The 144,179-nt window shown below is 47.3% G+C and overlaps 1 protein-coding gene, 2 long non-coding RNA genes and 1 pseudogene across 6 annotated transcripts; 2 read left to right on the forward strand and 2 right to left on the reverse strand.

The window, feature by feature from the left end:
* Positions 1 to 8,869: 8,869 nt before the first annotated feature.
* On the forward strand, positions 8,870 to 15,491 carry LOC146058976 (uncharacterized). 2 transcript variants are annotated; one of them, XR_014470077.1, is made up of 3 exons: positions 8,870 to 8,937; positions 14,260 to 14,326; positions 15,167 to 15,491. It is a non-coding gene; the product is annotated as an uncharacterized LOC146058976 (long non-coding RNA). The 2 variants fall into 2 exon arrangements; XR_014470078.1 differs by lacking the exon at positions 8,870 to 8,937 and adding an exon at positions 10,896 to 10,954.
* A 1,212-nt stretch (positions 15,492 to 16,703) lies between these two features.
* Positions 16,704 to 68,583, reverse strand: ALDH3A2 (aldehyde dehydrogenase 3 family member A2). 2 transcript variants are annotated; one of them, XM_083173727.1, is made up of 12 exons: positions 68,308 to 68,583; positions 49,021 to 49,190; positions 47,081 to 47,312; positions 36,715 to 36,800; positions 34,729 to 34,937; positions 32,160 to 32,277; positions 31,816 to 31,957; positions 29,888 to 30,054; positions 28,794 to 28,893; positions 25,455 to 25,690; positions 23,829 to 23,946; positions 16,704 to 18,930 (listed from the first exon to the last, which is right to left on the reverse strand). In XM_083173727.1, exons 2-11 carry the CDS (start codon positions 49,174 to 49,176, stop codon positions 23,866 to 23,868), a joined length of 1,527 nt encoding a protein of 508 aa, XP_083029853.1. In that variant the 5' UTR covers positions 49,177 to 49,190; positions 68,308 to 68,583; the 3' UTR covers positions 16,704 to 18,930; positions 23,829 to 23,865. The 2 variants fall into 2 exon arrangements, with proteins under 2 accessions (XP_083029853.1, XP_083029854.1); XM_083173728.1 differs by lacking the exon at positions 23,829 to 23,946 and having other exon boundaries at positions 68,308 to 68,572.
* LOC146061562 (5S ribosomal RNA) lies at positions 43,263 to 43,381 on the reverse strand (annotated as a pseudogene).
* A 57,011-nt stretch (positions 68,584 to 125,594) lies between the features above and the next one.
* On the forward strand, positions 125,595 to 131,046 carry LOC146058977 (uncharacterized). 2 transcript variants are annotated; one of them, XR_014470079.1, is made up of 3 exons: positions 125,595 to 125,722; positions 129,638 to 129,743; positions 130,360 to 131,046. It is a non-coding gene; the product is annotated as an uncharacterized LOC146058977 (long non-coding RNA). The 2 variants fall into 2 exon arrangements; XR_014470080.1 differs by lacking the exon at positions 125,595 to 125,722 and adding an exon at positions 126,883 to 127,193.
* Positions 131,047 to 144,179: the final 13,133 nt, after the last annotated feature.

The following is a 144,179-nucleotide window of genomic DNA, read 5'->3' on the forward strand; positions in this document are numbered from 1 at the left end:
GATACAGAGTATGGGGCTTCAATGGGCAACCTGTATAAATACATAATCGACAAATATAACACACAAGGAAAACTTTATTATAGGCAAATGAAGGGGAACATGGAGGTGTGACAAAATAAATTATCCCCACAATAAAAGATGCCCACAGCAAATGTGGAATTAACATCACAAATAGCCAAATCAAAACAATATATTGAATGAATACAGATGCCGGGGCAGCATTACAGCTGAAATCATTCCTAGGCTTGGAACTGACAGGGCTGTAATTGGCCGACAATGCACACGTGACCAACAGGGAACATGTATAATCACATAAATAAATTGCAGAAATAATAGGGAAGGAATCGGTACATCCAGATAATGGGGGTATGGTGATGTGGCAGATCGATCAACAGTTACAATGAATGACACCCGCAGCACTTGTGGGGTGAATGTGGAACACCCCAATTGAACCAGCAAGTAATAAGCAATACAGATGCCGTGGTAGCAATCCAACTGAACCCACTTCCGGGTCCGGAACGAGCAGCGGTATGATTGGGCAACAACCACCATGTGACCGGTTACGTGACGAGACGCCCGGGTCACGTGACCGACGTAATGACATCAGTATGGGCAAAATACGATTAGACCTAGCAAACAGGGCGGAAGCAAGCGCGCCCTGGGACTGGCTGCAGCATATCACATGAAACCAGCAGAGCCAGCCATTGGCTATACGCAATTTAATAAATATCTAAGCTTGGAAACAGTCTTGTGGTCAGCTTGAAGAAGCTAAATTAAGCGAAACACGTGTCCTGTTCTGTTGTAGGACCAGAGAATAGACTGTTTGGTGCTTAGAATAGGAGATTTATTTTCCTCATGTTACTATATTATACCAGATGTATATCTACCTAGGAGATTGATAGTGTGTGATTATACCAATAGAGGGCATACCTGACTTAAAAACTATCAGGGTACACCCCAGATCACCCACTTTAATATACCAGCGTGGTGCAGCAACAATCTAAGATAAATCCATAGATAAATCTGTCCAGTAGATGGCGCTGCTGCTCCACTTCTTTATCTCTTGAAGATATTATATAAGAGATACTCTCTCAGTGTCCTTAATTGATACAGATAGACACAATTATTCTGTCTAGTGTCCATAAGGAAAAATAGACACTGCATCTCCTGAATATCACTTATCCCTTAAAAGAAGCCACTCACACTGTTGAAAGCCAATTAAGGCAAATATTTAAAGTGTAGACTGGTGGTAATACAGATATGATAGATTAATCTGGTTGGAGATATACCCTGGTGGGGAATATACCCCCGTATACACCTAAGCACCAATACCCACAGTCCTCTCTGCCTACAATTTTAAATCTTTAAAAACACAATCTTTCTTTCCAATAACACTATTAATGTATGTGTGTCAATGTGTATTTTAACCTCATTTTCGCTACATGTGGCCGTCTCCTTATCCATTATATAACTAATAAAAGGAGCTCCCACTTTTTTAAGTATAAAGGAATTCACCCGAAAATTGTTTTTGATCGTGTGTCAGGAGTGCATCCAATACAAACTCTTCTTTATTTTGTCTTTTTGCATTTAAAACTTTTGGGATAGCACCCCCACTAGTATCAACAAACACACAGTGGAACCCCGCCCACCAATTGAAGGGCATCATTAAAAAATTTTGTGTGCAGAACTCTAAAAAACCACCTGCATGGTCACATCAGATGCAACCACACCAAGCTGGGCTTTCCTTGACATGGTCGCATCTGATGAAACCAGTCAAAAACACTCACTGGGCACCTGTTAGAAGATAATCTCCCAACAGCCTCCCTCTCAGGATCCTCCCAGTCCTTCTGCGCTTGTGGCTTCACCCCCAATTTTTCCTGGTCACTAATAGCCTCAGTGATTGGGCAGACCATGGCCACACTTCTGCCCCCATGTCCTGACCACTTCGGGCCACAGTGTTTGGGCAGTACACTGTCTCCCTCACTCAACGGCACCTCTCCCTGGCATCACAGTGACTGCAAAAGGAGGTGCAGTCTCACAGCCAGTCTACCACTTATTTTCACTCCAGAGATGCAGGCTGCCCCCAGAGACATTGTAGAGTTCAGTGCTGGCTCCTACACTGTGCCTGCAATTGGATGCAGCACATAATGTTAATAGTGTAGTGTTAGTAGTGTAGTGTTAGTAGTGTATAAGTTCCCACCACTCCAACTCCTCCAATCATCCACACTATCTTGCTATTGCTGCCTCAGCACTCTCTGCCACAGCACCATCACTCCATCTTCATCCTGCTCATTCATCCGCATCACTAAGTTTTCATTTAAACCAGGCTTATCCAACGTTGGCCCTCCAGATGTTGTGAAACTACACATCCCAGCATGCTTTGCAATAGTTTTAGCATTCTCTAATAGCAAAACTGTGGCAAACCATGCTGGGATGTGTAGTTTCACAACATCTGGAGGGCCAACGTTGGACATGCCTGATTTAAACTATAGGAGTTTTTTTAAGGTCTCCAAAATGGATGTTTTTTTTCTTCTAATGATCACATTATGTAAATAGCTATTTAAAGTTGATTTAGCATTTTTTATAAACAAAATATACTGAGTCAGGTTTAAATAGCTATCATTTACCTACATTTTATCATAAATAAATTGTTGAGAGTGTAATATGAATTCATGAATAACAGAATATTGAAAGAAAAGTGTAATTTACTCTTCTAGACTTGTTAAAAGCCTAGTGTAATTCTGCATGTATAAAAGGGGTATGGTATGGTGGGCTGACAGTCGGGTTTCTGAGAGTCAGTATCCCGACATTGCAATCCTGACCGCCGGATCTGGAGAATAACCCGTCAGTCGGAATCCCAAAAGTCATGATTTTGATGTTGGAGTACTGACCGTCGGAATCCCAACTGCCGGGCCGTCATCCAGCACCCGTATAAAAATGTAGTTTAGTCTTCTAGGCTTGTTAAAATCCTAGTGTAATACTGCAAGTATGCTGGAACAGACAAACTAAGTTTAGTGTGGGAGAGGAAGATAATGCTAGCTACAGAATTAGGTACTTGTTTTCTTGCACAGCACCCGGATTTCCTACGTATGGCACCGGAGGGAAATCGCATCGCATGGGCCATTATAACGGCATGCGATGCGATTATTTAATGTCAATTTTACTATGCTCATTGTACCCCACTACATCGCATCGCATTGCATCGCATGTTCCGCAAAATCGTATGCGATTGCATGCGATTTTATAGGGTATGCGATGCCATGACATTAGGTATACAATAATATGATTGTATGTCCCAAAAATAGGTTTAACGCACACCCCCACTATCCACGCCAGCCCGAAGCATGGCGAGCGGCGGCGGAACGCATCCTCTGACCTTTTCATTCCCCCATTATCCATGTCGGCGTGGAGTTGATTTTATATAGTGTGGCCGAGCGCAGCGAGCCACCGAGCCCGAAGCGTGGCGAGCGCAGCTAGCCCCGTTAGGGGATGCGGATTACTTCACATGTATTCCACGTCCCCTCGCCACACTTTGGGCTCGGTGGCTTGCTGCGCTCGCCACACTATATAAAATCAACTCCACGCCGACGTGGATAGTGGGGTAATGAAAAAGTCAGAGGATGCTGGTCCTAGAGCATCTTTAAATAATGATGTATACCATTATCAGTGTATTTTAATTCTTTAGTTATGACAGTATTTCCTTCTTTTACCCACAGGATGGTCTACGGAATGCTTGGAAGACTGGGGCTCTTTCTTAGCACTGGGAATTCCTAACATATTACTAATAAGCATTGAATTTTGGGTTCAACAAATAGCTATAATCCTAGCAGTTCATCAATTATTTTTACAATGTGTTCCAATTTGCATGTATAACTAATGCCAAATTGTAGTGTAATATTACTATATCTTTGACAATGTTTAGGTCTCATAAGTCTAATGGAGCTTGGAGGATAATTAATTTTGTATCAATTGATAACTCTAGTGCAGAAAGTAAAAAAGTTTATGTTTTAAAAACATTTTTATTGAAGCTTAAACATGTGACAATACAATGAGTATTGTTATTTATTTATTAACAGTTTCTTATATAGTGCACACATATTCTGCAGCGCTTTACAGAGAATATTTGAACATTCACATCTGTGCCTGCCCCAGTGGAGCTTACAATCTAAAGTCCCTATCACATGTACACACAGACATTTTAGGGTTAATTTGTTGGGAGCCAATTAACTTATCATTATATTTTTGGATTGTGGGAGGAAACCAGAGTACCCAGAGGAAACCCACACAAGCACGGGGAGAATATACAAACTGCACAGTTAGGGCCATGTTGGGAATCGAACCCAGGACCTCTGCACTGTGAGGCAGTAATACTGACCATTACACCATCCGTACTGCCCACTGCCCATACTGCCCATACTGCCCACTGAGAATAGTTTTGATATGCTGTAGCAGATTAGGATTTACAGGTTTATTTATTTTTGATAAACCAATAAAATAGAACACAATACAATAAGTACTGCAAAACTGATAATCAGCCCAAGTCAGTTAAAATAACAAAAGAATTAAACATTTGCCTGATAATGGACAGTCCTAACTAGGACAAATATGCAGATAGGTTCAGTGTGCTGACGGTCAACATGCTGGCAATCGAAACTCCTGCATCAGAATTTCTTTTTTCTTCCAAAATAATTTTATTGAGCCTCATATAACAGAGTGGTACAACACATCCAATCCTGGATGATGACGTTAAAGTGACAATATTGAGGATCAAATTTTTTTTAACTTTTTTAAACAATTCACTATATACGTAATGGGTAGAGTATTTTCCCAAAATATACAAGACAATATAGCTGGAAATATTTTGTCGACAATGTTCGACAAGTAGATCTTGGATGGACTCTCCATCTATTCATTTGGCTATATCATTGAGTCAATAAAGGGGTCAAAATAACTCAAAACATAAAACATAAATGAAAATAATAAAAAGAGAAAAAACAAGATGTAAATAGAAGCAAATAAACAATTTGACCGCCGACCCATCCATGGAGAGACCCAATCAGTATGCAACCGATGAGGAGAAGGAGGATTAAAGATATAAAATAGATGGGAGAGTGAAGGAGCAAAGGGAGAATTGGAGTGTACATCAGCTTATATCTAAGAGTTTAATTTAAGGTAATGGGTGGAGCATTCTGCAGGAGTTGAAGGGAGTACCAAGACGTATTTTGAAAGCAGCCCTGAATGGCCTGCTTAGTGCGGGAAGGGAGGCTTTGAATAAATTTGTTCCAACAAGCAAATCATTTAGGGGTTAGGAGTTCCTTATGGAGTGAAGTCTCCAACCAGTCCATTGTAAATAGGAAGAGAAGGCGTGAGGTTGCCATGTCTAATGAAGGAGGTGAAAGTTGTATCCACTGCTGTAGAATTGCCTTTTTACCTACTGCTGAGAGGAGTACAATCAATTTTTTTATCGTTTTTAGATATGGTAGATTGGTCAGCTATATGCCCAAATAATAGGTTCAGAATTTCAACCGGCAACCACAACACTAGCGCCGCAATTTCGACATAACTGGAAATGCTGACACCAGCAACTACAGTATGTCAGGGGCTGTTAGCATTAGGTTGCAGGGGCATTATGTTTAGGCACTGGTTCAAGGGTTAGGCTGCAGGGAGAGAGGGTTAGGGTTAAGCACTAAATATAGGTAAGGGTTATGCATTGGGGGGAGGGTTAGGCTGTGGGAAGAGGAAGGTTAGGGTTAGGCACTAATGGGGTGGGTTAGAATTAGGCTGCAGGGGGTAAAGGTTAGGATTAGGAATCGGGTAGAAATAGTTAGGGTGGTAGAAGGACAGGGTAAGCATACCAAGCCCCTGTCAAGATTCTGACCATTGGAATGTCCCTGTCAGTCTTCTGACTGCCCGGCCATCCAAATGTATTCCAATTATGGTATATCAATATAAATTAAACATATATAATATACTCCTGGTGCTCCTGAAAAGATCAAGTGAGCCACTTCAGCTTGATCAAGTAATTTGCCATATACATTGAAATAAGACAAATCAAACAAAGATGAGTAAAAGGTATATATGTTTTATAGTACTGTAGTTTTCCATTATGTCCTTTTAAATACAGTATATGTTTATCCATAATGCATTTTAGATTTCATTTTCACTCGGAATGGCCGCAAACATTAGAGTGGGAATTTTTGTAGGAGCTGGAGAAACTGATCAAGCCAAGAAGTCTACTAAGTTGAGCATGGTTATAGCAGGTATAATAAGTTATAAGCTTTATCTTATAACTAAGCCTTAAAAGTGTCATTGTTACCAGTATATATGACTATTATTTGACTATTCTAGCACTAAGTGACTGATTTAGAACTTGAGCAGTAAATCAATGCAGCAGACCCCTGGTACCAGTGGACAGCCTGGCCCTCAGCACCAGGCACAGCCCCCTTTCAGTCAGTCGGTACGATTCTGTCTCTCTTGCAAGTTACATTGAAGCCTGTGTGTTTAGGCACCGGAACATATGAACGCCTGAGGGCTCCCGTTCAGCCCCAAATTTCCCGAGCAGGGGCACCGGGACCTGGCGTCGGCATATTACATTTCATAACTTACATTTCTGTAGACACTTTCAGTCAGCACTGTGTCATGTTGACTGTAGGTGGCTGCAGATCTCTTTCTATTGATCTGATAATCTGTCAGTGGGGATCCTTCTCAGAGAGTGTGCGCTTAATCTGCTCTGGCTATTTTCGCCGGCATTCTACTCAGATTTGGTATGGAATCCCGGTGGTGAAGATCCCGATGCCGGAATCCTGACCACCGAAATCCCGACAAGGGGGGAACGTAGATCGTCCCCCCCTTGCGGGCTCACTACACTCGCCACACAGCGGGCCCGGTGCCTCGCTACGCTCGGCACACTCATTTATTCTCCTCTTTACCTCACCAGTGCTCCTGCCCTGTTCTTCCCTTCCTCTACTTTATCTTCAGTCTCCTCGACAACTTCGACACCTACTTCAGAACTGATGCTGATTTTAGTTCTACCAGCTATTACCCTATTTATGCTGTATTTTGTCAACACACTCTGTACGTTATCTTGTAATCTGTTTTTTGTTTGCTATGTACGGCACTGCGGACACTTTGTGGCGCCTTATAAATAAACGTACTACTACTACTACTTCTCCCTCTATGGGTGTCGTGGACACCCACGGAGAGAGAAAGTGTTGGGATTTCGGCGGTCTGGATTCCGGCGTCGGGATTTTGAACGCCGGGATTCCGACTGCCGGGAAACTGACTGCATCCCTTCTACTCAACAGAGTCCCAACTCTGTGCACCTGATGCACAGCCAGTTGTTTTGCCACTGATAAAACCTAAAGGCAAAGACAAATTGGTCCACTGGCTGATTGTTTGCATATGTATAATTACTGAAAGCTTACTTGTGAGTAGGGCCCTCTTTTCCATTTATTTTAAATTATTTTTGGGTATGTCCTGTTTTCACCACTGTAGGGCACTGCAGAGCACTGTGGCACCTGGCAAAGCAACAATAATAAATACCTGTACAAAAGCCAAATGTAATAGGGTGTGAGAATCAGAAAGCGACAGATTTGGGGAGAGTTTTCCTATTTTGTTAAAGGGGCAATCTACATGGCAACATCAACCTGTTTTTTCAGTGAAAATGATTGCTGCTTTAAAAAAATTGGGAAAACGCTCCTTACATTTGGCCCTGGATGTTTGGCTTATGGAATGAACATCCTTGGCAAAATAAATTATGGACACTGATCCTGACAACCAAGCAGCAGGATTGGCCCATGTGTAGTCGGTATAAGTCCTAAGAAAGTATCAAAATATAAATTGGTAGCTAGAAACTGGGGCTGATTGGCCCACCGGGAAACTGGGCCATTTCCCGGTGGGCCGGCCCAGACTTGGCCGCCTTCCCCCCCCTTGGCTGGGCCGCCGATGTTCTCCCTCGCTTGGCCGCGGGCCACGCTACTACAGCGTTAAGTGGCATCCGTCCTGCCCATACTCAATATAGCTGCGGCCGGCTATGACGTATTTAAAGCTGGTCGCGGTAGTGCTGTACGCTGTGCTGTACGCTTCCATTGTTCTGGCTGGCTTTGAACACCCAGGTGCTTCTCTTTAGGCCGGTAAGCGGCATTAACACCCCCTCTTCCCCGGCCTCCTGCTAGATAATGCCACTTACCACCAGGGGCTGGTGGTATAACACCCCCCCCCCCCGGGTTGCTGCAAGATATACCAGCAGCACCCCCCCTGCTGCTGCACAATATACCAGCAGCACAAAGGGGCTGCTTCAATGAATCTCCCTGGCTGGTTACAATTCATTCATTCATTTTACATATGGCAACCAAAGGAATTTTTCCCCATATAAACGGCCCTTGGCACAAAAAAGGTTCCCCACCCCTGCTTTACGTGATAATGGGACCTTGCATAAGGTCTCTGAGGGAACCTAAAGAGACAGGGGAGGATATCAAGGGACGGAGGACCACGTAATCTACAGATTCTCCAGAGTGTTTGTCTCCCATTTTGTCTGTCCAGGATAGCGCCGAAGTGTGTTTCCATTTTTTGTGCATGTGCTAGTTTGGGAGTCTGGAGACCCACAGTCACACATGCAACTGCCATCCAGGGTGCAGCCTTCTTCCTATACTTATGTTTTAACTTCTCTAGTAGTAATCATAATTTGCAATAGAGAATGTATTATCTTCTCAATAAACACATTTTCCTATTGAACACTTGTAATGACATTAGACATAAATACATTATAAATGATGACATACAGATTTGATTAACATTACGTAATAAATAGCATCAAATCACTTGTATTACTATAAAACATCTCTTTTTTTTTTCTCTTTAAGCTGCATTGACAGTATTCCTTTCCATCCTGTTGCTTGGCCTGAGGGATCCACTTGGTGAAATATTTACCAATGATAAGTAAGTGATACTGGTGTGAATTCTGAAAACAATAGAACATGGTGCATTGGGCAAAGAAAATTGTGAAGAGCGTTTTTTTTTTTTTTTTTTAAATTTAGCTCACCATTTGTAAGTACGTATATCTTTATTTTATCTGCAACTAGTGAATTAAATGCACATTATTGTCTGTGTTATCATATGTATTTGTAAAACTATTTTCTATTTAGGATTTATTTCCTGGTTTAGGCTAAATTTATACAAGGGACATAAGGCTTGGACTTATAGGTGTCTGCTATAGCTTAGTTACCTGATCTTAACCAAATGTATACCAAGAGCTTCTAGTTTTTTTCTATTTACACTCATGACAGAAGCAAGTAGTAACTTATCTATCTAAATTGAGTCATTTTTATTTGACAGAAATGAGAACAGTGCACATCTGTACTTTTGACGTACATAGAGTATTGAGCAAGTGTGAAGAAACAGGGCAAACAAAAAAGAGGAACAATAAGATATATCAGTCGACAATAAAGAAATGTAAACCTTTCAGTAGTAACCATGTTATAGTTTGTTCTTGTCCATCTCTACCACTCACTCTTATGGGATTAGGAACGATACAGAGTATGCAAATGGATCGGTTACGTGTTAAATTTTCTTCCCAATGAACATAACCCAGTACCCATAACATAGAGTACTATCCCGCCACCCCCCGAACAAGTAACAAAGGAAGAGAAATTGAAAGAGACAGCTGGAAAAGAAAAAGAAAGAATTGCAATAAAATTACCATAAAATGCAATGTAAAGAGGGGCACTGCACACTTATCAGGTTATTATTTCCAACATGTAGGTGAAGTAAGATGTGGTTCTGTTTAGACCATGCTGGGGAGAGGATAGGTGAGCAATGAGAATACTTATAGTGGGTATTAATGCGTAGACAGATTCTGCTGGGGATCAACGGACAGGGCAAATCTGGAGGAGGTCCATCTACTCCACTTAGCTATATAGGGGACTAGTGAGCCCCTTGATCTGTAGGTGAATCTCTCGTGGCCCGTGACCTCATTGACAAGGGATCTCCAGCTGTATATACTCGGGTGTGAGACATCAAACCATTTCCTTGCAATCAGGACCTTCGCCAGGGCAGTCAGGCAGAGAACATACTTGTATATGGGGGGCGAGTGGGACTCCTCCAGGCCAAGAGCAAACATACAATATCTGGGGTCCATGGGGGGAAGAGATGGTTCAGTGATAATTATGTTAGCCCAGACCGCCTCCCAGAAGGCCAGGACCGGCGGGCAAGACCACAGCATGTGCCAGAGGTCCGCGCCGGGCGAGGCGCACCTGGGGCAACTTATCTATCTAAAATCAGTGTAATTAGAGGAAGGAAACAATACTTTCCGGTCCAGATCCCATTATTAATCTGGCCTTGCTCACTGCGCCCACCATTATAACACCATTGTGGCACATGCACACATGTATACAGCCTCCATGAATTAGGGTCTTTATAATAATTTGACAAGTATTTTCACGGCTTATCAACCTGATCTCGCTGAATAAAATCCATTATTTTGTTTGATGGGGTTCTTGCCTGACACATCCACACATACACTAATTAAAACCAATCTATTGTTCTGTGGCCCTGCTCCATTGCTGTCTGTGCAAACAGTATCATATACACCTATGCACAAATACAGATATTCACAGTGACTAGATTCTGAGGCTGGGATGTATCAAATGGATACTGCAGTAAAACCCCTCTTCTCTGTTTTTTTGTTGTTGTTGTCATTAACGTGTATCAACCTGGGACTGCCGTGTTTTTTATGCAGAGGGTAATGGTCGATTTTGCTGGCATTACCCTATAGAAGCCTGTGGGCTTCTTACCACCCCTCCCCACACACACACACACTTGCTGTCTGGGCAGCCTCCTGGTGTGCTGCCCAGATCCAGTAACCTCCTCGTCCCTAGCAACAGGACTTCCCCTTCCAGGTGCAGGTATGAGGAGCCCAGGAGTCTTTGCAGCCGTAGGAGGCTCCTGGGCATAGGAGGTGAGAGGGACCCTATCACCCGGCACTGGTGGCTTTGTAAAAAGGCATCTCTTTCCGCAAGAGCTGTCCTTTGCGATACTAATTGCATATGCTAATACATATGGGATTAGTATTGTTGTGATGCAGGGCTGAATGTATTTCGTGTTGTTAATACATCCGACCCTGAATCACATGCAGGTCCGAATGCGACTGAAGTCTGAATACCAGTGGATTGCAAAACTGATTGCTACTATATGCACATCCTAATGTATAGGCAATGCACTGACACATTTCCCCTACACAACTGCATTTATCATCATCAACACAAAGACTTTCCCCATGCAAGAAAAGTACAAGAAATCTGGGTGAAATAGGCACCCTCTTGGGATATGTAGGACTCTATGGGGTTCTATTTCAGATGGGATGTGGTAACCAATTATAATCTACTTCTTATTTATTTAACACTTTATAGAAGATAATAGATAATATCTGATTGGGTGTCAATAGCCACAACCGATCCGAATAGAACTCCCATCTTAGTAAATTGCCCCCTATGAGTACAACTCAGAATAGGCAGTAACTTTGGCTCCCCTCTTACTACACTCCCACACAATGGTTCTTCTTGCTTACTAGTTGCAGAAACGCTCATTTCATGAACAAACAGAAGTTTCCAATTCAGGATTGGCCAGATATAGGAACAAAATTATTTTGGCTACAGCACATGCAGTATGTAACATGCAGAGGAACTATACAAAGATTTTCTTAAATTATATCATTTTTGTATGGAATCGCCCCTCCCATATCTTAAAAAAGGATTTCCAGCAGATTATATTTAATTAAAATATTATTAGTGACTAGTAAATTACATATTATATATTGGTTCAGTTCAAAAGTTTGCCTCCACTGCATATACAGTACATTGTTGGGTACTAATAAATGAAATTGAGCCAAAAGTGATGTTATCAGTAAGTGTAGTTTACTTTTTGAGTTCTGTTTACCTGTACATCTATGGTGATTCTGTTTTCACAGTACGTTCCTCAAGTCTTCATGTTTATCTTACACAGAATGTTGTAACTGGACTTCTCAGAGCCATTGGGAAGCCACACATTGGAACAATAGCATCCTTAATTGGTTATGGCCTGATGGGTGTGGTATAATTCACCGACAGTCGGAAGCCCCTTGCGGGCTCGCTGCCCTCGCCACGCTGCGGGCACGGTGGCAAGCAGTAGCTCGCCACCTATTTTATTCTCCCTCTATGGGGGTCATGGACCCCCACCACGGAGCAGTCGGGATTCTGACGTCGGAGTATTGACTGTCAGAATCCCGATTGTCGGGGAGCCGTCCGGCACCCAGCCTGATAGCGTTCCCAGTTGGAGTTCCTCTCATGTTTCCAGCAAAACTTGGAATAAAAGGTAACAAAAACAACACACAGCACAAGTTCAAATGGATAAAAACAGTATTTTGTGGTTAAGAGTATTTCAATGTAGCCAAATAGTTTACAGCACATAAGAGCAGCAGGTATAAACTATGGGAGTACAATAAAGGGGCATGCACAGATAGTGGAAAACTGTACCGCAAATGCCACTTTATGATGTCATTCATCTTCATTTGCATGCATGGATTGGAGGGGAAAACAGTGAGATCTAATGGGGATTGAACTGTCAGTGGGGTCATGTTTTTAGATTACATTTGTTTCTTGATCAGTAGTAATAATAATAATACTCATAACAATATTATGTCTTATTAGAGTACCACCTCAAAACAACTGCTGTCCTTTCTACTCCCAATTTCTACCTGTGTAGGTCTTTTTCAAGATGAAAAAGACCTACACAGGTAGAAACGCGTCGATGAGCAGCTGGAGACCGGAGCTTTGATAAAAGAAATAGCCGCCAGACACAGGGGAACAGTGCCGGCGCCACCACTAGGCAGTGTTAGGCATTTGCCTAGGGCGCTGGCCACTGGGGGGCGGTAGTTGGGAGCAGGGCAGGAGGGAGAGCTGGAGGTCTGGCTTAGCCGGCAGGAGGGAGGGCTCGCTGCGCTGTGTGCAGTTCAGTCCTGGACCCCGATGCATGTTAACTGACATTTTCCTCCACCCGCACCGCGTACAGCCGCTCAGCCGGGCAGCGTCTGAGGGTGAGCCAAGTGCTCAGCGCTGCCCGGCTGTACCTTAACAAGCTCCAAGAGGTTTACATACATCAGGTAAACCTTGGAAAGGAATCCTGACCACTTTTGAGCACTACGGCAAGACAAGAGATCAGCGTTACCGTGACCCCGCCAGGCTGCGAGCACAGGCAGGATCTGGTCAGGAGAGCAGCGCGTGCCGTGGTTTTGCTCTAAGGATCCCCTTCACGTCTTCCATCCACCGGGGAATACTTTCTTCAACACAGGGAAAACCTAAGGGGTTACCACAGTGGCAGTGTGGTGCCCTAAGGGAAGAGTACCAGTGAGAAAGCAACGGTTGTCCTGCTGAAGTAGAAATCCCACATTAACATCTAAGTGGAGGAGATATCTGTCCCCGAGAGGTCCGGTGTGCTTATCAATTTCTTACTACAAGGAACTGTTTTTTGCGTTGTATATTTTTTATATATATTTTTGCATATTTTTTTCATGTACTTTTTTTTATTGGTTCCCTGATTTTTTAAATAAAAGGAATCCTACAAAAAATTAAGTAACATATTGATCTAGCGCTGTAGTCAATCCCTGCTTGTAAAAAGAATTTTCAGTGTCTATCTAAATTTGGCCCTTTTCAAAGTCACGGGATTTACTAAGCCAAAAAACGTGGTAAAACCCCCATTCTACTGCATTTTCATATGTTCTAAAACCCCACCGCCCCGATACCCTATAGCAGCCTATGGGCTTCTTTTTGCCACCTCCGCCAACCCCACTCTCCCCCTCCCTCTGGCTTACCTTGGTGCAGATCCTCCTGGACCTGGAAGGTAAACCCCTCCTCCCCCTAGCAAGGCAGCCAGACGTCCTTCCAGCTGCAGAGGGGAGGAGGTGGTGCCGGGGAAAGCCACGCTGAGCTGTCCCGTCATGAGGGTAAGAGGAGGCGCCAGTGAATGACAAAGACCCCCCTCCGCACACCACATTACAGTTGCCTTACGCTTGTCCATTTTAAATACTTCCAACACATCCACTTCAAGAACGGACTGTTCATTTGCTGTCTAACATAGGTGCCATTGTACCAAAAAACAATGTTGTTCATTTAATTTGTTGATGTTATATTACTGTGCTGTATCAGTTAATTTATCCAGGACTGCTAAAAGCAAAATGTGTCTGCTACGACATTTACATACATTTTGTATTTTGTTATTATATTGTTTTAGGCCAAGGAACATGTATGTTTAAAAACAGAACCGGAGACATTATTTGAGCATAGTATCGATACAGCAGGTAAGTAACTCATCAGTTCCTTTCAATGTTTAAGGGCCATGAGATGTACAATGTGAAAACAGTGTACAAATGGGCAGACAAATAAATAGAATATCCCTTTTACACCAAAGTCCTGAGTTGAAGCCTAGACTTGGAACACAGTTATACTGCGGCGGGAATATCAGGTCAGGTCAGCACTGTTTACACTTCACATAGATGCAGTGTCTTTTGGCTGGCATTTGGAAAGGACGTCATCTCCAAGCACCGGGAAAACTAGCAGATTGAGAGCCCTTGCCAGTAGCCTAAGTCCCGTTAGGCCATGCTCTCTAATAGTGCAAGGCAAGCTCAGCACTCTGGAAAATGTGCCCAGCCTCTGGAACATAGCAGAACTTACAGCATGCACCATGTCCCCCAAGCTGCCCAGAACAGGGAGGTTTATGAGGTATGGGTTCTCATTCGGTAAGTGGTCTCACATCACATAACATGGGTAACCCATTTACACTGCCTCTTAACTCGTATTGGATTCCTGGGTAACTGGACCAGAGTTGGTTTTTTGGACCCTCTTCCACTGAGCAAAATCCCGATATTGATGCATCTTAATTTGCAAAGACCCGGGTATTCCAATGCAGTGGAAAAGGGGTATAAGAATTAATTGTAACAGTTATCATTTCCCAATAAGAAAACTGGATAGGGCATCGTGGGATAGCCACAGGTCGTCCAGGCCTAATTAATGGATTTCAGAGATATTGCTGCTAAATTAAAACAGTTTTAAGGCTGAACCAGGCATTAAAGAGTATGATTTACCTAGAATATTCACTTTTTGTTTTACATTTAAAAGCATTTCTTCATTTTTCCTGTTAGATTATATAGAACTGAACAACTATGGTGCCCTGGACAGCACCAGCACAGATGCGGAGTTATACCAAAACATTGCAGAGGTTTCAAGACTGGATAAGCAAGCATGAAGAAGCTCATTGTCCGGCGAGCTTGTGAGGGAGTAATCCTTATTTCAACTTTATTCATTGCACTAATTATAAAGTTCACTGTTAAAAGGCAATAGTTTCCATTCTATCAGTAATAATGGTGGCTCAGAGGCTGTGTTCTTGCACGCACAGTACTCTGATAAAAAAAGGGTCTGGAACAATAAAAGATCATAGTTTGGAATGTATTAAGGCAGCTTTGGAACATTTAGTGCACAGTTCTGTACAGTTATCCTGTGGTTCACTTCATGAATAAGAACTATTGTGAAAATGCTTTACATGTTTTGTAGTGTTCTGTATTAAATCACATGGAAATAAAAAAGGTGTATTTAATTAGCTTTTAATAATTCGGAATACCTTTGTGTGATTGTGGACAACTCTACTATCCCTCTATAATAGTGGTGAACAACACCAGTCATCATGTACCTTTAACAGATCAGGTTTTGTTGATAATACACAAGTGATTTAATAGCATCATTTCTAACCCAGCAAAAAAAATAAAATAATCTAACTGCTTCCACAGATAGAAATGGTAACGCAGCAAGAGGCCTCCTGTATGCAGCATTGGTTAACCTGTGACACCATAAGGTTACACAGACCAGCCAATGAAGTGCATCATCTGAACACTAACAAACATAACCTCAATATGGGTCCAGTATATTTAACTTTTTACAGTAAATAAAGGCCAACGGTCCATTAACTCAGAGGTATTATCATACAATGCAATCTCAAATTCTAAACACCAAACACTGGTCTATGGGGGAGATATAGATATAGCAGTGGTAAGAGTAGAAAAGTTACCCATTGCAACCAATCTGCTTTGAAATAACATTTAATCAAGTGCATTCTATAAAATTATACCTAGCAGCGGATTGGTTACGATGGGCAACTTCTCTACTAGCTCACGTAATACATTGTATGTCTCTACAATATTTAGTACATAGGGCCAGATGCACTAAGCTTCAAAAGTGATAAACATCCAGCAAATCAGCTCCTACCAGCCATGTAACAGACTGTGTTTGAGAAATAGCAGGCAGGAGCTGATTGGTTGGTTTTTTATCATTCTCCACATTATCACTTTTGAAGCTTAATGCATCTGGCCCATAGACGCAGATCATGCTGGTTGAATTTTTGTCTCTGATGGAACAAATTGAAATATAGTGTAAATATTGGAACAAATTGAAATATAGTGTAAATATTGGAACAAATTGAAATATAGTGTAAATATTGGAACAAATTGAAATATAGTGTAAATATTGGAACAAATTGAAATATAGTGTAAATATTGGATTAAATTGAAATATAGTGTAAATATTGTATTCAGTCTTTTATATTGCAGAACGACACAAAATGAAGATTACTGACAATTGCCTCAGTATGCACTGTATATATGGCACTTGAATGAATGATACAACACATGTGTGATAAAACTTTATTTGTAAATGTTAATATAAAATGACACAAGAAAATACTCTCTAATCAATACATCATAATAAAACATATATGTATATATAGTTCTTATAAAAGAAAAAAATTACATTCAGTTAAGGTTATTGATTTTGTATTGTAATACATTTAGACACAATAGGTGATCTAATTCATTGCAAATATGATTTTTTAGTAATTAATTGTATTTATATATTGAAAATGAAAACTATATTTAAAACATTTAAACACAACCCAGACGTAAAATAGACTTATTCTCACCCAGCCATGTCACTATTATTTATCCAAATAGAACATTTTATTAATGTACAAACTTTATATTAACGTCTGACACAGGTGTTTTAAGTATCAGTATACAGAGAAATACTACTGTTAAAATTCTACAAATATCAGGCTTTTATCTTTCCATGTAAAATCCTTAAATGGGTGTTTTAAACATATTTCACAACTTTTTATATTGGCTGATTTCAGTCAGTGGGTGTACCCAATTAGTAGCACTACACTTTAGGGCTGGTTATTGGGAATTTCACTCTGCATGCTGCATACATGCTGACTAGCAGGGACAACTGGATAGGCCCATGGGGATCCATTAGCAGCATTATTGTGGCTTATTGGATATGCCGCAGTTACTGGAAACAGACTTTTGAAGAAAAAAGACAGAACACCCTGAGCAGACTTTAAAATATTTTCCAATTAACCAGAGCTGTTCTGACATTAAGATATCCAACGTGATGCAATCTGTCATGTTGCCTGAAGGAATTGCTGCTAGGATAGTATATTTACAGAACATTTGGGGGTTTCAAAGCCAATAAAAGGGATTTCTACATCGCTGCAGACCAGTTTTTATGTATGATCATGAACATGGTACAATATTCAGCACTACCTTCTCTCTACTCACTGCAACTAGAAGTCAAAGTGACAAAGCCATTCACACAACTGCAACTGAATAATGGCGGTAACAAGTGCATTGCCAAGGGATAGCTTGGTTGGCAGATCTCAGGGAGAACATCACCCGTCTTGCTTTTATATAGTGAGGGCTATGCTATCCCTGCAGTAGACAGAGCCGATTACAGTGTTAAATTGTTACTACACCTATGTGCATGCTAGTTGCACAGACATGGAACCCGTTGGACCTAATTAGTGCAGTAGGACATGACAGCATGTATGTCAGATTGTGCTCATCTGGTATCAGTAGTTAGTTAGTCAAAAGTGGCAGTTGTTTTAGGGCCATACACTGCAAGTACAGCTCTTCCATCATGAAGCCTTCTACATGTCAAAAGCACTACTTAGTGTGCCCGGAGTGATTCAATTACCTGCATCGCACCCTGCACTTAAAGTCGGGAGATGAAGGTTACCACAACAACAAACAAAAAATGTAATTTAGTCACAGTAACCATCTTTAATTTGATGTAAGTGCACGTCTGATGCAGATAGTGTGGGCGGTAAGCAAAACTCACATCGCAGCACTAGTTTTGTTAGATTTCTGCTCGCACCTCAGGAGGGTGCAAGTAGAAATCTGATGCTAATTCCATAGCTCCAGGCAAAACATTCCCTCTGCTTCTCAATATCACGTTTAATTGAATTCCCTCAATGATACCTTTAAAATGTAACACCCCCTAACCACCACATTCCATTTTAATTTGTGACAGAAGCAGCAAAATAATGGCTTTATGTCAACAACTAAAGGAACTGCATGTTTCAGTTTGTACAATGCTAATGGCAACCAAATATACAAATCACTTTAGTTATGGTAAGAAGCCTATTATTTTATGAAAACAAAAAAAAAATACAATAATTAACAACCCCTGTAGGACAGTGGTTCCCAACCCTGGTCCTCAAGTACCCCCAACAGTACACGTTTTCCAGGTCACCCGGCAGCTGCACAGATTATTCAGGAACATTTTAAAAAATCCACAGGTGGAGCTAATTATTTCACTGATTCTGTGTCCAGACCTGCAAAACGTGCACTGTTTGGGGTACTTGAGGACCAGGGTTGGGAACCACTTCTGTAGGACATTAGGAAGACAGGATAGACCAGTGTACCTGAAGGCTTTAGTTTTAAACAGCAGCAGAAAATGTTTTCATTTACAAGACACAAATGAATGCGTTCACACAATGCATAGACTCATAGGGATTCAGGAGAATCAGGAACAGGTAGGTGTCTTGTTATTATCTAACCATCATCCTCTGTTAGATCATCTGCAAAACAAAATGCACATCTGATATTAAAAGGAGGAATTACTGAAATCATTATGCATCTCCAATGAGGTATTTAGTCAAAGTCCGTATACCCAAAATGGTTTTCTATTGTCAATTGAACCCATCATTTGGATTTTTCACACACAAAAAAAAGGTACATGTGCTTCATGTATGGAATGCTGTCCATTCACCGACAGTCAAAATACCACCGACAATTGGCAGACAGTCAAAATACCGACACGTTCAAAATGATGACATTCTTAACGACATGGTCAAAATGCCAACATGGCGAAAATGTAGTCAAAAAGTTAACATGCGTTTTTCAGGATTATTTTCTTTGAATCTGACTTGTTCTTACTTCACGATCCATGGAGTTCATTATAGTGGTGTTCAGAGCGCAGAGAGGCACTATATACGAAGTGAGGGGCCCGGAACATATATACGGTGTCAATGTCGACATAGACACATAAAAACCATGTTGACTTTTTGACACATCAACATTTTAAAATGTTGGCATTTGACCATGTTGCCATAATGAAAGCCAGCATTTTGAACATGTCAGAATTTTGACAGTCAGTATATTGAATGTCAGGAAATCATAGGGAAGCCTCATGTACTATTCAAGCTTAGTATAGCAGATTATTAACTGCATTTTATAACAATTTAGTCTACTGGTCTCACAAATTTTTCAAGGAGTTCACTTTGGCTTAGTACAAGTCTACATGAATCATGTCTGCGCTACATAACATGTAGTTTTCTGCTGCTCATTGAAATGTCAAAAAAGGTCATAAAAACATGCATATATAGCAATTAGCTATTAGTGCCAACTGATCATGTGGAAATCAAATTGGTGTCCCACACCTGTTAGATTGTATAGCGTTTGTTATACATTCATATGAACGAAACATTGTTTTATCTGGTACTTATGTAGTAGTTGGGCGCTCACTAAGAAATTTGCTTAGTGGGCTATTCTGCGTAAGGAAATCGCATTGCGTGTCTATTTTTAGTAGCATACGATGCGACATTACTAAGTGATTCATTCACTGCTGAATTGCGGGCTCATCGTACCTTGGGATGCGATCTCACTAAGTAATTTATTCACTGCTTTTTTTTGGGCGGGCTGATAGCATAGCATCGCATGACATTGTACCTCATTGCGATTTTGTAGGGTGTGATACCATTAACTGTACTGCCAATTTTGCTCTCCCCCCACTATCCACACCAAACCAAAGCGTTGCAAGTGCAGCGTTCCCCCATTATCCACGCCACCCCGAAGCGTGGCGAGGGGCGGCGGAACGCGTCCTCCCGACTTTTTCATACACCCACTATCCACGTCTGCGTGGAGTTGATTTCATATAGTGTGGCGAGCGCAGCGAGCCTGAATCGCGGCGAGCGTATGCGGAAAACCTGTAAAAGTAATCTGCGGCCGCTCGCCACGCTTCGGGTTCGGTGGCTCGACACACTATATGAAAAGGTCGGGAGGACGCGTTCCGCTGCGCTCGCCACACTTCGGAGTCTCGTGGATAGTGGGCTGTTTCCAGGAACACATTCACAGAAGCCATACAACACATCTGAGACAGTAATGTGGACACATGTTAACGTCAAACTGTGAATTTACTGAAAAATTATAAAGATAATGATTAAATATAACAAGAATCACAAATACATAAAGAATAGTAAAGATAATAACTACAATATTAGGAACAAGATTATGAAAAAAAAAGACAGGCACTAAGTGGGCACTGCAGTACCCTTCGGCAGGAGGGTTATTGCATATGAAATCCTTTCAAAAGGGTTGTCTGCACCCACAATTCTCCTCCACACGAACTCCTGAAGGTATGAGTTTAAGTGCGGTCTTGCAGTGCCTCTGTGTTTCTTATTCCTCCATTTGGCGGCCCCCCCACATCCTTTCTATATTCTGGGTGTGTACCCCAGATTCAGGGTCCACAAAATTGTATCTGTGGTTTAACCTGCAGTGTTCATAGCCGGCCTCCTGTAATTCCTCCGTCTTATATGCCCTCCAGCAGTCACTTTATATAATGGACCCGGGGGCAACATTCTGGGTGATGGCAGCCATAAGGGTGCTGAAGTCTCTCCTTTCGACCGCTGTGAGGATGCAGGCCCGTCTCCCTGCAGATGCCGCCGAACACCCATTGCTGGGGCAGCATCCTCCCAACTGCATATTTACTTTTTGAAAACAGGGTCTCATCGACCTCCACCACCAGTCCAGGTCCTCCAATTTGGGTCTGGGGCTGTGAGAGAAGATCGATGGTGCAGGCCTCCCTCATAAGTGCATTATACTGCACCGTCGTCTTAATTGACATCTGTAACTCCCTCTGGCAGTAGACGACAGTAGTAAGTTCCTGTGCCCAGGAGTACAGAAACCGTATGAGGGTGACGAATGACAGCTAGAATCTAGGGTACCAAAGGTCTGCTCGCACAGTGACCTTTCGACAGTAGGACTTGATGTGGCAGCGCCACATACCTTCTTTCACTGTGAGCCTCATGGGATGCCCGTTTACGCAAGTCTGCGTAACCAACAGCAATTTTTTTTGCTGTAAGAACAGCAACGCCTCCTCCTCTGATGTCGGCAGGCTGAATAATGACATCTGCTGACCTGCTGCCATGCTGTTGTGGACACTAGTCACTGAAACAGTGGAAGAGCTCTGGGTAGCATCCATTACTGACACTTTTTTACCTCAGAGTGAGGGACCGGGAGCACTTTCACAACTTCTGACTGACTACGCTACTTACGTAGCTTAAGCTTATTCACAAAGCATAGTTACAGTACTTTATGCATAGAAAGTACTGGGATCGCATTGCATCGATCGCATGGCACAGATCGCATGGCACTAAAACGGGACATGCGATGAGATTTCCTTTCGCAAGCGTACTTATCTAAATTTGGCGCCCAACTACTACATAAGTACCTTCCATCTTACTACTGTATATAAGCAGGCCAAACACCATAATATTTTCCCAACCGGTTAACTAGTTGGTTGGGTGGAATGATAATCTGGCAGTATTGGAGCAAATGATAATCACCAGTTTGTTCCCAAACGCTAAAAAATTTGCAAAGAAACGGTCCTTCTGACTAGTTGAAAACATGTTCGATTTTTCAACATTCGCCATTCTAGTTTAGGGGGAACTACCCCTACCAACTAACTGATAAGTAGGTTGACACCGAGGGGCAGATTTATTAAGCCCGGTGAAGTGATAAAGTGGCCGGTACTTTATCACTGACCAATCTGCTCCTAACTGTCATTTTTCAAACCCAGCCTGCAACTTCACAGTTAGGAGCTAATTGGCAGGTGATAAATTACCAGCCACTTTATCACTTCACAAAGCTTAATAAATCTGCCCTACAATGATGTGTCTGTCTACTTCTGTACAAATAAAGACAATATTTACCTACGAAAGAAGTGGGTATAAATACAGCAACCTTAATACACACAGTATACAGGTATTAAGGATGCTGGTGGCCCTAATACAGACCCCAGCCTCCCGATAGTGAAAATCCAGACAGGGGCTCCAAGGGCACCCTAACTCCCCTGCCCCCTTCTAGCAACATAACTTTAACCCACCCTTCCTGACCCAAATCCTTCCCACTAGTGTCTAACCCCCCCAAAGCCTAACCCTACTTTCTTGGTGCCTAACCAAAGTCCCCCCCACCGCCACTAGTGCCTAAACCTAACTCTCCACACCCCTTCCTCAGCCACCATGCATGCTTATCAATCACGATCCCGTCTTTGGAATTCTGGTGCTGGTCGTGTGAGGGCAGTAAGGATGCTGGATTCATCATACCGAACGCCAGGATCCGGAAAGATGGGATGTTAACTGCATCCTTAAGACGCATTTATTTAAAATATGCAAAAGTAGTCAGATACATTGTCTGTCTGCATATGTGACATCACAAGGTGGAAATAAAGGGTATGGGTCAAAGGGTGACCCAATTAAGGATGACAGTCAATAAGTTGATCAATATTGGTCGACAGGCCATAGGTTAACACATAAAAAAGGTTGACATGGTTAAGGCCGACAGGGTTAGAAGATCAACACAAGCAATAGTTAAGTTTGGAAAAAAATCCTGTTCTGTGAAAAACTCATGTTGACCTTTTTTTGGCCATGACGACCTAAGGTGTGTCAACCTTTATTCATGTGTTGTCCTATCACCTATCAACCAATAGTGGCTGAAAGAAAATGGCCGGTCATCTGAAAGTCTGTGGTTTGGTTGGTCTGATTAAAAATATTGGTACAGTGTGTGGGGCAGCATTCTATTGGATGGTTGGAGGAAAGTTGGTCTGAGGTATGGCCATGATTAGTATTGTACCTGTGTATTTTTTTTGCTAATGACAATATGTCTTTGTTTCCTTAAAATCTAAATATACCAATCTAAACTTACGTACAAAAACCCCACAAACCACTGTCGGCCTTTGTTGGACCTATCTTACTAAGGATTAGTTATATCCTTCCAAACCCTATCACATAAAAGGTATGAACTGAAAGAATAGGAATGGAAGCAGACAACGAGCAAGGATGAGATGCAGTAGGGGCAGAGGACAAGGATCATCCCTACCCCCTTAGTGCCTTACCATAACAAGCACTTTTTCATCTTCTATTTCAAACCCCCCACTGCAGAACTCCAAAGCAGGGATTAAGGGAATTGGACCCAAAGTTTTCCTATAAGTATACAATGTCCCCAAACTCACAATGAATTCTGCCTCCTGCAGACCACCCAAATCCCAGGTTTAGGAGCACAAGATAGTAAGGTGGAGTACACAAGAGTATGGATAAAGTTAGACTTTCTGTGTAACATTCTGTCCAGTTTCTTGTAAAGTTGATTACATAAAAGAAAAGTGAACCATCTGGCATGCTCCCACATGTCGGGTACTGCATACCTTACTGTCAACTGTGACCATGGCTCCCTGTCATCGCTTACTGAGCTTTCTTAACCCACAGTCTCTGAAATGCCAACGCTAGCAGTAGCCCTCTGCCTGCAAGTTCCCAGCGGTATTTCTAAGAAAACCCAAAATGGCAAAATAAGTAAATAAAATATAAGGTTCGGTTATAGATAAAAATAGAAACCTAGTTATTCCTACTGAAAAAAATTGTTAAGCAGTTTAAGAAATTGCATTGGTCAGGAATGTACAGTTAATTCTTAGCCAAATATTAAAGATTTGTTTTGCCTGCAAGTACAGCTGCGATAGAAGTCAGGGGTGGCCCCTTGCTGCCCAGCAAGGAAACAACAGCAATATAAATTCATCCATACAGATATGTCCTCATACATAATTGCTGCAGTTGTGCTAAAACAGCCTCCCTTGGCATCCCAGGTCACGTGAGAATTTGAGCATCAGGAGTCTTTTTTTGGTGAAAATGTGTCATGTCTGCTGATTCATTTTTGGATTTGACACGGATATAAGTGTGTGCATATCTGGGGGAACGCAAATGATAAAAAAAAAACAAAAAAAAACACACACACACAAATGGCATAAATCATGGATTTTGTTTCTCTTGCTACCTCTAAGCAGGTGAAACAAAATCCCTGAGTGTTGGCTAATGGGACTATTTGAATCAAATAATTTAATTTCCTAAATACGATCGCAGTTTAAAGGGGTATCGCATGCGCAGATTAACGAAGATTGCCCAATATTGATTTTCATTAATGATCCATGCTGAAATAGGCCCCAAAACCCATTGAAAATGAATAGTTTTAATATAGTAAAATAGGCAGCAAATAGAACAAATAGTGTACATAGGCTGTACATAATACATTAATACTGGCACAATCTTATTGTGGCCCACATTGCAACTGCAGGGGAGAGGTGTCCATTCGCAGGAAGTACTGCTAAGGCAGTAGCCCTTTTACGGTCTGTCCTCTCACACACTCAGCCAGCATCCAGTACTATATGGCCGCAAGAAGGCGGAGTGCAGCATCTCAAGCTCCACTGGGCAGCCTGCAGCACACCCACTCCCCTTTATTGCGTCAAAATGCAGCTGCTGCAAGAAACATGGCAACTACCATCCAGGACCGAACTACCACCAGCCCCAAGCGATTGCTTCTACAAGCAGTGCACAGTACCTAGCTACACAATAAAGACAAAACTAATCTATAACAATAACAGCCTTTCAAAATGTGCACAACCCTATGGCCACACTTAAAGACGAAGCAAACTCTGGGGTTGCAGGAGGGAGGAGCTTTCTTTTAAAGCTTTATTTTAATGTAGGTGTCAGCTCAGCCCCAACCTGTAATCCCAATAATCTCCAGCTTTGCTGAAAGAGAAATTGCCCATTTTAAGTGTACTTTGAGCTGGCATGCATTATAGAGGTCATTAAAAGGAGTGGGTGATGGCATAGAGGAGACAGTCATAGTAACTGTTCTAAAACACTAGCATCTATGCTTTTAAACACAAAATAAGATTTCTGTGACCTAGAATCGACATGCTCAATTAAGATGTTGCTTTAAAAGTATTAAAAAGGAAACATTTGGCTGCTGGCAATTTACCAATAAAGAAAATCTAAATTACCTTTAAAATGACAGCTGCTACTACAGCCAATATAGGCACAAGCACCAGAGCCAGCTTTTTCTTGTTCACCTTCCCCATCAACAGAAACTTGGCCCACTCCACCTTCCTCTGACTGAACGGCGGGTACCGGAGCTTGTTTACACCTTCCATAGCTAAAGACTTGATAAGGCAAGCTCGTTTGTGAGAGAATGTATCAAATGAATGTTTGCCATGATAGGCACCCATGCCACTGTATCCTGGAAAAAACATATAGAAAGACATATGTATATTATTAGGAGGTATATAGTGCACAATGCCCATAAAAGAAAGAAGAAATTAATGCTGAAAAAAATATATATATAGATCTATCCTCAACGATAACAAAATCCTAATTATTAATGAAAATACAACACTATCAGATGCTCTGTTGGATTTACCATCTTTTAAATGGAATTTTAGTTATTATTTATCTTCAGGACACTGGATCACATGACTCTCTTATTCAATGCTCCGACATTGAAGGCGGATTCCGTCAAAAAAGATCAGACTTTAAAACAATTCAATCTGTTTTGTTGAAAATCGACACCGACCGTCGAATTCACAGCCGTTTCTCGACAATCTACAGTCATGTAAACCATCACGCCCACTTTTCGACACTCGACAGGTGGGAGAAGGCCGCCGGGCCCTATTCAATGCTGTCTTCCCCGACAGCATTAAGCAGGGTTTCTCGCGAGAACGAGCCTGACTTCACAAGCTGTCAGCTGCAGCTCGCCTCTTCCTGGCCGCAACTTGCAGCCACGCCCCCTTTTATCCCACTGCAGACGGGACACTGGGTCCCGCCTGCATGTTCTCGGTCGAGCTTGAACACCGTGACCTACACTTTGCCACCACAATCTGTTAAAAGAGAGACTAAGGGAAGTATTTAAAGTGTCAAACCTTCTACAGAGCGGAGAAGTTGCCAATAGTAACCAATCAGCTTTTAGTTAGCATTTTTTGAGTACATGCTATAAAATGATGATTAAAAGCTCATTTGCATCTGATGTTCCCAGCAAATCAAATAGCTGCAATGAATTACAGTAGCTAACTAAATACCCCTCATAGAGGTGGTCTTAGATCATATAGAAAATGTACTTTGACACGGTGTGGATTGAAAAGGTCTACAGTGTAGATAGACATGCATTATGTTGATATTGACAAAAGGTCGACACACAAAAAGGTTGATTTGAGTTTTACACATTTTTTTGTGTGTGTCAATGTCGACACCAGGGCATGCTGGGATGTGTAGTTCTACAACAGCTGGCATGCCAAGGTTAGCCATCACTGGCCTAGACACTGTAGACCTCATCCGGATCCCATTTGGCACCACTAAGAGGCAGGAGTTACACACACATTTTGTATTATTTATACATATTTACTAAGTAGGACAGTTTGCAGCGCAGCATGTGCATGTCCTATCCATTTGCATTCCATTCAAGATGACATATGGTACAGTACAGTGGACATATTAAGCAATTAATGTAAAATTTTGGGCTGACGGTACTTGTGTATTATCCGGGCGCCCGATTTTTTTTCATTGCACGTTAAAAAATCGCATCGCATACAATCATATCGCATGCGCTTCGATGCGACGTGAATTTTAATCGCACAGGCACCCAGATGCCTGATTATTATGTTAAATGCCCCTCCAGACCCGATTTTTGATTGTACACCCACCCTGATGGGTGATTACTATGTTAAATGCCCCCCCCCATTGTTAACGCCTCCCCAGTATCAACGTGAACCCGAAGCGTGGCGAGAGCAGCGAGCCCGAGAGGGGCGGCGGTACGCGTCCTCCGACCTTTTCATACCCCCACTATCCATGTCGGCGTGGAGTTGATTGTATATAGTGTGGCGAGCGCAGCGAGCCTTGCAAGGGGACACGGAATACATGTGAAGTAATACGCGTGCACTCGCCACGCTTCGGGCTCGGTGGCTTGCCACACTATATAAAATCAACTCCACGCCGAAGTGGATAGCGGGGGTATGAAAAGGTCGGAGGACGCATACCGCCGCCCCTCGCGGGCTCGCTGTGCTTCGGGTTGGCGTTGACAAGAGGGGGGGGGGGGGGCTTTTCACATAGTAAATCACCTATCAGGGTGGGTGTACAATTAAAAATTGGGTATGGGGGTTCATTTAACATTGTAATCATGCATCAGGGTGCCTGTACAATGTATTATCGGGTATAATCGCATTGCATCGCATGCCACTAGTTAAGCGATATTAAAATTGTACACTCCTCCTGGGAAAGGCTCAAAATCGGGTACAATTGCATCGCATGCCTTAAGTAGTGGCATGCAATGCGATGTATCGGGCGCCCGGATAATACACAAGTACCGACCATACCAACACTAGGATCTAAGTGCCACCCACAGGCATATGCCTAATGGGAAATTTAACACTGCTCAGAGCCAGTTATTATAAAATCACACAGAGGGACAGGGGGATTTCCAGCTATTTAATTCAATTCATTACACACAAGCTGGTAGGGGGTAACACGCTCTCTTATATTCCTTTTAGTCTAAATATTTTTCCCTATGACACCTAAAGCCCCATGACAAATGCAGCCTGGTATTATAATACATATCTATGCCCTAATAAATTCTGTGAGTCAATAAAAAATAAAAATGTAATAATAATCTCAATTGCTACATAGCCGGGCATCTCATGGAGATTGACAGACTGGGCATAATGAATCACTCTTGTTAGTTTCAGGTTGTTAAGTCTCCCCACACCCCCCTCTTCTCTCAATAAATAAAAGTCTTAAGGCTGTAAAAAACAGAAAATTTCAGGCAGCAATGTCCCCAGCCATGCCATCGATGAATGTGGGTCTACAACAGCCACCTTTACCCTAGGTATAGGAAAGCTGTAGAACTGCACTTTCCAGCACGCAGGAAACCTGTGGCAAGGCATGGTGGGATGAGTAGTTCCACAGCATCTGGAGTGCTATAGGTTACCCACCCCTTGATTAGATTAATCATAATAGCGGCCCCATACTATACTGTGCATCTTAAAAGTAACAAAACCAAGGTATTGGTTAGACATCCTGTATATGTATTCCTCGCAGAGATTATTTTACATAGAAACAGAACCTACACTACACAGAACCTACACTGTTCTGCAGAGATTGACCACATAAGTCAGAATTAAATGCAGACTCCATGTTAGTATTTTCTACAAAATAAATAGCTTATTTCCCTATAAAACAGTGTATTGATAACTATAGGAAGCTAGACTATTAAAGTATATTAGATGTAGCAGTACTGGACACTGAAAAGTGGGGTCACACAAAAAAAAAAATATATATATTTCTTTCCTACTCACCAACACCTCCAAATGGCAATTCTGCCACTGTGAAATGCATAAACACATCATTTGCAGTCACTCCTCCACTTGACGTCTGGGATATCATTTTCTTTATAATCTGCAAGATATAAACACATGAACATATTGTATTGCAGGAGTGCGGATGCCAGCTCTGCATGATTTTACGAGAATACAGAGGGCCTGATTCAAAAGTGTATGCAATGCTGCGATTATCACCCCACTGCTCATGTGTCATGGTCGCATTGTGCACATGCCAAGGCTTTATCAGCAAATTGACTGAAAGTAGAATTAACCGTGAGTGGTGGCAAAATACACAGGTGTGTCTCCGCCTGCAACTGCGATTCCATACACCGAAAACAGAGCCAGCCTCTCCGTTCCGATGGGCTTTTTGCACAACCAACGGTTCCACAGATGGTTAATTGATGAAGGATCAGTGACACACTTCTGTTGCATGCAGATCATGTGTCCGAAGTGTATGGTCATCTCACAATCATGATCGATCTGGTGTGTTCCCTACATAAGTTCTGCAAAGTCCCTGTTGGGCATCCAGATACATTTCCAGGCAGCTACAACATTAGCATATTTTCACACACCTGCTGGCTACTTGATCGCAGCTGCAAAAGCAAGGAGGGGGCAGGCAATAGATTGCCAGTGATGTGCTGATAGGCATCACACCTTTCAGACACACGGTACCATACCTCCCAACATGACCCTCTCCAGGAGGGACAGAATGCTCTATTTCTGGACTTCCCTCTTAATTAATAATTGCCATCACCTGTTTTAAACAGGTTAATGGACAAGAAAGGTGTTTCACCACAGGTGATGGCAATCACAAATTAAGAGAGAAGTCCAGAAACAGAGCATTGTGTCCCTCCTGGAGAGGGTCATGTTGGGAGGTATGCGGTACTGTAGTCACTGCAGGCTTTCCTGCTCATGTCTATGGAAAGCCAGGCAAAATGTATAATGTACATGGACCAACTTGCCATGCTGGAACAAATGACGTCCTTTGTGCTACTACATTGAATCTTAAGGGGAATTCCCAAACGCTATTAAAAAGAATACAATATAATGGCTAAAGTTTCTACACGTACCTTTTTGTCATTTGCAAATACATAAAGTGCGAGTGGTTTTTCTCTCTCGTTTATAAACTGAATGGCTTCATCCACATTTTTCACTGATAGAATAGGAAGTAGTGGTCCAAAAATTTCTTCTTGCATGATCTTTGAATTTGGCTGCACGTCAGTCAGGATCGTTGGCGCTAGAAACATAATTCTGGTAATGATGGCGGTGCATAAATCAGGATGTCACAATGATAATTTTCACAAAGAACCAGAAAATTTAAAATAATGTAATTTTAAGTATCATACATGTGACAAGAACACCATGCACTCTAACGCAATTCAGATCTGAAAAAGGTTTACATATTGGCCCTGTACAAAGTAGTGTATTTACCGCAATACCATGGAGACACAATAACGCCAGAGAAAAAATGCCAGTGTCCAGATCAACAAATTTGAGTTCTCATTAGTTATCTCTGACTGGGCTTTATGACTCTAGAAACAATATATGTGAGGCAATAACATTTTGAGGTCCCTCTATCACTATTCTGTCTAGTCTGGAGTTACATACCGCCCTTAAGGTGTTTATGCTGAAGGATGATGGGGGGAAATCACTGGTCTGAAACCGCTCAGTACATACAAACTGAGTGTTTTTTGCCTGTTTTAGCGAATTTTCTGTGGGTGGATGACTTTCCATAGCAGGATGCTATGGAAGGCTGTCCACTCCATCACTCATCTGGTAATACCAGCGGATGAGCGACCGAGCCAGCGATGATGCAGGAGCACGCATCAGCACTCATCGCTGCCCCATACACACAGCTAGTTTGGAGCGGGAAGCAGCTCAAACAAGTGAAACGAGTGGCTTTCAGCTCATAAAGTCGCCCAATGTGTATGGACCTTTAGTCTTTGTTTCTGTATATAAAATGCTATGATGAAACAGCCACCGCCACTTTCCATGCCAAGCCCCATACAGATTGTAAGCTTGCGAGCAGGGCCCTCATACCTTTGACTGTCTGTAAATACCCACTGTATCACTGTCTCCTATTGTAAAGCTCAATGGAATATGCTGCATTATATAAGAAACAGTTAATAAATAAATATACAAGTGTGGCATATCAATTGCATCAGCAATCTCCTGATGCATCCTAGCTGTACTGCATTGTAATTTAAAACAGTTTTAGACTTGTCCTTAATGGCCCCTGAGTTTCCTTTTGATTTTGTATATTGTTAAACTTGGTTTCAGATTTATTTTACCTAATTATGCATCAGCACCATGGTCATTACTATCTTGTATTTCTTATTTTTTTGTGGTTATGAACTGAGATACTATGTTGAGACATACTTTATTGTCACAGGAAGCAGCTTAAATACAAGAAAGGTTTAAATAGAACAAGCAAAACCACAATTTCATGTACAAATATGGGTGGCACTCATGTCAGGCATCTCACATGGCGCATTGAGTCTAATTGTATAAGAACACATCTGTGCAGTATGGGGGAATATGTGTGGCTTGGGGTTTAAAGTCATGCTGCAGGAAGGGAAGGTTAGGATGGGTTAGGGGGATAAGTATTCTCACCTGACTCCTGTCGGGATTCCTTCCATCCGGATGCTGGCGTCTGTATTGTGACCGCCGGTCATCCATATGTACTCATTCTAGTTAGCCTTTATGTTAGTCTGCATATGTACACCAAGCAGACCTATCAGCAAACTAAATCAGTAATGAGTATACCGGAGTGATGAAATGTTCCAGTCTATTTATAGAGTGACTGGTAGCATATGTAAAAACCTGTGCATTGTTGCAGTACCTGCACAAACCAGCAGATAGAACATCCATTATTATACTACTTTTAGCAACATAACCTGCACATACAATACTATCACTGGCTGAATGGTCAATCACAAGAGAAATATAGATACATAGATATACCTAAAAGTGGACACTTTGCAACAATATAGTATACCTATATAACAGGTGGCCTCGTCATGTTTCCCTCCAATAGCGACCTTCTGCCCTTCCATCAAGTTAAGCACACGCTTGAAATGACGCTTGTTAATGATCCTCTCGAAATCTGCAGAGTTCTTTGGGTTATCACCATAAAACTCCTGGCAACAAACACAAAAGGTATGACAGATTAACATCTTGACAGAGTACATCATACAATATAGCCAATGTAAAAAGTTTCTGAAATTCAGATTTATATGCTGCATTAATGAAACTATGCCTAAACAATAACACACATTAGCCTATTTACAGTCAGCAAATACCATAGACCACTGCATTGGAAAATGTATCATTGAGGCATACCTGTAACGTTTCCTTGATCTTTTCTACCAATTTACCTTGGATGGACTTGTCACACAAGATATAATCAGGAGCAATGCATGTCTGACCACAGTTAACAAACTTTCCCCAAGTTATACGTCTGTAAATAAAACATGCAGCATTTAATATAAAATAGCAGTTAATAATTTGTTTAAAAAGCAAAAACCCCACACACGAAAGATGCTGCTTGTTCTGGTTGTGGCAATTGTCGGCCAGGTCTCCAATAATGGTACATAGTCTCTCAGATAAAAAAGTTATTTGAGAGTCTAACATACATCTACACACACACATACACACACACTTGTTTGCTGAAAAGTCCAGCACTCGCTGCGTCGCAACAACGTGTCCAGTGCACCCTCTTCCTTAGCACCGGAAAATATATGGGTGATGATGAGAGGCACTCATAACAGCTTACAACAACTGCATCAAATAAAACCCAAGACTAGGTACTACTTATCTTATTTATTGTGCCATATCTGTATCAAATCATTTTTCAAAGCCTCTCAGCGCTTTTTCATCAGGAAAACAATCAATGGGGTGCAAAAAACGACTATATACTGTAGCGTGATTCTAAAGGGTGACAGCAGGATCCAGCGGCTGGGACTAAGTAACTTGAAGTTACATAGATGGACAATGTTCACGCAAGTGATCCAATTCCATGTCTTCAGACACAGCAGCCAACCACAAAAACAGCCAGGAGGCGTCTATTTACAACAAAGGGTGGCATTACCAGAATATAACTCTCTGCACATGTTACATCTGCCCCACCTGCAGTGCAGCATGGTTTTGTCAATCTGCAAAAAGTCTGAATTAAGCCCGATAGGTCAACACCATATAGTCAGAAAAATGGTTGTACAAGCAAGAAGTTGACATGAGTTTTCATGGTTTGTTTTTTATCTCCATTTTCTGGATTTTACACACCTTTCCCAACCACTTAGACACCGATTGGGAATGGTGAGCTTTGCAGAGCACAGGGGTTCACGGAAAAATCACATCAATCTTTTCATGTGTGGACAGAAATGATGCGATATCAGTCCTAATGGCCAGGTTAGCTTCTGCCCACATTAGCATATAACCACAGTTGCATACAGCCAAAATAGCTTTAGCAGTAGCAGGAACATCCGCACCTCAATGAGCCGCTATATCCTTGTCCTTTTCAAACGCTAAAATCGATTCTTAGCGGAGAGAATATTTCATCTATCTATTATACCAGCAACTGGAGGTATTCTGCTCATTATTTGACCCTTCAGGGCTCCCTGCCTCCAGCCTTTCATTATAATAAAGCTTGTCCGGATCAGTTATAGTATAGTGGATGAAACAGGTCTAGAGCTACAATTACGTGGTCCACCACTAATGGTCAAACACATTTAGTTAGTCACCAAAACATAGTCTACAGCATCTAGATCAGCAACAAAAGATAGATAAAGCAAAAGGTTGACGGAAACTAGGACGCTAGTGACAAGGTCGACACAATTTTTCATGTTTTTTTTAAGTCTATGTTAACCTGGACATAGTAAAAGTGTACAGTGTGCCCTTGCATGGCTCGCTATGCTTCAAGTTCGGTGCCTCACACACGATTTTATTCTCCTTCTAGGTCTACTTGATAGTATAATATGAACAAGTTGGTTAAAAAAAATATATACATCATGAAAAACTCATGTCGACCACGTTCCCATTGACCTTTTGCTTGTGTCGATCTTCTCCTGTTGCTGTCAACTATGTTTAGGTGTCTAGTCATGTTCAACCATTATCTGTTTTACTGATGACCTTCTCTCTACGTTTACAACCTGATCCATTACTCAAATTGAAATTTAAGCTTATTCCCACCGTTTCAGTCACTGCATTCCGCCCCAAAAAAGTCACTCGTAACATTGGACTTTGAGGTCCATCCCTTATTACTTGAAATGAAGCAGAAAATGCTCCAATTTTTATATTTCATCAGGAAACCCTCTGCCAAATATTGTGAAGGGTGGTGTTTGGTTCGATAAATGATGGGACTGTATATTTATACAATATCCAGGAACAGTTCTTTAAGCTATTTGTATTCACAGAATGGTGCCTACATAGCCGGCTGCTTGTTCCTGCTCATCTTCCTGCCCCCATTTTCCTATTGTGCACCCCCTCTCTGCCCTGGTCTCCTTTCTTTTATCAGCATTGTTCAGTCTCATTCTCAGCAAAGACGGGGTTAAAAAAAAATAAGCCACTCAAAGACATTGCATGCTGAATGAGGACTAAAGCAGCCCATACACGCTGCGATGCGGGCTCCCGCGGCACCTCATCGCAAAGTACAAAAAGTATGTGATTGCACATACTTTTTGTACTTAGTTTTGATCACATTGCATTGCATGCACAACGTGTGCACAGGCAATGCAATGTTAATTAGCACGGAAAGCACGCCCATATCGGGGTGTGTATGGGCAGCATTCAGATCATTTTTAAATCTCTGAATTGAAGGACTTGCACAAGACACACATGCTGGACATTAGACATCGTCTATCAGGTTAGACAAGTGCTGCCAATAAACCTTGACTTCTAAGATCTGCAAACTCACCTGCTCGCAATGTCAATATCACAGTCTTTATCAATGTAACATGGACTCTTCCCTCCAAGCTCAAGGGTTACAGGAGTCAGGAATTTAGCAGCTGCTGTCATTATAATTTTACCAACACTGGTATTGCCGGTATAAAATATATGATCAAATCGTTCTGCTAGCAATTCTGTAGTCTCTGCTACTCCCCCATTGACCACTGGGTACAGTTCCTACAAAAAGACAGATCAATAATTATTGTCACAGCATACATTGTATTTGATTTCTGCCAATGGTGCCTGATTTCACACCTTTCACAGGGTGGTTTCAGCCCAACTTTATTTACAATTGCTCACTTGATAAAGTGACCCTGAATAATCCTGAATGAGAACTGTCTAAGGCACTGTATAAACTTTAAAATTATAAATGACATGGTTCACATATTTATCTACAAAGAATTAGCATAAGCTTATGCAAAGGATAAATACAACTCATTCTAAAGGTTTGCTTTTTATGTGTTGGTCTTTTACAAATATAATACAATATAGTTGAAGCTTTCATTACAGAGGAGTATTACAATGTACATCATTTTAAATACCTCGCTGGGAACAAGCCAATAAGAAACCATTCAACCTATTTTTAGGATTTATGGTGTGTACACACAGTGAGATTGAGGCTAGTGGCCAATTTTGACTATCCGGAATGGCTAACTGCACTTAAGATTTACACTATCTTGCTATTTGGCCCCAGGCCAAATACATTCCAGAGAAGACATAGTCAAGATAAACTCGGCTGCACAATGTATTTAGCCATGCAATACCAACACAGCAGGGCAGCGCTTAAGGATCCCAAGTTGCTGAACACTGTGCGATTTTGATTATATATTCAAAATTGGGTACTTGTGTATTTTGGCGGCGCCCATCGCATCGCATCGCATACCATAACGCATACGATGGTAAGCGATGCAACGCGATATCGTACGATAGTGCACGATGGCATACAATTTGGAAATTGTATGCCATTGTACATGGCATACAATGCCATACGATGCGATGCGATTAAACATTGTATAAGCACCCTAATGGGTGCTTATACAATGTTAAACACCCAAATGGGTGCTTACATTGTTAAATGCACCCCCACGCCACCCCCCCACTATAAACGTGAACCCGAAGCGTGGCGAGCGCAGCGAGCCCGCGAGGGGCGGCGGTACGCGTCCTACGACCTTTTCATACCCCCACTATCCACGTCGGCGTGGAGTTGAGAATAGAATAGTGTGGCGAGCGCAGCGAGCCATCGAGCCTCGCGAGGGGACGCGGATACCTGTGAAGCCCGCGAAGGGACGCGTTTACCTGTGAAGGTATCCGCGTCCGCTCGCCACGCTTCGGGCTCGGTGGCTCGCTGCGCTCGCCACACTATTCTATTCTCAACTCCACGCCGACGTGGATAGTGGGGGTATGAAAAGGTCGTAGGACGCGTACCGCCGCCGCTCGCCACGCTTCGGGTTCACGTTTATAGTGGGGGAGTGGCGTGGGGGTGCATTTAACATTGTAAGCACCCATTTGAGTGCTCAAAAAGCACCCTTTAGGGTGCTTATACGATTTTTGGTCGTATAGGGGGTCAAAATCGCGTCGCATCCTATGCCATCGGGTGCATGGCATGCGATGCGATCTGTTCGTCGTACGACGGACATCGGGGGCGCCGCCAAAATACACAAGTACCCAAAATTGATAGCAGAAATCGCAGTGTATACAAAGCTTTAGATGAATGTAACAAAAAAGATTTAGGCCCAGATGCACTAAGCTTCAAAAGTGATAAAGTGGAGAGTGATAAACAGCCAGCCAATCAGCTCCTGCCTGCCAGTCACAGACTGTGTTTGAAAAAGGTCAGGCAGGAGCTGATTGGCTGGTTGTTCATCACTCTCCATTTTATCATTTTGAAGCTTAGTGCATCTGGCCCTCAAAGAGAGAGAATAAATATCTTGTAAAACTGCAGACCCTGGTCAAGTACCTTGTCCAAATACTGTGGGATAATTTTCTCCAAGAGCTTGGCAGTATGCTCACTGACTTCTGAAGGTTTGATCACAACAGCATTGCCTTTACAGAATGGAGATAATAAAAAATACATAATATGCACTATAGCTACATCAAAGATCTGAATAGATAAAAAGCTGCAAGCATGCTGGGTTTCTTTTGTGTACAAAATGTATCAGAGTGAGAAGGTTTTAAGCCCCCCATACACGGTCCGTTTTTTCGGTCCGTTCTGTACTTTTAAAGTACACATCGGATCGGATCGCATCCCTAGTGCATGCAGTGTGCATGCACTGCGATCCGATCCGATGTGTACCTAGTACAAAAAGTATGTGCAGCACATACTTATTGTACCGTACTATGTGATGCGCGGGAGCGCGTATCGCATAGTACAGAACGGAGCCCTACACAACGGACCGTGTATGGGCTCCTTTACTGCTTACAGTACCAGTTTTTAATATTTCATTCGGTTTTTGAAAAATACAATTTATTTGTGGTAAATGCTGCCAGGTTTATCTAGATTACACAAGGCAATATCACACAAGCTACACAACCTTGAACAATTTGATAGTAACACAAGCAAATTATTTTACATTTGCCTTTAGAAATTAGCAGGTAGTATTAATAATAAACACTAAAATAAAGGGTTGCTTATGGTTTACTTTACATTACAAATTTTGTACCAGAAAAGAGCTAAAGTCAGGTTTTACCAGGAGGGGAGTTAGCTTACTAAAGCTGCTAAAAATTAAAAGAGATGATGTTGCCCATAGCAACCAAGCAGATTCGGACTATAATTTTCTAGGAGGGACTATGGACTAAGGTGGCAGATTGCAGCCGATCTGCAGTACAAACGTCTACGAATAGGACTGACTAAAAAACACGGCAAATTTACTAAGAAGCCAAGTTTTTTTTCGTTGCATGGATCAGCCAGATCCATACAAACAATAATATATATTTTTTTAAAACACGGCTACCCCCACAAGTATAGCCAGCCCCAAGCTCTTTGAGCCAGTGCTGGTTCCAGAAATACAATGGGTCCCTTGTATTCAGGCTGACCGCAAAGTCAATTGGGGTCAACCACAAAACCCAATACTTTTTGTTCTGTCCTGGCCGGGGGTCCCCACACGCCCAGGGCTGACAAGCCAGTGTGTTAATGTGACTGCAGGGGGAGCGTGTAGAAAAAAAAATGGCATTACACTGCTGGCTGTTGGAGCCGTTACTGGTTATAAAAAAGGTACCACTAGTCTTTTTTGTCCCCAGTATTTCCAGAACCAGGACTGACTCAAAGAGCCAAGGGGCTGGTTATACTTGTGGAGGGGAACCCACACCATTTTTTAAATTGTTTATTTCTTCTATTCTTACACATCGAAGCGTGCATCTCGGCCCTTTGTAAATTTGCTGGCAGCAAATAGGATGAAATAGGTATGAATGGGTGCATTCATACCCATTCGATCTTAGTAAATTTCCCCCATAGAATCTGATTATTTGCTATTGGCAACATTACTTCTTTTCATTTTTGGGTGGCAGGATTGTATAGAATACACTGTATGCTGTCCTTTTTGCGTTTAGTGTATCTTATGCGATCTCAGCCAGGCATGGCTACAATGCAACATTTCTTCTGCAGCCTGTGCAATCCTCAGGCTTTGATGTGCTGAGCATGGGGCCGCACATTGCATCTGATGTCAAATACATGCAATTTGGAGGCTTTTTATGTGATTTTATCGCCAAAACCGGAAAAAAGTGACCAAAATCATATGTATATCGCCCTAGTGTATGGGTACCTTAAGGGGGCTATTTGATCCCAGGTCACGACTGTCAATCTGTCCCGACAGCCATGACCTTGGCCCATTTTCGTTTTGCTCAACAGCATATCGCCAGACGGAATTCAATGTCCCTTTTTCCGATTGGCGAAAAGGGGGAATGTCCACGTAAATGGGCGTGGATTTTGAGATTCAGCCGTGATCACGACAAATTCACAGCCATTATCGGCAAAACGGGCCGATAGCTTTTAAAGTCGGACCGGCTCCGTCGATCTGCCTCTTCAATGCTGTCGGGCAAGACAGCATTGAATAGGCGCCCTCCACTATTCCCCCCATCAGAAATAGCGGTGGGGATTGAATACCCCCCCCCCCCCTAAGGGGGATATTCAATCTCCGGCGAGCACCTCCCATCGGGGAGATGCCCGCCGGGCCCTATTCAATGCTGTCTTCCCCGACAGCATTGAGCAGGGTATCTCGGCAGAACGAGCCCGACATCACTAGCTGTTGGGCTCGTTCTGCCGAGAACAGCCGGGAAGTGACGAGCTGCCGGCTGCAGCTCGCCTCTTCCCGGCCGCAACTCGCGGCCACGCCCCCTTTTCGCTCCCCGGCAGGCGGGACATTGAATCCCGCCTGCGTGTTCTCGGTCGAGCTGACCGAGAACGGGACTGGGTCACGGAAATGCAGAAGAAGACCGAATGACTCAAGAACACATTCGCACACACATACAGGGGATGTACAACTGAGAATAAGTGAACTAGAAGGTGTCAGGTGCATTCAGCATGAAGCAATAGCTGGAAGAAACACAGTTTTAACAGTTAACCATTTAAGATTCGTGTACGGAGGACCTTGCAATGCTTTTAGAACTACACTGAGATCCCATGGAGCAACAGGAGGAACAAACGGAGGCTGAATGCACAGCACTGCCTGCATAAACGTGCGCACATCAGGTAAACAAGCAATCTTGCATTGAAACCAAAACAGACATAGCAGACACTTGAACTTTAAGAGAGGCTAAACGTAAGCCTAAATCCAAACCAGACTGTAGAAACTCCAGGAGTCTTGAAACTTTGAACACTTGAGTATTATAGGTGTAAGCAGTGCACCACTGAAAGTTTGCCATACTCTATAATATATGCGAGAGGAAACTAGTTTCCTTGCATTAATTAAGGTTTGAACTACCCCAGGAGAGAAACCTCTAGCACTTAGGACGGATGACTCCAGAGCCAAGCTGTCAAAGATAGCTGAGCTAGATCTGGATGTAAACAGGGCCCCTGAGATAACAAGCCCGGCCATAGAGGTAGTAGAAACGGATCGTCCACTACAAGAGTCAGTAGATTTGCGTACCAATGGCACCTGGGCAAAGCTGGTGCAATGAGAATTAGACACAGCAACAGGGTTTGTTATTCGCCCAGGACCCTCATTACGCTCGAGGAAAAAAGGACGGATCCCATATCTAATATTTAATACTTGATTTATTTCTTCAAGTCTTACTGTACGGGAGGTGTGCTACCACTGGACATAGATGAGATATATGCGATCAGAGGAAAGAAAAGATATGTCACAGTGTGGTGCACCTTAATGACTCTCACGAATAAAAGTTAACTTTTATTAACACAGTTTAAAAAGTAGCGAAATATAAAAACACACAAGACAGAACAACATAAATGTGGTGTGTTAAAAAACGGTGGTTCACTCTTTCGCACACTTGATTTGTTGTATATATAAATGCGCTGTCGACAGGTATTCCCGTTGACACTCTTATATTAAATCTCTCAATAGTTCCATGTGATGGTGTCACAATTCGGGTTGTGCTGGTACTGGGGGGTACATGGAACTGTCTAGGGCAGGGCTGGGCAACACCGGCCCTCCAGATGTTGATGAACTACACATCCCAGCATGCCTTGCATCAGTTTCAGCATGGCCACATAGCAAAACTAATGCAAAGCATCCTGGGATGTGTAGTTCATTAACATCTGGAGGGCTGGTGTTGCCCAGCCCTGGTCTAGGGTCTATTTAATCTAATATGTATATTCACACATTTCAGTTCCCCCTGTAATCAAACAGGTGGGGTTCAGATGGTTAAGTGTTGCACATACAAGGAAAATGTGTGGTAACAGTGTGCTGTGACCGGTTTAATCACCAACACTGACTCATATCCATACTTCTTCAGATTTAAATTATATGAGTCCGTGTTGGTGATTAAACAGGACACAGCACACTGTTACCACACATTTTCCTTGTATGTGCAACACTTAACCATCTGAATCCCACCTGTTTGATTACAGGGGGAACTGAAATGTGTGAATATACATATTAGATTAAACAGACCCTAGACCAGTGGTTCCCAATCTTTTTTGAATCGGGGTATCAAAATATTTTCACGGCTCCCCTAGACAACAGAAAAATGTATAAGATTGGGTTTATATGCGATTCCCAGGGTCAGTTATGTGTTAAAGACAGGATTTGCTTCTGTTTGTACATATTTTATTTTTGGCAGCCACCAGCACTGGTTTTGCACATAAATAATTAACCATCATTAATTTGAATTGGTCCTGGACCACCAGCCCAGGGCACCCCTGCAAGTGTCCCAAGGCACCCCAGGGAGCCACGGCACACAGTTTGGGAACCACTGCCCTAGACAGTTCCATGTACCCCCCAGTACCAGCACAACCCGAATTGTGACACCATCACATGAAACTATTGAGAGATTTAATATAAGAGTGTCAACGGGAATACCTGTCGACAGCGCATTTATATATACAACAAATCAAGTGTGCGAAAGAGTGAACCACCGTTTTTTAACACCACATTTATGTTGTTCTGTCTTGTGTGTTTTTATATTTCGCTACTTTTTAAACTGTGTTAATAAAAGTTAACTTTTATTCGTGAGAGTCATTAAGGTGCACCACACTGACATATCTTTTCTTTCCTCTGATCGCATGCAATGAGAATTAATAGTCCTCCTTCCTGCTTGAACTTGCGCAGGACTCTTTGTATTAGGGGTAACGGCGGGAACAGGTATGGCAAGTGAAAGTTCCACTGTATTGCCTGCTGAGTCCAATGTATGCTGACCCGTCACTGCTCCCCATCTGCGGAGACTTGCATCCGTGGTGAGGAGTTTCCAATTGGAAATTCAAAACGGGCGACCCTCGTCGAGGGTGGACGGGCGTAGCCACCACAAGAGGCTCAAACAATGGTTTGAATGTTTATCAAGTGCTGTTGTCCTTTCCACTTGGATAATATGAGGCACTGAAGAGGTCAAATGTTGATACCATGGACCCTAGAACCTGCATTGCTGAGTAAACGAACACTCGTTGCTTGCTTAGCAACAGTTGAATTCGATGTTGAACTTTGGCAATCTTGTCCGGGGGTAGAAAGATTTTCTGGACCCCTGAATCTAACAATGGTCCGAGATGCAGCATCCGTTGACATGGAAGCAGAGATGATTTTTTTTTTTTAATTGATCACCCAACCATGATCTTATAAAAAGTTTGAAGATGAAGGAGCAATATTTCTGGGGACTGAGCTAAGATGAGCAGGTCGTCCAGATGCCCTGGCGGCGCAGTTGGGCTGCCATAACTTTGGTGAACACTCTCGGTGCTGTAGAGAGGCCAAATGGAACTGAAAATGGTTGTGCATAATAGCAAATCGGAGAAACTGCTGATGAGCCTGCGCTATAGGGACATGCAGGTAAGCATCCTGTATATCAAGAGAAACCATAAAATCCCCCGGGTCCAATGCCAGGATTATGGATCAGAGCGTTTCCATGCGAAACTTGGGTGCACGAATAAATATGTTGAGGGCTTTGAGGTTGAGAATCGGACGATGAGTTCCGTTGGGCTTCAACACTAGGAAGAGAGTGGAATAAAACCCTTTGCCCCATTGTGCTGATGGCACTGGGACAATGACCCCTGCATCCAGAAATGTTTGGACTGCAGTGTGTAACGCCAGCACCTTGATTGGATCGCAAGGGACGCTCGTGTAAAAGAATTGTGTTGGGGGTCGTTTGTGGAAGGTTATGGTGTAACCTCGAGAGAGAGGATTTCCACCAAACATTTGCAAATTGAAGTAGACGGCCTCCTACCTTGAGAGCCCCCAAGGTGAGGGCCGCAGCTTCAGGCTGAGGTTTTATCTGCCGACTTCTGAGGCAGACGCCTTGCTTCCCAAGATTGTTTTGGTTTTGACCTGGCACCCTTATTAGGAGCCTGCTGTCTTGGGAATGATTGTCCTTTGGCCTTTACTTGTATACAGAAAGGCCAAAAGGACTGGTGCGCTTTAGGTATAGTAGCAGAAGGTAAGAATGCTGACTTATAGGCTGCTATAGTAGCCACAATTGTATCTAACTCTGTCCCAAAAAGAAGCTCTCCAGCAAAAGGCAAGTGTTGTAGTGCTTTTTTGGAATTGGTATCCACTTTCCAAGAGCGTAACCAGAGTGTCGGGCGTGCTACAATAGAAGTAGCAGACACCTTAGAGGTTAGTTGTAAAATTTCGGCAGCCGCATGTTACCTCACTGAGGTAGGCAGCCGCATGTTTAATGTCCACTACATAAGACATTTGCTCTTTAGAAGCATTAATGCTTTCTAATGCCTTGGCCCAAGCGTCAATAGGCAGGGCAACCCAAGCTACAGCTAACGGCGGCCTAGTAACTGCCCCTGAAAGGGAAAAAAAAAGGTCTTTAAATTAGTTTCCAATTTCCTGTTAGTAGCATCCTTTAAAGAAGATGCAGACGGAATTGGCAATGTGGAGGCACGGACTAAGCGTGCGACATAGCCTACAGCACCTGGTATACCCAGGCGGTCTCTCATCCAAGTACTAACCAGGCCTGACCCTGCTTAGCTTCCGAGATCAGACAAGATCGGGCATGTTCAGGGTGGTGTGGCCATAGGCTGAGCATCCAAAGAAAGCGGCACTTCCCACTTAGTGCAGTCTGTGCCCTGTAGAGGATAAAAGGAAGTTAGTTTCTTAGGAACTATAAACTTCCTGCTAGGAGTTTTCCATGCCTCTTGGCGTAACTCCGTAAAATCATCAGATGGTGGGAATTCAGTCCTAACAGACTTTTACGCTGGAACAAAGGCTTAGGTGTAGGTGCCGCCGGCACCTCATGAATGTTCAATATGTTACGGACTGCCTGCACTAAGGCAGGGACGTCCACCTCTACCGTAGAATGCTGTTGTTCAGAATGAGTCCCTCGTGAACTCTTACTGCCTCCTCAGCAGAGGAGGCATCAGACTCTGCAACTTGCACACTAGGTGCCCCTCCTTTCTGTATTTCGGGTACAGATGTTTGCACTGCAGATTGAGCTGCACACAAAGTTTGATACATGTCCTGCTGGAGCATATGGGAAGGCATTCCCAAAAAAAGGCTGAGGAGGTGGAGCCGTTAAGCGTTCAGCAATACGGGCCAGTACTTCCGCAAAGGAAGCCACCCACTAGGGTTCCTGCGTAGTAACAACTGGGATGGGCACTGACGGAATAGGGTGCACATAACAATTAATGCATAGGTCCTCCTGTATCAGGTCCTGTGCAGACAGACCTGCAGAGCAGGATTTACAGGTGTTAAGCACAGGAACCTCAGATGCCTTAGCGTTTCTGGACATCTTTCCAGAGAGCTTAATTCCCAAACTGCACTGTGACACCTTAACAGACAATATGTATTATAGAGGTAATAACTCTATAACACCTTTAGGTAGGGTAGATATAGAGGAGACAGATATAAGACAGAAGAAGCGGATATACAGTACTAGCATAGTCACATACAATGCAGATAATATGTATACACACTGCCAACTATCCAGACCACAGAGGCTGGTAGGATGTGTGCTTGTACAACCTGATCCAGTGGGAGAGGAGTACAGGAGACCGGACCCAGCGCTCCCACAGAACTGCTGCACGTGCCCAGCATGTTCACAGTGACCTATGTGGGAGGAGAGGTCAGAGATAAGCAGCCCAGGGTGGGAAGCCTTTGTGGAGCCGTGACCCTGGGCTGGGGGGGGGGGGGCTGACTTTAACCCCCGGGAGGCTGGCCTGTTATGCGGCTTTAATAGCTGATCACAGCCCCCCTGCCAGCCTTTAATCACCCGGTGGTCTAGTGGAGCACGCGAGGCGAACCTGCCGCTGCACTCAGCTTCCTCCGGCTAGTCTCCACAGCCGGAGGATAGGACTACACTTGCGCGGCTCCCCGCGAACAGAGAGCCGCCTTACCTGCATCCCCGGTCCCCGGCTCTAGTCCGGGTTCTGAAGCAGGTCCCTGCTAGCCGAGTCCTCTGCTAGCCGAGTCCTCTGCTGGCGCCCACCAGAAGCACCAGCGCGAGAACTGGTGTTGCGGCGCCGGCGGGGGTAGTAGGAGCGGGCGGCGCGAGCGGCGTATAACCGCTGTGCCTGCCGCGCTCATTGTAAAAAATAAAAAGTTTTCAGCTGCAAAAGCAGCCCTGTTAAAAATGGTGTCCGGCTCCGGCCGCACCAACAAAAAAACAGTGCCTGAGGTCAGGGGGCAGGGTGTGCGGGAGGTGGACCGGAGCATCCTGGGACTAAAAGTTTAACTGTTGGTGCTCCGGACACAACCTACCACACAACCCCACCCCAAGGTGACTCCTGTGGACCCTGAAGAGGAAAGAAGGGCGACTACAGGGAGCGTGGGCACTTTAAATTTAAATAAGTGTGGCGGTACTTGTGTATTCTCACGGCGCCCAAGATTTCCATCGCACGACATCGTATTGGTCGCATCGCATCCGATGCGATTTGACCCAATTTTTAATTGTACAGGCACCCTGATGGGCAATTACTATGTTAAATGCACCCCCATTGTTAACGCCACCCCCACTATCAACGCCAATCCGAAGCATGGCGAGCGCAGCATGCCCGCGAGGGGTGGCGGTACGCGTCCTCCGACCTTTTCATAACCCCACTATGCACATCAGCGTGGAGTTGACTTTAGATAGCGTGGCGAGCGCAGCGAGCCCCGCGGATTACTTCACATGTAATCCACGTCCGCTCGCCACACTATCTGTCTGTCCTCTGTGCAATACTTGTACATTTTCAAGCTATAACATTATGACCTTGAGCAAGCCAGAGTGTGACCAGCTCCCAGAGGGTACCTTCTAAGACTGCCTAGGAGGGGGAAATAGAAGGGGAAGAGTTGGCCACACTCATTTAAATTTAAAGTGCCCACGCTCCCTGTAGTCGCCCTTCTATTCCCCACTGTTACTCCAGTGACACCTAGTGGATGAAGGAGAAACAACTGTATACAGTGATTTTTGGGTGTTCTGGGAGAGTTACAGACATGAGCGATTTAAATGAAAAGGTAAACAAAGTTTTTCAAGTGTCTCATTCAAATGAGATACTTTTCCTATCCTATGAGACCTAAACTAAAGGGGTTCAGTGTGAGGTGCAGCTCAATTATGTTGGCACAAATTATGGACCTTGTTCCAAATTTATTTATATTCATACACACACAAATTTTATTTGTTCATTTTAATTTTTAATAAATTTTATTTTTTATCATCATCATCATGATGATGAGAACAATGATTTGGGTTTCCCCGGGCCTGTATGAACCTCTAAAAAGGGTCTGTGTATACTAAAAAAAAAGGTCATGTTTGAAAACACTTCTTCCTTTTTTCTTCCCAGAAACTGTTCAGCGTGCTAGAATGATGAAACAAACAGTTTGCAAGGGGAAGACAGTATTTTGCAGTTACACTTCCATTGTTTTCTAGAATTCACATTTTAAACTCGTTGCTCAATACAGCATCATGTTACCGCTCTCATATATTCTCGTTTACAAAGGTCTGTTTTATAATCCAGGTATGCCATAAGTAGGATTATTAAGAAATTGAATCTGAAAACCCTTTTTATTGTATTTGCCAATCAACTGTAAGTCGGTACTGTCCATAATCAGCTTTGGGGAAAAAAATTAATAAATAAAAAAGACTTTCAAACTTCAATGCATGGCTTTTGCTATAATATTCCAGGTGGTGTCCTAGGTCAGGTGTTTGAATATTATTATTATTTTTCAGGAGCGGATTTATGAATTTTTGCTATTGGAGAGCAGGGGTATCAGTGCATGTTATGTGTGCCGATACTGCTTCTCCCTCATGTAAGATTTCCAAAAAACATACAAATATACCAAGAGTATTAACAAGGTACAGGAGGGAAACATTCTTCACAGGAAGAACATGAGGACATGCACTGGAGGGACGAGGTTCAAGGAAAAATTACTTCAGAAAAGGGAAGTGGACAAGTGGAATATACTCCCATCAGTGGTGGTAAAGCCAAAGACAGTAGTACAATTTAAGCATGCATTGGCCAGACATAAGGATATTCTTACAAAGGAATAAGGATCAAAATGGGTTTAAGTGTAACAATATGGTTATAGACTAGATGGTCCAAATGTTTCTTATCTGCCCCAAATACTAAGTTTCTATGTTTAATATGCAAGACCTGACATTTTTTAAACCAAGATAACAATCATTTTGTATATAAATAGGTTACAATGTAACATGTAAAATAGATAAAGAAAACGGATTTGAAACATGTGATATATTGATTGTAATTAATGAAAATGGACAGTGACCAAAAGGAGTATGTATACCTGCTGCAATGGCTCCCACTACAGGATGCAGAGTAACCACAAATGGGTAGTTCCAGGCTCCGATAACAAGGACAACACCAAGAGGTTCATAGTTGATGTAAACTTCATCTCTCATGGTTGTTAGATTCTTTTTGACATGTTGTGGTGCTGCCCACTCGCGGAGTTTGTCAATTGTCAGTTCAATTTCAGCTAATAGCCCCATCATCTCATAAGTGAAAGCAGTGCACTCATTCTAAACATAATAAACAGAAATAGCTTATTAGGCTACATATTAAGTCACTAGAGTTAATACGGGTTCAGTATGATTTACCGACAGGCATTTGACAGACGGTCATTATGCTGACACCTATTGACTGACATTTAAAATACCGATCCGGTCAATATATCAATATGTTCAATTGACCTACATGGTCAAAATACTGACAGGCGGTGTGTCTATGTCGACCTTATTGTACCACTGCGCTCGCCTTGCTTCAAAACTCATGTCGACATGTTGACCTGTCGCCATATTAAATGTCAGTATTTTGAACATATTGGTATAATGAATGTCGGTATATTGACCGTGTCGGTATTTTGCCTGTTGGTCAATTAACTGCATCCCGTTAACAGAACAGGCCACTTTATAATGAGAGTTTATCAGAATTCCTAATTTAACAGTGTGATACAACATCAAACACCTGAAAGACAGCATGCGGAGTCTCGCATTATCCTTGTGTTGTCTCATTTATTATAAGTTTGTATTGATTAAAATACCATAGAAATGTCAACAATTTTTGTGTTTATAGTTTGTATGTGCATGTGCACACATTAGTACCGGATGCAGCCTGTCTAAATTTCTAGTTAGGGGGCTCAAGTTTACGCACATTCCAGCTCGCATCGTAGGAGGCTTCAAGTTCAAATGTGCTGAATATACGCACAAACGGAACAACACTTTAAATGCTCTGTCATGCGCCATCTAGTGACAGCCAAGGAGAGGTGATACAATTGAATCCCCCCTCCCCCATTAGAACACCAAAGGATTTCTTACCTGTGTAAATCTCATGCAACAGTATGCTGAATAAAAGACGCTAGAACTATTCTGCTGGAATGTTTCCTAGCCATCTATTTTAATTGTTTTCCACTATGGGCTTTATTCAGCATGGATCAATAACCACAGAATTTGCAAACCAAGTGTTTAAAGAACAACTACGCATGCGCAGCATCCAAATAAAGCTGCAGAGTAGCTGTAGCTTGATTGACAGGAAGCCATAGTCTGACAGGAAGGGGCGGAAACTTGGTGTTTTCTAGGTTTGTTGTGAAAATGCAGGCGTGCCCAGACGGGTTTTGGGTGGGTCTTGGACATCAGCGATGACCAGTTCCAGTGTGATTCTTGAGCAGATTAGTGAAAGCTCTATACTGGCTCAGATGGAAATAACTGCTCAATGGTTCGGGATTTTGTGAATGTACCTGCGAAAATTATCACTATTTGTAAAGTCTTTTCTTTCTGTCTGGCGGGCGTCTTTATGATCGCAGTCCATTAGAAATGCTCTCATTAGAGATCCATGCTGAATTAGGCCCTATATTCCAAAATGTACTGGTTCAGTATATTATATTAACATTCACAATGTCGACAGTGAACAACTCGTTCATAATGTTATCACTGACTGTCAAAATGTTGGCAGTCTTCTCAGGTAAGTCTAACCATGACCTCTAACCTTAATGTTGACATTAACAATGTCGATACTGCAATTGTCCACATTTTAGCATCTACATACTAATTTTTGACACCAGTACTAAATAACTTTTATAAACCTAAAAAAATAGCAAAAAACGGCTTTTTCGCAAATTGAATTACAGATCCTTACAATAAAGGAAAAAAGGAACCGCTCTTGCAGGAAACACTTATTTTTGCTACGTCATCTGTAATCAAAACAGTTATATGGATAAACACAAGTAATAACCTTGCGCAAGTCTCCTATTAAGGCTCTCTTGATATCAGAATCCTTCTCAATGATCATTCTCTTCAAAGCCTTCAGCTGCTGAAGTCTGAAATCCAATGACCGAGTCTTCCCAGTGGCAAATGCCTTCTTTGCCTTGTCAACAATCGGCTTCATCATGATTCTTTCTAAGGCTGGAAGAAAAACATATATAGCAATATTGTACAGAAGAGAAAAAGAAGGTCGGTACTTGCGAGTTATCCGGGCTGCCGATTTTGTCCTTAACTTAAGGACACCCGACCGACGCGATGCCCGCGATTTAGCCGAAATCGGGGGCATCGCGTCGGTCGTGGCCGTTATAAGGAGCCGCGACGCGATGCCCGCGATTTCCCATAGACAGTAATGTTAAAAGACACAATGGACACGATTTCCGACACGATTTCCCATAGACAGTAATGTTAAAAGACGCGATGGACCCGATTTCCCATAGACAACAATGTTAAAATAAAATGACAATGTGAAATTGGCCAATATGGGCATTTCACATTGTATATGTTTTAAAAAAAAATGTTTCATGGCCCCCCACCACCGTTAACGCCACCCCGCTATTGACGCCAACCCGAAGCGTGGCGAGCGCAGCGAGCCCGCGAGGGGCGGCGGTACGCGTCCTTCGACCTTTTCATACCACTACTATCCACTAGGGCGTGGAGTCAGAATAGAATAGTGTGGCGAGCGCAGCGAGCCACCGAGCCCGAAGCGTGGCGAGCGCAGCGAGCCCCGCGAGGGGACGCGGACACCTGTGAAGCCCGCAAGGGCATGCGGATACCTGTGAAGGTATCCGCGTCCCCTCGCTGCGCTCGCCACACTATTCTATTCTCACTCCACGCCCTAGTGGATAGTAGGGGTATGAAAAGGTCGGAGCACGCGTACCGCTGCCCCTCGCGGGCTCGCTGCGCTCGCCACGCTTCGGGTTGGCGTCAATAGCGGGGTGGCGTTAACGGTGGTGGGGGGCCATGAAACATTTTTTTTAAAAACATATCCAATGTGAAATGCCCATATTGGCCAATTTTCCATTGTCATTTTATTTTAACATTGTTGTCTATGGGAAATCGGGTCCATCGTGTCTTTTAACATTACTGTCTATGGGAAATCGTGTCGGAAATCGTGTCCATCGTGTCTTTTAACATTACTGTCTATGGGAAATCGCGGGCATCGCGTCGCGGCTCCTTATAACGGCCACGACCGACGCGATGCCCACGATTTCGGGCGCGATGAAAAAATCGGCAGCCCGGATAACTCACAAGTACCAGAAGGTCTCCAATTAGTAAGACCTGATCATTGTCCAGACATGCAAGATAATCTGTCAACACTGAAGAAAAAAAAAAAAAAAAAAGGTGCCCAGATACAGTAGGTTGATTAGATTTTTCAACATGTCTGATTTGCTAGAAAGTCTTTCAAGTGTATAGTACAGGATTATTATTTCAGACAAACCAAAATAAAAATGACTGACAAAATATCACTTTTGTAGACATTCATACAGTATGTAAATGGCTGCCTACATATATTATAGAATTGTAAATAATTTAAATATATATATATATATATATATATATATATATATATATATATATATATATATATATATATATATATATATATATATATATATATATATAAAAAAAAATGGTGATCCCCCACTAAGGGGGGTATTCAATCCTGCCCAAAGTTTCCAAGTTATCGGCCAGGACCTATTCAATTCTGCCCGGTTTCGTCTGGGACTCGCTGCTTCAGGTTCAACTTTGATAAAAGCAGAATCTGCATCATTGGAAATGGACGATAAATTGTCAAAGGAGCGTCCATTCTCGAGCGTCATGAGGGTCCATGACCAAAACAAATTATGTATGCTCAAAGTGATAGACAAAACTAGTGCTGATGGCTGCCCTTTATAAAATATATGGACAATTACATCCACAGCTATAACTGAACCTGAGGGTGACAGTTCAGCACAATTCACTTTATATTTTTATTTATCCATAAGAAAATTTTTCACTAGGGGTGTCTTGAACAAATGCTGATATTCTAGGGCGACCTGGTCAATAACGTTTGGGAACCACTGCGATAGGGTATTTAGTCAATAAAGCTGCAGATTTCCCATGCAAGGTCAGGACATTGTAAAATAATAGTTATAGAACCTGCTTGAGAAATATATGCGGTAGCTTTAAGTTTTGGATACAGCTGTTTTTTTCAGGTTTGCAAGCACATCTGGTATCGGATACATATGAAGTAAGTGTACTTAGCCTCCCCTTGCATCCTTCCTAATCCCCCCTCCCCACAGCCTAATCCCAACCCCTGTAACCCACTACCAAAATATAATCCCATATCTTCTAAGAGCCTAACCACCCCACAATCTAACCCCAATCCCCCCAACTGCCTAACCCTAATGGGTCCCATACATCAGCAATTAATTGTGACAATCTTCAGATCTGGAGATGATTGTCACAATTCATTTTTGATGTGTGGGCTCAAAAATTGATCGGGATCGCCAATCGATTGCTAAATCAGATTTTTAAACAGGTTTAATAATCTGGTATTATCTGCAGTTGTTTTTTATATGTGTGGGCATTCCAGTTTCGTCTTCTTCTTCTATTTACATTATGAAAAGAAGTAACATCTGAAATGACAATCGATTGAGGTGATGTTTGGGCACTTTCCAAATATGAAGATTCAATCTTTAGATGGGAAAAATCTGCCGATCACTGAAATAAATCTGTAATGTGTGGGCAAGACAAATAGATTGTAGAAACCATTTATCTTGCAAAAAAAAAAAAAATATCACTGGATCTGGAAAACCATTAATTGTGATTGCTGATGTATGGGGCCCATTACCTTCGGGATCTCAGCAGTTGTGATTCTGTTGCAAGCATCCTCATTGCGGTTACGATTCTAGCGCCGGTCTCCATGCTAGTAATTGGGATGCTGGAGTCGATATTCTGAATGCCGGCATCCCAACCGCTGGAATGCTGAATACATCCCTCTAGTAAAATGTAGAGTGGCACAGGCTGGTATAATACTTAGATGATAAACTAGTTTATATTGTAAAAGCCCCCATAACTTGTGCAATGAATAACGTGCTATAATTCAGCGGTACTTGTGACTTATCTGGGCGCCCGATGTTGAAATTGTATGCCAGTACCCTAAGCATGCGATTTGACGCGATTTCCCTTGAAATTCCCTTGAAGAGAAAATCGCGTTGCATTGTATGCTATTGTATTGCATGCGATGCGATTTGATGCGATTTTAATATGTACAGGCACCCAGATGCCTGTTTCATATGTGAAATGGCCCCCCAGACTCCATTTTTAATTGTATACCCACCCTGATGGCTAAATGACCCCCATTGTTAAAGCCACCCCACTATCAACGCCAACCCGAAGCGTGGGGAGCGCAGCGAGCCCGCGAGGGGCGGCGGTACGCGTCCTCAGACCTTTTCATACCCCCACTATCCACGTCGGCGTGGAGTTGATTTTATATAGTGCGAAGCCCCGCGAGGGGACGTGGATACCTTCACAGCTATACGCGTCCCCTCGCGGGCTTCACAGGTATCCCCGTCCCCTCGCTGCGCTCGCCACACTATATAAAATCAACTCCACGCCGACGTGGATAGTGGGGGTATGAAAAGATTGGAGGACACGTACCGCCGCCGCTCGCCACGCTTCGGGTTGGTGTTGATAGTGGGGTGGCGTTAACAATGGGGGGCATTTAGCCATCAGGGTGGGTATACAATTAAAAATGGGGTCTGGGGGGCCATTTCACATATGAAACAGGCATCTGGGTGCCTTCACATATTAAAATCGTGGCAAATCGCATCGCATGCAATCTGATTGTATGTGATGCGATTTGACGCGATTTTTAGGTGCGATGAAGAAAATCGGGCGCCCAGATAAGTCACAAGTACCAATTCAGCAAGTCGAAAAGAAAACCCTCCCCTACGGACTTTAAATTTACCGTATTACAATATGGAACCAAAATTAATTTAATTTTCCAAAATAACAAAAATTTAATAAAAATAAAAGCTCCTTTTGGAGTAAAGTAATTCTACCACAGATACCTCAAGAACTCTCAGAAAAAATATGCTCCCCAATAACAAGCATAGAAGTACAAGGGGCCATAAAATCACTCAAACCAAATAAAGCCCCAGGCCCTGATGGGTTTGTGGGAGAATTCTAGAAGACACTAATTAATTAAGGAAGTTACAGAGGATCTCACGAAGTTCTTTAATTCAATATTAACTTTACAAAAGGTCCCACAATATTTCAATGCGGCATTGATAAGGGTACTCCCCCAAAAAAGGGAGAGATCCAACGATACCGGGGTCATACCGACCTATCTCACTTAAATGTGGATTATAAAATCTTTACAAAAATTCTCTCAAATAAAGATCAAACCGGTTTTATTTGGGGGAGACATTCAACTTGCAACATCAGGAAAGTAATGGCGGTGGCTCAGTGGCTGGAGCAAACACAGAATAATAAATTAAATTATTAATGGCCATAGATGCCGAGAAGGCTTTGGACATGCTTTCTTGGGACCACCTCGGGGAGACCTTAAAAAGATTTGGTTTTCCAGAGGTGTTCCGGGAAATTCTGAAAGCAACATATAGGAAGTCACAATCTCAGATCTTATGCAACGGATTTCTATTGGATCCCATCAATATAATGAGAGGGAAAAGGCAAGGCTGCCCCCTATACTGTTTGCTCTGGTGATTGAGCCACTAGCCATCGCCTTGAGATCTAATGGGGGGGGCATTACGGTATAAGAATCGACAAGCATGAAATAAAGACTTCATTGTTCGCCGATGACTTATTGCTCTTCATTTCCGACCCAGAGGTCTCATTGCCTAACATATAGGAAACAATAAATCAGTATGGAGGCCTTTGCAGGCTATAAGGTTAACCAGAACAAATCAGAAGTACTAAGTTTAGGAGGAACTCCTGTGCAGGCGGTTTTTCAGCAGACACATTCACAATTCGGGTATGTTACAAAGGCAATGAGGTACCTGGGCGTGAAAATCACCTCCAAAATAATAGACCTATATAAAAACAATTTTTCCCCTGTGATTAAACAAATAATCAAACAATTGGAAGATTGGAATAATCTCCCATTGTCGCTCTTAGGTCGTGCCACAGTAATAAAATCAGTGATATTCCCTAAGCTATCTTATCTGATCCAGATGTTACCTATGAGGATCTCAAAAGAAAACATCCAAAGTTGTTACAGGGCCTTCTCGAAATTCCTGTGGTCAGGAAGGAAAACAAGAATTGCATTAAAAAAACTACAGTTATAGTGTTCCTTCTAGGAACAGGGGTGGGCAGGGCGCCGCTGCACGGGGGCAGCATCAAGGGGGTGGACCGGGCCCAACGACGTCACAAAAGGGGCGGGCCCGGACGCTGTTGTCATGAAAAGGGGCGGGCCCGGCCGCACCGAAGGCTCTCCACTGCCGGGCACCGCTATATACTGCGGTGCCGGGCTTCCCCGGTATCACCATAAGAGGAGGAGGCAGGCTGTTTTAGCGGGGCACTGCCAGAGGGGCAGGGCGCATTTTGCCCTTTAAAAATCCGGGAGGGTGCAGCGCCCCGCTAAAACAGCCTAGCGGGAACACTAAGTTAAAACGAGAAGAAGTGGGGGCGTGGCCTGGCGGCTAGTGGAAGCAGATGCAGAGTACCTGGGCTCCCGTGGCTCTGGCCTTTAACACCCGTTTTTCGGGGTGCTCCGGAGGTGATCCCCACTCCTGACTGCCCCACTGAAGCTCCAGACAAGCCTACTGAGGTTTGCGGGAGGCTGCGGAGTCGGGGTGACTGTTTACAGTCGCCCGCGGATTGCGGCCTACCCGGGGCCTAAATTCCATCAAGTACCCGCACCGCGGGCTCCATAGCGGGCGCACACCGCCGAATCGACCAGGGGGCCTCCTGAGCTTCTCCCCTTGCACTGGGCTCCCTCCGGGTGCCCTCCAGACCAGGAAACGAGTGGTGAGTGGCCTGGATCCCCCACCGAATTTCTCCTTGTCCCCTTGCATCCCCTATCAGACACGGTGGCCATCTTGGATGTGGCAGCAGTGACAGGCTTCTCAGGCTACAATAATACAGCCAAGGAAACTTGTCCCGAACTGCCTGGCCCTGTCAGCTGCTGCTAGTCCCTACTTAAGAAATAGCCCCACTCCTAAGTGCTGCTAGGTTGTACACCTCAAATCCCCCTGCTGTACCCCCCAATTCTGACTACAAAGGGAGGGGCTTCGCTACTATACTCCCCAACAGACCCTGCTGAAGCCAGAAGATATCCCCTTTCAACCTGCTCTGTGCACTGAAGTGTACTGACCCCTGAATTACCCCTGTATATATCTCTGCATCCCAGGCAACTAACAGACACTGACTGAAACAGGCTACTCTTACCTGCCTCAGTCTGCAGAACAGCAATCATCTGTACTGGGTCTTTCACCCACTGTAGTGCAACAGCGCCCCCTTGTGAGCCTCTGCTGCCGCTACTCCCCTCCTCTCCTTTCCCTTCAGAATATAACCACTCAATGCACATCACCATACTTCACTGATGGTCCTCACCTTTGGATGGGAGAAGTGTAAATTATAAGACATGGCCGCCTAGGGTCGCGTGGGGGACGACCGATGGCAATTGCCCGCCCAATCTCTACTATGTGATTAGTCATCGAGGTTCGTGTCGTCTCTATAGCCTTTGAATTACGTGCTTCCGCCTCCAAATATCCTTCACATGGTGAAAAACAGAAAATCCAAGCTTAAACCCGAGGGGACTCCGAGGGGACTCCGAGGAGAGCGAGTGAGCGCAATTCTGATCTGCGACAATATCTAACGACTTCTTCTACTGACAATACCCAATCTGCCCCTCCTAACTCTCCGTCAATACCCGCACCTTCCGACAACATGTCTACCACCGGCGACGCAACACCAACTCACGTCACATCTATCAACAAAGAAATAAGCGAGATTCTAGCACATGTTAAATCTCTACCAACGAAACAAGATCTCATATCACTTGAGACTAGCCTGCTCGCCACAATCAAACAAGAGGTCTTGACAATTCAAACGGATTTATCAGCTTTGGACTCACGTGTGGACTGCTTGGAAGACCACGGTGCAACTTCAGTTCAGGCATTTAATCAACTTAAGGAGGTGATCGACCACCAGGCCTCTGAATTACAACTCCTGCATACACGTGTTGAAGATTTGGACACTCACGGAAGACGTAACAATATTAGAGTGAGAGGCCTGCCAGAGGACATTCCACAATCCAGCCTAACAGATGTCCTTACAAAGATTTTTGGTGAAATACTTGAATTAGACCCTCAAGAAAAGATCCAATTCGACAGAGCCCACCGTGCTCTCAAACCAAGAGGTACACCTACTGACAAACCACGAGACGTGATATGCCGCCTCCATTATTTTATACAGAAGGAAGAAATAATGAAGAGAGCGCACAAACTAGACGGTATAGACTTTAATGGCGATAAAATCCAACTCTTCCCAGACTTAGCTTGGTCCACACTACAGCAAAGAAGGACCTTAAAACCCCTCACTGATGCTCTACGTAAGATTAATCTGAAATACCGATGGGGCTTCCCGTTCAACATTCAAGTGACCCACAATGGCAAGGTGGTCATCTTAAACAAACCCACAGATCTCACGCAATTTCTCTCAACCCTCGGCATGCAGCCCATACCTCTTCCAGATTGGGAATCCTATCATATGGCTCCAGAAACTCCTTCTTTGAATTTTCAAAAAGGATAAAGTCCCCTCAAGGAGGAGACCTAGACATTCAGCAAGTTCCACCCCCTCTGAAGTAACTTGAGAAGTCCTGAACCGCTCTGCCTGGTGAGATCGAGACGATTATTGCCTTCTTATAAACTTTTCTGTGTGTATCTACTGCTGAGTACAATAGGCATTCATCTTTTGCAATGTCCTCTTTTTTTGTTCATCTTTTTCCCCAAACAGATCCGTTAGCATCTGCCGATTGCCTAGTTTTAAATCATTGAGTGTGGTTTTTTTTTTTGTTAACATTGTTTGCAATCGGTAAATAATCCTTACCCTACCCCAACGGAATCGCTCACACGCCTCATGTGATCCTGTCAACTACCTCCCTACTGGAATTGTTCTTGACTATTGACTTAGACAACTACTATTGCCCTCCACGTGACCGAGACGACGTCTACATAATTGCTTTATGTGGCCTCCTGCGGTCGGGATGGTTGCCACGGTTTGTCCCCCTGTTTACCCCCCACTTGCTGCACCCTTTGAGTTATTGGATGAGGCTTGGGCAGGTTCCCATGCCTGGTCCAATCGCAGCTAACCCTTTTATGGTACTTTACATTAGTTTATCTTTATATCTCTGTATGACTCTTAGTCTCCCCCCCCCCTCCCTTTGATGCGCTGTCATGTCAACCTCTTTAAGCTCCCCCTAGTCTCTTCCGCTTGGGATTTGGTGGAGTCGATGCCAATAACCATTCCAATGCAGTGGCCTACAAATACTCTCTCTATACCCCGATTTAGACATGCCCAACCCGAGTGACTTGAAAATCGCCACCTTTAACGTTAAGGGGTTAAATATCCCTGAAAAAAAGGTCTAAGCTACTTAAATGCCTACACGACGATAAAGTAGACATAGCCTTTATCCAAGAAACCCACTTCCGCACTGGACAGGTACCTTCACTGAAATGCCACTACTACCCACATGTCTTTATGGCGAATAATTCAGCAGGAAAGACTCTAGGTGTTGCAATATTAGTAGCCAGACATATCCCACTCACCAACCTATCTACACATAAACTAGTCGAAGGCAGAGGTCTTCTTTTGAATTGCACTATTTATAATCAGCGTTATTCCCTACTCAATATATATACCCCGAACACAAAACAGCCTTCTTTCCTTTCGACTGTTCTCGAAAAAGCCGAGCCCTTGCTAGAAGGGATAGTAGTTATGGGAGGTGATTTAAACTGGACATTGGACCCAGCCTGTGACACTACAAATAAATCCTCCCGAAAACCTGAAAAGGAATGTAGAAGGATGCGTCGCCTCCTTTTGGACTACCAGATGACCGATACCTGCAGATTAACCCACCCTTCAGACCTAGACTACTCATTCTTTTCCTATGCCCATCAGGCTTACTCCAGAATAGACTACTTATTCCTTAGCCGCAGACACCTCCATCTATTAATGGACACCTCCATTGGCCCAATTACATGGTCTGATCATGCCCCTGTCTTCCTCCGCATTAAACTTCCCCAGCAAACCCAAAAACCCTGGTCGTGGCGCTTTAATGACACCTTTCTACAGGACCCCTACTGCAAAGCCCAACTAGAACTAGCCATTGACACATACATGGATACTAATGATCTCAAAGACACCTCTAAAATCACTGTCTGGGAGGCACACAAATGTGTACTTAGTGTTCATTCTAGCACCCGCCATATTTGAAAACCCATGCAGTTCCTCTTCCCTGCCTGGGGTGTCGCTGTCTGCTTTATTGCTTCTAGCTAAGTGTGGTCTGTATATCAGCACTGATATGCTATCCAGACCTGTGCTAGAAATGCCACAGCAGACAGCGACACCCCAGGCTGGGAAGAAGAACTGCATGGGTTTTCAAAGATGGCGGGTGCTAGAATGAACACTATGTACTTAGAGGCACATGTATCAAATTAGGTTCCTATATGAAAAAACAAAAAACGGGGAAAATGGAAGAACTATTACGCAAAATCAAAAATCTCGAAACCTCACATAAAGCTTCCCTGGCCCCTAAATACCACGTAGAATTAGAAGAGGCACGTGCTTCCCTAAATAGACTTCTCACTGACAAGATCAAACTATCTTATATTAAATGTAAAAGTCGCCACTACCAATGGGGCAATAAACCGGGCAAACTCCTAGCGACCCTCCTCCGGGAACAATGTGCCACTGCATTCATTCACACCATAAAAGATGACAAAGGCACTACACATAATGAAACACGGCATATTGCTTAGACGTTTAGAAAGTATTATGCTGCTTTATACAATCTCACTGAAGGAACAGATGGCCTCTCCAAACTCTCCCACCGAGACCTCGTCGCTTCCTATTTAAACTCTGTAAAATTCCCTACCCTAGCCCCAAAAGACATAGATTCCTTAGAGAAACCCTTCCGACTAGAGGAAGTTGAAAAAGCTATAGACTCAACACCCCTGGGTAAAAGCCCCGGTCCTGATGGTTTCACCGCCTCCTATTATAAAACATTCAAAAATAAACTAGCCCCTCTCCTCACCAGAGCATTTAACTCACTATCTGCTAATAAACACTTCTCAAAACACTCCTTAGAAGCCCACATCACAGTTATCCCAAAAGAAGGCAAAGACCCAAATTCTTGTTCGAGCTATAGGCCAATTTCATTACTAAACATCGACATTAAACTTTTTGCTAAGCTGCTGGCGAACCGTTTGAAAATCTTACTCCCCAAGTTGATTCATGGAGACCAGACGGGCTTCGTCCCGGGCCGTGAGGCCAAAGATAACACCACCAAGGTTATTAACCTGATCCACTTCTAGTTTTCATTCTAGCACCCGCTATATTTGAAAACCCATGCAGTTCCTCTTCCCTGCCTGGGGTGTCGCTGTCTGCTGTAGTGCTTCTAGCACAGGTCTGGTTTGCATATCACTGTGCTAGAAGCACTACAGCAGACAGCGACACCCCGGGCAGGGCAGGGAAGAGGAACTGCACGGGTTTTCAAATATGGCGGGTGCTAGAATGAACACTACCTTCTCATCCATATCGAAGTTACCTTCCATGATACTAACAACGGACGCTGAAAAGGCCTTTGACAGGGTTCACTGGGGATTCATGGAGGGCGTTCTGCGGCACCTTGGACTGGGGCCGGCCTGCCTCAATAGAATATTAGCCTTATATGAAACACCTTCAGCAAAGGTGAAAATAAACGGTTCTCTATCAGACTCATTCAACATCGCGAATGGGACGAGACAGGGCTGCCCCCTGTCTCCTCTCCTGTTTGTACTATGTATAGAAGCCTTTGCCAGGTCTATACGGCAGAACCCCAACATTTCAGGCCTACATCTGGGGGGTCAGGACCATAAACTTGCCCTCTTTGCAGATGACCTGCTAGCACTGATTACTAACCCAATTACATCCCTCCCGAACTCAGTGATGGAATTCCAAAAATTTAGTAAGCTATCAAACTTTAAGATTAATTATTCTAAATCTGTAGCCATGAACCTAACCACTCCCTCCGCGGCAGTACACTCTTTGAAACTCTCGTTCCCCTTTACATGGAGAAACTCTAAATTGAAGTATTTAGGAGTACAAATATCCAAAGATCTATCCAAACTCTTTTCCCTGAACTTTACCCCACTATTAAACTCCCTCCGTTCAGATTACCAAAAATGGAGATCACTACACTTATCATGGTTTGGTAGGATAAACGTCGTCAAGATGAACTCTTTACCAAAGATTTTGTATAAACTGCAAACTCTCCCCATGTACATACCTCCGACATGGTTCCATTCTATACAAAAACTTATACGTGCCTTTGTATGGGGATCCTCCACCCCCCGTTTCAAACACGATTTTCTCTTTAGGCGGAAACTTAGCGGAGGCATGCAACTTCCTCATATCCCTAGTTATTATCAAGCGGTCCACCTGAACCGCATTCTAGACTGGACACGTGCTAAAGACTCCAAACCATGGGTCTCACTAGAAGAAAACTGCCTCCACACCTACATTGAAATTGCCCCCTGGTTACCAAAGCTCCCCATAGTAGAACACCCAACAGTTGCCCCCACCCTTAAACTTTGGAGAAAACACCGCACTCTAACCCACATCTCCTCGACAACCTCCCCCCTTACCTCTTTCCTTTCAAATCATGGCTTCCCGCCAGGCCTACATGTTTCTTCCTTCACAAAATGGACGGAAGCAGGTATCTTCCGACTTGGTCAACTGGTGGGTCCAGAGGGGGTACGCTCATTTTCAGACATTCAGGAACTATGGGGTCTCCCAAAGGATGAATTTTGGAAATTTCTTCAACTACGCCATTTTTTGTCATCCCTCAAACAATCAGAAATTACTAGAGACCTCACCCTTTTGGAACGTCTATGCGCAAACCCACAACCCACATCTCACACAATTTCACAGCTTTACACATCGATTATAGAAAACACCTTCCCTCTGCCAACATCCTTCACCTCAGCTTGGGAGAGGGAACTACAAGGGAAAGTCCAGGATATAGAATGGGAGGTTGTTTTCCGCATTTCTCAGACAAGCTCTCTTAGCTTGGACACTCTGGAAAATTTATATAAACTTATTTATAGATGGTACATGATTCCCATAAGAGTCCATAAAATGTTCCCAGCAATGTCTGATAAATGTTGGAGATGTAACTCAGCTCGTGGTACTTTTATACATATATGGTGGGATTGCCCTGTGATCAGCCCCTTCTGGAACACCATCTTTCAGTGCACGGAAAAAATTCTAAATGGGAAGGTAACTAGAGACCCGGGCTTCTGGTTGCTCAACATCACAACGGCTACCACTAGAACTTATAAACACTCACTTCTGAGACACCTAAATAACGCAGCAAAATCGGTAATCCCAGTCCATTGGAGATCTACCAGAGCCCCCCCCCCATTAGAGAATGGCTCAAGAAAATGGACTATTATATGGAGATGGAAGACCTCATCTCCATCCCGTCTGGGAATATATCAAACTTCACATCGACCTGGTTACCCTGGCTAGAATTTAAGGAATCCTCACTCTACATGTCTCTATGAGAGGCCTAGATCTACATACCAACCAGACGTCACCACTCACGTAATGGCCCTGGGACTCTGCATACCGCATGTTGTCGGCAAAACACCCCAACCACTCAGCGCACTCTCCCCAACCTTTCTTCTTCTTCTCTAATATCATTTTTCTTCTCCTCTGTCCTTTCCCCTCTCTTCCTTCCCCTTTCTTAATATTCCTTTTTCTTATTGACTGTTTTAGAAGATTATAGGATTGCTATTATATGTGCAAATTACCTCAAGCTATGTTTAACATTCACAACCTTATGTCAACAATCCTGCCAGCTGCTGAGGTTTTTTTTATATGCTTTTTCAAATACGACGCAACTCATTTGTTCTATTGTAATGTAACTTCAATTGTATTGTTGCATTCTTTCTTGAACTGCGCAAATTAACCTAATAAAAACAGCTTGAACAAAAAAAAACGAGAAGGAGGATTGGCAATCCCAAATATAGAACTGTTTTTCTTGGCCGTGTCCTTTAGACATATAATCAGACTGGATCTTACAGAAATCGACACATTCAAATTTAAAGAAACGTTAATGGCACCATAAACATTAAGTGCATTATTAAACACCCCCAAGAATATGGTCCCGACTAGTGTAAAATTCAATAAAATATTTATGCCCGCTCACTTAGCGTGGATAACACCACATGAATACTTACAAAGCTCATATACCAGATCTAAATATATACCAATAGGTGGGAACCCTCTTTTCAAGCCAGCCATGGAGAATGCGCTATTCAAGGTATGGGCAAAGAAAGGTATCATGGAAATTAAAGATGTATACGACCCAGTGGGCGCAGTATATACCGACCAAGCACTGCTAGAAAAATACAATTTAGAAAAGGTGCAGTTCCACATGTATTTACAATTAAGACACTACACTCAGACTATAATGAACCCACCCATCACATCCCCGTTCAATTGCCAAAACAATGAAAGTAGGAAGATAGTGGTTCTCTTAAAAATGAACACCCCCTATAAAACTAAATTGTTATACTGGGATCTATTCCTTGACAACACACAAAAAATATGGGCTACACTCCACAATTCTTGGGTAAAGAATTATCCGGTTAAAAAAAACCCACTAAAATCACTACCCTCAGCAATGTTACAAGAAGTCCATTTTCGCACGGTGCACAGAGCATATATCACACAAGGTCAACGCAAGCATATGGTGGTAGAAGAAAAGGGCATATGCCCTAAATGTAACACAGCTAATGCACTATTTAAACACAATTTTTGGGACTGTATTAAAATTAAACGATTTTGGTATAAGGTAGTAAACTTTATTAATCACACTTTTCAAATACATTTGAGACTCGACCATAAGGCCCTATTGCGGGCAGACTTCTCAGATTGGCACATAAACCAAGATAGAGGGAATCCGGACACAATATTGACAATAATAGTAACGATAGCGAAGAAAATTATATTAAAGAATTGGACGATTAAGAAAGCACCCATGCTAGAATCCATGAGAAACAACTTAATGAAAACGTTGTACTTTGAAAAATACAATGCGTTAGGAGAAATAGAAGAGGGAGGCAGGAAATTTTATAAAGTCTGGGGGACCTTTATTGAAACATTAGATAGACAAACCCAAAAGGCAATGTGTCTTGCTCACTTCCAGAAATATCATGACAATTTTTTATTTTATTCATATAACATGATTCTGGTGCTAAAAAGTTGTTTGCTTTTTTGCTCATGTAATAAATATCATAATTTTACCTATGTAACAGATTTTTCTAAATCATTGAATAGATAAGATACAAGCTATCACCTGCCAGATTACAGATCCAAAGTCCAGTGGAACTGTACACATAGATGCACTGAGGGAAATGCCCCATACTGCAGAGTACAGAATAATAGATGAATACCAGAAGCCAAGAAACTATGACATGAGGAAGGTCGACTGGTCATAAGGTCGACGTCGGGTTTTCACTGGTTTTTTTATCTGAATGTCGACATGGACACAGTTGGCAATGAGAATCGGACCCTCGCATCGCTCGCTTCGCTCGCAATGCTTCGGGCACGGTGGCTCGCTTCGCTCGCCACAGCTTTAATAACCTCCTCCACGCCCTAGTGGATGGTAGGGCATGAAATACCGCCTGCCGGCACATGTCGGCTCAAAAAACAGTGAAAAACCCCATGTCGACCTTATGACTAGTAGACCTTCCTCATATCAACCTTTATGCAAATTCGACCTTAAGTCATGTCGACCTTTGCCCATGTCGACCTTAAGTCAGGTCGACCTTCCTGCCAGTCGACCTAGTGGGGTCGACCTAATGACTGTAGACCTAAGTTCATTCTAATAGATGACCGCTTCCCATTTACTTGATATTTTGACTATACTAGAAAACTAGACTGCAATTTGCTTTCCTGCACAGACTATTTTTTCTCATGATGCTGATTCCTCGGGGGGGGGGGGGGGCCAGCAACACATGATGTATGTACACTGGGCAATTTGTGCTATATAGTCAAAATCCAAAGCTCCAATGTGTATGTTCACTGTCTCTTCAGTATTCCAGGTGAGATAAAAAAATAAATAAAAAAAAGACCAGTTTCAAATTCTTGATTCCACGGAAGAAAAAAACCTGAAGAATTTCCCAGATACATTATTCTAATTGGCGGTTCCCATCAGGTTGGGGAAACTGAGCTAAGATGTATGTGGGCCAGGGAAAGCAACACCGCGTGCCATGTCACAGGCTGATTGGCTGGCTGTTTATCATTATCCATTTTATTACTTTTGAAGTTTAGAGAATCTGGCCCCTAGACTGCTGCAAAATAATGTCACAGTGCAGCTCCCGGTTCCTTGTCACTGCAGAGGAGCCAGAATTTTGGTAACACCCTGGTGCAGCCTGTACCACCCTAGTGATGCCACTGATGGGGGCCTTTAGTTAGCTGGTCCAAATTTTTGCAGTAAGAGTGCCCTTTCTGGCTTAGAATTAGCATTTTTCATGGTAACCAGAGGAAGTTACTCTACTGGGCATCAGTTGCCTGTATCTGCAAGATGACACTACTAGGGCCAAATAACCTACTGGGGGGGAAACACCCCACATAATCTCTGTGCTGACCATTTAACACAATCGAACAGTCAGGCAAAACTGAACTTTATCCTGGTATGTTTGAGAGTAAATATTTATTAGCATAGAAATAAACACTGGTTATTCAAGTCCACTCATTTATATTCTACGGTTATAAAAGAAGAATTTTCCCTTTTTATAGATGTGTACCATTGAACGGCTTCCAGCTGCACATATGGCCTGGCTCAGAGGTGTGTGTGCAGCGACATCCTTCCCTGGAGTACAACCAGGGGCCAAATGTAATAGGGTGAAGGTGCGTATACACGGGGCAATATGATCGCTAGCAATATATTGCTCAGCAATCATATTGCCCCATGTCCCGTTTTCATCTGCGACCAGAGATGGTCGCAGATGAAAATTTAAACACTGCTGGGTGAAGAGGCAGGGGATGTCGCTGGTCGGAGGAGCATGCTCCTCTGACCAGCGACCATTCAGGAGCTGAAAACGGGAGCGCGCACCAGGCGATTTATCGCTGGTGCACACTCCAATCACAGGCAATATGGTCGCTCAGCAACCATATTCCCAGCGATTTTAGCCCCTATCGCCCCCGTGTGTACACAGCATGAGAGTTTCAGAAAGTGAGAGATTTTGGGAGCGTTTTCCCATTATTTTTTTTAAAGCAGCAATCAATTACACTGCAAAACCAGATGGATTTTGCCATGTAATTGAGTCCTGCTTTAAAAAAAATGGGAAAACGCTCCCAAAATCTCTCACTTTCTGAAACCCTCACCCTATTACATTTGGCCCCCGGTGTCTGAATGTGCAAGAACTGACACACCCACTTTTTAGATCCTGAAATACCGCAGAATGCATGTTTTCCATCAGAGTGTGGCCTGCAACAGGTGCGATTGCAACAACTTCAGCCACACTGCCATAATAGGCCTGTAAGATGGTGTTATATAAATGGCGTGATGTACTAAGCATTGTGGGCCTTATTCAGATCTGAGCTCAGTACAAATTTGTTTGGAAAATGGGCAAATCCATGTGCACTGCAGGTGGGGCAGATGTAACATGTATAGAGAGAGTTACATTTGGGTGGGGTGTGTTGAAACTGAAATCTAAATTGCAGTGTAAAAATAATGCAGCCAGTATTTACCTTGCACAGAAACAAAATAACTCACACAAATCTAACTCTCTCTATACATGTTACATCTGCCCCACCTGCAGCGCACATGGTTTTGCCCATTTTCTAAACAACTTTGTACTGAGCTCAGATCTGAATAAGGCCCTGTGTCTACGACGTGGCACATCCCACCTCTTATTGGGTACATACCAGTCTAAACAACACTGGTATGTACCTTGAGATGCGATGAAAATCGCAATGGATGGCCCTCCCGATCAGAGCTGTCCTTTGCAATAGAAGGACTTCCTGGTTTATTAGCCAGGGGCCATTCTGTCCATGTGCAGAGTGGCCACCATGGGATCTGAATTAGGGATGGACATCAAAATGATGGCTGGGCTTCCGCCCTCACATCAAAAGAATTCGATAGAAAAAATTCATATGACTGGCGCAACCATCATCAGCGGACCCACACATGTGCAGAAGCACTGCAATGTGGCTGGCTGGGGGGGCAGGACCATCGGAACACCATTGAAAGTATACCATTTGATGGCGTCAAACATCGGAATGATGCCATCAAATGGTAAAACCACTACCACTAAACATTGATGGTAGTGAATCATCATAATGCAATGTCTATCCCTAATCTGAATGAATCCCTCTCAGAGAGTATTGCAGATAGAAAACCAAAGGCTTCTATTGGGTAATGCCAAATAAACATGCGATTACCTGTGGGGACTAATACCCCTTTTCCACTAGCAACCTGGGTCGGACCCGGTAATTTGTACCCGGATCGATACCGGGTTGGACGTGGGTTTAAGACACATTTACACTACAGTGCTACCTGGTAAATTGCTGGATCAGCCCCGTTTACACTTAACCCAGGTAAAGCCTGTTTTTTCCTACAGATCACATAAGAAAAGGCCTTTTTAAAGGGCTTTACCAAAGGGGAGGTCATAAAACAGGGCCACCATTAAACACAACATTTTCTGATTAAAGAATAGACCAGAAATATTTATTTGAAAAAGTTTTGCCTTTATTTTAGTCCCAAATATTCAATAGGAAACCTTTTCAAAAATGTCTTCACACACGACACGTAAAACTATTGTGAAAACTGTTGTTTGCAGTATACCTGAGTCATTTGTGTACCTAGACATGTAAAAAGTGCACATAAACATGTACAAAATGCACATGAAAATACCCCAGAAGCTCTAATCATCTCTGTTTATCAAATATACCGGGTTGGGAGCGTTTCCACTAACCCTGAACCCAGGTGCAAACCGGGTGCTACCCTGATCATGACCTGGGTAGGATTGCCGGGGAATCCAAACCGGGTTATTTGACAGGGAGCATTTCCACTAGCAGAAAAACCCGGGTAGATGCGCGTCCCCGTGGAGATTACCGGGTTATTTCTGCTAGTGGAAAAGGGGTATAAGTAAAAACCGGACACGGACAAGACCCTGGAATGCCGGAGAGGACATCAAACTCTGCATTCCCGAGCTTGCAGTGTCCGGTCCGGGGGGAGGCCTGTGATGGCTTGCACCAGGGACATGGGGAAGAGGTGATTACAGCCTCCCCGTGTGGTCTGGACCGTTCCGGTTTTTATTACATCCCCGTACCATGCAGGGAGGCTGTATTCGGTCCCTTCTCCTCTCCCTGGTGACAGGTGTCACAGCAGCCCCACCGGACATGACACCCCTGGACAGGCACCCCCCGGACTGGACAGTACAAGCTCCAGAATGATGGATATTAATGAATGGAGCCTTACCTGTCGGCTCCAAGCCCTGGAATTTATCCGATTCTAAAGCTTTTGTATTTCCCGCATTTCCCCTCAGTACATCTCTCCCATAGGGTACATTATATCGGTCACTGTTGCAGCTCCCCATTGCGGAGTCCATCTCCATGCGTTTAAATAGCCAGCACCCAGGAACACCCATTACACTTGCAATATAATTTACAGTTTGTGTTTCCCAATAGGTACTGCAGCACTTTATACACACCATTTAATATATATGATGTGTAACTTTTCCATGACTTAGTGCAAGACCAGTTGAAAAACATTGCTCAACAACGTTCAACTCGGAATCAGGCCCACAATATTACACCTATTTACTAATACCTGTACTGTCTGGGTAAGGAAACAGTCCGCAAGCATCCGGGAAACGCATATCAGACGCAGTAGGATCTCACACTGTATACAGCATTTTGTTAGGGCCATAAACAACAGCAGCAGCAGCACCACCACTAGGGATGTGGCACAGGCAGCTTGCTTACATGCAGCCTGTTTCCGGCATGCAGACCCCCGGTGCCTAGGAGAGCTTACCTGCAGGTGATGTGATAGGGCGTGCAGCTATGGGCGCTCTGGAGCAGGAAGAGCGAGTCTTGGAAGACTGGTCGTACCAGGAAAAGCTACTCACATCCAGGGAAACGTTCCAATGTGCGAGCTCCACCCTTAGTCACATGACTGGTCACTGACTTGCTCCAACAGCGCCAGCCGCAGAGAGTGTGTGAGAGGTTATGGGGGTGAGAGCCGAGGTGACTCAGACTGTGAATCTTGTGTTAGTCAGGGAGCGCCGTATGGCGCTAATGCTTGCATACGTGTGCTGCTATAGTACATACATCTCTCCGAGTCCTTTCTAATGTGTTTTGTGTACGTGTTGTAAATAAAGTTTACATTGTTCGCAGCTGTCAGCAGCACTGTGGGGCAGTTTTACTTCCTCTGATTTGGTGATTCTCTCTGCTTATAGTCAATAGTTGCAAGGATGGGGTTCAAATTCAATGGAAACGGTCTGGACCACATGGGGAGGTTGGTTGTGTAATATCTCGGTCTCCCCGGTGACAGCTGTTACAGACAGTCCTCCTCCCACCCCCAAAGGAGCCTGATTCAGCATGAGTTGCACTTTTGTGAAAAATTGCAAACCTACATTGCTAGCATGCATGGGCTACCCATGCAATTGCAATGCAATTGCAAAATGTTGCACAACATAAAAATGTTAATGCTTTGCTATACAATTTGTCCTCAATTCCCGCAATTTCGATACAATCATGACAATCATGTAAATTGGGCATGTTTTGGCATGTTTTCGATCCCATCCCATGCGCGTCCCCGCTGGTTGGTCATTTTGCAAATCCTACCTGCTGCAGTCAGGATTTGACCCACGGCACACAGTTTGGGAACCACTGGCTTAGAGCAGTCACAAGTTATTACGCTCACAAACAGGCCTAACAAAAGGTCTATGCAAAGCAGCGCTTTTCTCTTGTACATAAATCTTTTCCAAACATTGAGCCTGATTCATCTTTGTACATAAAGAAAAAAAAAGCAAGTAACTTTGGACCTTATTCTGGTTGCGGCTGCCAAACGTACGTACGTTCTGTATCAGCGTACATTTCCCGTTCTCGGCCGGTGAGCGAAAGTCCACCCACAAAACATCCGCATACGGACGCTCACAAACACCGACAAAGGGGAGTGGCGTACAGTTGAGCGTACGCCGCCGTACACGGACGGATCACCGCTTAGACTCCGGCAACTGGCGTACAACAGAGCGTACGCCACCGTGCACGGACGGCTCTCTATTGTTTTCAATGGAAAACTCAGCATCTGTCACCGATCGTGAGAGTGAGCGTACGTCCGTGCACGCTGGCATACCCTTCACATATATGGACCTGCTGATCTAGCCTTTCAACTATGATTAAGACAATTAAATTAATTATTCTAATTGATATTCAATTATTGTTTTATATTACCTCAATTGCCTACCTTAATGAACACACTAATAAAAATACATTTGGTACTTCTTTACTTTCACGGCGCCAGCATGGCGCCGCGCGTACTTCCGGGTTACGCTCGCCACTAACTAAGTAAAATAAACTAAGTTAACGCCATGCCAACATGGATAGTTCATACCTCCACTATCCATGTTGGCATGGAGTTGATTTTAATTAGCGTGGCGAGCGTAGCGAGCCACCGAGCCCGCAGCGTGGGCGAGCGAAGCGAGCCCCGCAAGGGGACTCTGACGCGCGGCGCCATGCTGGCGCCGTGAAAGTACAGAAGTACCATACATTTTACCCCTCCTTACATGTATATTTATTATGTTCTAATGTTGCATTTTAATCACTATCTATGTGTCCCCACATTGCTTATACTTTTAAATAAAATCATGGTGTTGTTTGTGTGTATGTACTGAATTATGTCCATAATTACAGAAAAAAGATTGGTTAATATCCCTTTTGCTCCTAGTAGGCGACCTTGGATAGTATTAGCGCCGAGAGATTCATCTATACTCTTTTAGGTATATGTCCATAATTAGTTTGTTCCGATTTTTTAACATGTATACCTACCCTGATGTTATGTGTGATGAATTCATCTAACAACATTAAACATTCATGCATTTTCACTATGTGTTTTTTTACTCAAAAACACACACATTCACACATCAATCGTTACCCCTCACCTCAAAATACAAATATAACTGACATTACACATCTGTATGTACCTGCCCTTACAAACCCTCAAACATATTTTGGATTAACAACACAGGCAACTTCTAACTGTACCGAATTTTTTTATTTTTTTTTTACAAACGTTAAAACTTAAAAAAAAAAATTAAATGAGGGCCTCAAGTTGGGCATAAAGTATATTTAAATACAGGAGGGTCAGGAATATCTCCCTCATGATCCATGCCACCTCCTCCTGGTGCTGTTCAGTGTCTGTAGTGAAGGGAAAACAATAAATAATATATAATATACACAAATGTTTGATGTATTTTTACATAATACCAAGTTGTGAGTTAAGTGTGAAGGCCACATACATTTTTCAACTATATTGAAGATGGGTCTGCTGTAAACACAGTACTAAAAACTAATATGTGTACACACACATACTGTACATATTACATAACATTAAATAAATTCCTCCTTCTTGGATGAATGTATGCTGTATCCCAATTGGTAGGTTTGTGTTGGGGGACTCACCTCTAACCTCACAATTAGGCTGTGCTATTTAAGGGTAATGACATTGTTGCGGCTTTAGCACTCCTTACTATTTAAAATGTAGGACATTGTTGTACAAATTATAGGCCTACAGCTATGTTTGTAAAGCATGCATCCGCATGGCCTCACACACTATTATCATACCAATCTATAAATTAATGTTGCACATCATGCTGGGAAGTGTAGTTACACAACACTTGGACCCACATAACTTCAACCATTACAATTGATCATTTCAGTTATATTTAATACATTTATCATGCTAACAAATTGATATGCTACACACAAAAACAGAGGGTATACATATACCCCCCATATACACCCCATATACCCCCACATACTCATGCACATGTTTTAAAACTACAGAACTCATTGCTACAAAACGCATAAATATTTGTAAATTATATACTTACATCGGGCAATATGGCGCCGTATGGAGCATAGCAGGTGTGGCTGCCTCCGCCACAGGTCAGACCAGCGCCGCTCCACCTACCCCAGGCTTCTGCGGACGCCGGTCCGGGCGTAGATTAAGCGGCGGGCAGCATTATACGCCTGCCGATTCTCCCTATTTGTTACATATGGGCCCCTGGGCCCCAGGCGCCGGTCCATGATTTCTACCAAGGCCACCAGCTCTTCGTTTGAAAAGGGGTTATCCCTTGTTGAAGACATATTGGCAATGGCGCAGTTATTAATTGCAGGTACATATATAACTTTTGGTGGTTGCTGATTGGTCTAAAATCTAGTTTTTTTATTATTAACTTTATTAATCCATCTTACATTAACAATATGTATGCGAATATAAACTTTTGCGGACCGTTCCGATATACACACCATAACATACAGTATGCTTTCAATGTAGAGAGAGATGTACTCTATATACAGTGTGCGAAAAATTATACACGCAACCATCTACTAATACATACGCTGATAACAAGGCACATACAACATGTTGGTGTATGACAAATTTATCCTCATAACAAATGTAAGGAAAGCATTGTAATGTTGGTATGTTTTTTTTTTTTTAAATATATTTATTCAGAGTCAACAATAAGTCAATTTACAAACTTGGGTGTGTTCTGGCACCAGTCATAAGAAAAGAAATAAGCAATTCCAAATAACATCAACTTTGCATATCGCCAGAGTTACAACTGGGACATTGCTAACTCATCAGTTTTCTATTTATGAGGGGGTGGGTATGTTGTTGGTAGGGGGGGTGTGTGATCGGGAGTAGATTGGGGTGTTGGGGTTGGGTGCGGAGGGAGGGGGGGAAGGGGGGGAAAGGAGGTATCCCGATAATATACTTTGTGTTAACGTTCATAATGCAATAAAGTTACACATTTATTCAATCTAAACCTTGTGCATGTCGATTGTTTTGTAGATATCATCTCTCAGTGGTTGCGTGCGACTGTTGATGAATGGGCCCCACACCCTGAGGAAGTGTGTGGGGGGTGTATTTGTGTGCCGAAGTATATCGTATCGGTCATAGTACAGGTGTTTCAGAAGTAGGGACTCCACCTCCATGATATTTGGGATGTGGGGTTTAATCCAGGCATTTAGAATTGCCTTTTTTGCCACCGTGACTACAAGAGTCAGGATGGGGATCAATTGAGATTGGGGTGGGGTAAGAGACCACTCATCAAAGTTCGCAAATAGGAGAGGTATTGGATGTAACTGGACCTGTAGATGGAAATTGGAGTTGATAAAATATATGAGTTTATACCAAAATCTCTTAATATATTTACAGTTCCAGAGGTTGTGCAGGTAGGTTGCCGTTTGATGCTTACACTTGGGACAAAGGCCTGTTTCATCTTGTACATAATGGCTTCTTTGCTGCTGGGTAATGTACGCTCTATGGAGCGTTTTAATGTGTACCTCTTGAAAAATTGAGGCTTTCAATGTACGTATAGTGCTGTGATAGTATTTGTATAGGAGGGTATTATCATTTATCTGAGGGAGGTCTTGTGTCCATTTATGTGTGATTTTTTCCCAGATTGGTTTTGCTGGTTGTTCAGCTAATGCATTGTATAGGAGTTTGGTTTTGTATTTGTTATTCTGGAATTTTATTACCATGCTGCACAACCCCTGATCTGTCGGGTTTGGGAGCTGTATTGCAGGAAGGGACTTCGCATAATGTCTCAGTTGGTATAAAGCGAAGAAGCTATCTGCGGGGAGCCCAAACCTGTTTTGTAGAGCCGAGGTTGCCAGTAATTTTCCTCCCGGGTCGAATACCTGAGAGATGGCTTTTAGGCCTTTGTTTCGCAGGCGAAGGAATATGGAGCTGTCGACTCCTGGTGTGAACATTGGGTTTCCCCATATGGGAAGCCAAGGTGATGAGCGAGGGTCGTGGCCCTGAGCAGCAGAGACCGACCACCATGCTGTGTGTATGTCCTTGAAAAGAATGTTGTTGTAAATTCGTGCGGGGACGTGTTTTTTGGGGGTATGTATAAGTGCTCCTGGGGAGAAGGGGGCGAACATGGCGCTATCCACGTGGAGATCGGAGTAGTCACTCCTTTCAAGTAACAATCCCATAGCAAATCTGCACAAGAGTGTTTTGGAGTATTGTTTTAAATTCGGGATGTTTAGCCCTCCCATAGATGAAGCTTGTTCAGTGCTATTTTGGGTTTCTTGGCGTTCCAAAGAAAATTTGTCAGTAAGGAATTTATTTTGAGGGTGTCTCCATTCTTCAATGAGATGGGGAGCATCTGCATGACATACATCAGCTTGGGCAGTATCATTGATTTTATAACCTCAGTCCTGCCCAGCATCGATAGAGGTAGGTCTTTCCACGTGGATAGTGATTTCGCTATGGATTGAATTATAGGGTCATAGTTTGAGGAATATAGTTGGCTTGGTTTTACAGGGATGTGGATTCCTAAATATTTAATCTGTGTTTTTTGGGTTTTGATGTTACATAGGTTTGTGTCATCTGGGAAGGAAGGGGGGGTGCCTCTCAGGGTCATTACTTCGGATTTGTGGATATTTATTTTGTACCCAGAGAAGGATCCAAATTGCTTGATAATGTGATAGTCGTTGGGCAGGGAATGTTGTGGGGCAGTAAGAAATAGTAGCATATCATCTGCGAACAGGGATACTCGCAAGTCTACAGAGCCAATTTGAATTCCCTGGAATGTCGGTGCCTGTCTAAGGGCTATCGCCAGGGGGTCCAGGGCCAGGGCGAATAGGAGCGGAGATAGGGGGCATCCCTGTCGGGTGCCTCTTAGGATTGGGAATGGTTCTGATAGGATTTCGTTGCAAGATATTCTGGAGGCAGAGCCACTATATAGTGTATGTAGTAGGGAGATGAATTGCTCAGGGAATGAAAATTTACGTAGGGTAGTGTAGAGGTGTTCCCAGTGGACCATGTCGAAGGCCTTCTCCGCATCCAGCGGTATCGCCAGTGCGGGGGCCGACATGTCCCACTGGGAGTGTTGCAACACTGACAAAACTTTTCTGATGTTTGTCACGGGGTTGCGTCCCATGACAAACCCGGTCTGGTCCCCATGGACTAAGCTGGGAAGTAATGGTTTTAGTCTATCTGCTAGTATTTTTGTGAGAATCTTGTAGTCCAGGTCTAGTAATGATATGGGTCTGTAGGATGCGGGGTCTGACAGGTCCCGACCTGGTTTGGGGAGGACTTTGGTCGTCGCAGTGTTAAAGTATAGGGGGGCTTGATCATTGTGTAGTATAGAGTTATAGACTTTGACTAAGGGGGGGGCAATTTGGGCGGCTAAGATTTTAAAATATTCTGAGGTCAGTCCGTCTGGGCCTGGGGCTTTGCCTGGTTTAAGGCCTGCTATGGCTTTTAAGACCTCGTCAATCGTGAAATCTGCACATAGAGTTGTGGAGGTAGAGGGTGATAAATGTGGGATAGGGAGGTGATCCCAGAATTGTACGGCTGCAAGGTCGTCGGATGTGGGAGCAGAATATAAGGCTGTGTAGAAGGCATTTAGGGTCTGGGCAATTTGTGCATTAGTAGTGGTAAGTGAACCGTCTTGGCGTCTCAGGGGGTGAATTGTAGAGGGGGATTGATGGCCTTTAAGGAGGTTGGAGAGTAGTTTACTTGACTTATTGCAATATCTGTGGAATTTGGCATTGGCGGCAAAGGTGTATAGTGCCTCAGATTTGACAAATAGTCCCTCGAAGGTTGATTGGGCTTGATTGTATTTTCGTTTTGATTCCGGGGATGGGGAAGATTTGAATTCAGTGAATGCATTTGTTAGGTCAGACTGGGCCTGGGCAAAGTCTAGGGCTATGGTTTTCTTTTGGTGGGATGTGTGAGCTATTATGGCTCCTCTTATTACTGTTTTGGATGTCTGCCAGAATAAAGCTGGGTTGGAGTCCATTATGTCTCTATTGTGGTGGGCATAGTCATCCCATGTTTTTTGCACAACGGCTTTTAGAGACTCTGAGGTCACTATGTTAGATGGGCATCTCCATGAAATAAAAGAGCTCTGTTCATGTGTCAGTCGCAATGAGATCCATACTACAGCATGGTCTGATAAGCTTATAGGTTCTATGTGGGTCAGTAGGATTTTTGGGAATAAATTGGTTGAGGCAAGGATGTAGTCAATTCTGGACAGTGTGCCTTGCGCGGCAGAGAGACACGTATATTCTCTGTCAGTGGGGTGGAAAATGCGCCATAGGTCTAGTAGATGAAGTTTGGTCGCTAGAGCTGGGACTCCCAGACTTGGCAATTTCCTGGTATTAGGGAACTGCCTGTCTAGGCCTGTGTGAGATATTAGGTTTAGGTCTCCACATAGGAGGATAGGGAGGTGCATATGTGGGGTTAGTATTTTTAATATGTCTTGGAAGAAGGATTTGGTATATGTGTTTGGTGCATAAACGTTGAAAAGAATGTATTGTGTTTGTGTGATCGTTAGGCGTGTGAGGGTATATCTACCATCTGGATCGGAAGAAAGTGTGTCAGCCGTCAGCGGTGTGCGTCTCCTGCTCAGGACCATGACCCCCCGGGCCTTTGAGTTGTACGAGGCGGATGATAGCACCTGCCACTGGAGAATATTGAGTTTGGCAACCTCTGCTGGTATCAGGTGGGTCTCCTGTAAACAGACAATGTCAAGGTTAAGTTTATTTAAATACATCAGCACTTTTTTACGTTTTTGTGGGGAGTTAATACCGCCCACATTCCAACTACCAAGGGTTAATGTCGACATTTAAGTAATAGGGTGGTGGAAGGGTGTGTATACTTTTCTAAAAGACAAGATGTTAGGTTTACATACATTAATATTGAAGCATTGATACCTTTTTGGGAGGAGGGTGATAGGAAAGAGGGGGAGGGGGGTAGGGTCACAATTTTTAGATGGACTTCCATATAGGAGTATTAAAGTCAGATCAACCACCGATATTATATTCATCGGTGCTATTACGGTGCTCCTTAGAACCGAGGAGCCCAAATTATAACATAACAGGTAACATAACCATTTGTGTCGCCCGCCAGGCGTTTTAGTTAAACAAGAGAAAAGGAGGGGGAGGGGGGGGGGGTAGGGAGGGGAGAACATTGCGAAATAGGGAGTGATATGGGTGGTGTAGTCAAAATGTCAATATAATCAACTTTAAGGTAACCATCGTTAGTGACTGAGGTAATACTATCGGCATACCTCCCAACTGTCACAATTTCCGCGGGAACGTCCCGATATTCGGGGACGTTCCTGCGTCCCGCCCGGGGCCGCCATTGTCCCGCGGTGGGGGGGACAGTTGGGAGCCCCCCCAGATTGCCGAGAATAGACGCTGTGCGCATGCGCACAGCATCTATTCAGCGCCGACGAGCGGCGAAAACAGGGGCGTGGCCGGAGTTCGCGTCACCCCGTGAGGCCACGCCCCCTTTTCTCGAGGCCACGCCCCCTTTCCGGGAGCGCGTGCGAACGTCCCGACCTCCCAACTTCAAAAGTTGGGAGGTATGGTTACACCAATGCAATCAGCTCACACTGGCTACTAGAAGTATCCTGAGAAATCCCTCCCATCCGGCCAGTGCAATGATGTCCGCAACATAGCTGTATCCTGTGTTCCAGCTCCTGTGGGAATATCTCTGTTTCACAGACTCCAGTTCAAGCTACTATCCTTCTGCACAGCCTGGCTTCCTCCAGTGATCTACCAGATCCCTTTCATTCATTTACAGACAATTCCTAGTACTAACATTGTCTACTACAAACGATCACCATATCATCCAGTTCCGGTGGGCCACTGGTTCCAGCTGAATCCTGATCCTCCTCCAGTTCCTGTCCGGTAATTTTACCTTTGTTTCCAGCCGATTCTCAGGCTCAGCACCAATAGTACCAACAATACAGTGCTGTACACTCCTGCCTCCTAGTCACGCCATTGGGTCTGGAACTCCGCCTCCCACTCTGAGGACTGCCGATTTACAGTATGTGGGTGAATCCTATTAAGGCCCAAGCTTCCATTTCATTCCAGCCCCAGAGCAAGTCTACCTTACAGGACAGACTCAACCCTCAGGCGTGGCATTTACAGCATGACCTATTCCGGGAGAGACAGAATGATCTCTGAAGTCATGATTACAGTCACCTGTGGTGAAACACTTTTCATATCAATTAAGTAGTTCAACCCAGGTACCAATCATATATTCAGAGTGAAGTCCAGGTACAGAGCATTTGTCCCTCCTGAAATGGGTAATTTTGGGAAAAATAATAATTTAATACAACAGCCCCCCTCAAACATTCCACCAGGACCCCTATATCTTAAGTGTCCCGGGCACCCTCAAGGCTTTTTCTGGACCTGGTTGGACAGAACCCAAGACATGATTTCAGACAGATCTTCGTTGTCCACTTTTAGGAAAGATTGAATATAGGGATATGAGCACTTAATAGCGAATTCGGCCCTGCCATGGGTGCAAATTTGAGTTCATTCAGGTGCCATTCCCGGCGTTTAAACACAATGGAACGGCACCTCGCACCCTTCACAATTAATAGGATCAACCCCTATGACTGTTTCCTGCCTAATGCTGTCTATGTTGTCCGCCATCTTACTAACCTTAAGCAGCACGTCATATTAATACGACCAAGGAAATTTCATCTAATTTGAAGTCATCGCCTCCGATCAGCCGGCTGTATCAGCTAAATATCAATCGTCAATGACCAGCGAACTGTTGGGGGATCACGGGAAATTAGCCGACTTACAAAGGCCCAATTCCCCGATCCAAAGTGGCAATGGTCAGGTTTGGAGAATTGTGAATTTTTTTTTTTCCCTTATCCCCCAATTCGTCTGTCAGGTTCGGCACCATTGCTCCAGTCCATCGTCGGTGCATGTAAGTCATGCAAACTCTATTTAAACTTGAACCTGTGTGAAGCTGGGTGCGGCACACAGGCCAGGCCTGTATGGATGTTCCCCTCTGTATGCAGGAGGTGAGTAGTGTAGTGGGGTGCTGGGCGTATATACTCTATGGATTTGCAGAATATTGGGGTCCTGTGACGTGGGCTGCAAGCTTAAATGTTTTGAATATGACAAATCCCCTCTGTTATATTTGCTACATTATCACAGTTTTGCACCACAAGGGCCGACATTGTAGTGTCACACTGAGGCAGGTGACTTACAGGTGTGGTCCGCACCTCTAGCACCCCCAATTGACACCTTTGCTCTTAGAACACCACTGTGACCTGCGATACAGCTGCTGTTCTATTTATACATATCAGTGCACTGATTCCAGGCTATTTTGGAATCAGTGCGCTGTTATGTTGGAGAATGCAGGTACTTGCAGGCGTTTAGTCGCAAGTACCGGCATTCTCTGACTAAACTGTGCTGCCTCAATGCTGTTTGTGTGGCGCTATTGCACAAATCAGCATGTAAGCAGAAATCCACAAGTCGGACTTAGAATCACACTGGGGAACTCTCTCTGTGCTAACCACAGTGTGAGCAATTGAATCAACCCCAAAAAGAGTGTCAGGGAGAGGAGCAAGAAAGAGAGAGAGGGAGAGAGTGTCGTGGAGAGGAGCAAGAAAGAGGGAGAGAGCTTCGGAGAGAAGAGAAAGAAATAGGGAATGAGAGGTGGTGTCATGGAAATAAAGGAAATGAGAGAATGATTGTGTCAGAGAGAGAAATGGGGAGGAGAGAAAGAGGGGTGAAAGGACGAGATGGAGGTTAGAGGAGAAGGAGGAGGTAGGGTGCTAGAGCGGGATATAGGATGGGAAGCTGGAGGAGAGGACGAGATGGAGGAGGAGGAGGTGGTAGTAGATGAGAAGGGGTTAGAGGACGAGAGGAGGGAGGGAGTAGAGGACGAGATGGAGGTTAGAGGAGAAGGAGGAGGTAGGTTACTAAAGGGGGATATAGGATGGGAAGCGGGAGGGATGAGAGGACGAGATAGAGGAGGAGGAGGGGGTAGTGGATGAGATGGAGGTTAGAGGAGAAGGAGGAGGTAGGTTACTAAAGGGGGATATAGGATGGAAAGCGGGAGGGATGAGAGAATGAGATGGAGGTTAGAGGAGGAGGAGGGGGTAGTGGATGAGATGGAGGTTAGAAGAGAAGGAGGAGGAAGGGTACTAGAGGGGATATAAGATGGGAAGCGGGAGGGATGAGAGGACGAGATGGAGGTTAGAGGAGAAGGAGGAGGTAGGGTGCTAGAGAAGGATATAGGATGGGAAGCGGGAGGAGAGGATGAGATGGAGGAGGAGGAGGGGGTAGTAGACGAGAAGGGGTTAGAGGACGAGAGGAGGGAGGGAGTAGTGTATGAGATGGAGGTTAGAGGAGAAGGAGGAGGTAGGGTACTAGAGGGGGATATAGGATGGGAAGCGGGAGGGATGAGAGGACGAGATGGAGGTTAGAGGAGAAGGAGGAGGTAGGGTGCTAGAGGAGGATATAGGATGGGAAGCGGGAGGAGAGGACGAGATGGAGGAGGAGGAGGGGGTAGTAGACGAGAAGGGGTTAGAGGAGGGAGGGAGTAGTGGATGAGATGGAGGTTAGAGAAGGAGGAGGTAGGTTACTAAAGGGGGATATAGGATGGGAAGCGGGAGGAGAGGACGAGATGGAGGAGGAGGAGGGGTTAGTAGACGAGAAGGGGTTAGAGGACGAGAGGAGGGAGGGAGTAGAGGACGAGATGGAGGGTAGAGGAGAAGGAGGAGGTAGTGGATGAGATGGAGGTTAGAGGAGAAGGAAGAGGTAGGGTACTAGAGGGGGATATAGGATGGGAAGTGGGAGGGATGAGAGGACGAGATGGAGGTTAGAGGAGAAGGAGGAGGTAGGGTGCTAGAGGAGGATATAGGATGGGAAGCGGGAGGAGAGGACGAGATGGAGGAGGAGGAGGGGGTAGTAGACGAGAAGGGGTCAGAGGACGAGAGGAGGGAGGGAGTAGTGGATGAGATGGAGGTTAGAGGAGAAGGAGGAGGTAGGTTACTAAAGGGGGATATAGGATGGGAAGCGGAAGGGATGAGAGGACAAGATGGAGGTTAGAGGAGGAGGAGGGCGTAGTGGATGAGATGGAGGTTAGAGGAGAAGGAGGAGGTAGGTTACTAAAGGGGGATATAGGATGGGAAGCGGAAGGGATGAGAGGACGAGATGGAGGTTAGTGGAGAAGGAGGGGGTAGTGTATGCGAGGTAGAGGCATAGGGGACAAGAGGGTGGAGGGTGTAGAAGATGAGGGGGAAGGGTAGGAGAAGGGGGATTAGAGGACAAGAGGGGTGATAGAGAATGGGTGGGGCAGCGCGGCATTTGGTACCGGCAGCGCAGGTCTCCATGTCACCGGTACGTTGTTTCATGCTCCTGCTCACCACGTCCGGCCTCTGTTTTACCGCCGCAGTGTTTACTTGCCGCTAATGGCACTGGGTCTCTCTGTGCCTGCATGGTGTGTCCTGCTCCTGGTGACCAGGCCCCATAGCAGCTGCATCCCCTGCACCCTCCATAGTTACACCACTGCTTTCTGCTGCTCACTGTACTATTTGTGGCCAGTACTGTGCTCGATGTCATAGTATTGTTTTCCTACTCTTCATCATGGCTGACATACAATAGGAAGAGAACTTCAGCCCTATCCTAGAAAATTTTATAATTTCACTAAACAGAGATATTATTATCTCCGGAGATCCAAATTCACCCAAATTTTGTGGATCTGAACCAAAACCTGATTGGATCGAATATTTCTGCTGTTTCACATACATACAAAATACATACACGGCATACATACACACCATACATGCATACTATACACACATAGCATACATATATACATACTAGGTGATTCATCGCACCCTACGGGCGCTATTCACACCGGCGTAAGGGGCTGCGCCCCCTTAATTTGTGAACATTTGTATATGAGAAGTATGGTTAGAATTGTATGATAGATGCCTGTATTGCAACTTGAGTTATAGGTGAAATGTGTTACATAGAGAGCATATGATGTGGAAGGGGGTGTGTATTGTTTTGTTTAATGAAAAAGCGGTTACAGAGTAAGATGTACATTGATAGTGTGGAGGGTACAGTGACATTTGTGGGTGTGTGTGGGGGGGTGCGTGTTGTTTAGGTGTGTGGCAGAGGTCATGACACAGGAAAACAGGAGGCTGGCTAGTGATAGGGGTGTGTGGGCATAAGGGGGACTAAAGAGGAGGGTGGAGGACACTGTGCAGCTTCTGGCAGTGGGTGAGGGTCCAGCGTGGCAGCACAGGAGTACAGGACGGTGGCCCTGAGTCAGTGTCTCCTCCTACTGGGTGGGAGTTAGGGTGCATGAGAGCAGGAGGCTGGGCTATGAGGCATGATAGGGGTATGTGGGAAACACAGCGTCAGCGACTACCCAGTGGTGGAAGTTATGGTTCAGGAAAGCAGGAAGCTGGGTAGTGATAGGGGTGTGTTGGCATATGGGGGACTAAAGAGGAGGGTCGGGGACACTGTGCAGCTTCTGCCAGTGGGTGAGGGTCCAGCGTTGCAGCACAGAATCACGTGAGGGGGGGTCGCGGGGGGGGGTGCCGGGAATCAATGGAGGGGGGATGGCGGGAATCGCGGGAGGGGGGGTCGCAGGGGTGGTGCCGTGAATCGTGGGAGGGGTTTGCGGGGTGCCGCGAATCATGCAGAGGTAGCGGGGCGCGGGGGGCCCGTGAGTCGTGGGAGGGGGGGTGCCGTGGGGGCCGCGAATCGCGGGAGGGGGGCTGCGTAAATCGCTGGAGGGGGGGTTGCGGGGGTCCGTGGTGGGGTGCTGGCAGAGGGGGGGGGGGTGCGGGGGCAGACCTGCCGCTCACCTGGTGGCTGTGGAGTAGCAGTGTCCTTGCCTGGCAGCATAGGGAGGCAGAGGGTGTCTGGCACTGTGGGCTGGTTCTCTGTCACTTGTGTTTTCCATCTGATCCGATCCGACGCGCGGTCCCGTGAGTGTGGGAGAGGAGCCCCTAGGTTGGTCTTCTGCACCTGTGGTTTATCGGAATTGGATGGAAAGAGGAGTGGGTTTTTGTTCCCGTGATATGTCGCCTGTGATGTGTCGAAGGAAGTTTGACTGACATTTCCTGGACACACCTCGCGGCGGGAGCAGCAGCACAAGGGAGTGAGCAGCACAGCAGATCTATCGGATTGTGGCCCCAGAAAAGTATGTATTTATCACACACTGCACATGCAGACACTGGCCACCAATGCATACACTGCCCACTAATGCATACACTGCCCACTAATGCATACACTGGCCACCAATGCATACACTGGCCACCAATGCAGAATGCAAAAAAAAAACATAGGTACTTGTGTATTTTAGCGGCGCCCATCGCATACCAAAAGGCATGCGATGGTATGCGATATCGCTCGATATTGTACAATGTCATACAATTTTAAAATTGTATGCCATTGTATATATGGCATACAATGCCATACAATGCGATGCGATTAAACATTGTATAAACACCCTAATGGGTGCTTACAATGTTAAATGCACCCCCACGCCACCCCCCACTATAAACGTGAACTCAAAGCGTAGCGAGCGCTGCGAGCCCGCGTGGGACGGCGGTACGCGCTCGCCACACTTTCTATTCTTATCTCCACGCCGACGTGGATAGTGGGGGTATGAAAAGGTCGTAGGACGCGTACCGCTGCGCTCGCCACGCTTCGGGTTCACGTTTATAGTGGGGGGTTGGCGTGGGGCTGCATTTAACATCGTAAGCACCCTCTAGGGTGCTTATACAATTTTTAATCATATAGGGGGCCAAAATCGCATCGCATGCCATCTGGTACATGGCATGCGATGCAATGCGATTAAAACATTGCACGACCAACATCGGGGGCGCCGCTAAAATACACAAGTACCAAAACATATATTAACCAAATGTAACCATATTCAAAAACATTGAAAGCATATTTTAAACTTTATTTTAAAATATATATATAACAAAAGGGTGGCCCTTAGATGCGCTTCACCATCGGAGCAGCAGCTCTATAAGTCACGCCTGTTGGTAGGGAACAATGAAGTGGTGCAGAAATAGAAGTACCTTTCTAGAGGACACCCCGTACATATGGAGGAATAGAATTTTAGCACATTTATTGCATAAGAATTGTAAAAACAATCTTTTATAAAACAATATAAATTATATAAAATATATTCTCTTCAATAAAGTTTATGCTTGAAACCCAACGCTCTTCGTCTTGACTTCTTCAGGGGAAGACTCAAAGCAAATAACTCATTTGGCTCAATGATTCCCATCAAACAGGTTTTTCATTAATATAGAAAAATAGGGATAACAATCCTCAAACATAAAATTATGAAAAACTATGATAAACTCCAACCTGGGTTTCAGAATGAAGAAAGCAGTCCTATCCCGGGTGGTACCAGAACTGTAGTCCCAATACGGGGGACAAAATGACCAGGGGTCCCCCGTATTTCAAGAACCAGCACCGGGCCCAACCAGCCTGCCAAAGCATTCACCCCCTGACCGGTCAGCATGGGCAGGGGGTCCTGGGGGAGTGGGGAACCCCCAATGAAGGGGTCCCCCCCTCCAGAACTTACCTGCCCAAGCTGAAGCCCCGGGCTGTCCTCGATGCCCTTGGGCGGTGGGCATCGAGCTGATAAATGGTGTAAAAAAATAGATTAAAAACTATTCTCTTATACCGTGGAACTATGAGTCCCAGCAAGCCTCCCCCACATGCTGGGACTTGGAGAACCACAAGTCCCAGCATGCGGGGCATTAAAGGGCCCGCTGGGTCTTGTAGTTCCACAGTAAAATAAATAGTTAAATAAACACACTGACACCCAGTAAAAATAAAACTTTAATACATACAAATCCTACACATACTGATACTTACCTATCTTGAGCCTGCCGGTAGGTCCCTGGGGCCGGTCCGGGGGCTTGGTTCCGGGGCTGGTCCGGGTCCGGGGCTGAAGAGTCCGGGGTCCTGGATCCTAATAAATCCATGGTGAACCTGTGGAAGGAAATCCTACTCACCCAGGTCCTCTGGAGAACATCCCGACATCTTCTCCATCTTCTTCATCTTCTTCATCTTCTCCATCATCTCCGCTGTCTCCGCCGCCGGTACACGCTTGGAATGAAAGGCGCAGAGATGTTTCATCTTCAGCGCCTCTCATCCAAATGATTCTATTGGCCGCCTAGCGGCCAAACAGGAGCCTAGAAAGGGGGTGGAGCGGACGTAGCCCCTTGCGACGGTATGATATATATAATGCCCCCAGCAATGACACATATAGATAATGCCCCCAGCAGTGACACAAATATTTATATAATGCCCCCAGCAGTGACACACATATATACAGTATAATGCATCCAGAGGCTGGCTGGCAGAGCTGGTGGGTTAGGGGGTAGAGCGTGGCAGGCTGGTGGTGTGGGTGTGTTAGGGGGTAGAGGATGGCAGGCTGGTGGTGTGGGTGTGCTAGGGGGTAGGGGGTGGCAGGCTGGTGGTGTGGGTCTGTTAGGGGTAGAAGGTGACAGGCTGGTGATGTGGGTGTGTTAGGGGGTAGAGGATGGCAGGCTGGTGGTGTGGGTGTGTTAGGGGGTAGAGGGTGGCAGGCTGGTGATGTGGGTGTGTTAGGGGGTAGAGGGTGGCAGGCTGGTGGTGTGGGTGTGCTAGGGGGTAGAGGATGGTAGGCTGGTGGTGTGGGTGTTTAGGGGTAGAGGGTGGCAGGCTGGTGGTGTGGGTGTGTTAGGGGTAGAGGGTGGCAGGCTGGTGGTGTGGGTGTGTTAGAGGGTGGCAGGCTGGTGCTGTGGGTGTGTTAGGGGGGTAGAGGGTGGCAGGCTGATGGTGTGGGTGTGTTAGAGGGTGGCAGGCTGGTGGTGTGGGTGTGTTAGGGGGTAGAGGATGGCAGGCTGGTGGTGTGGGTGTGTTAGAGGGTAGAGGGTAGCAGCTGGTGGTGTGGGTGTGTTAAAGGGTAGAGGGTAGCAGGCTGGTGGTGTGGGTGTTTTAGGGGGTAGAGGGTGGCAGGCTGGTGGTGTGGGTGTGTTAGAGGGTAGAGGGTAGCAGGCTGGTGGTGTGGGTGTATTAGGGGGTAGAGGGTGGCAGGCTGGTGGTGTGGGTGTGTTAGAGGGTAGAGGGTGGCAGGCTGGTGGTGTGGGTGTGTTAGGGGGTAGAGCATGGCAGGCTGGTGGTGTGGGTGTGTTAGGGGGTAGAGGGTGGCAGGCTGGTGGTGTGGGTGTGTTAGGGGGTAGAGGGTGGCAGGCTGGTGGTGTGGGTGTGTTAGGGGGTAGAGGGTGGCAGGCTGGTGATGTGGTTGTGTTAGGGGGTAGAGTGTGGCAGGCTGGTGGTGTGGGTGTGCTAGGGGGTAGAGGATGGTAGGCTGGTGGTGTGGGTGTTTAGGGGTAGAGGGTGGCAGGCTGGTGGTGTGGGTGTGTTAGGGGTAGAGGGTGGCAGGCTGGTGGTGTGGGTGTGTTAGAGGGTGGCAGGCTGATGGTGTGGGTGTGTTAGAGGGTGGCAGGCTGGTGGTGTGGGTGTGTTAGGGGGTAGAGGATGGCAGGCTGGTGGTGTGGGTGTGTTAGACGGTAGAGGGTAGCAGCTGGTGGTGTGGGTGTGTTAGAGGGTAGAGGGTAGCAGGCTGGTGGTGTGGGTGTTTTAGGGTGTGGAGGGTGGCAGGCTGGTGGTGTGGGTGTGTTAGAGGGTAGAGGGTAGCAGGCTGGTGGTGTGGGTGTATTAGGGGGTAGAGGGTGGCAGGCTGGTGGTGTGTGTGTGTTAGAGGGTAGAGGGTGGCAGGCTGGTGGTGTGGGTGTGTTAGGGGGTAGAGCATGGCAGGCTGGTGGTGTGGGTGTGTTAGGGGGTAGAGGATGGCAGGCTGGTGGTGTGGGTGTGTTAGGGGGTAGAGGGTGGCAGGCTGGTGGTGTGGGTGTGTTAGGGGGTAGAGGGTGGCAGGCTGGTGGTGTGGGTGTGTTAGGGGGTAGAGGGTGGCAGGCTGGTGATGTGGGTGTGTTAGGGGGTAGAGGGTGGCAGGCTGGTGGTGTGGGTGTGCTAGGGGGTAGAGGATGGTAGGCTGGTGGTGTGGGTGTTTAGGGGTAGAGGGTGGCAGGCTGGTGGTGTGGGTGTGTTAGGGGTAGAGGGTGGCAGGCTGGTGGTGTGGGTGTGTTAGAGGGTGGCAGGCTGGTGCTGTGGGTGTGTTAGGGGGGTAGAGGGTGGCAGGCTGATGGTGTGGGTGTGTTAGAGGGTGGCAGGCTGGTGGTGTGGGTGTGTTAGGGGGTAGAGGATGGCAGGCTGGTGGTGTGGGTGTGTTAGACGGTAGAGGGTAGCAGCTGGTGGTGTGGGTGTGTTAGAGGGTAGAGGGTAGCAGGCTGGTGGTGTGGGTGTTTTAGGGTGTGGAGGGTGGCAGGCTGGTGGTGTGGGTGTGTTAGAGGGTAGAGGGTAGCAGGCTGGTGGTGTGGGTGTATTAGGGGGTAGAGGGTGGCAGGCTGGTGGTGTGGGTGTGTTAGAGGGTAGAGGGTGGCAGGCTGGTGGTGTGGGTGTGTTAGGGGGTAGAGCATGGCAGGCTGGTGGTGTGGGTGTGTTAGGGGGTAGAGGATGGCAGGCTGGTGGTGTGGGTGTGTTAGGGGGTAGAGGGTGGCAGGCTGGTGGTGTGGGTGTGTTAGGGGGTAGAGGGTGGCAGGCTGGTGGTGTGGGTGTGTTAGATGGTAGAGGGTGGCAGGATGGTGGTGTGGGTGTGTTAGGGGGTAGATGGTTGCAGGATGGTGGTGTGGGTGTGTTAGGAGGTAGAGGGTGGCAAGCTGGTGGTGTGGGTGTATTAGGGGGTAGAGGGAGGCAGGCTGGTGGTGTAGGTGTGTTAGGCGGTAGAGGGTGGCAGGATGGTGGTATGGGTGTGTTAGGGGGTAATGGGTGGCAGGCTGGTGGTGTGGGTGTGTTAGATGGTAGAGGGTGGCAGGATGGTGGTGTGGGTGTGTTAGGGGGTAGAGGGTGGCAAGTTGGTGGTGTGGGTGTGTTAGAGGGTAGAGGGTGGCAGGCTGGTGGTGTGGGTGTATTAGGGGGTAGAGGGTAGCAGGCTGGTGGTGTGGGTGTATTAGGGGGTAGAGTGTTGCCGGCTGGTGGTGTGGGTGTGTTAGAGGGTAGAGGGTGGCAGGATGGTGGTGTGGGTGTGTTAGGGGGTAGAGGGTGGCAAGTTGGTGGTGTGGATGTGTTAGAGGGTAGAGGGTAGCAGGCTGGTGGTGTGGGTATATTAGGGGGTAGAGCGTTGCAGGCTGGTGGTGTGGGTGTGTGAGGGGTAGAGGGTAGCAGGCTGGTGGTGTGGGTGTGTTAGAGGGTAGAGGGTGGCAGGCTGGTGGTGTGGGTGTGTTAGGGGGTAGAGGGTGGCAGGCTGGTGGTGTGGGTGTGTTAGAGGGTAGAGGGTGGCAGGCTGGTGGTGTGGGTGTGTTAGAGGGTAGAGGGTAGCAGGCTGGTGGTGTGGGTGTATTAGGGGGTAGAGTGTTGCAGGCTGGTGGTGTGGGTGTGTTAGGGGGTAGAGGATGGCAGGCTGGTGGTGTGGGTGTGTTAGGGGGTAGAGGGTTGCAGGCTGGGGGTGTGGGTGTGTTAGGGGGTTGAGGATGGCAGGCTGGTGGTGTGGGTGTGTTAGGGGGTAGAGGGTGGCAGGTTGGTGGTGTGGGTGTGTGAGGGGTAGAGGGAGGCAGGCTGGGGGTGTGGGTGTGTTAGGGGGTAGAGGATGGCAGGCTGGTGGTGTGGGTGTGTTAGGGGGGTAGAGGGTGGCAGGCTGGTGGTGTGGGTGTGTTAGGGGGTAGAGGGTAGCACGCTGGTGGTGTGGGTGTGTTAGAGGGTAGAGGTTGACAGGATGGTGGTGTGGTTGTGTTAGGGGGTAGAGGGTGGCAGGCTGGTGTGGGTGTGTTAGGGGGTAGAGGGTGGCAGGCTGGTGTGGGTGTGTTAGGGGGTAGAGGGTGGCAGGCTGGTGGTGTGAGTGTGTTAGTGGGTAGATGGTGGCAGGCTGGTGGTGTGGGTGTGTTAGGGGGTAGAGGGTGGCAGGCTGGTGGTGTGGGTGTGTTAAAGGGTAGAGTGTTGCAGGCTGGTGGTGTGGGTGTGCTAGGGGGTAGAGGGTAGCAGGCTGGTGGTGTGGGTGTGTTAGAGGGTAGAGGGTAGCAGGCTGGTGGTGTGGGTGTGTTAGGGGGTAGATGGTAGCAGGCTGGTGGTGTGGGTGTGTTAGGGGGTAGAGGGTGACAGGCTGGTGGTGTGGGTGTGTTAGGGGGTAGAGGATGGCAGGCTGGTGGTGTTGGTGTGTTAGGGGGTAGAGGGTGGCAGGCTGGTGGTGTGGGTGTGTTAGGGGGTAGAGCATGGCAGGCAGGTGGTGTGGGTGTGTTAGGGGGTAGAGGATGGCAGGCTGGTGGTGTGGGTGTGTTAGGGGGTAGAGGGTGGCAGGCTGGTGGTGTGGGTGTGTTAGGGGGTAGAGGATGGCAGGCTGGCGGTGTGGTTGTGTTAGGGGGTAGAGGGTGGCAGGCTTGTGTTGTGGGTATATTAGGTGGTAAAGGATGGCAGACTGGTGGTGTGGGTGTGTTAGGGGGTAGAGGGTAGCAGGCTGGTGGTGTGGGTGTGTTAGGGGGTAGAGGTTGGCAGGCTGGTGGTGTGGGTGTGTTAGGGGGTAGAGGGTAGCAGGCTGGTGGTGTGGGTGTGTTAGGGGGTAGAGGGTGGTAGGTACCTCAGTAGGTGCCAGGATAATCCCTTCACGGTTCCTCTCCTCTGTGGCGCATGAGGTGGAGCCTCTGTGTTTGGGCTCTGGGTGCCGCTGCTTCTGTCTGATACAGGGCGGCCGCTGAAGTTCGTCACCTGGTCACTCCGACTTTCTCACAACAATGAAATCCTATGAGACACAACAGTACAGATGTCATTACACCACAGAATTACTTAGAATACCCCCAGTGATATAATTATATTAAGAGAGCAATATCATTTATTAAATAATTAAGGGACAATGACAACTTTTTGGTATTGGGGACAATACATTGGACAGTCTTGAATAGAAGTAACAATTATTATTTTACCATGTGACCACCATAAATGGTTCCCTATCATCAAGACATTGTTATTGGCCACATTAGTGATCAATTAATATTGCCCCCTTACTCTAATAAAGTATTGCTATCTCTCATTATACATTAATTATCCCCCCTCCCTAAATAATACTGCCCCATAGTATAACTGATGTTTTATTCCTCTTAATCAGGGACAGACTGGGTAATTGTGCATAAAATAGGGGCGGGATCAGGGCTCATGGGGCGGGGTCACAGGGTCTTGGCCTCATGACACGCCCCCTTTTCCCTGTCCCCCTCACACTGTCACTGTATTATTACGCTGGTGCTGATTTTGACAATTTTATAACAGCTTTAAAGAGGTGAGCGGATGGAGGACCGGAGGGGCAGATGTACTAAGCCTGGTGAGGACATAAAGTGGCTATAAACACAACAGCCAATCAACTCCTAACTGCCATTTTTCAAACATAGCTGATTGGCTGGTGCATGATCACTTCATCTCTATTGCTGCATGTCACACTATGACATCACAAATGCTCTGTCACTCAGAGAATCTCCCCTGTTGGGAAGTTGTTGTCGTCCAGAGAAGAAGCAGATTTCTCTCTCTCTCCTGTGATATCGGTTATAATCCGTGTTTCTCTGACATTTTGAGGTTACCTGTAATTCAGGACCAGACATGGGCTGTCTATGCAGCAAGATGTGCGTCCCTGCACCGCGGAGGAAGGTCAGTGCGCTGGTATATTTATATATTGTGCTGTGCACATAGAGGATTATCACAGGCCACAATAGGGGGGAGCTCATCCTATACCGGGTGTTTCTGGGCAGATTGGTTTTTTTTTAGGCCTACATATTGGGACATAGGAATATTGTATGGATACTCTCAATGTGCACAACATTTCTACATTTTAAGGTTTTAACTTAAGGGTCTTTTTTTTACATTGAAAATTCTCTCCTCTATAGTCCACAAAGGTGATAAGGCTCAAGATCAGGCCATCCAACACTGCGCAGCCACCCACCATCAGTGTGACCCCCCCTTTGCTGGACACACCTCCACCATCGCCAGTGGACTGCTACTTGCCCAATTCAAGTAAGCTATCTCAGGTGTTATGTACGGGCTGGATGTGAGCTTCCCCGAGTGTTATGTGCGGGCTGGATGTGAGCTTCCCCAGGTGTTATGTACAGGCTGGATGTGAGCTTCCCCAGGTGTTATATTCGGGCTGGATGTGAGCTTCCCCAGGTGTTATGTACGGGCTGGATGTGAGCTTCCCCAGGTGTTATGTACGGGCTGGATGTGAGCTTCCCCAGGTGTTATGTACAGGCTGGATGTGAGCTTCCCCAGGTGTTATGTACGGGCTGGATGTGAGCTTCCCCAGGTGTTATGTACGGGCAGGATGTGAGTGTACGGGCTGGATGTGAGCTTCCCCAGGTGTTATGTAAGGGCTGGATGTGAGCTTCCGCGTGTTATGTACAGGCTGCATGTGAGCTTCCCCAGGTGTTATGTACGGGCTGGATGTGAGCTTCCCCAGGTGTTATGTACGGGCTGGATGTGAGCTTCCCCAGGTGTTATGTACGGGCTGGATGTGAGTTTCCCTGGGTGTTATGTACGGGCTGGATGTAAGCTTCCCCAGGTGGTATGTACGGACTGGATGTGAGCTTCCCCAGGTGTGCTATGTACGGGCTGGATGTGAGCTTCCCCGGGTGTTATGTACGGGCTGGATGTGAGCTTCCCCAGGTGTTATGTACGGGCTGGATGTGAGTTTCCCCGGGTGTTATGTACGGGCTGGATGTAAGCTTCCCCAGGTGGTATGTACGGACTGGATGTGAGCTTCCCCAGGTGTGCTATGTACGGGCTGGATGTGAGCTTCCCCGGGTGTTATGTACAGGCCGGATGTGAGCTTCCCCAGGCGTTATGTGGAGCATGTGTACACATTTTCTCGAATGCTAGAGTGAGGATTTAGTCGGCCGGGGGGGGGGGGGGGGATAGTTTGTGCGTTTGTACATTTATTACAATGAATAGAGATTCTGCTGTCCATAACAACTAATTAGATTCTATTATTTTCTAGCACTGTCTACCGATGGCACAAATACCTGCAGCAGTGCCACTGACTCTGACAGCATTAAACTGGGGGAATCCCCAACGGGTATAAGCAGCAGCACCTCAATCGGGCACTTCCCAACAGTGCCTCCATCGCCAGAGGATGCGGTGGCAGCATCGGTGGAAGCGACCAAACCTGAGATGGTGGATAACTACCTACCCACTTCAGGTAAGCTTCACCAGGTGTTATGTACGGGCTGGATGTGAGCTTCCCCAGGTGTTATGTACGGGCTGGATGTGAGATTCCCCAGGTGTTATGTACTGGCTGGATGTGAGCTTCCCCGGGTGTTATGTACGGGCTGGATGTGAGCTACCCCAGGTGTTATGTACGGGCTGGATGTGAGCTTCCCCAGGTGTTATGTACGGGCTGGATGTCAGATTCCCCAGGTGTTATGTACGGGCTGGATGTGAGCTTCCCCAGGTGTTATGTAAGGGCTGGATGTAAGCTTCAACATGTGTTATGTGCGGGCTGGATGTGAGCTTCACCAGGTGTTATGTACGGGCTGGATGTGAGCTTCCCCAGATGTTATGTACGGGCTGGATGTGAGCTTCCCCAGGTGTTATGTACAGGATGGATGTGAGCTTCCCCAGGTGTTATGTACGGGCTGGATGTGAGCTTCCCCGGGTGTTATGTACGGGTTGGATGTGAGCTTCCCCGGGTGTTATGTACGGGCTGGATGTGAGCTTCCCCGGGTGTTATGTACGGGCTGGATGTGAGCTTCCCTGGGTGTTATGTACGGGCTGGATGTAAGCTTCCCCAGGTGTTATGTACAGGCCGGATGTGAGCTTCCCCAGGTGTTATATACGGGCTGGATGTGAGCTTCCCCAGGTGTTATATATGGGCCGGATGTGAGCTTCCCCGGGTGGTCTGTACGTACTGGATGTGAGCTTCCCCGGGTGTTATGTACGGGATGGATGTGAGCTTCCCCGGGTGTTATGTACGGGCTAGATGTGAACGATGTCTTAGCAAGTGGGGTGTGTTTGTCTGAATCAGGCCCATCGACAGTATGGGGTACAGTAACTACAATGAAAAGAAGTGTTGTTGCCCATAACAACCAATCGCATTCTGTTTTTGATTTTCTACTGATGCCACAGATAGCGGCAGCACAGACGCTGAGCTCATGGACGTTGTAGAAACACCAACAGCCACCAGCTCTATCGGGCCCATGCATCTAGTGAGCAGCACAGACTCCTCCCCCAGGTAGGTTGCCGGCACAATATGCGCGTCTTCCCTGCTCTGGTCGCTGGGGGAGATTTCAGGTTTTACAAACATGGCGTGATATAGATGCGGGATCTCCATGTTTGCCTATATATCCATTTCCTATAGGACGAGATCATTTCCCGCAGCAGCATTGTGCTCTAGGCCTAAAAGTGTACGGGCTGGATGTGAGCTTCCCCAGGTGTTATGTACGGGCTGGATGTGAGCTTCCCCAGGTGTTATGTACGGGCTGGATGTGAGCTTCCCCAGGTGTTATGTACGGGCTGGATGTGAGTTTCCCTGGGTGTTATGTACGGGCTGGATGTAAGCTTCCCCAGGTGGTATGTACGGACTGGATGTGAGCTTCCCCAGGTGTGCTATGTACGGGCTGGATGTGAGCTTCCCCGGGTGTTATGTACGGGCTGGATGTGAGCTTCCCCAGGTGTTATGTACGGGCTGGATGTGAGTTTCCCCGGGTGTTATGTACGGGCTGGATGTAAGCTTCCCCAGGTGGTATGTACGGACTGGATGTGAGCTTCCCCAGGTGTGCTATGTACGGGCTGGATGTGAGCTTCCCCGGGTGTTATGTACAGGCCGGATGTGAGCTTCCCCAGGCGTTATGTGGAGCATGTGTACACATTTTCTCGAATGCTAGAGTGAGGATTTAGTCGGCCGGGGGGGGGGGGGGGGGGGATAGTTTGTGCGTTTGTACATTTATTACAATGAATAGAGATTCTGCTGTCCATAACAACTAATTAGATTCTATTATTTTCTAGCACTGTCTACCGATGGCACAAATACCTGCAGCAGTGCCACTGACTCTGACAGCATTAAACTGGGGGAATCCCCAACGGGTATAAGCAGCAGCACCTCAATCGGGCACTTCCCAACAGTGCCTCCATCGCCAGAGGATGCGGTGGCAGCATCGGTGGAAGCGACCAAACCTGAGATGGTGGATAACTACCTACCCACTTCAGGTAAGCTTCACCAGGTGTTATGTACGGGCTGGATGTGAGCTTCCCCAGGTGTTATGTACGGGCTGGATGTGAGATTCCCCAGGTGTTATGTACTGGCTGGATGTGAGCTTCCCCGGGTGTTATGTACGGGCTGGATGTGAGCTACCCCAGGTGTTATGTACGGGCTGGATGTGAGCTTCCCCAGGTGTTATGTACGGGCTGGATGTCAGATTCCCCAGGTGTTATGTACGGGCTGGATGTGAGCTTCCCCAGGTGTTATGTAAGGGCTGGATGTAAGCTTCAACATGTGTTATGTGCGGGCTGGATGTGAGCTTCACCAGGTGTTATGTACGGGCTGGATGTGAGCTTCCCCAGATGTTATGTACGGGCTGGATGTGAGCTTCCCCAGGTGTTATGTACAGGATGGATGTGAGCTTCCCCAGGTGTTATGTACGGGCTGGATGTGAGCTTCCCCGGGTGTTATGTACGGGTTGGATGTGAGCTTCCCCGGGTGTTATGTACGGGCTGGATGTGAGCTTCCCCGGGTGTTATGTACGGGCTGGATGTGAGCTTCCCTGGGTGTTATGTACGGGCTGGATGTAAGCTTCCCCAGGTGTTATGTACAGGCCGGATGTGAGCTTCCCCAGGTGTTATATACGGGCTGGATGTGAGCTTCCCCAGGTGTTATATATGGGCCGGATGTGAGCTTCCCCGGGTGGTCTGTACGTACTGGATGTGAGCTTCCCCGGGTGTTATGTACGGGATGGATGTGAGCTTCCCCGGGTGTTATGTACGGGCTAGATGTGAACGATGTCTTAGCAAGTGGGGTGTGTTTGTCTGAATCAGGCCCATCGACAGTATGGGTACAGTAACTACAATGAAAAGAAGTGTTGTTGCCCATAACAACCAATCGCATTCTGTTTTTGATTTTCTACTGATGCCACAGATAGCGGCAGCACAGACGCTGAGCTCATGGACGTTGTAGAAACACCAACAGCCACCAGCTCTATCGGGCCCATGCATCTAGTGAGCAGCACAGACTCCTCCCCCAGGTAGGTTGCCGGCACAATATGCGCGTCTTCCCTGCTCTGGTCGCTGGGGGAGATTTCAGGTTTTACAAACATGGCGTGATATAGATGCGGGATCTCCATGTTTGCCTATATATCCATTTCCTATAGGACGAGATCATTTCCCGCAGCAGCATTGTGCTCTAGGCCTAAAAGCTGCAACAATCCCATCATCCGTTATATGGAAATATCTTCTCATACTGTGATCAGTGACTTTATGGATCTTTGTGCATAGGTCTACTTGCATCGTTCTATCACGCAGACCGCTGACGGGCTATTATACTACATGTATGACATACATGTATTTATCATGATGGGGTGAGTGGGGTGTAACATAATAAGAGAAATGTTACAGCAGGAAATATGACATCATGTAAATTGGAGAATTAGAGGAATCCCCCATTCCTGTATACTGGGCCGTCACTGTCATGTCACACCCATAGCGTCAGCGCTGTCATTGGTCCAGAGGCTTCACAAAGATACATCTATTAGGTAAAGGCCACTAACACGGCGCAGGCACCAGATCAGGAAATAATGAGAGGACTTGCACATAGCAAACGTTTGTGTTATTTACAGTAATGTTCACTGATCAAAATTTGTTGTTATAGGAAGCTATTTGCCCCTGTCGCCTTGTTCCAAGGGCAGGAAGCTGAAGGTTTGTCCAGAAGAGACATATATAGACTACTAGGTGATTCATCGCGCCCTACGGGCGCTCTTCACACCGTCGTAAGGGGCAGCGCCCCCTTAATTTGTGAACGTTTGTATATGAGAAATATGGTTAGAATTGTATGAAAGATGCCTGTATTGCAACTTAGGTGTCCGCGAATCGCAGGAGGGGGGGTCGCGGAGGGTGCCGCGAATTGCAGGAGGGGGGGTCGCGGGGGTGCCGCGAATTGCAGGAGGGGGGGTTGTGGGGGGGTGGATGCTGCGAATCGCGGGAGGGGAGGGATTGCAGAGAATCGCGGGAGGGGGGTCGCGGGGTGGGTTGCCGCAAATCGCGGGAGGGGGGTTACGGGGGCGGGGGTTGCGGCGAATCATGGTAGGGGGGTCGCGGGGGGTGTGCCGTGAATCACGGGAGGGGGGGTCACGGGGTGGGGTGCCAAAAATCGCGGGGGTGTGTGTGTGTGCCGTGAATCGCGGGAGTGGGGGTTGCGGGGGGTGGGGGGGTGTGACGCGAATCGCCAAAAGAAAAAATCAACACCGAAAGGTCAACACATGTAAATGTTGACATAAGTGTGGCACTTCATTGGTGTCCATGTCGACACATGAGAATGAATATGAAAACATTCAAAAAATGAAAAAAAAAAACTTCAAAAACTCATGTCAAACCTTTTTCATTGTCGACCATAGCCATGTCAGTGTTTTCCATGTGCAATTTAATTCTGGAGCTGCCGCGAATCGCGGGGGGGTGCCGCGAATTGCGGGAGGGGGGGTCGCGGGGGTGGGTGCCGCGAATCGCGGGAGGGGGGGTTACGGGGCGGGGGTTGCGGCGAATCATGGGAGGGGGGGTCGCGGGGGTGTGCCGTGAATCACGGGAGGGGGGGTCACGGGGTGGGGTGCCGAGAATCGCGGGGGAGATGTGTGTGTGTGTGCCGTGAATCGCGGGAGTGGGGGTTGTGGGGGGGGGGGGGTGTGACGCAAATCGCCACAAGAAAAAAATCAACACAGAAAGGTCAACACATGTAAATGTTGACATAAGTGTGGCACTTCATTGGTGTCCATGTCGACACATGAGAATGAATATGAAAATATTCAAAAAATGAAAAAAAACTTAAAAAACTTAAAAAACTCATGTCAACCTTTTTCATTGTCGACCATAGCCATGTCAGTGTTTTCCATGTGCAATTTAATGCTGGAGCTGCCGCGAATCACGGGGGGTGCCGCGAATTGCGGGAGGGGGGGGGTCGCGGGGTTGGGTGCCGCGAATCGCGGGAGGGCGGGGTTCACAGGGGTTCCGGTGGGGGGTTGCCGCGAATTGCGGAAGGTGGGGGGTCACGGGGGGTGCCGCGAATCGCGGGAGGGGGGTTGCGGGGGGTGTTTACGCGAATCGCCACAAGAAAAAATCAACACAGAAAGGTCAGTACATGTAAATGTTGACATAAGTGTGCCACTTCATTGGTGTCCATGTCGACACATGACAATGAATATGAAAAAATTAAAAATAAATCTTCAAAAACTCATGTCAACCTTTTTCATTGTCGACCATAGCCATGTCAGTGTTTTGCATGTGCCATTTAATCCTGGGGCTGCTGCGAATTGCGGGGGGGGGGGGGGTGCCGCGAATCGCGGGAGGGGGGTCGCAGGGGGGCTGCCGCCAATCGTGCAAGGGGGGGTCGCGGGGGTGTTCTTTTTGCCGCGAATCGCGGGAGGGAGGTCGCGGGGGGGGTGTTTTTTTCCGCGAATCGGGGGGGGGGGTCACGGGGGAGGGTTTGCCGCGATTCGCGGGAGGGGGGGTCGCGGGGTGGTGGTTATGCAGCGAATTGCGGGAGGGGTCGTGGGGGGGTTCTTATTGCAGCGAATCGCGGGAGGGGGGGTCGCGGGGGTGTTTTTGCTGCGAATCGCGGTAGGGGGGGGTCGCGGGGGGCGGGTGTTTTTGCCGCGAATCGCGGGAGGGGGGGGCGCGCGGGGGGAGGAGGTTTTGCCGCAAATCGCGGGAGGGGGGCGCTCACCTGGTGGCTGTGGAGTAGCAGTGCTGGGCAACATGGGAAGGCAGTGGGTGTGTGGGCTCACTGGGCTGGTTCTCTGTCACATACCTCCCAACATCACCCTCTCCAGGAGGGACACAATGCTGTTTCTAGACTTCCCCTTAATGTATGATTGCCATCACCTGTTTTAAACAGGTTAATTTCTCAGAAAGGTGTTCAGCACAGATGAAGGCAATCACACATTAAGAGGAAAGTCCAGGAACAGAGCGTTATAGACACAGACACCCACTTTGAGTGACAGATGTAGCCAAATATATAGGAGATATGGATGTACCCCGGTCATCTCTTTTAGAGGGCAGGAAGCTGAAGCAATGTCCAGAGGACACAAGTAGATTAAACCTGGACATCAGCCACAAATATTTCACACAATCCACCTTTCTACCGACCGTGTAGTTAATTTATACTATGTACCATTTGTACTTTGTGCTCGTTTATAATATGTATCATTTGTACTTTGTGTTTGTTTATAATATGTATCATTTGTACTTTGTGCTCGTTTATAATATGTATCATTTGTACTTTGTGCATTTACTCTGTACTTTTATACTTGTACCATTTACACAGTATACTCCATTTACCATCTAGGCTCCCGTTACCATCTAGGCTCCATTTACCATCTAGGAGCCATTTACCATCTAGGCTCCCGTTACCATCTAGGCTCCCGTTACCATCAAGGCTCCTGTTAGCATATAGGCTCCATTTACCATCTAGGAGCCATTTACCATCTAGGCTCCATTTAGCATCTAGGAGCCATTTACCATCTATGCTCCCGTTACCATCTAGGCTCCCGTTACCATCTAGGCTCCATTTACCATCTAGGAGCCATTTACCATCTAGGCTCCATTTACCATCTAGGAGCCATTTACCATCTAGGCTCCCGTTACCATCTAGGCTTCCGTTACCATCTAGGCTCCATGTAACATCTAGGAGCCAATTACCATCTAGGCTCCATTTACCATCTAGGAGCCAATTACCATCTAGGCTCCCGTTACCATCTAGGCTCTCGTTACCATCTAGGCTCCCGTTACCATCTAGGCTCTCGTTACCATCTAGGCTCCCGTTACCATCTAGGCTCCATTTACCATCTAGGAGCCATTTACCATCTAGGTTCCCGTTACCATCTAGGCTCCTGTTACCATCTAGGCTCTCGTTACCATCTAGGCTCCCGTTACCATCTAGTCTCTCGTTACCATCTAGGCTCCCGTTACCATCTAGGCTCCATTTACCATCTAGGAGCCATTTACCATCTAGGTTCCCGTTACCATCTAGGCTCCCGTTACCATCTAGGCTCTCATTACCATCTAGGCTCTCATTACCATCTAGGCTCTCATTACCATCTAGGCTCTCGTTACCATCTAGGCTCCATTTACCATCTAGGCTCTCGTTACCATCTAGGCTCCCGTTACCATCTAGGCTCCCGTTACCATCTAGGCTCTCGTTATCATCTAGGCTCCCGTAACCATCTAGGCTCTCATTACCATCTAGGTTTCCGTTACCATCTAGGCTCCCGTTACCATCTAGGTTCTCGTTACCATCTAGGCTCCCGTTACCATCTAGGAGCCATTTACCATCTAGGCTCCATTTACCATCTAGGCTCCCGTTACCATCTAGGCTCCATTTACCATCTAGGCTCCATTTACCATCTAGGCTCCCGTTACCATCTAGGCTCCATTTACCATCTAGGAGCCATTTACCATCTAGGCTCCATTTACCATCTAGACTCCCGTTACCATCTATGCTCCATTTACCATCTAGGAGCCATTTACCATCTAGGCTCCATTTACCATCTAGGCTCCCGTTACACTCTAGGCTCCATTTACCATCTAGGCTCCATTTACCATCTAGGCTCCCGTTACCATCTAGGCTCCCGTTACCATCTAGGCTCCCATTACCATCTAGGCTCCCGTTACCATCTATCTTCCATTACCATCTAGCCTCCCGTTACCATCTAGGCTCCCGTTACCATCTAGGTTCCCTTTACCATCTATCTTCCAGCTACCATCTAGGCTCACGTTACCATCTAGGTTCCCTTTACCATCTATCTTCCTGTTACCATCTATCTTCCAGTTACCATCTAGCCTCCCGTTACCATCTAGGCTCCCATTACCATCTAGGCTCCCATTACCATCTAGGCTCCCATTACCATCTAGGCTCCCATTACCCTCAAGGCTCCCATTGTCATCTAGGCGCCATTTACCATCTATCTTCTGTTACCATCTAGGCTCCCGTTACCATTTAGGCTCTCGTTACCATCTAGGCTCCCCTTACCATCAAGACTCCATTTAACATCTAGGCTCCATTTACCATCTAGCTTCCCATTGCCATTTAGGTGCCATTTACCATCCATCTTCCGTTACATCTAGGCTCCCGTTACCATCTAGGCTCCTGTTACCATCTAGGCTCCATTTACCATCTAGGCTCCCGTTACCCTCTAGGTGCCATTTACCATCTAGGCACCCGTTATAATCTATCTTCCTGATACCATCTAGGCTCCCGTTACCATCTATCTTCCGAATACCATCTAGGCACCCATTATCATTTAGGCTCCCGTTACCCTCTATGCTCCCGTTACAATCTATCTGCCGTTACCACTTAGGCTCCCATTACCATCTAGGCTCCCGTTACCATCTAGGCTCCATTTGCCATCTAGGCTCCCGTTACCCTCTAGGCTCCCTTTACCACCTAGGCTCCCATTACCCTCTAGGCTCCCGTTACCCTCTATCTTCTGTTACCACTTAGGCTCCCGTTACCCTCTATGCTCCCGTTACCATCTATCTTCCGTTACCACTTAGGCTCATGTTACCATCTATCTTCCATTACTATCTAGGCTCCCGTTACCCTTTAGGCTCCGGTTAACCTCTAGGCTCCTATTACTATCTATCTTCCTTTATAACTTAGGCTCCCGTTACCACTTGGGCTCCCGTAACCCTCTAAGCTCCCGTTACCACCTAGGCTCCCGTTACCATCTATCTTCCATTACTATCTAGGCTCCCGTTAAGCTCTAGGCTCCCATTACTATCTATCTTCCGTTACCACTTAGGCTCCCGTTACCACTTAGGCTCCCGTTACCCTCTAAGCTCCCGTTACCACCTAGGCTCCCGTTACCACCTAGGCTCCCATTGCCCTCTAGGCTCCAGTTACCATCTAGGCTCCCGTTACCCTCTAGGGTCCCGTTACCCTCTAGGCTCCCGTTACCATCTATCTTCCTATACCACTTAGGCTCCCGTTACCCTCTAGGCTCCCGTTACCATCTATCTTCTGTTACCACTTAGGCTCCCGTTACCATCTATCTTCCGTTACCACTTAGGCTCCCGTTACCACCTAGGATCCCATTACCACTTAGGCTTCCGTTACCCTCTAGGATCCAGTTACCCTCAAGGCTCCCGTTACCATCTATCTTTCGTTACCACTTAGGCTCCCATTACCGTCTAGGCTCCCGTTACCCTCTAGGCTCCCGTTACCATCTATCTTCCGTTACCACTTAGGCTCCTGTTACCCTCAAGGCTCTCGTTATGGTCTAGGCTCCTGTTACCACCTAGGCTCCCATTACCACCTAGGCTCCCGTTACCACCTAGGGTCCCGTTACCACCTAGGATCCCGTTACCGTCTGGGCTCCCGTTACCATCTATCTTCCGTTACCACTTAGGCTCCCGTTACAATCTAGGTTCCCGTTACCCTCTAGGCTCCCGTTACCATCTAGGCTCCCGTTACCACTTAGGCTCCCATTACCATCTAGGCTCCCGTTACCATCTATCTTCCGTTACCACTTAGGCTCCCGTTACCCTCTAGGCTCCCGTGACAATCTATCTTCCGTTACCACTTAGGCTCCCGTTACCTTCTAGGCTCCTGTTACCACTTAGGCTCCTGTTACCCTCTAGGCTCCAGTTACCATCTATCTCGCTTTACCCTCTAGGCTCCCGTTACCCTCTAGGCTCCCGTTACCACTTAGGCTCCTGTTACCACTTAGGCTCCCGTTACCACTTAGGCTCCCGTTACCATCTATCTCCCTTTACCCTCTAGGCTCCCGTTACCCTCTAGGCTCCTGTTACCCTCTAGGCATCCGTTACCCTCTAGGCTCCCGTTACCCTCGATGCTCCAGTTACCATCTATCTCCCTTTACCCTCTAGGCTCCCGTTACCCTCTAGGCTCCCGTTACCATCTAGCTCCCGTTACCCTCTAGGCTCCCGTTACCCTCTAGGCTCCCGTTACCATCTATCTTCCGTTACCACTTAGGCTCCCGTTACCCTCTAGGCTCCTGTTACCACTTAGGCTCCTGTTACCCTCTAGGCTCCAGTTACCATCTATCTCCCTTTACCCTCTAGGCTCCCGTTACCCTCTAGGCTCCCGTTACCACTTAGGCTCCCGTTACCACTTAGGCTCCCGTTACCACTTAGGCTCCCGTTACCATCTATCTCCCTTTACCCACTAGGCTCCCGTTACCCTTTAGGCATCCGTTACCCTCTAGGCTCCCGTTACCCTCTATGCTCCAGTTACCATCTATCTCCCTTTACCCTCTAGGCTCCCACTACCCTCTAGGCTCCCGTTACCCTCTAGGCTCCCGTTACCATCTAGGCTCCCGTTACCCTCTAGGCTCCCGTTACCATCTATCTTCCGTTACCACTTAGGCTCCCGTTACCCTCTAGGCTCCTGTTACCACTTAGGCTCCTGTTACCCTCTAGGCTCCAGTTACCATCTATCTCCCTTTACCCTCTAGGCTCCCGTTACCCACTAGGCTCCCGTTACCCTCTAGGCTCCCGTTACCACTTAGGCTCCCGTTACCACTTAGGCTCCCATTACCACTTAGGCTCCCGTTACGATCTAGGCTCCCGTTACCATCTAGGCTCTCGTTACCATCTAGGCTCCTGTTACCCTCTAGGCTCCCGTTACCCTCTAGGCTCCCGTTACCCTCTAGGCTCCCGTTACCATCTAGGCTCCCGTTACCATCTAGGCTCCCGTTACCACTTACGCTCCCGTTACCCTCTAGGCTCCTGTTACCCTCTAGGCTCCTGTTACCCTCTAGGCTCCTGTTACCACTTAGGCTCCTGATACCCTCTAGGCTCCAGTTACCATCTATCTCCCGATACCTTCTAGGCTCCCGTTACCCTCTAGGCTCCCGTTACCCTCTAGGCTCCCGTTACCACTTAGGCTCCCGTTACCACTTAGGCTCCCGTTACCCTCTAGGCTCCCGTTACCACTTAGGCTCCCATTACCCTCTAGGCTCCCGTTACCCTCTAGGCTCCCGTTACCATCTATCTTCTGTTACCACTTAGGCTCCCGTTACCCTCTAGGCTCCCGTTACCCTCTAGGCTCCCGTTACCACTTAGGCTCCCGTTACCCTCTAGGCTCCCGTTACCCTCTAGGCTCCCGAACCATTATACCCTGTACTTTTTTACTCAATGTGCATTTTTATTTACCATGTACCTCTATGCCAGGGGTGGGGAACATTTTTTGTGCCAAGGGCCATTTGTATGGGGAAAAAATCCTTCAGGGCCATATGTAAAAAAACTTCTTACAAATTGTCCTGCTGCAGCCGTCCCACGCTCTGGTGGCTGCCGCTGCATAGGACAGAGAGTCTCCAACTGCTGTTGATTAAGAGACCTCTCGCGAGAATTCCCCTGTACTTGACTTCCGGCAAACCGCCAGGCGGGTGGGAGGGCCACTCAGACCAGCTACGGGGGCCGCATTCGGCCCCAGGGCCTGAGGTTCCCCACCCCTGCTCTATGCCATGTGCCTGTAAGCTATGTAGCTTTTTACTATACTTTGTACCATATACTGTTTACCTGTATACAATGTACCTGTATACAATGTATGTCTCATAAACAGTAATAATAATATTATACTCATACGCACAGAAATGAATATACATTTGTATGTATGTGTTGTTTAAACAATAAAAAGAAAGACGAGTCAATCACTGGCTGATGTGTTATTTGTACTTTCCACTTACTAATGTACTACCGTCCTGACCCATATCCATGTGTCACATAGCTGTGGAGATGTAATGTGTAATAAGAGGTATATAACTACACTGGCGTGGTACTGTGGGCTGGGGTATCTGTGCAGCTACACAGAGGTGACTGCTGCCTCATGTGTCTCCTCCCTGGGTTATCAGAAGATAAGTGCCACACACATATAAACATACACCAGGGTATCTTTATTTATTTATTATAAATCTAGAGTGTATCTAGAGTGTATACTTACAATGGTGATGTCCCAGAGCTCCCAACCAGGGTTTTCGAGTGGAAACGAAGCGGTTTCCAGGTGTGTCCCGGACGTTGGGAGGGAGGGCCACTAACATCAGCTGCCTCCTTCTCCCCGCGGCCATCGTATCACTGCCCTTCTTAATACATAGTGCCAGCTGCTACTACCCCAGGTACATTACACAGGTCGTTCTAGTACATAGAACAGTCATTTATCTAGTACCTCTCTGGTCAGCAGACAGATAATCTCCATGGTGAGGCTCAGCAGCTTGTCTATGATCAGGTCTTTGTTCCTGTCAGTCAGTAGCGAGTGCCGGATATGTTCCAGGACCAGGACCTCACACTAGGGGGTGGGTGAGTGTGCGGGGGAGGGTTAGGCGTAGATTAAGCGGTGGGCAGCATTATACGCCTGCCGATTCTCCATATTTGTTACATATGGGCCCCTGGGCCCCAGGCGCCGGTCCATGATTTCTACCAAGGCCACCAGCTCTTCGTTTGAAAAGGGGTTATCCCTTGTTGAAGACATATTGGCAATGGCGCAGTTATTAATTGCAGGTACATATATAACTTTTGGTGGTTGCTGATTGGTCTAAAATCTAGTTTTTTTATTATTAATTTTATTAATCCATCTTACATTAACAATATGTATGCGAATATAAACTTTTGCGGACCGTTCCGATATACACACCATAACATACAGTATGCTTTCAATGTAGAGAGAGACGTACTCTATATACAGTGTGCGAAAAATTATACACGCAACCATCTACTAATACATACGCTGATAACAAGGCACATACAACATGTTGGTGTATGACAAATTTATCCTCATAACAAATGTAAGGAAAGCATTGTAATGTTGGTATGTTTTTTTTTTTTTAAATATATTTATTCAGAGTCAACAATAAGTCAATTTACAAACTTGGGTGTGTTCTGGCACCAGTCATAAGAAAAGAAATAAGCAATTCCAAATAACATCAACTTTGCATATCGCCAGCGTTACAACTGGGACATTGCTAACTCATCAGTTTTCTATTTATGAGGGGGTGGGTATGTTGTTGGTAGGGGGGGTGTGTGATCGGGAGTAGATTGGGGTGTTGGGGTTGGGTACGGAGGGAGGGGGGGAAGGGGGGGAAAGGAGGTATCACGATAATATACTTTGTGTTAACGTTCATAATGCAATAAAGTTACACATTTATTCAATCTAAACCTTGTGCATGTCGATTGTTTTGTAGATATCATCTCTCAGTGGTTGCGTGCGACTGTTGATGAATGGGCCCCACACCCTGAGGAAGCGTGTGGGGGGTGTATTTGTGTGCCGAAGTATATCGTATCGGTCATAGTACAGGTATTTCAGAAGTAGGGACTCCACCTCCATGATATTTGGGATGTGGGGTTTAATCCAGGCATTTAGAATTGCCTTTTTTGCCACCGTGACTACAAGAGTCAGGATGGGGATCAATTGAGATTGGGGTGGGGTAAGAGACCACTCATCAAAGTTCGCAAATAGGAGAGGTATTGGATGTAACTGGACCTGTAGATGGAAATTGGAGTTGATAAAATATATGAGTTTATACCAAAATCTCTTAATATATTTACAGTTCCAGAGGTTGTGCAGGTAGGTTGCCGTTTGATGCTTACACTTGGGACAAAGGCCTGTTTCATCTTGTACATAATGGCTTCTTTGCTGCTGGGTAATGTACGCTCTATGGAGCGTTTTAATGTGTACCTCTTGAAGAATTGAGGCTTTCAATGTACGTATAGTGCTGTGATAGTATTTGTATAGGAGGGTATTATCATTTATCTGAGGGAGGTCTTGTGTCCATTTATGTGTGATTTTTTCCCAGATTGGTTTTGCTGGTTGTTCAGCTAATGCATTGTATAGGAGTTTGGTTTTGTATTTGTTATTCTGGAATTTTATTACCATGCTGCACAACCCCTGATCTGTTGGGTTTGGGAGCTGTATTGCAGGAAGGGACTTCGCATAATGTCTCAGTTGGTATAAAGCGAAGAGGCACCCCGTGAGGCCACGCCCCCTTTTCTCGAGGCCACGCCCCCTTTTCGGGAGCGCGCGCGAACGTCCCGACCTCCCAACTTCAAAAGTTGGGAGGTATGGTTACACCAATGCAATCAGCTCACACTGGCTACTAGAAGTATCCTGAGAAATCCCTCCCATCCGGCCAGTGCAATGATGTCCTCAACATAGCTGTATCCTGTGTTCCAGCTCCTGTGGGAATATCTCTGTTTCACAGACTCCAGTTCAAGCTACTATCCTTCTGCACAGCCTGGCTTCCTCCAGTGATCTACCAGATCCCTTTCATTCATTTACAGACGATTCCTAGTACTAACATTGTCTACTACAAACGATCACCATATCATCCAGTTCCGGTGGGCCACTGGTTCCAGCTGAATCCTGATCCTCCTCCAGTTCCTGTCCGGTAATTTTACCTTTGTTTCCAGCCGATTCTCAGGCTCAGCACCAATAGTACCAACAATACAGTGCTGTACACTCCTGCCTCCTAGTCACGCCATTGGGTCTGGAACTCCGCCTCCCACTCCGAGGACTGCCGATTTACAGTATGTGGGTGAATCCTATTAAGGCCCAAGCTTCCATTTCATTCCAGCCCCAGAGCAAGTCTACCTTACAGGACAGACTCAACCCTCAGGCGTGGCATTTACAGCATGACCTATTCCGGGAGAGACAGAATGATCTCTGAAGTCATGATTACAGTCACCTGTGGTGAAACACTTTTCATATCAATTAAATAGTTCAACCCAGGTACCAATCATATATTCAGAGTGAAGTCCAGGTACAGAGCATTTGTCCCTCCTGAAATGGGTAATTTTGGGAAAAATAATAATTTAATACAACAGCCCCCCTCAAACATTCCACCAGGACCCCTATATCTTAAGTGTCCCGGGCACCCTCAAGGCTTTTTCTGGACCTGGTTGGACAGAACCCAAGACATGATTTCAGACAGATCTTCGTTGTCCACTTTTAGGAAAGATTGAATATAGGGATATGAGCACTTAATAGCGAATTCGGCCCTGCCATGGGTGCAAATTTGAGTTCATTCAGGTGCCATTCACGGCGTTTAAACACAATGGAACGGCACCTCGCACCCTTCACAATTAATAGGATCAACCCCTATGACTGTTTCCTGCCTAATGCTGTCTATGTTGTCCGCCATCTTACTAACCTTAAGCAGCACGTCATATTAATACGACCAAGGAAATTTCATCTAATTTGAAGTCATCGCCTCCGATCAGCCGGCTGTATCAGCCAAATATCAGTCGTCAATGACCAGCGAACTGTTGGGGGATCACGGGAAATTAGCCGACTTACAAAGGCCAAATTCCCCGATCCAAAGTGGCAATGGTCAGGTTTGGAGAATTGTGATTTTTTTTTTTTCCCTGATCCCCCAATTCGTCTGTCAGGTTCGGCACCATTGCTCCAGTCCATCGTCGGTGCATGTAAGTCATGCAAACTCTATTTAAACTTGAACCTGTGTGAAGCTGGGTGCGGCACACAGGCCAGGCCTGTATGGATGTTCCCCTCTGTATGCAGGAGGTGAGTAGTGTAGTGGGGTGCTGGGCGTATATACTCTATGGATTTGCAGAATATTGGGGTCCTGTGACGTGGGCTGCAAGCTTTAATGTTTTGAATATGACAAATCCCCTCTGTTATATTTGCTACATTATCACAGTTTTGCACCACAGGGGCCGACATTGTAGTGTCACACTGAGGCAGGTGACTTACAGGTGTGGTCCGCACCTCTAGCACCCCCAATTGACACCTTTGCTCTTAGAACACCACTGTGACCTGCGATACAGCTGCTGTTCTATTTATACATATCAGCGCACTGATTCCAGGCTATTTTGGAATCAGTGCGCTGTTATGTTGGAGAATGCAGGTACTTGCAGGCGTTTAGTCGCAAGTACCGGCATTCTCTGACTAAACTGTGCTGCCTCAATGCTGTTTGTGTGGCGCTATTGCACAAATCAGCATGTAAGCAGAAATCCACAAGTCGGACTTAGAATCACACTGGGGAACTCTCTCTGTGCTAACCACAGTGTGAGCAATTGAATCGACCCCAAAAAGAGTGTCAGGGAGAGGAGCAAGAAAGAGAGAGAGGGAGAGAGTGTCGGGGAGAGGAGCAAGAAAGAGGGAGAGAGCTTCGGAGAGAAGAGAAAGAAATAGGGAATGAGAGGTGGTGTCATGGAAATAAAGGAAATGAGAGAATGATTGTGTCAGAGAGAGAAATGGGGAGGAGAGAAAGAGGGGTGAAAGGACGAGATGGAGGTTAGAGGAGAAGGAGGAGGTAGGGTGCTAGAGCGGGATATAGGATGGGAAGCTGGAGGAGAGGACGAGATGGAGGAGGAGGAGGTGGTAGTAGATGAGAAGGGGTTAGAGGACAAGAGGAGGGAGGGAGTAGAGGACGAGATGGAGGTTAGAGGAGAAGGAGGAGGTAGGTTACTAAAGGGGGATATAGGATGGGAAGCGGGAGGGATGAGAGGACGAGATAGAGGAGGAGGAGGGGGTAGTGGATGAGATGGAGGTTAGAGGAGAAGGAGGAGGTAGGTTACTAAAGGGGGATATAGGATGGAAAGCGTGAGGGATGAGAGGATGAGATAGAGGTTAGAGGAGGAGGAGGGGGTAGTGGATGAGATGGAGGTTAGAAGAGAAGGAGGAGGAAGGGTACTAGAGGGGATATAAGATGGGAAGCGGGAGGGATGAGAGGACGAGATGGAGGTTAGAGGAGAAGGAGGAGGTAGGGTGCTAGAGGAGGATATAGGATGGGAAGCGGGAGGAGAGGATGAGATGGAGGAGGAGGAGGGGGTAGTAGACGAGAAGGGGTTAGAGGACGAGAGGAGGGAGGGAGTAGTGTATGAGATGGAGGTTAGAGGAGAAGGAGGAGGTAGGGTACTAGAGGGGGATATAGGATGGGAAGCGGGAGGGATGAGAGGACGAGATGGAGGTTAGAGGAGAAGGAGGAGGTAGGGTGCTAGAGGAGGATATAGGATGGGAAGCGGGAGGAGAGGACGAGATGGAGGAAGAGGGGGTAGTAGACAAGAAGGGGTTAGAGGAGGGAGGGAGTAGTGGATGAGATGGAGGTTAGAGAAGGAGGAGGTAGGTTACTAAAGGGGGATATAGGATGGGAAGCGGGAGGAGAGGACGAGATGGAGGAGGGGTTAGTAGACGAGAAGGGGTTAGAGGACGAGAGGAGGGAGGGAGTAGAGGACGAGATGGAGGGTAGAGGAGAAGGAGGAGGTAGTGGATGAGATAGAGGTTAGAGGAGAAGGAGGAGGTAGGGTACTAGAGGGGGATATAGGATGGGAAGTGGGAGGGATGAGAGGACGAGATGGAGGTTAGAGGAGAAGGAGGAGGTAGGGTGCTAGAGGAGGATATAGGATGGGAAGCGGGAGGAGAGGACGAGATGGAGGAGGAGGAGGGGGTAGTAGACGAGAAGGGGTCAGAGGACGAGAGGAGGGAGGGAGTAGTGGATGAGATGGAGGTTAGAGGAGAAGGAGGAGGTAGGTTACTAAAGGGGGATATAGGATGGGAAGCGGAAGGGATGAGAGGACAAGATGGAGGTTAGAGGAGGAGGAGGGGGTAGTGGATGAGATGGAGGTTAGAGGAGAAGGAGGAGGTAGGTTACTAAAGGGGGATATAGGATGGGAAGCGGAAGGTATGAGAGGACGAGATGGAGGTTAGTGGAGAAGGAGGGGGTAGTGTAGGAGAGGTAGAGGCATAGGGGACAAGAGGGTGGAGGGTGTAGAAGATGAGGGGGAAGGGTAGGAGAAGGGGGAGTAGAGGACAAGAGGGGTGATAGAGAATGGGTGGGGCAGCGCGGCATTTGGTACCGGCAGCGCAGGTCTCCATGTCACCGGTACGTTGTTTCATGCTCCTGCTCACCACGTCCGGCCTCTGTTTTACCGCCGCAGTGTTTACTTGCCGCTAATGGCACTGGGTCTCTCTGTGCCTGCATGGTGTGTCCTGCTCCTGGTGACCAGGCCCCATAGCAGCTGCATCCCCTGCACCCTCCATAGTTACACCACTGCTTTCTGCTGCTCACTGTACTATTTGTGGCCAGTACTGTGCTCGATGTCATAGTATTGTTTTCCTACTCTTCATCATGGCTGACATACAATAGGAAGAGAACTTCAGCCCTATCCTAGAAAATTTTATAATTTCACTAAACAGAGATATTATTATCTCCGGAGATCCAAATTCACCCAAATTTTGTGGATCTGAACCAAAACCTGATTGGATCGAATATTATCTGCTGTTTCACATACATACAAAATACATACACGGCATACATACACACCATACATGCATACTATACACACATAGCATACATATATACATACTAGGTGATTCATCGCACCCTACGGGCGCTATTCACACCGGCGTAAGGGGCTGCGCCCCCTTAATTTGTGAACATTTGTATATGAGAAGTATGGTTAGAATTGTATGATAGATGCCTGTATTGCAACTTGAGTTATAGGTGAAATGTGTTAAATAGAGAGCATATGATGTGGAAGGGGGTGTGTATTGTTTTGTTTAATGAAAAAGCGGTTACAGAGTAAGATGTACATTGATAGTGTGGAGGATACAGTGACATTTGTGGGTGTGTGTGGGGGGGTGCGTGTTGTTTAGGTGTGTGTGTGAGTGTGTGCAATAGTATAGTAGGGTGTTTCTGAGTCAGCGTCTCCCCACTGGCGGAGGTCATGACACAGGAAAACAGGAGGCTGGCTAGTGATAGGGGTGTGTGGGCATAAGGGGGACTAAAGAGGAGGGTGGAGGACACTGTGCAGCTTCTGGCAGTGGGTGAGGGTCCAGGGTGGCAGCACAGGAGTACAGGACGGTGGCCCTGAGTCAGTGTCTCCTCCTACTGGGTGGGAGTTAGGGTGCATGAGAGCAGGAGGCTGGGCTATGAGGCATGATAGGGGTATGTGGGAAACACAGCGTCAGCGACTACCCAGTGGTGGAAGTTATGGTTCAGGAAAGCAGGAAGCTGGGTAGTGATAGGGGTATGTTGGCATATGGGGGACTAAAGAGGAGGGTCGGGGACACTGTGCAGCTTCTGCCAGTGGGTGAGGGTCCAGCGTTGCAGCACAGAATCACGTGAGGGGGGGTCGCCGGGGGGGGTGCCGGGAATCAATGGAGGGGGGATGGCGGGAATCGCGGGAGGGGGGGTCGCGGGGGTGGTGCCGTGAATCGTGGGAGGGGGTTGCGGGGTGCCGCGAATCATGCAGAGGCAGCGGGGCGCGGGGGCCCTTGAGTCGTGGGAGGGGGGGTGTCGTGGGGGCCGCGAATCGCGGGAGGGGGGCTGCGTAAATCGCTGGAGGGGGGGTTGCGGGGGTCCGTGGTGGGGTGCTGGCAGAGGGGGGGGGTGCGGGGGCAGACCTGCCGCTCACCTGGTGGCTGTGGAGTAGCAGTGTCCTTGCCTGGCAGCATAGGGAGGCAGAGGGTGTCTGGCACTGTGGGCTGGTTCTCTGTCACTTGTGTTTTCCATCTGATCCGATCCGACGCGCGGTCCCGTGAGTGTGGGAGAGGAGCCCCTAGGTTGGTCTTCTGCACCTGTGGTTTATCGGAATTGGATGGAAAGAGGAGTGGGTTTTTGTTCCCGTGATATGTCGCCTGTGATGTGTCGAAGGAAGTTTGACTGACATTTCCTGGACACACCTCGCGGCGGGAGCAGCAGCACAAGGGAGTGAGCAGCACAGCAGATCTATCGGATTGTGGCCCCAGAAAAGTATGTATTTATCACACACTGCACATGCAGACACTGGCCACCAATGCATACACTGCCCACTAATGCATACACTGCCCACTAATGCATACACTGGCCACCAATGCATACACTGGCCACCAATGCAGAATGCAAAAAAAAAACATAGGTACTTGTGTATTTTAGCGGCGCCCATCGCATACCAAAAGGCATGCGATGGTATGCGATATCGCTCGATATTGTACAATGTCATACAATTTTAAAATTGTATGCCATTGTATATATGGCATACAATGCCATACAATGCGATGCGATTAAACATTGTATAAACACCCTAATGGGTGCTTACAATGTTAAATGCACCCCCACGCCACCCCCCACTATAAACGTGAACCCAAAGCGTGGCGAGCGCTGCGAGCCCGCGTGGGACGGCGGTACGCGCTCGCCACACTTTCTATTCTTATCTCCACGGCGACGTGGATAGTGGGGGTATGAAAAGGTCATAGGACGCGTACCGCTGCGCTCGCCACGCTTCGGGTTCACGTTTATAGTGGGGGGTTGGCGTGGGGCTGCATTTAACATCGTAAGCACCCTTTAGGGTGCTTATACAATTTTTAATCATATAGGGGGCCAAAATCGCATCGCATGCGATCTGGTACATGGCATGCGATGCAATGCGATTAAAACATTGCACGACCAACATCGGGGGCGCCGCTAAAATACACAAGTACCAAAACATATATTAACCAAATGTAACCATATTCAAAAACATTGAAAGCATATTTTAAACTTTATTTTAAAATATATATATAACAAAAGGGTGGCCCTTAGATGCGCTTCACCATCGGAGCAGCAGCTCTATAAGTCACGCCTGTTGGTAGGGAACAATGAAGTGGTGCAGAAATAGAAGTACCTTTCTAGATGACACCCCGTACATATGGAGGAATAGAATTTTAGCACATTTATTGCATAAGAATTGTAAAAACAATCTTTTATAAAACAATATAAATTATATAAAATATATTCTCTTCAATAAAGTTTATGCTTGAAACCCAACGCTCTTCGTCTTGACTTCTTCAGGGGAAGACTCAAAGCAAATAACTCATTTGGCTCAATGATTCCCATCAAACAGGTTTTTCATTAATATAGAAAAATAGGGATAACAATCCTCAAACATAAAATTATGAAAAACTATGATAAACTCCAACCTGGGTTTCAGAATGAAGAAAGCAGTCCTATCCCGGATGGTACCAGAACTGTAGTCCCAATACGGGGGACAAAATGACCAGGGGTCCCCCGTATTTCAAGAACCAGCACCGGGCCCAACCAGCCTGCCAAAGCATTCACCCCCTGACCGGTCAGCATGGGCAGGGGGTCCTGGGGGAGTAGGGAACCCCCAATGAAGGGGTCCCCCCCCTCCAGAACTTACCTGCCCAAGCTGAAGCCCCGGGCTGTCCTCGATGCCCTTGGGCGGTGGGCATCGAGCTGATAAATGGTGTAAAAAAATAGATTAAAAACTATTCTCTTATACCGTGGAACTATGAGTCCCAGCAAGCCTCCCCCACATGCTGGGACTTGGAGAACCACAAGTCCCAGCATGCGGGGCATTAAAGGGCCCGCTGGGTCTTGTAGTTCCACAGTAAAATAAATAGTTAAATAAACACACTGACACCCAGTCAAAATAAAACTTTAATACATACAAAGCCTACACATACTGATACTTACCTATCTTGAGCCTGTCGGTAGGTCCCTGGGTCCGGTCCGGGGGCTTGGTTCCGGGGCTGGTCCGGGTCCGTGGCTGAAGAGTCCGGGGTCCTGGATCCTAATAAATCCATGGTGAACCTGTGGAAGGAAATCCTACTCACCCAGGTCCTCTGGAGAACATCCCGACATCTTCTCCATCTTCTTCATCTTCTTCATCTTCTCCATCATCTCCGCTGTCTCCGCCGCCGGTACACGCTTGGAATGAAAGGCGCAGAGATGTTTCATCTTCAGCGCCTCTCATCCAAATGATTCTATTTGCCGCCTAGTGGCCAAACAGGAGCCGAGAAAGGGGGTGGAGCGGACGTAGCCCCTTGCGACGGTATGATATATATAATGCCCCCAGCAATGACACATATAGATAATGCCCCCAGCAGTGACACAAATATTTATATAATGCCCCCAGCAGTGACACACATATATACAGTATAATGCATCCAGAGGCTGGCTGGCAGAGCTGGTGGGTTAGGGGGTAGAGCGTGGCAGGCTGGTGGTGTGGGTGTGTTAGGGGGTAGAGGATGGCAGGCTGGTGGTGTGGGTGTGCTAGGGGGTAGGGGGTGGCAGGCTGGTGGTGTGGGTCTGTTAGGGGTAGAAGGTGACAGGCTGGTGATGTGGGTGTGTTAGGGGGTAGAGGATGGCAGGCTGGTGGTGTGGGTGTGTTAGGGGGTAGAGGGTGGCAGGCTGGTGGTGTGGGTGTGCTAGGGGGTAGAGGATGGTAGGCTGGTGGTGTGGGTGTTTAGGGGTAGAGGGTGGCAGGCTGGTGGTGTGGGTGTGTTAGGGGTAGAGGGTGGCAGGCTGGTGGTGTGGGTGTGTTAGAGGGTGGCAGGCTGGTGCTGTGGGTGTGTTAGGGGGGTAGAGGGTGGCAGGCTGATGGTGTGGGTGTGTTAGAGGGTGGCAGGCTGGTGGTGTGGGTGTGTTAGGGGGTAGAGGATGGCAGGCTGGTGGTGTGGGTGTGTTAGAGGGTAGAGGGTAGCAGCTGGTGGTGTGGGTGTGTTAGAGGGTAGAGGGTAGCAGGCTGGTGGTGTGGGTGTTTTAGGGGGTAGAGGGTGGCAGGCTGGTGGTGTGGGTGTGTTAGAGGGTAGAGGGTAGCAGGCTGGTGGTGTGGGTGTATTAGGGGGTAGAGGGTGGCAGGCTGGTGGTGTGGGTGTGTTAGGGGGTTGAGGATGGCAGGCTGGTGGTGTGGGTGTGTTAGGGGGTAGAGGGTGGCAGGTTGGTGGTGTGGGTGTGTGAGGGGTAGAGGGAGGCAGGCTGGGGGTGTGGGTGTGTTAGGGGGTAGAGGATGGCAGTCTGGTGGTGTGGGTGTGTTAGGGGGTAGAGGGTGGCAGGCTGGTGGTGTGGGTGTGTTAGGGGGGTAGAGGGTGGCAGGCTGGTGGTGTGGGTGTGTTAGGGGGTAGAGGGTAGCACGCTGGTGGTGTGGGTGTGTTAGAGGGTAGAGGTTGACAGGATGGTGGTGTGGTTGTGTTAGGGGGTAGAGGGTGGCAGGCTGGTGTGGGTGTGTTAGGGGGTAGAGGGTGGCAGGCTGGTGTGGGTGTGTTAGGGGGTAGAGGGTGGCAGGCTGGTGGTGTGAGTGTGTTAGTGGGTAGATGGTGGCAGGCTGGTGGTGTGGGTGTGTTAGGGGGTAGAGGGTGGCAGGCTGGTGGTGTGGGTGTGTTAAAGGGTAGAGTGTTGCAGGCTGGTGGTGTGGGTGTGCTAGGGGGTAGAGGGTAGCAGGCTGGTGGTGTGGGTGTGTTAGAGGGTAGAGGGTAGCAGGCTGGTGGTGTGGGTGTGTTAGGGGGTAGATGGTAGCAGGCTGGTGGTGTGGGTGTGTTAGGGGGTAGAGGGTGACAGGCTGGTGGTGTGGGTGTGTTAGGGGGTAGAGGATGGCAGGCTGGTGGTGTGGGTGTGTTAGGGGGTAGAGGGTGGCAGGCTGGTGGTGTGGGTGTGTTAGGGGGTAGAGCATGGCAGGCAGGTGGTGTGGGTGTGTTAGGGGGTAGAGGATGGCAGGCTGGTGGTGTGGGTGTGTTAGGGGGTAGAGGGTGGCAGGCTGGTGGTGTGGGTGTGTTAGGGGGTAGAGGATGGCAGGCTGGCGGTGTGGTTGTGTTAGGGGGTAGAGGGTGGCAGGCTTGTGTTGTGGGTATATTAGGTGGTAAAGGATGGCAGACTGGTGGTGTGGGTGTGTTAGGGGGTAGAGGGTAGCAGGCTGGTGGTGTGGGTGTGTTAGGGGGTAGAGGTTGGCAGGCTGGTGGTGTGGGTGTGTTAGGGGGTAGAGGGTAGCAGGCTGGTGGTGTGGGTGTGTTAGGGGTAGAGGGTGGTAGGTACCTCAGTAGGTGCCAGGATAATCCCGTCACGGTTCCTCTCCTCTGTGGCGCATGAGGTGGAGCCTCTGTGTTTGGGCTCTGGGTGCCGCTGCTTCTGTCTGATACAGGGCGGCCGCTGAAGTTCGTCACCTGGTCACTCCGACTTTCTCACAACAATGAAATCCTATGAGACACAACAGTACAGATGTCATTACACCACAGAATTACTTAGAATACCCCCAGTGATATAATTATATTAAGAGAGCAATATCATTTATTAAATAATTAAGGGACAATGACAACTTTTTGGTATTGGGGACAATACATTGGACAGTCTTGAACAGAAGTAACAATTATTATTTTACCATGTGACCACCATAAATGGTTCCCTATCATCAAGACATTGTTATTGGCCACATTAGTGATCAATTAATATTGCCCCCTTACTCTAATAAAGTATTGCTATCTCTCATTATACATTAATTATCCCCCCTCCCTAAATAATACTGCCCCATAGTATAACTGATGTTTTATTCCTCTTAATCAGGGACAGACTGGGTAATTGTGCATAAAATAGGGGCGGGATCAGGGCTCATGGGGCGGGGTCACAGGGTCTTGGCCTCATGACACGCCCCCTTTTCCCTGTCCCCCTCACACTGTCACTGTATTATTACGCTGGTGCTGATTTTGACAATTTTATAACAGCTTTAAAGAGGTGAGCGGATGGAGGACCGGAGGGGCAGATGTACTAAGCCTGGTGAGGACATAAAGTGGCTATAAACACAACAGCCAATCAACTCCTAACTGCCATTTTTCAAACATAGCTGATTGGCTGGTGCATGATCACTTCATCTCTATTGCTGCATGTCACACTATGACATCACAAATGCTCTGTCACTCAGAGAATCTCCCCTGTTGGGAAGTTGTTGTCGTCCAGAGAAGAAGCAGATTTCTCTCTCTCTCCTGTGATATCGGTTATAATCCGTGTTTCTCTGACATTTTGAGGTTACCTGTAATTCAGGACCAGACATGGGCTGTCTATGCAGCAAGATGTGCGTCCCTGCACTGCGGAGGAAGGTCAGTGCGCTGGTATATTTATATAATGTGCTGTGCACCACAATAGGGGGGAGCTCATCCTTTACCGGGTGTTTCTGGGCAGATTGGGTGTTTTTTAGGCCTACATATTGGGACATAGGAATATTGTATGGATACTCTCAATGTGCACAACATTTCTACATTTTAAGGTTTTAACTTAAGGGTCTTTTTTTTACATTGAAAATCCTCTCCTCTATAGTCCACAAAGGTGATAAGGCTCAAGATCAGGCCATCCAACACTGCGCAGCCACCCACCATCAGTGTGACCCCCCCTTTGCTGGACACACCTCCACCATCGCCAGTGGACTGCTACTTGCCCAATTCAAGTAAGCTATCTCAGGTGTTATGTACGGGCTGGATGTGAGCTTCCCCGAGTGTTATGTGCGGGCTGGATGTGAGCTTCCCCAGGTGTTATGTACAGGCTGGATGTGAGCTTCCCCGGGTGTTATGTACGGGCTGGATGTGAGCTTCTCCGGGTGTTATGTACGGGCTGGATGTGAGCTTCCCCAGGTGTGCTATGTACGGGCTGGATGTGAGCTTCCCCGGGTGTTATGTACAGGCCGGATGTGAGCTTCCCCAGGCCTTATGTGGAGCATGTGTACACATTTTCTCGAATGCTAGAGTGAGGATTTAGTCGGCCGGGGGGGGGGGGGGGGGGGGGGGGTGTTGGGATAGTTTGTGCGTTTGTACATTTATTACAATGAATACAGATTCTGCTGTCCATAACAACTAATTAGATTCTATTATTTTCTAGCGCTGTCTACCGATGGCACAAATACCTGCAGCAGTGCCACTGACTCTGACAGCATTAAACTGGGGGAATCCCCAACGGGTATAAGCAGCAGCACCTCAATCGGGCACTTCCCAACAGTGCCTCCATCGCCAGAGGATGCGGTGGCAGCATCGGTGGAAGCGACCAAACCTGAGATGGTGGATAACTACCTACCCACTTCAGGTAAGCTTCACCAGGTGTTATGTACGGGCTGGATGTGAGCTTCCCCAGGTGTTATGTACGGGCTGGATGTGAGATTCCCCAGGTGTTATGTACGGGCTGTGTGAAATCTATCACGGGTAAGTATATGATTTTCCTTTCTTTGCAGGTTTCCCTTCTTAGGCTCGTACACAACTCTTGTCAGTATTCAACAATTTATTATTTCATTTCAAGTGCAATATAGTATGCAATAGATACAATTCAAGTAATCACAAAATAATTGGAAGATTTTATTGTTCTGGAACAGCAAGAATCTGTCCTCAATTCGATACTCCCACTCTCTCTCTAAGGCCCTTATTTTGATCGGCACGGTACGGCCCGCGTGCGGCCGTACCGCCGATGTTTTTTGTCTGCACATGCGCAGAAGTCATTCTGCGCATGTGCAGCCCCCTTCGCCGCAGACGGATTTCGTCCGCCGCAAAGGGGGCGTATAGGGGCGTGAGGGGCTTCAGCCCCTCATTTCCCTATGTGTACGCCCCGCGTTTCATGGGCGTTCCCATGAAAACGCGGGGCGTATGCATGGTAATGAGGGCATGACGCCCTCATTACCATGACATGGGGGCGGAAAGCTGACGTCGCCGGATGTCAGCTTTCAGCCCTCTTACAAGCTCCCACACGGACGATTGTCCGTGTGGTCTGAGCTTGCGGGAGCTGCCGCGGCGTGCGGGCCCGCCTTCGATGGTCGTCGACCATCGAAGGCAGGGGGCAGCTCCCACCATGGTGGAGGCGTAGCCTCCACCATTTTTGTGCGGATCGCCAGCCGTCCGTGTATGGACGGCCGTGGCGATCCGTCCGGTGGGCGGCCCTTGGTTTGTGCGGTCGGAGCCCCGTGTGCGGCTCTGACCGCACCAACCAGAATAAGGGCCAATGACTTGAGAGGTTATGACATAACTAATCCCACCTGCTTGCTACAAAATAAACAAGTTATTTGAGGTACTAATGAAATATATATACGGAGCTAATACAATTCAAACAGTTCAATACAATTACAATGTATCACATCAACATAACATGCATAGGTTTAAATATAAAAATCACTTTAGTATTTTTACGCAAAAATGTATAAATCCCCCAAGTGTACACTAGTCTTTGTAGGATACAATTAAGCACTTTGTATCTTCTGCAGAGTCTACTCACTGACCAAATCCTGTTACCACTGAGTCACTAACGTCCTCACCTGAGTCCTGTAAGGTGAGTCGTTCAATAATGGCAGAGGTAGCTTTCCTTTAGAAAGTATTTGTAATCCACAGAAATAGAAGAAATAAAAATAAATACTTTAGGCGTCTGTCAAATATTTACTATTAGATGGAAGTTTTAACTCCTAAAATACAGTACTTTCTTGAGTATAGCTTTAGATAAACTTGTATAGCTCCTTATTAAGCTGCCTTGTATATAAAGCTTCTGAATGTCCTGTAGTTGAAATTATTATAGTCTTCTCTTGGAAACTAGGTATGTCATGGGTTAGGTAAGGATCCCTGTCACTGCAGTGTAACTGATGTCTTTCCTTTTCTCTCTGCTGCAGCAGATGTAACTTCCCTGTAGCTTTCCACTGTTGGACTGTATTATAATTACTTTACTGCTTGCACTAAATAGCTAGTGTCTCTTTATGTGCTGGGTTACTAGTCTCAACCTCTGCTGAAGATCTGAGCAATGTTTAATGTGCACTTAATCCTTATTACACTGGCACTGTGTCCCTCTCTGTAATGCTGCTGCTGAAAGACGTTTTTACTATCTGTCAGTCTCCCTCAGACTGAACTTCTCTGTGTAGCTATACTGAGGGGGCTGGGCAGCACTCACCACTCCCCACTCGTTTTGTCATGCAAGTCTCAGCATTTACTCAGCTCTGTTGCCGCCTCTTATGACTAAGAGACCAGCCTCCTGAACCTCCCCTCCAGGAACTGCGTGCACTCCCTGCCTGGCTGAAGCTCCACTCCTGCAGATTACCTCAGGGAACTGCCTCCTTTTTCTATCTAATATGGGACTCGGGGGATGGATTTGCTCACCACTCCCCTCTGGTAAGTATTATCCTTCAGCACTGCTTTCCTCTTCTACTATGCTGCGCAGATCTGCTTCTCCACTTTTCCTCAGACTTTCCCTGTCAGCACTGCTCTCCATCTTGCCTGCTGTGTAGCTCTGCCATCTCCCTCAGGGAACTACCAAAACCGTTTAACAGCTCCTGCTCTCTTTTTTTCCTCTCTTTGACTCCCCAACTTTATTAACTAGTTCTTGACTGTTCACAAAATCGGGGAAAAACTCCCCCCTCTAGTGCAGGGAGAATGGTACAGTCCACCAGATTCTGCCATAGAGCAGACTGTTTGGAATGGTCCACTTGGCTGGCTGTAAGGGGTGTTCCCTTATAGTCTGTATTATCCTTTCACTTGCAGAATTATAACTTAAATGTTTCTTTTCTATGAAAGTTTCCACTGCCCTCCATGAAGGCATTATAACATAAGTATTTTGCATGAAGTTAGTATACCATTCATCCATAATAAAAGTCCTGCTTTCCATGAGAGTCTCAGTTACCTTCTGTGAAGGAATTTATCTATACACAGCATGAAATGTATACAAGTCTATAACACAACCTTCAGTATCTTATAATAAGAATATTCAGTATGGCATCATATGCCTATAATCTCCTGGGTACCTATATGCATTTTAAGACATGTCATCCTTAATATATATGGAGTTATCACAGCTGGATGTGAGCTTCCCCGGGTGTTATGTACGGGCTGGATGTGAGCTACCCCAGGTGTTATGTACGGGCTGGATGTGAGCTTCCCCAGGTGTTATGTACGGGCTGGATGTCAGATTCCCCAGGTGTTATGTACGAGCTGGATGTGAGCTTCCCCAGGTGTTATGTAAGGGCTGGATGTAAGCTTCAACATGTGTTATGTGCGGGCTGGATGTGAGCTTCACCAGGTGTTATGTACGGGCTGGATGTGAGCTTCCCCAGATGTTATGTACGGGCTGGATGTGAGCTTCCCCAGGTGTTATGTACAGGATGGATGTGAGCTTCCCCAGGTGTTATGTACGGGCTGGATGTGAGCTTCCCCGGGTGTTATGTACGGGTTGGATGTGAGCTTCCCCGGGTGTTATGTACGGGCTGGATGTGAGCTTCCCCGGGTGTTATGTACGGGCTGGATGTGAGCTTCCCTGGGTGTTATGTACGGGCTGGATGTAAGCTTCCCCAGGTGTTATGTACAGGCCGGATGTGAGCTTCCCCAGGTGTTATATACGGGCTGGATGTGAGCTTCCCCAGGTGTTATATATGGGCGGGATGTGAGCTTCCCCGGGTGTTATGTACGTACTGGATGTGAGCTTCCCCGGGTGTTATGTACGGTATGGATGTGAGCTTCCCCGGGTGTTATGTACGGGCTAGATGTGAACGATGTCTTAGCAAGTGGGGTGTGTTTGTCTGAATCAGGCCCATCGACAGTATGGGGTACAGTAACTACAATGAAAAGAAGTGTTGTTGCCCATAACAACCAATCGCATTCTGTTTTTGATTTTCTACTGATGCCACAGATAGCGGCAGCACAGACGCTGAGCTCATGGACGTGGTAGAAACACCAACAGCCACCAGCTCTATCGGGCCCATGCATCTAGTGAGCAGCACAGACTCCTCCCCCAGGTAGGTTGCCGGCACAATATGCGCGTCTTCCCTGCTCTGGTCGCTGGGGGAGATTTCAGGTTTTACAAACATGGCGTGATATAGATGTGGGATCTCCATGTTATATCCATTTCCTATAGGACGAGATCATTTCCCGCAGCAGCATTGTGCTCTAGGCCCAAAAGCTGCAACAATCCCATCGTCCGTTATATGGAAATATCTTCTCATACTGTGATCAGTGACTTTATGGATCTTTGTGCATAGGTCTACTTGCATCGTTCTATCACGCAGACCGCTGACGGGCTATTATACTACATGTATGACATACATGTATTTATCATGATGGGGTGAGTGGGGTGTAACATAATAAGAGAAATGTTACAGCAGGAAATATGACATCATGTAAATTGGAGAATTAGAGGAATCCCCCATTCCTGTATACTGGGCCGTCACTGTCATGTCACACCCATAGCGTCAGCGCTGTCATTGGTCCAGAGGCTTCACAAAGATACATCTATTAGGTAAAGGCCACTAACACGGCGCAGGCACCAGATCAGGAAATAATGAGAGGACTTGCACATAGCAAACGTTTGTGTTATTTACAGTAATGTTCACTGATCAAAATTTGTTGTTATAGGAAGCTATTTGCCCCTGTCGCCTTGTTCCAAGGGCAGGAAGCTGAAGGTTTGTCCAGAAGAGACATATATAGACTATATGGATGTACCCCGGTCATCTCTTTTAGAGGGCAGGAAGCTGAAGCAATGTCCAGAGGACACAAGTAGATTAAACCTGGACATCAGCCACAAATATTTCACACAATCCACCTTTCTACCGACCGTGTAGTTAATTTATACTATGTACCATTTGTACTTTGTGCTCGTTTATAATATGTATCATTTGTACTTTGTGTTTGTTTATAATATGTATCATTTGTACTTTGTGCTCGTTTATAATATGTATCATTTGTACTTTGTGCATTTACTCTGTACTTTTATACTTGTACCATTTACACAGTATACTCCATTTACCATCTAGGCTCCCGTTACCATCTAGGCTCCATTTACCATCTAGGAGCCATTTACCATAGAGGGTGGCAGGCTGGTGGTGTGGGTGTGTTAGAGGGTGGCAGGCTGGTGCTGTGGGTGTGTTAGGGGGGTAGAGGGTGGCAGGCTGATGGTGTGGGTGTGTTAGAGGGTGGCAGGCTGGTGGTGTGGGTGTGTTAGGGGGTAGAGGATGGCAGGCTGGTGGTGTGGGTGTGTTAGAGGGTAGAGGGTAGCAGCTGGTGGTGTGGGTGTGTTAGAGGGTAGAGGGTAGCAGGCTGGTGGTGTGGGTGTTTTAGGGGGTAGAGGGTGGCAGGCTGGTGGTGTGGGTGTGTTAGAGGGTAGAGGGTAGCAGGCTGGTGGTGTGGGTGTATTAGGGGGTAGAGGGTGGCAGGCTGGTGGTGTGGGTGTGTTAGGGGGTTGAGGATGGCAGGCTGGTGGTGTGGGTGTGTTAGGGGGTAGAGGGTGGCAGGTTGGTGGTGTGGGTGTGTGAGGGGTAGAGGGAGGCAGGCTGGGGGTGTGGGTGTGTTAGGGGGTAGAGGATGGCAGTCTGGTGGTGTGGGTGTGTTAGGGGGTAGAGGGTGGCAGGCTGGTGGTGTGGGTGTGTTAGGGGGGTAGAGGGTGGCAGGCTGGTGGTGTGGGTGTGTTAGGGGGTAGAGGGTGACAGGCTGGTGGTGTGGGTGTGTTAGGGGGTAGAGGGTGGCAGGCTGGTGGTGTGGGTGTGTTAGGGGGGTAGAGGGTAGCACGCTGGTGGTGTGGGTGTGTTAGAGGGTAGAGGTTGACAGGATGGTGGTGTGGTTGTGTTAGGGGGTAGAGGGTGGCAGGCTGGTGTGGGTGTGTTAGGGGGTAGAGGGTGGCAGGCTGGTGTGGGTGTGTTAGGGGGTAGAGGGTGGCAGGCTGGTGGTGTGAGTGTGTTAGTGGGTAGATGGTGGCAGGCTGGTGGTGTGGGTGTGTTAGGGGGTAGAGGGTGGCAGGCTGGTGGTGTGGGTGTGTTAAAGGGTAGAGTGTTGCAGGCTGGTGGTGTGGGTGTGCTAGGGGGTAGAGGGTAGCAGGCTGGTGGTGTGGGTGTGTTAGAGGGTAGAGGGTAGCAGGCTGGTGGTGTGGGTGTGTTAGGGGGTAGATGGTAGCAGGCTGGTGGTGTGGGTGTGTTAGGGGGTAGAGGGTGACAGGCTGGTGGTGTGGGTGTGTTAGGGGGTAGAGGATGGCAGGCTGGTGGTGTGGGTGTGTTAGGGGGTAGAGGGTGGCAGGCTGGTGGTGTGGGTGTGTTAGGGGGTAGAGCATGGCAGGCAGGTGGTGTGGGTGTGTTAGGGGGTAGAGGATGGCAGGCTGGTGGTGTGGGTGTGTTAGGGGGTAGAGGGTGGCAGGCTGGTGGTGTGGGTGTGTTAGGGGGTAGAGGATGGCAGGCTGGCGGTGTGGTTGTGTTAGGGGGTAGAGGGTGGCAGGCTTGTGTTGTGGGTATATTAGGTGGTAAAGGATGGCAGACTGGTGGTGTGGGTGTGTTAGGGGGTAGAGGGTAGCAGGCTGGTGGTGTGGGTGTGTTAGGGGGTAGAGGTTGGCAGGCTGGTGGTGTGGGTGTGTTAGGGGGTAGAGGGTAGCAGGCTGGTGGTGTGGGTGTGTTAGGGGGTAGAGGGTGGTAGGTACCTCAGTAGGTGCCAGGATAATCCCGTCACGGTTCCTCTCCTCTGTGGCGCATGAGGTGGAGCCTCTGTGTTTGGGCTCTGGGTGCCGCTGCTTCTGTCTGATACAGGGCGGCCGCTGAAGTTCGTCACCTGGTCACTCCGACTTTCTCACAACAATGAAATCCTATGAGACACAACAGTACAGATGTCATTACACCACAGAATTACTTAGAATACCCCCAGTGATATAATTATATTAAGAGAGCAATATCATTTATTAAATAATTAAGGGACAATGACAACTTTTTGGTATTGGGGACAATACATTGGACAGTCTTGAACAGAAGTAACAATTATTATTTTACCATGTGACCACCATAAATGGTTCCCTATCATCAAGACATTGTTATTGGCCACATTAGTGATCAATTAATATTGCCCCCTTACTCTAATAAAGTATTGCTATCTCTCATTATACATTAATTATCCCCCCTCCCTAAATAATACTGCCCCATAGTATAACTGATGTTTTATTCCTCTTAATCAGGGACAGACTGGGTAATTGTGCATAAAATAGGGGCGGGATCAGGGCTCATGGGGCGGGGTCACAGGGTCTTGGCCTCATGACACGCCCCCTTTTCCCTGTCCCCCTCACACTGTCACTGTATTATTACGCTGGTGCTGATTTTGACAATTTTATAACAGCTTTAAAGAGGTGAGCGGATGGAGGACCGGAGGGGCAGATGTACTAAGCCTGGTGAGGACATAAAGTGGCTATAAACACAACAGCCAATCAACTCCTAACTGCCATTTTTCAAACATAGCTGATTGGCTGGTGCATGATCACTTCATCTCTATTGCTGCATGTCACACTATGACATCACAAATGCTCTGTCACTCAGAGAATCTCCCCTGTTGGGAAGTTGTTGTCGTCCAGAGAAGAAGCAGATTTCTCTCTCTCTCCTGTGATATCGGTTATAATCCGTGTTTCTCTGACATTTTGAGGTTACCTGTAATTCAGGACCAGACATGGGCTGTCTATGCAGCAAGATGTGCGTCCCTGCACCGCGGAGGAAGGTCAGTGCGCTGGTATATTTATATAATGTGCTGTGCACCACAATAGGGGGGAGCTCATCCTTTACCGGGTGTTTCTGGGCAGATTGGGTGTTTTTTAGGCCTACATATTGGGACATAGGAATATTGTATGGATACTCTCAATGTGCACAACATTTCTACATTTTAAGGTTTTAACTTAAGGGTCTTTTTTTTACATTGAAAATCCTCTCCTCTATAGTCCACAAAGGTGATAAGGCTCAAGATCAGGCCATCCAACACTGCGCAGCCACCCACCATCAGTGTGACCCCCCCTTTGCTGGACACACCTCCACCATCGCCAGTGGACTGCTACTTGCCCAATTCAAGTAAGCTATCTCAGGTGTTATGTACGGGCTGGATGTGAGCTTCCCCGAGTGTTATGTGCGGGCTGGATGTGAGCTTCCCCAGGTGTTATGTACAGGCTGGATGTGAGCTTCCCCGGGTGTTATGTACGGGCTGGATGTGAGCTTCTCCGGGTGTTATGTACGGGCTGGATGTGAGCTTCCCCAGGTGTGCTATGTACGGGCTGGATGTGAGCTTCCCCGGGTGTTATGTACAGGCCGGATGTGAGCTTCCCCAGGCCTTATGTGGAGCATGTGTACACATTTTCTCGAATGCTAGAGTGAGGATTTAGTCGGCCGGGGGGGGGGGGGGGGGGGGGGTGTGTTGGGATAGTTTGTGCGTTTGTACATTTATTACAATGAATACAGATTCTGCTGTCCATAACAACTAATTAGATTCTATTATTTTCTAGCGCTGTCTACCGATGGCACAAATACCTGCAGCAGTGCCACTGACTCTGACAGCATTAAACTGGGGGAATCCCCAACGGGTATAAGCAGCAGCACCTCAATCGGGCACTTCCCAACAGTGCCTCCATCGCCAGAGGATGCGGTGGCAGCATCGGTGGAAGCGACCAAACCTGAGATGGTGGATAACTACCTACCCACTTCAGGTAAGCTTCACCAGGTGTTATGTACGGGCTGGATGTGAGCTTCCCCAGGTGTTATGTACGGGCTGGATGTGAGATTCCCCAGGTGTTATGTACGGGCTGTGTGAAATCTATCACGGGTAAGTATATGATTTTCCTTTCTTTGCAGGTTTCCCTTCTTAGGCTCGTACACAACTCTTGTCAGTATTCAACAATTTATTATTTCATTTCAAGTGCAATATAGTATGCAATAGATACAATTCAAGTAATCACAAAATAATTGGAAGATTTTATTGTTCTGGAACAGCAAGAATCTGTCCTCAATTCGATACTCCCACTCTCTCTCTAAGACTTGAGAGGTTATGACATAACTAATCCCACCTGCTTGCTACAAAATAAACAAGTTATTTGAGGTACTAATGAAATATATATACGGAGCTAATACAATTCAAACAGTTCAATACAATTACAATGTATCACATCAACATAACATGCATAGGTTTAAATATAAAAATCACTTTAGTATTTTTACGCAAAAATGTATAAATCCCCCAAGTGTACACTAGTCTTTGTAGGATACAATTAAGCACTTTGTATCTTCTGCAGAGTCTACTCACTGACCAAATCCTGTTACCACTGAGTCACTAACGTCCTCACCTGAGTCCTGTAAGGTGAGTCGTTCAATAATGGCAGAGGTAGCTTTCCTTTAGAAAGTATTTGTAATCCACAGAAATAGAAGAAATAAAAATAAATACTTTAGGCGTCTGTCAAATATTTACTATTAGATGGAAGTTTTAACTCCTAAAATACAGTACTTTCTTGAGTATAGCTTTAGATAAACTTGTATAGCTCCTTATTAAGCTGCCTTGTATATAAAGCTTCTGAATGTCCTGTAGTTGAAATTATTATAGTCTTCTCTTGGAAACTAGGTATGTCATGGGTTAGGTAAGGATCCCTGTCACTGCAGTGTAACTGATGTCTTTCCTTTTCTCTCTGCTGCAGCAGATGTAACTTCCCTGTAGCTTTCCACTGTTGGACTGTATTATAATTACTTTACTGCTTGCACTAAATAGCTAGTGTCTCTTTATGTGCTGGGTTACTAGTCTCAACCTCTGCTGAAGATCTGAGCAATGTTTAATGTGCACTTAATCCTTATTACACTGGCACTGTGTCCCTCTCTGTAATGCTGCTGCTGAAAGACGTTTTTACTATCTGTCAGTCTCCCTCAGACTGAACTTCTCTGTGTAGCTATACTGAGGGGGCTGGGCAGCACTCACCACTCCCCACTCGTTTTGTCATGCAAGTCTCAGCATTTACTCAGCTCTGTTGCCGCCTCTTATGACTAAGAGACCAGCCTCCTGAACCTCCCCTCCAGGAACTGCGTGCACTCCCTGCCTGGCTGAAGCTCCACTCCTGCAGATTACCTCAGGGAACTGCCTCCTTTTTCTATCTAATATGGGACTCGGGGGATGGATTTGCTCACCACTCCCCTCTGGTAAGTATTGCCCCTTTCAGACCGCACTTTTAAAACGGTAAATTGCCGTTTTTTTACCGTTTTAAAACGGTAATGTGTGCGGTCTGAAAGGTCCAGTCCCACTTAACCGGTTAGAAAATGCCGTTTTTTCTAACCGGTTAAAATGCAGGGTCCTACCCGTTTCTGAACCGGTATTTTAGCGCAAAAATCGGCTCAGAAACGGTATTTAGGACCCAGCCAATGAGCTGGGTCCTAAATTCAGCACAGTGAATACTTAATGAGCGCTCATTAAGTATTCACAGCACTGGAGCCCCCCGCGCGTGTCGACACCCCCCGCGCGCGTGTCGACGCCCCCCGCGCGTGTCGACGCCCCCCCGCGTGTCGACCCCCCCCGCGCGTGTCGGCGCCCCCCCCGTGTCGACTTACCCCGTGCCGGTATCTCCGTTGTGGTTCCCGGCACTGCAGCTCAGTATGCTCGGAAAGCACTTATGAAAAAAGTGTCTTTCAGAAAATGGCTGCCCCCCATACGGAAGACAGTTTTTTTAAACAGGGTTTCCTATGGGGCAGCCATTTTCTGGAAGACACTTTTTTCATAAGTGCTTTCCGAGCATACTGAGCTGCAGTCCACAACGGAGGTACCGGCACGGGGTAAGTCGACACGGGGGGGGGGGGGGGGGGGCGCCGACACGCGGGGTGGGGGGGCGTCGACACGCGCGGGGGGCGTCGACATGCGCGGGGGGCGTCGACATGCTCTCGGTCGACACGCGAGGGGGGGGGGGAGCTGCACGGAGGGGAGGGCTGAAGGCTGCACTGGCTTTGACCCTGTATTTGGAAAGTTTCCAAAAACGGGTCTGCCAGTGTCAAAAAATCGGCACTTAAACGGTAATATACCGTTTAAGTGCTGCGGTGTGAAAGGGGTTTTATCTGGCAGACCCGTTTTTGGAAACGTTTCCAAATACAGGGTCAAAGCCAGTTATGCGGTCTGAAAGCAGCATATTATCCTTCAGCACTGCTTTCCTCTTCTACTATGCTGCGCAGATCTGCTTCTCCACTTTTCCTCAGACTTTCCCTGTCAGCACTGCTCTCCATCTTGCCTGCTGTGTAGCTCTGCCATCTCCCTCAGGGAACTACCAAAACCGTTTAACAGCTCCTGCTCTCTTTTTTTCCTCTCTTTGACTCCCCAACTTTATTAACTAGTTCTTGACTGTTCACAAAATCGGGGAAAAACTCCCCCCTCTAGTGCAGGGAGAATGGTACAGTCCACCAGATTCTGCCATAGAGCAGACTGTTTGGAATGGTCCACTTGGCTGGCTGTAAGGGGTGTTCCCTTATAGTCTGTATTATCCTTTCACTTGCAGAATTATAACTTAAATGTTTCTTTTCTATGAAAGTTTCCACTGCCCTCCATGAAGGCATTATAACATAAGTATTTTGCATGAAGTTAGTATACCATTCATCCATAATAAAAGTCCTGCTTTCCATGAGAGTCTCAGTTACCTTCTGTGAAGGAATTTATCTATACACAGCATGAAATGTATACAAGTCTATAACACAACCTTCAGTATCTTATAATAAGAATATTCAGTATGGCATCATATGCCTATAATCTCCTGGGTACCTATATGCATTTTAAGACATGTCATCCTTAATATATATGGAGTTATCACAGCTGGATGTGAGCTTCCCCGGGTGTTATGTACGGGCTGGATGTGAGCTTCCCCAGGTGTTATGTACGGGCTGGATGTCAGATTCCCCAGGTGTTATGTACGAGCTGGATGTGAGCTTCCCCAGGTGTTATGTAAGGGCTGGATGTAAGCTTCAACATGTGTTATGTGCGGGCTGGATGTGAGCTTCACCAGGTGTTATGTACGGGCTGGATGTGAGCTTCCCCAGATGTTATGTACGGGCTGGATGTGAGCTTCCCCAGGTGTTATGTACAGGATGGATGTGAGCTTCCCCAGGTGTTATGTACGGGCTGGATGTGAGCTTCCCCGGGTGTTATGTACGGGTTGGATGTGAGCTTCCCCGGGTGTTATGTACGGGCTGGATGTGAGCTTCCCCGGGTGTTATGTACGGGCTGGATGTGAGCTTCCCTGGGTGTTATGTACGGGCTGGATGTAAGCTTCCCCAGGTGTTATGTACAGGCCGGATGTGAGCTTCCCCAGGTGTTATATACGGGCTGGATGTGAGCTTCCCCAGGTGTTATATATGGGCGGGATGTGAGCTTCCCCGGGTGTTATGTACGTACTGGATGTGAGCTTCCCCGGGTGTTATGTACGGTATGGATGTGAGCTTCCCCGGGTGTTATGTACGGGCTAGATGTGAACGATGTCTTAGCAAGTGGGGTGTGTTTGTCTGAATCAGGCCCATCGACAGTATGGGGTACAGTAACTACAATGAAAAGAAGTGTTGTTGCCCATAACAACCAATCGCATTCTGTTTTTGATTTTCTACTGATGCCACAGATAGCGGCAGCACAGACGCTGAGCTCATGGACGTGGTAGAAACACCAACAGCCACCAGCTCTATCGGGCCCATGCATCTAGTGAGCAGCACAGACTCCTCCCCCAGGTAGGTTGCCGGCACAATATGCGCGTCTTCTCTGCTCTGGTCGCTGGGGGAGATTTCAGGTTTTACAAACATGGCGTGATATAGATGTGGGATCTCCATGTTATATCCATTTCCTATAGGACGAGATCATTTCCCGCAGCAGCATTGTGCTCTAGGCCCAAAAGCTGCAACAATCCCATCGTCCGTTATATGGAAATATCTTCTCATACTGTGATCAGTGACTTTATGGATCTTTGTGCATAGGTCTACTTGCATCGTTCTATCACGCAGACCGCTGACGGGCTATTATACTACATGTATGACATACATGTATTTATCATGATGGGGTGAGTGGGGTGTAACATAATAAGAGAAATGTTACAGCAGGAAATATGACATCATGTAAATTGGAGAATTAGAGGAATCCCCCATTCCTGTATACTGGGCCGTCACTGTCATGTCACACCCATAGCGTCAGCGCTGTCATTGGTCCAGAGGCTTCACAAAGATACATCTATTAGGTAAAGGCCACTAACACGGCGCAGGCACCAGATCAGGAAATAATGAGAGGACTTGCACATAGCAAACGTTTGTGTTATTTACAGTAATGTTCACTGATCAAAATTTGTTGTTATAGGAAGCTATTTGCCCCTGTCGCCTTGTTCCAAGGGCAGGAAGCTGAAGGTTTGTCCAGAAGAGACATATATAGACTATATGGATGTACCCCGGTCATCTCTTTTAGAGGGCAGGAAGCTGAAGCAATGTCCAGAGGACACAAGTAGATTAAACCTGGACATCAGCCACAAATATTTCACACAATCCACCTTTCTACCGACCGTGTAGTTAATTTATACTATGTACCATTTGTACTTTGTGCTCGTTTATAATATGTATCATTTGTACTTTGTGTTTGTTTATAATATGTATCATTTGTACTTTGTGCTCGTTTATAATATGTATCATTTGTACTTTGTGCATTTACTCTGTACTTTTATACTTGTACCATTTACACAGTATACTCCATTTACCATCTAGGCTCCCGTTACCATCTAGGCTCCATTTACCATCTAGGAGCCATTTACCATCTAGGCTCCCGTTACCATCTAGGCTCCCGTTACCATCTAGGCTCCTGTTAGCATATAGGCTCCATTTACCATCTAGGAGCCATTTACCATCTAGGCTCCATTTAGCATCTAGGAGCCATTTACCATCTATGCTCCCGTTACCATCTAGGCTCCCGTTACCATCTAGGCTCCATTTACCATCTAGGAGCCATTTACCATCTAGGCTCCATTTACCATCTAGGAGCCATTTACCATCTAGGCTCCCGTTACCATCTAGGATTCCGTTACCATCTAGGCTCCATTTACCATCTAGGAGCCAATTACCATCTAGGCTCCATTTACCATCTAGGAGCCAATTACCATCTAGGCTCCCGTTACCATCTAGGCTCTCGTTACCATCTAGGCTCCCGTTACCATCTAGGCTCTCGTTACCATCTAGGCTCCCGTTACCATCTAGGCTCCATTTACCATCTAGGAGCCATTTACCATCTAGGTTCCCGTTACCATCTAGGCTCCTGTTACCATCTAGGCTCTCGTTACCATCTAGGCTCCCGTTACCATCTAGGCTCTCGTTACCATCTAGGCTCCCGTTACCATCTAGGCTCCATTTACCATCTAGGAGCCATTTACCATCTAGGTTCCCATTACCATCTAGGCTCCCGTTACCATCTAGGCTCTCATTACCATCTAGGCTCTCATTACCATCTAGGCTCTCGTTACCATCTAGGCTCCATTTACCATCTAGGCTCTCGTTACCATCTAGGCTCCCGTTACCATCTAGGCTCCCGTTACCATCTAGGCTCTCGTTATCATCTAGGCTCCCGTAACCATCTAGGCTCTCATTACCATCTAGGTTTCCGTTACCATCTAGGCTCCCGTTACCATCTAGGTTCTCGTTACCATCTAGGCTCCCGTTACCATCTAGGAGCCATTTACCATCTAGGCTCCATTTACCATCTAGGCTCCCGTTACCATCTAGGCTCAATTTACCATCTAGGCTCCATTTACCATCTAGGCTCCATTTACCATCTAGGCTCCCGTTACCATCTAGGCTCCATTTACCATCTAGGAGCCATTTACCATCTAGGCTCCATTTACCATCTAGACTCCCGTTACCATCTATGCTCCATTTACCATCTAGGAGCCATTTACCATCTAGACTCCATTTACCATCTAGGCTCCCGTTACACTCTAGGCTCCATTTACCATCTAGGCTCCATTTACCATCTAGGCTCCCGTTACCATCTAGGCTCCCGTTACCATCTAGGCTCCTGTTACCATCTATCTTCCATTACCATCTAGCCTCCCGTTACCATCTAGGCTCCCGTTACCATCTAGGTTCCCTTTACCATCTATCTTCCAGCTACCATCTAGGCTCACGTTACCATCTAGGTTCCCTTTACCATCTATCTTCCTGTTACCATCTATCTTCCAGTTACCATCTAGCCTCCCGTTACCATCTAGGCTCCCATTACCATCTAGGCTCCCATTACCATCTAGGCTCCCGTTACCATCTAGGCTCCCATTACCCTCAAGGCTCCCATTGTCATCTAGTCGCCATTTACCATCTATCTTCTGTTACCATCTAGGCTCCCGTTACCATTTAGGCTCTCGTTACCATCTAGGCTCCCCTTACCATCAAGACTCCATTTAACATCTAGGCTCCATTTACCATCTAGCTTCCCATTGCTATTTAGGTGCCATTTACCATCCATCTTCCGTTACATCTAGGCTCCCGTTACCATCTAGGCTCCTGTTACCATCTAGGCTCCATTTACCATCTAGGCTCCCGTTACCCTCTAGGCGCCATTTACCATCTAGGCACCCGTTATAATCTATCTTCCTGATACCATCTAGGCTCCCGTTACCATCTATCTTCCGAATACCATCTAGGCACCCATTACCATTTAGGCTCCCGTTACCCTCTATGCTCCCGTTACAATCTATCTGCCGTTACCACTTAGGCTCCCATTACCATCTAGGCTCCCGTTACCATCTAGGCTCCATTTGCCATCTAGGCTCCCGTTACCCTCTAGGCTCCCTTTACCACCTAGGCTCCCATTACCCTCTAGGCTCCCGTTACCCTCTATCTTCTGTTACCACTTAGGCTCCCGTTACCCTCTATTCTCCCGTTACCATCTATCTTCCGTTACCACTTAGGCTCATGTTACCATCTATCTTCCATTACAATCTAGGCTCCCGTTACCCTTTAGGCTCCGGTTAACCTCTAGGCTCCTATTACTATCTATCTTCCATTATAACTTAGGCTCCCGTTACCACTTGGGCTCCCGTAACCCTCTAAGCTCCCGTTACCACCTAGGCTCCCGTTACCATCTATCTTCCATTACTATCTAGGCTCCCGTTAACCTCTAGGCTCCCATTACTATCTATCTTCCGTTACTACTTAGGCTCCCGTTACCACTTAGGCTCCCGTTACCCTCTAAGCTCCCGTTACCACCTAGGCTCCCGTTACCACCTAGGCTCCCATTGCCCTCTAGGCTCCAGTTACCATCTAGGCTCCCGTTACCCTCTAGGGTCCCGTTACCCTCTAGGCTCCCGTTACCCTCTAGGCTCCCGTTACCATCTATCTTCCTATACCACTTAGGCTCCCGTTACCCTCTAGGCTCCCGTTACCATCTATCTTCTGTTACCACTTAGGCTCCCGTTACCATCTATCTTCCGTTACCACTTAGGCTCCCGTTACCACCTAGGATCCCATTACCACTTAGGCTTCCGTTACCCTCTAGGATCCAGTTACCCTCAAGGCTCCCGTTACCATCTATCTTTCGTTACCACTTAGGCTCCCATTACCGTCTAGGCTCCCGTTACCCTCTAGGCTCCCGTCACCCTCTAGGCTCCCGTTACCATCTATCTTCCGTTACCACTTAGGCTCCTGTTACCCTCTAGGCTCTCGTTACGGTCTAGGCTCCTGTTACCACCTAGGCTCCCATTACCACCTAGGCTCCCGTTACCACCTAGGGTCCCGTTACCACCTAGGATCCCGTTACCGTCTGGGCTCCCGTTACCATCTATCTTCCGTTACCACTTAGGCTCCCGTTACAATCTAGGCTCCCGTTACCCTCTAGGCTCCCGTTACCATCTAGGCTCCCGTTACCACTTAGGCTCCCATTACCATCTAGGCTCCCGTTACCATCTATCTTCCGTTACCACTTAGGCTCCCGTTACCCTCTAGGCTCCCGTTACCATCTATCTTCCGTTACCACTTAGGCTCCCGTTACCTTCTAGGCTCCTGTTACCACTTAGGCTCCTGTTACCCTCTAGGCTCCAGTTACCATCTATCTCGCTTTACCCTCTAGGCTCCCGTTACCCTCTAGGCTCCCGTTACCACTTAGGCTCCCGTTACCACTTAGGCTACTGTTACCACTTAGGCTCCCGTTACCACTTAGGCTCCCGTTACCATCTATCTCCCTTTACCCTCTAGGCTCCCATTACCCTCTAGGCTCCTGTTACCCTCTAGGCATCCGTTACCCTCTAGGCTCCCGTTACCCTCGATGCTCCAGTTACCATCTATCTCCCTTTACCCTCTAGGCTCCCGTTACCCTCTAGGCTCCCGTTACCCTCTAGGCTCCCATTACCATCTAGGCTCCCGTTACCCTCTAGGCTCCCGTTACCCTCTAGGCTCCCATTACCATCTATCTTCCGTTACCACTTAGGCTCCCGTTACCCTCTAGGCTCCTGTTACCACTTAGGCTCCTGTTACCCTCTAGGCTCCAGTTACCATCTATCTCCCTTTACCCTCTAGGCTCCCGTTACCCTCTAGGCTCCCGTTACCACTTAGGCTCCCGTTACCACTTAGGCTCCCGTTACCACTTAGGCTCCCGTTACCATCTATCTCCCTTTACCCTCTAGGCTCCCGTTACCCTCTAGGCTCCTGTTACCCTCTAGGCATCCGTTACCCTCTAGGCTCCCGTTACCCTCTATGCTCCAGTTACCATCTATCTCCCTTTACCCTCTAGGCTCCCGTTACCCTCTAGGCTCCCGTTACCCTCTAGGCTCCCGTTACCATCTATCTTCCATTACCACTTAGGCTCCCGTTACCCTCTAGGCTCCCGTTACCATCTATCTTCCGTTACCACTTAGGCTCCCGTTACCCTCTAGGCTCCTGTTACCACTTAGGCTCCTGTTACCCTCTAAGCTCCAGTTACCATCTATCTCCCTTTACCCTCTAGGCTCCCGTTACCCACTAGGCTCCCGTTACCCTCTAGGCTCCCGTTACCACTTAGGCTCCCGTTACCACTTAGGCTCCCGTTACCACTTAGGCTCCCGTTACGATCTAGGCTCCCGTTACCATCTAGGCTATCGTTACCATCTAGGCTCCCGTTACCCTCTAGGCTCCCGTTACCCTCTAGGCTCCCGTTACCCTCTAGGCTCCCGTTACCCTCTAGGCTCCCGTTACCATCTAGGCTCCCGTTACCACTTATGCTCCCGTTACCCTCTAGGCTCCTGTTACCCTCTAGGCTCCTGTTACCCTCTAGGCTCCTGTTACCACTTAGGCTCCTGTTACCCTCTAGGCTCCAGTTACCATCTATCTCCCGATACCCTCTAGGCTCCCGTTACCCTCTAGGCTCCCGTTACCCTCTAGGCTCCCGTTACCACTTAGGCTCCCGTTACCACTTAGGCTCCCATTACCCTCTAGGCTCCCGTTACCACTTAGGCTCCCATTACCCTCTAGGCTCCCGTTACCCTCTAGGCTCCCGTTACCCTCTAGGCTCCCGTTACCATCTATCTTCTGTTACCACTTAGGCTCCCGTTACCCTCTAGGCTCCCGTTACCATCTATCTTCCATTACCACTTAGGCTCCCGTTACCCTCTAGGCTCCCGTTACCATCTATCTTCCATTACCACTTAGGCTCCCGTTACCCTCTAGGCTCCCGTTACCACCTAGGATCCCATTACCACTTAGGCCCCCGTTACCCTCTAGGCTCCCGTTACCCTCTAGGCTCCCGTTACCCTCAAGGCTCCCGTTACCATCTATCTTTCGTTACCACTTAGGCTCCCGTTACCATCTAGGCTCCCGTTACCCTCTAGGCTCCCGTTACCATCTAGGCTCCCGTTACCATTTATCTTCCGTTGCCACTTAGGCTCCTGTTACCCTCTAGACTCTCGTTACCGTCTAGGCTCCTGTAACCACCTAGGCTCCCGTTACCACCTAGGCTCCCGTTACCACCTAGGCTCCCGTTAACATCTATCTTGTGTTACCACTTAGGCTCCCGTTACAATCTAGGCTCCAATTACCCTCTAGGCTCCCGTTACCATCTAGGCTCCCGTTACCACTTAGGCTCCCGTTAACACTTAGGCTCCCGTTACCACTTAGGCTCCAGATACCATCTATCTCCCTTTACCCTCTAGGCTCCCGTTACCCTCTAGGCTCCTGTTACCCTCTAGGCATCCGTTACCCTCTAGGCTCACGTTACCCTCTATGCTCCAGTTACCATCTATCTCCCTTTACCCTCTAGGCTCCCGTTACCACTTAGGCTCCCGTTACCATCTAGGCTCCTGTTACCCTCTAGGCATCCGTTACCCTCTAGGCTCACGTTACCCTCTATGCTCCAGTTACCATCTATCTCCCTTCACCCTCTAGGCTCCCGTTACCCTCTAGGCTCCCGTTACCCTCTAGGCTCCCGTTACCACTTAGGCTCCCGTTACCATCTAGGCTCCCGTTACCCTCTAGGCTCCCGTTACCATCTATCTTCCGTTACCACTTAGGCTCCCGTTACCATCTAGGCTCCCGTTACCCTCTAGGCTCCCGTTACCCTCTAGGCTCCAGATACCATCTATCTCCCTTTACCCTCTAGGCTCCCGTTACCCTCTAGGCTCCCGTTACCCTCTAGGCTCCCGTTACCACTTAGGCTCCTGTTACCCTCTAGGCTCCAGTTACCATCTATCTCCCGTTACCCTCTAGGCTCCCGTTACCCTCTAGGCTCCCTTACCCTCTAGGCTCTCGTTACCACTTAGGCTCCCGTTACCCTCTAGGCTCCCGAACCATTATACCCTGTACTTTTTTACTCAATGTGCATTTTTATTTACCATGTACCTCTATGCCAGGGGTGGGGAACATTTTTTGTGCCAAGGGCCATTTGTATGGGGAAAAAATCCTTCAGGGCCATATGTAAAAAAACTTCTTACAAATTGTCCTGCTGCAGCTGTCCCACGCTCTGGTGGCTGCCGCTGCATAGGACAGAGAGTCTCCAACTGCTGTTGATTAAGAGACCTCTCGCGAGAATTCCCCTGTACTTGACTTCCGGCAAACCGCCAGGCGGGTGGGAGGGCCACTCAGACCAGCTACGGGGGCCGCATTCGGCCCCAGGGCCTGAGGTTCCCCACCCCTGCTCTATGCCATGTGCCTGTAAGCTATGTAGCTTTTTACTATACTTTGTACCATATACTGTTTACCTGTATACAATGTACCTGTATACAATGTATGTCTCATAAACAGTAATAATAATATTATATTCATACGCACAGAAATGAATATACATTTGTATGCATGTGTTGTTTAAACAATAAAAAGAAAGACGAGTCAATCACTGGCTGATGTGTTATTTGTACTTTCCACTTACTAATGTACTACCGTCCTGACCCATATTCATGTGTCACATAGCTGTGGAGATGTAATGTGTAATAAGAGGTATATAACTACACTGGCGTGGTACTGTGGGCTGGGGTATCTGTGCAGCTACACAGAGGTGACTGCTGCCTCATGTGTCTCCTCCCTGGGTTATCAGAAGATAAGTGCCACACACATATACACATACACCAGGGTATCTTTATTTATTTATTATAAATCTAGAGTGTATCTAGAGTGTATACTTACAATGGTGATGTCCCAGAGCTCCCAACCAGGGTTTTCAAGCGGAAACGAAGCGATTTCCAGGTGTGTCCCGGACGTTGGGAGGGAGGGCCACTAACATCAGCTGCCTCCTTCTCCCCGCGGCCATCGTATCACTGCCCTTCTTAATACATAGTGCCAGCTGCTACTACCCCAGGTACATTACACAGGTCGTTCTAGTACATAGAACAGTCATTTATCTAGTACCTCTCTGGTCAGCAGACAGATAATCTCCATGGTGTGGGTTAGCAGCTTGTCTATGATCAGGTCTTTGTTCCTGTCAGTCAGTAGCGAGTGCCGGATATGTTCCAGGACCAGGACCTCACACTAGGGGGTGGGTGAGTGTGCGGGGGAGGGTTAGGCAGTAGGGGGTGTGTGTGTGCGGGGGAGGTTAGGTTTAGGCTGCGGGGAGGAAGGGTTAGGCACTAGGGGGTGGGTGAGTGTGGGGGGAGGTTAGGTTTAGGCTGCAGGGAGGGAGGGTTAGGCACTAGGGGGTGGGTGAGTGTGCGGGGGAGGTTAGGTTTAGGCTGCAGGGAGGGAGGGTTAGGCACTAGGGGGTGGGTGAGTGTGCGGGGGAGGTTAGGTTTAGGCTGCAGTGAGGGGGGGTTAGGCATTAGGGGGTGGGTGAGTGTGCGGGGGGAGGTTTATGCTGTGGGGAGGGGGGTAGGTACTAGGAGGTGAGTGAGTGTGGGGGGAGGTTAGGTTTAGGCTGCAGGGAGGAGGGGTTAGGCACTAGGCGGTGGGTGAGTGCGGGTGGACGTTAGGTTTAGGCTGCAGGGAGAGTTAGGCACTAGGGGGTGGGTGAGTGTGCGGGGGAGGTTAGGTTTAGGCTAAGTGGAGAAGGGTTAGGCACTAGGGGGTGGGTGAGTGTGCGGGGGGAGGTTAGGTTTAGGCTGCAGGGAGGGGGGGTTAGGCATTAGGGGGTGGGTGAGTGTGCGGGGGGAGGTTTAGGCTATGGGGAGGGGGGGTAGGTACTAGGGGGTGAGTGAGTGTGCGGGGAAGGTTAGGTTTAGGCTGCAGGGGGGGGGGTAGGTACTAGGAGGTGAGTGAGTGTGGGGGGAGGTTAGGTTTAGGCTGCAGGGAGGAGGGGTTAGGCACTAGGGGGTGGGTGAGTGCGGGTGGACGTTAGGTTTAGGCTGCAGGGAGAGTTAGGCACTAGGGGGTGGGTGAGTGTGCGGGGGAGGTTAGGTTTAGGCTAAGTGGAGGGAGGGTTAGGCACTAGGGGGTGGGTGAGTGTGCGGGGGGAGGTTAGATTTAGGCTGCGGGGAGGGAGGGTTAGGCACTAGAAGGTTGGTGAGTGTGCGGGGGGAGGTTAGGTTTAGGCTGCAGGGAGGGAGGGTTAGGCACTAGGGGGTGGGTGAGTGTGCGGGGGGAGGTTAGGTTTAGGCTGCGGGGAGGGAGGGTTAGGCACTAGGAGGTTGGTGAGTGTGCAGGGGAGGTTAGGTTTAGGCTGCAGGGAGGAAGGGTTAGGCACTAGGGGGTCGGTGAGTGTGCGGTGGAGGTTAGGTTTAGGCTGCAGGGAGGGAGGGTTAGGCACTAGGGGGAGGTTAGGTTTAGGCTGCAGGGAGGGGGGTTAGGCACTAGGGGGTGGGTGAGTGTGCGGGGGGAGGTTAGGTTTAGGCTGCGGGGAGGGAGGGTTAGGCACTAGGAGGTTGGTGAGTGTGCGGGGGAGGTTAGGTTTAGGCTGCAGGGAGGGAGGGTTAGGCACTAGGGGGTGGGTGAGTGTGCGGGGGGAGGTTAGGTTGAGGCTGCGGGGAGGGAGGGTTAGGCACTAGGAGGTTGGTGAGTGTGCGGGGGAGGATAGGTTTAGGCTGCAGGGAGGGTTAGGCACTAGGGGGTGGGTGAGTGTGCGGGGGAGGTTAGGTTTAGGCTGCAGGGAGGGAGGGTTAGGCACTAGGGGGAGGTTAGGTTTAGGCTGCAGGGAGGGGGGTTAGGCACTAGGGGGTGGGTGAGTGTGCGGGGGAGGTTAGATTTAGGCTGCAGGGAGGAGGGTTAGGCACTTGGGTGGTGGGTGAGTGTTCGGGGGAGGCTAGGTTTAGGCTGCAGGGAGGGGGGTTAGGCACTAGGGGGTCGGTGAGTGTGTGGGGGGAAGTTAGGTTTAGGCTGCAGGGAGGGAGGGTTAGGCACTAGGGGGTGGGGGAGTGTGCGGGGGAGGTTAGGTTTAGGCTGCAGGGAGGGAGGGTTAGGCACTAGGGGGTGGGTGAGTGTGCGGGGGGAGGTTAGGTTTAGGCTGGAGGGAGGGTTAGGCATTAGGGGGTGGGTGAGTGTTCAGGGGGAGGTTAGGTTTAGGCTGCAGGGAGGGGGGTTAGGAACTAGGGGGTGGGTGAGTGTGCGGGGGAGGTTAGGTTTAGGCTGCAGGGAGGGGGGGTTAGGCACTAGGGGGTGGGTGAGTGTGGGGGGAGGTTAGGTTTAGGCTGCAGGTGGGGAGGGTTAGGCACTAGGAGGTGGGTGAGTGTGCGGGGAGGCTAGGTTTAGGCTGTGGGGTGGGAGGGTTAGGCACTAGGGGGTGGGTGAGTGTGCGGGGGTGGTTATGTTTAGGCTGCAGGGAGGGGGGGTTAGGCACTAGGAGGTGGGTGAGTGTGCGGGGGAGGTTAGGTTTAGGCTGCAGGGAGGGAGGGTTAGGCACTAGGGGGAGGGGTAGTGTGCGGGGGAGGTTAGGTTTAGGCTGCAGGGAGGGGGGTTAGGCACTAGGGGGTGGGTGAGTGTGCGGGAGAGGTTAGGTTTAGGCTGCAGGGAGGAGGGTTAGGCACTAGGGGGTGGGTGAGTATGCGGGGGAGGCTAGGTTCAGGCTGCAGGGAGGGGGGTTAGGCACTAGGGGGTGGGTGAGTGTGTGGGGGGAGGTTAGGTTTAGGCTGCAGGGAGGGAGGGTGAGGCACTAGGGGGAGTGGGAGTGTGCAGGGGGAGGTTGGGTTAGGCTGCAGGGAGGGAGGGTTAGGCACTAGGGGGTGGGTGAGTGTGTGGGGGAGGTTAGGTTTAGGCTGCAGGGAGGGAGGGTTAGGCACTAGGGGGTGGGTGAGTGTGCAGGGGGAGGTTAGGTTTAGGCTGCAGGGAGGGGGGGTTAGGAACTAGGGGGTGGGTGAGTGTGCGGGGGAGATTAGGTTTAGGCTGCAGGGAGGGGGATTAGGAACTAGGGGATGGGTGAGTGTGGGGGGCGGTTAGGTTTAAGCTGCAGGTAGGGAGGGTTAGGCACTAGGAGGTGGGTGAGTGTGCGGGGGAGGCTAGGTTTAGGCTGTGGGGTGGGAGGGTTAGGCACTAGGGGGTGGGTGAGTGTGCGGGGGAGGTTATGTTTAGGCTGTAGGGAGGGGGGGTTAGGCACTAGGAGGTGGGTGAGTGTGCGGGGGAGGTTAGGTTTAGGCTGTGGGGTGGGAGGGTTAGGCACTAGGGGGTAGGTGAGTGTGCGGAGGAGGTTAGGTTTAGGCTACAGGGAGGGAGGGTTAGGCACTAGGGGGTGGGTGAGTGTGCGGGGGAGGTTAGGTTTAGGCTAAGTGGAGGGAGGGTTAGGCACTAGGGGGTGGGTGAGTGTGCGGGGGGAGGTTAGGTTTAGGCTGCGGGGAGGGAGGGTTAGGCACTAGGAGGTTGGTGAGTGTGCGGGGGGAGGTTAGGTTTACGCTGCAGGGAGGAAGGGTTAGGCACTAGGGGGTGGGTGAGTGTGCGGGGGAAGGTTAGGTTTAGGCTGCGGGGAGGGAGGGTTAGGCACTAGGAGGTTGGTGAGTGTGCGGGGGAGGTTAGGTTTAGGCTGCAGGGAGGGAGGGTTAGGCACTAGGGGGTGGGTGAGTGTGCGGGGGAGGTTAGGTTTAGGCTGCAGGGAGGGAGGGTTAGGCACTAGGGGGAGGTTAGGTTTAGGCTGCAGGGAGGGGGGTTAGGCACTAGGGGGTGGGTGAGTGTGCGGGGGAGGTTTGGTTTTGGCTGCAGGGAGGAGGGTTAGGCACTAGGGGGTGTGTGAGTGTGCGGGGGAGGCTAGGTTTAGGCTGCAGGGAGGGGGGTTAGGCACTGGGGGGTCGGTGAGTGTGTGTGGGGAAGTTAGGTTTAGGCTGCAGGGAAGGAGGGTGAGGCACTAGGGGGAGTGTGCAGGGGAGGTTGGGTTAGACTGCAGTTAGGGAGGGTTAGGCACTAGGGGGTGGGGGAGTGTGCGGGGGAGGTTAGGTTTAGGCTGCAGGGAGGGAGGGTTAGGCACTAGGGGGTGGGTGAGTGTGTGGGGGGAGGTTAGGTTTAGGCTGGAGGGAGGGAGGGTTAGGCACTAGGGGGTGGGTGAGTGTTCAGGGGGAGTTAGGTTTAGGCTGCAGGGAGGGGGGTTAGGAACAAGGGGGTGGGTGAGTGTGCGGGGGAGGTTAGGTTTAGGCTGCAGGGAGGGGGGTTAGGCACTAGGGGGTGGGTGAGTGTGGGGGGAGGTTAGGTTTAGGCTGCAGGTAGGGAGGGTTAGGCACTAGGAGGTGGGTGAGTGTGCGGGGAGGCTAGGTTTAGGCTGTGGGGTGGGAGGGTTAGGCACTAGGGGGTGGGTGAGTGTGCGGGGGTGGTTATGTTTAGGCTGCAGAGAGGGGGGTTAGGCACTAGGAGGTGGGTTAGTGTGCGGGGGAGGTTAGGTTTAGGCTGTGGGGTGGGAGGGTTAGGCACTATGGGGTGGGTGAGTGTTCAGGGGGAGGTTAGGTTTAGGCTGCAGGGAGGGGGGTTAGGAACAAGGGGGTGGGTGAGTGTGCGGGGGAGGTTAGGTTTAGGCTGCAGGGAGGGGGGTTAGGCACTAGGGGGTGGGTGAGTGTGGGGGGAGGTTAGGTTTAGGCTGCAGGTAGGGAGGGTTAGGCACTAGGAGGTGGGTGAGTGTGTGGGGGAGGTTAGGTTTAGGCTGCAGGGAGGGAGGGTTAGGCACTAGGGGGAGGGGGAGTGTGCGGGGGAGGTTAGGTTTAGGCTGCAGGGAGGGGGGTTAGGCACTAGGGGGTGGTTGAGTGTGCGGGAGAGGTTAGGTTTAGGCTGCAGGGAGGAGGGTTAGGCACTAGGGGGTGGGTGAGAATGCGGGGGGAGGCTAGGTTTAGGCTGCAGGGAGGGGGGTTAGGCACTAGGGGGTGGGTGAGTGTGTGGGGGGAGGTTAGGTTTAGGCTGCAGGGAGGGAGGGTGAGGCACTAGGGGGAGGGGGAGTGTGCAGGGGGAGGTTGGGTTAGGCTGCAGGGAGGGAGGGTTAGGCACTAGGGGGTGTGTGAGTGTGTGGGGGAGGTTAGGTTTAGGCTGCAGGGAGGGAGGGTTAGGCACTAGGGGGTGGGTGAGTGTGCAGGGGGAGGTGAGGTTTAGGCTGCAGGGAGGGGGGGTTAGGAACTAGGGGGTGGGTGAGTGTGCGGGGGAGGTTAGGTTTAGGCTGCAGGGAGGGGGGTTAGGCACTAGGGGATGGGTGAGTGTGGGGGGCAGTTAGGTTTAGGCTGCAGGTAGGGAGGGTTAGGCACTAGGAGGTGGGTGAGTGTGCGGGGGAGGCTAGGTTTAGGCTGTGGGGTGGGAGGGTTAGGCACTAGTTGGTGGGTGAGTGTGCGGGGGAGGTTATGTTTAGGCTGTAGGGAGGGGGGGTTAGGCACTAGGAGGTGGGTGAGTGTGCGGGGGAGGTTAGGTTTAGGCTGTGGGGTGGGAGGGTTAGGCACTAGGGGGTGGGTGAGTGTGCGGAGGAGGTTAGGTTTAGGCTGCAGGGAGGGAGGGTTAGGCACTAGGAGGTGGTTGAGTGTGCGGGGGAGGCTAGGTTTAGGCTGCAGGGAGGGAGGGTTAGGCACTAGGAGGTGGGTGAGTGTGCGGGGGAGGTTAGGTTTAGGCTGCAGGGAGGGAGGGTTAGGCACTAGGAGGTGGGTGATTGTGGGGGGAGGTTAGGTTTAGGCTGCAAGGAGGTAAGGTTAGGCACTAGGGGGTGGGTGAGTGTGTGGGGGGACGTTAGGTTTAGGCTGCAGGGAGGGAGGGTTAGGCACTAGGAGGTGGGTGAGTGTGCGGGGGAGGTTAGGTTTAGGCTGTGGGGTGGGAGGGTTAGGCACTAGGGGGTGGGTGAGTGTGCGGAGGAGGTTAGGTTTAGGCTGCAGGGAGGGAGGGTTAGGCACTAGGAGGTGGTTGAGTGTGCGGGGGAGGCTAGGTTTAGGCTGCAGGGAGGGAGGGTTAGGCACTAGGAGGTGGGTGAGTGTGCGGGGGAGGTTAGGTTTAGGCTGCAGGGAGGGAGGGTTAGGCACTAGGAGATGGGTGAGTGTGCGGGGGAGGTTAGGATTAGGCTGCAGGGAGGGAGGGTTAGGCACTAGGAGGTGGGTGATTGTGGGGGGAGGTTAGGTTTAGGCTGCAAGGAGGTAAGGTTAGGCACTAGGGGGTGGGTGAGTGTGTGGGGGGACGTTAGGTTTAGGCTGCAGGGAGGGAGGGTTAGGCACTAGGAGGTGGGTGAGTGTGCGGGGGAGGTTAGGTTTAGGCTGTGGGGTGGGAGGGTTAGGCACTAGGGGGTGGGTGAGTGTGCGGAGGAGGTTAGGTTTAGGCTGCAGGGAGGGAGGGTTAGGCACTAGGAGGTGGTTGAGTGTGCGGGGGAGGCTAGGTTAAGGCTGCAGG

Source organism: Crinia signifera, chromosome 2 (genome assembly GCF_055691185.1).
Source record: "Crinia signifera chromosome 2, ASM5569118v1, whole genome shotgun sequence".
Lineage (NCBI taxonomy): Eukaryota > Metazoa > Chordata > Amphibia > Anura > Myobatrachidae > Crinia > Crinia signifera.

Excerpts from the sequence above, each read along its gene's own strand:
- ALDH3A2 (XM_083173727.1), bottom strand. The coding sequence starts at position 49,176 with ATGATGAAGCCGATTGTTGACAAGGCAAAGAAGGCATTTGCCACTGGG. Across the intron at positions 36,801-47,080 it reads AGTGGGAGCCATTGCAGCAG|GCAATGCTGTTGTGATCAAA; the intron begins GTATACATACTC and ends CATTCTGTAAAG. Across the intron at positions 31,958-32,159 it reads AGATCAAGGAAACGTTACAG|GAGTTTTATGGTGATAACCC; the intron begins GTATGCCTCAAT and ends GTTTGTTGCCAG.